The sequence below is a fragment of the Benincasa hispida genome, chromosome 1, assembly GCF_027475165.1.
Source record: "Benincasa hispida cultivar pf3 chromosome 1, pf3_genome.v1.1, whole genome shotgun sequence".
Lineage (NCBI taxonomy): Eukaryota > Viridiplantae > Streptophyta > Magnoliopsida > Cucurbitales > Cucurbitaceae > Benincasa > Benincasa hispida.
Genome location: NC_143478.1, coordinates 19,473,680 through 19,617,858, shown reverse-complemented (window position 1 = coordinate 19,617,858; position 144,179 = coordinate 19,473,680). Strand labels below are relative to the sequence as shown.

The following is a 144,179-nucleotide window of genomic DNA, read 5'->3' as shown; positions in this document are numbered from 1 at the left end:
ATGCTGAATGTTACTCTCCTCAATTTCAACCTGTACCGCATGAAGATTACTGGATCACACACCCTATAGCCACACATGTAGTCAACCAGTATAGATACATGTTTGATTTACTTCAACCTGAACAGGTACATTACACTAAACCTAATTGATTATTTTATTCATATATTTATTGTATTTGTCTTTAATATTCTCTAATATAATATTTTATGTTTCAGGTTATTTGGGAGCCGTACAAAATTATTGTGCATACTTTGCCTAATTTTTGTACGAATGGTCAAAACATATGGCGGACGACGAGTCCTCTCATATGTTTTCACATTGGTGAGTGGCATCTTCCTGACAGGGTGATGAGACAATTCGATTTTCAGCAGGATGTTCCATCGCCTTGTAATACTAAACCCGTACTGCATGATATTGACCTAAGGACTGGAGATTGGTCAGAAAAAGTTGCACATTTGGTAGTGCGATGGCACTATCGTGCAAGGTTTATTGCAGTGGGGTTTCTCTTGAACAGTTTGACATAGATGCCACTCCAGAATATATTCATTGGTATAATAATATCACAAGGCGCTACGTCACTCGTCCGGGAGTAGCTGTGGGTCATCTGGTACATGAATGAATATTATCTAATTTTTTTTAATTTAAATTTATTTTAAATATTGTCTAATTGTTTTATAATTCACAGACATCGAACAACAGTAGACTCCGTGAGGTTGCGAATGATCCGAACCAGGTTCTTGCTATATGTAGTGACAACTAAAGCTATATGGAGGAAATTCATTATATGTACGATATACCTATTGTTCCTCCACCAGCTCTTAGACGTAGAGGACCTATTCGAGAAGAGGATGAGTTTGATGAGGTTGCACATAATGTGGAAGAGTTACCCCTATGATGCAGACGCAGAGTCAAACTAATTATGTTAGTCTGATGATGATGATGCCAGCATTTGGTTCAGGACATTATGACTTAGAGGCTGGTCCTTCGTCTTCATACGTGCATGGACATGGTCGGGGTCGTGGAGAGCATAATGAATATTTATATTATGAAGCGCATGCAGAGGTACCAGAGCAACGTCAAGAAGAACTCGGGCAACCTCAAGTTCGAAGTCGACGACGACAACCAGCTCGAAATCGACAACGTCCGCCTTGTGAGACACATTGATTTTTGTAATTATTTTAATATAAATGAGATATTTAATTTACATTTTTTTATTTTTATGAGTTATTGTTTTTTTTAATTTATTCTTTTTAGAGTTTAAATAAAATAAGAAAATATTTTTAGAAATTGTTTTTATAAAATGAATTTTTTTTTTAAAAAAAAAAAAGAAATGATTAGAAAGAAGAAGGTGGAATGTGTAATAATTAAAAAGAAAAAAAAAAGGAAATTTGTACGGTATTTTGCTCTCTATCAAAATTTCGCTATTTCGCTCTCGCTCTCGCTCAAAATCTCGCTCTCTCTCATAATCTCACTCTCGAATTTGATTGGGAAGTTCAGTGGCAAAAAAAGGAGATTCGTTAGCTCGTTATTTAGTTAGACTTGCTGACAGAATCCGTAAAAATTATTCAACAAGCTTTGGAAGGAATTCCAGGGGGACCTTATGAAAATTTAGAAATACGATTTTTTGATAGAGGAAGGTCTCCGAAATGATAATTAAACAGACTCAATAATAATGTTAGGAAGGGTAAGGTCGAGGGTTCAAAGTTCGATGTACAAATGAAAAGAAGGTCGAGGGTTCAAAGTTCGATGTACACCTCTCGGGCTATAAGAAGGTGTGTGGCGCCACATCGTTCAAGTCTTGGGATCAACCCTTAAAGGAGCAATCTATCTACTTACCCCTACTTCGGGGAAAGAATGAACTCCATCTTGTGAAGTTGAGTTCTCAGCTCCCAAATCAGACGAATCTCCAAAGTGGTAGGTTTGAGTCGGTGTGTTGGCCACTCGCACCCATGCAAATCAAAGGACCACCCTCAATGGCATGTGTTCCCAACTCACTCAGGATTGAGATCATGTTACCTATGGTCATCCTAGTGAAGTGATCTATGTCATGAACGAGGTTATATGACGAGACGTTAACACTTCGTGGTCAAGTCTTATACAAATTCTTTGTATAGGACGCCCCCGCTCGCATGTCCCCTACACGAATGATCAAGATCAGACCATCTGTGATAAGTCACAACACTTGTAACTATTCTACAAAGCGAGTCGCGTCCGTAGCGTTACCAGGATAAGGTTTCCCTCATATATCCATATACTACAGACCATTTTGGTTGTCACTTAAGACAATCCACTTGTATGTAACAACATATATGCTTAAATTACATAAAGACAACCAGGGATTTTAAGTTTATTGGTTTGTGGTAAAACAAATAAAACATCTAAATGTGCAAAGTCAATAAGTGAAGTAAATATCATATATTATACATCACAAGCGTTCGTACAAAAAAATGTTACAAACTACAGGACATGAGACTTTAAGGCATCTACCCCAACAATTTAGGATTACCCATTTGTTTGAGTTTTAAATTCGAGTTTTGGAAGAAGTTTTGAACTTAAAAGTATATTGTCCAGTGGGTTTGGAAGTAGTTTTGGCAAGATTTTGATGAGTTTTAGCACTTTGAACCCTTTTGGATTAAGGGCAATTGTTGAAAGAAGTTATTAAATTTTGGTTTTGATTTATGTTCAGATTGGGCAACTGAATGTTTTGGAAGTGATTTTGGACCAAGCACATATATCGACCTTGGATTAAGGTTGTGTTTGACAAAAGGAAGATAAGCTTACTTGAGTTTACTTTGGGCCTAAATTCTGAGGTAAGTAATCTTGCTACTAGAACCACCTTTGTGTCAAGTAACACAATTAGGATGTTATTATTGACTCTCTAAAATTATATTTATGTTTAGCTTGACTAGAGGATGTATAAGCATGACAATAATTTTATAAAGTATGTTAAGAGGATGTATGAGCATGACGATAATTTTATAAAGTAAGTTAAGACGATGTATGAAGATGGTGTTAATTTTATGTAGTATGTTATGAGAATGTATGAGCATGATTTTAAATTTTATGAGATATGTCATGAGGATGTATGAGCAAGATATTATGTTACCAGCTTGTGGGACTCTGATTTATGTTGCATGATAAATATGATAGTGATAATTGCCTCCTACCAATAGTCGTATACTCACTAGAGGTTGTGTTTCCTTCAGAATTCATCAGAGATTGTGTTTCCTTCAGGATTCACCAGAGGTGGTGTTTTCTTCAGGATTCACCAAAGGTTGTGTTTCCTGCGAGATTTAAAAGAGGTTTGTATTTCCTTCGAGATTCATCAGAGGTTTATGTTTCCTTCGAGATTCACCAGAGGTTTGCGATTTCCTTCGAGATTTACCAAAAGCCATGGGTACATCTCACTTACGGTAGGGCATGTTAAGTATTCACTAGGTGACCATCCATGATTAGTTGAGATTTTTCATGTCCCACAAGAACGTTGCATTTATTGGACATAAATGCCTAGCATGACCTCGATAGTGAGGTTACTTACCGTAAAAGTATACAACGCACATGCAAAAAAATTTGGATCTTAAACACTCCAATTCTATTAATTTAAGGAAACAAGCATGCAAATTCAAGTGAAGAAAATAGGGTTTCAGAATACAACCTTTGGAGAATCTCCAAATTGGTGCAATCAATTGATGAATTCTAATCGCAAACATTTCGTGGACCACTGCAAGAGTTTTTTCCACCATTCTCCGGCCTTAAAACAGATTGTGGGGTCCAATTGTATGAACAATTTGAGGGCTAAAGGGAATTTGTGAAAGTTTTGGTGTTTTTGAAAAGAAAGAACATTTTTTTTACTTAAAATTGATAGGCCAAAGGAGCTCTTACTTAGCTATTTTTTCTTCTATTTAAAGAAGAAACACATGAAACATGCATTAATCTCGAGAAGACATCAAATTAAGCATGCATCAAGTGAGATTAATGAGGTGTAATGGTTGGTGAAAATTGTGGGATAAACTAACCAAAATTTCTTTTAAAATTGATTTTCCAAAAATCAAAACTAAAAAGAATTTTAATTTTAAATAAAATTAATTCAAATAACTAATTTAAAATCAAATTTCTTTAAAATAAAATTTAAATAAAAATAATTATAATAATTAATTTAATACCAAATATTAAATTAACTAAAACACCAATCCCAATCATGAATCCCTATTCATGTATATAATATTCAAATTATATTTAAATATTTCTAATACTCCAATCTGTTTAATTCGATAATTAAACTATATATAATAACATTAATTATATTGTATATAGTGAACTAAAATTCCCGAAATTGAATTTAAATGTTTCAAATTTTCTCATCATATTGTTATAAGGTTTAGTCCAATATGATCTAGCAGAAGAACATAATGGACCTACAGATAATGAGCTCCAACAATCCGAGATTAACCGATTAAACTTTTTGACCTAATTAACCAACATTCGTTAACTACGGAGACACTCCACTAAAGTCCAGTAACTCCACTCTCCTCACTATAGATATATTTCTGTCCACTTGATTTAACCATGATTAGTAAGTCGATCTTTCACAGGTTGTTCATAGTTACAACTTGATCAGTATTACCATTTTACTCCTATAATTAATCTCACTCCTTTATTCCCACTGATTCTCTAATGAACAATTAGTTTGTTGTCCAACCACCTAACCGATACCCTCTCAGACCAATGAGAAGGTGGGGCCCCTTGTTGAAGATTTGGAGTCAACACTTAAGAGAACAACCTATCTATTATCCCTTGCATCGGATAGAAGTGAGTTTTATCTTGCAGGACTATGTCCCTAGCTATCTATCTGATCTTACCCCAAAAATGGGAGGCTTATTGAGTCAATGATGTTGAGCCACTCTTACCCATGCAGGTTAAAGAATAATCCCGAATAAAAAGGAGCTCATAGTTAGCTCAGGATTAAGGTCGACTTACCTAGACCATCAAATTGAAATAGCCAGCCTTAACATTAAACGACGTTATAAAGTAAAAGTAATTATTTCATGGTTTGGTCTTATGCATCATTGTATAGGATAACCCCATTCGCATGTCTTCATATCAACAATTCAGGATCACATCGTTTGTATCAAATGAAAAGTTGGTCACATCCATAGTGTCCTTAGGTTAGGGTACCCAGCCTTATCCTTATACTATAGACCATTTTGGCTATATACTCGAACTTGATTTGCTTTCATGTCTCCACATATAGTTCAAGTATACATACTATAGTTAGGGGTTCTTTAGTTTATTGGATTTAGGGTTAAAAATGGTGCAATTCACATTTTCAATAACATATTTACTGAATAATCTCAATAACAACTTTATTATAAAATAGAATATGTTTAATATTTTCAAACCATGAGTTTTAGGATATAAAACCAAACAAACTCCCACTTGGACTAAAACTCCAGTGGGGTACATACATACAATGTTGACCGTGAGAGAAAAGATATAATTACAATAAACTAGGGCATCATATACCCATGACTTCTTCTACTTACCCTAGATTTATATAATTCGAAGTCCTAGACTCACTAGGTAACCCTCAAACACTTTAGCCGTGAAGGCCTTTGTAAGCAGATCAGCAATGTTGTCTTCTGAGGCTATCTACGTGATGATCACATCTCCTCGATGCAGTATTTCTCTGATGAGATGGCAAAATTACAACTAAATTGAAGACCAAACAAGATGCCAAAATCGTAATATATTCACTTTAGCAACCACAACATTCATCACATGAATTAACACCCACCAAACCAAAATTAATGCAAATTGAGTGCCTAAATCATGCTCTGATACCAATTGTAAGAGTGTACAACACACATGCGAAAGAAATTTGAATCTTAAGCACTATAATTTCATTAATTTAAGGAAATAAGCATGCAAGTTCAAATGAAGAAGATAGGGTTTCAGCACACAACCTTTGAAATATCTCCAAATTGATGCAATTCTTTGATGAATTCTGATAACGAACACTTCGTGGACCACCGCTAGAGTCTTCCCCGCTATTTTTCGGCCTTAGGACGGATTATGGGATCCAATTGTATGATCAATTTGAGGGCTAAAAAGAATTTGTGAGAGTTTTGGTGTCTTTGAAAAGAATAAACAATTTGTACTCAAAATTGACAACTCAAAAGAATTCTTCCTTAGCTATTTTTTCTTCTATTTAAAGAAGAAACACATGCAACATGCATTAACCTCAAGAAGACACCAAATTAAGCATGCATCATGTGGGATTAAGGAGGTATAATGGTTAGTGGAAATTGTGGGATAACCCACTAACCAAAATTTCTTTTAAATATTGATTTTCCAAAAATCAAAACTAAAAAGAATTTTAATTTTAAATAAAAATTAATTCAAATAATTAATTTTAAATAATTAATTAGGTAGTTTAATTAATTAAATTAATTTAGTATCAAATATTAAATTAATTAAAACACCAATCCCGATCATGAATCCCTATTCATGTATATAATATTTAAATTATATTTAAATATTTCTAACTCCCCACTCTGTTTAATTTGATAATTAAACTATATATAATAACATTAATTATATCGTATATAATTAATTAAAATTTTCTAAATTAAATTTGAATGTTTCAAATTCTCTCATCATATTGTTCTAAAGTTTAGTCCGATATGAGCTAGTAGAATAGCCTAGTGGACCTATAGATCATAAGCTCCAACAATCCAAGATTAACCGGTTAAACTCTTTAACCTAATTAACCAACATTCGTTAACTACCGAGACACTCCACTAATGCTCAGTAGTTTCACTCTCCTCACTGTAGATGTATTTCTATCCACTTGATTTAACCAAGATTAGTAAGTCGATCCTTCACGTATTTTTTCTAATTACAGCTAAATTGATATTACCATTTTATCCCTGTAATTACATCTTATTCTTTAAGTCCCACTGATCCTCTAATGGATAATTGTTTTTGATCCAACCACCTAAACAAGTCCATCTCAGGCCAATGAGAGGGTGGGGGCCCTCGTTCAAGACCCGAAGTCAGCACTTAAGAGAATAACCTATCTACTATCCCTTGAATCGGATAAGAGAGAACTCCATCTTACAGGATTATGTCCCCTGCTATCTACCCTGGCTTACCCCTAAAATGGGAGGTTTATTGAGTCGCCGATGTTGAGCATCTCTCACCCATGGAGATTAAAGGATAATCTTGTTGGGTTTTATGCCCTAAAACTCATAGATAATAAATGTTATTAATTGATCATCATCAATAAAGAGTTATCAATGTTAATTCAATAAATGTTATTGATTGTGTTGTATTATATTTTTTCTTAATAACCCTAAATCTAAGAAACTAACATCCAAGGCTGTCTTATGAAGATAGAATTCACTCCTACCCAATTTATGGGTTAGTAGATAGGTTGTTCCCTTAAGTACTGACTCCTAGTCTTGAACAATGTGGCTTGCCCTCTCTATGACTTAGAGGGACTTGGTTTATTGGTATGACCATAAACCACTTGTTCATTAGTGGATTAGCGGAGACTTAAGGAGCAAAATGTATTACAGGGGTAAAACGGTAATTTTGATCCAATTGTAAATACAAACAACCTGTGAAGGATCGACTTACTGATCATGGTTAAATCAAGTGGACAAAAATATATCTACAATGAGGAGAGTACAACTGTTAAGCTTTAGTAAAGTGACGCGGTAGTTAATGAATGTTGGTTAATTTGGTTAAAAAAGTTTAGCCAATTAATCTCGAATTGTTGGAGCTCATGATTTGTAGATCCATGAGGTCTCCCTACTAGCTCTTAAACGAACTAAACCTTAGAATAGTGTGATGAGAGAATTTGAAACATTCAAATTCAATTTACGAGAATTGTTAATTATATGCTATATAATTATACGAAATTGGAGAGTTGAAAAATATTTAAATATGATTTAAATCTTAATTACATGAATAGAGATTCATGTTTGGAATAGGTGTTATATTAATTTAATATTTGATATAAAATTAATTTCATTAATTAAATTGTTTAATTAATTATTTAAATTTTATTTTATTTAAAATTAATCGTTACAATTAATTTTGAAAAGAATTTGATTTTAAAATTATATTTTTGTTTAAAATTAATTATTTTTTAAAATCAAAATTCATTTTAAATTAATATTCTATAAATCAATTTAATAAAGAAATTAGATTAGTAGAAAATCCCACAAAATCCATTTACTTGAACACTTAGTTCTCCACTAACTGGGTTGGTTTTTGGTGTCAGCACTCCATGAAATTTGATTACATGTGAATTATCTACAAAATCAAAGAATTTAGTTAAAGGAAGAGGTTCATGAAATTTGGAAATGATAGAGAAAAAATTTTCTCATACACTACACTAAAAACCAGAAAAATCTCCAAAATTCCCTCAAATTCAACCTCGTTTTGGATTTCACGATCCAATCTAACGCCAAAGAATTGTAGGGGAGACACTTCTAGTGGTCTACAAGCCATTGGAGAGGAGAGTCAAGCTGAAGATTTAAGCTAATCTAAAGTTCTTCAAAGGTATTCACTGAAACCCTAAATTCTGAAATATTATGGACTTGGCTTGTAATCTAAAATTAATGTAGTTAGAGTGCTTAAGATCCTAATTACTTCCACATGTTGATTGTTTCAACAGCAAAAATTGGTATCAGAGCCAAGTTTAAGCACTCAATTTATGTTATTTTTAGCTTGGTGGGTGATTTTCAAGTTGTGTGAAATAGGTGCTGATATGGATATTTTTCAGTTTGGGCATTAGATTCTCTTCAATTATATAGTGTTGCAACTGGCTCCTTTTTTATGGGCCTTAATGTGTGATTAAGAGTCTGTAGATTTGTTAAAGTCAATAGAGTTGCAATTAGGTTGTAATCAAAGAAGTTTCAAAGAAAGCTCACAAAGAAAAGTATCAGTTTTTTCTAATGCCTTCGCAGCATTATAACACGACATGAACAACATTGCAACCCTGTTCTTCAGCCAGCCTAGAAAACGCGTGCACGAGGTTCGTCCAGTTTGGGTGGCTTTCGTTCGTCCGGTTTGGTTAAAGGAGGTCTGGGTCAGCTCAATTTTGGACCACACCTAATTTCTTGCCTTGGAGGTCCTGTTCGAGTTGGTTCGTGCGGTCCAGAGGCAGTTCAAGGCTTATTTTTGTTTATTATTGTAATAATTTAGCTTGTTTGCTTGCTTAGGATGCCAAAATGGCCCATATCAGTGTGTTTAATTATTTATACATTGTGGAATATATGTTATAATTAAGTAAATCTTGTATATGCATATAGTATACTATGTAGATTTAAAATCCCACCATAGGAAGCATGTATCATGTATTGAAAGTATGTTATAATTTGTTATAATATATAGTATGCATGATGTAGGGTTTCATATGTTTAATATAATTTGTTATATTAAATTATGAAATGCTTTGTGTATGTTATGGATGGAAAAGCATATCTATAGTTTTTATAAAGTGTTATAAAATGAAATAGACATTTAAAATATATAACAAAGATAAGATGCATGCTTACTTAGGGTTAACAAATAATAACTTGTTTTAATTAGTTAAAATAGGTCGTTATCTTATAAAACTATTGTTACAAACTCACCCGGGCTAAAATTCTGTCTCAAGCTGGAGGTACTTAAGTTGACGGTTTACAGAACACCTGCTACCTGGGGATTTTATCCAGTTTTTTAGTGTTGTTAACCCGGTTTTATGAGTATGCATGAGCGATGTGAGGTAATAAATTGGTTTATCACTTAGACATCATAGGTTAAATCCAAATATAAACGTTATAATTGGACAAACACCTAGACTTAGGTTGTATTTGTTAGTCAGAATATACCTAAGTAAAAATTTACCCAAAAAAAAAATAGAACACTTTAGTGGGAGACTAATAATATATAAGATATATTTTTTTTAGCTCTCATGTCCCCAAGAGTTTACACCATGAGATCCATTCGGAAAGTGTTTGCATGAGTCAATAGTAAGGTGAATAGGGGAAGTTGTTCGTAATAAGTGGGAGAAAGAAGTGTGTCTACACATCCTACAATCTCCTCCATTAGGTTGGACTGTGAGATTCCTATGTTGTATCTGCTTGTCGTTTTTAGGCGGCATAAGCTAGTCGTTTTTTCAGCGACTATCCCCTCGGAGGGTTGTAATATGGGATTCAGAACAACTCAAATTTCAGAAATGGATAGGGTCTCTTAGCTTAATTCACAAGTTTGACTCTCCAATTCGGTATCATTGTTGGGACCGACCTTTGAGGTCTGAAAGTGGAGGGTTACACTTACAAGTGTTACTAAGTGTTAGTAAGTTCTTGACTGAAAACGGTAACTAAATGACTATAGGAACAAAGAGTTATTCTAGAGTTAGTATTTAGTCAAGAATGTCTTGTTTTAGTGAATGAGTATTTGGCTGCCCGGCGGTAGCATCTATTCTGACTCATTAAAGTATCATTGCAAACAAATAATGAAATTTGGGTACATTATTACTTTTGCTAAAATTTGATTGGGTCGAAAAAGCAATTTACTAATTAGAATCAGCATGTCGAATTCTTCTAAAACACTCGCTTTCGATAAGTTTAACGATTTTAAATATTCACCATGGAAATCAAATATAAACACAATACTAGCAGATGATGGTTTAAGGTTTGTTTTAATTGAGGAATGTCCTCTACCTTCCAGCTCATCTGCAAATCAAATTGTTTGGAATTCTTGGACAGATGGATTAGGGCAAATGATAAAGCTCGAATCTATATATTAGCAAGTATATCTGATATACTAGCTAAGAAATACGAGAGCATGGCTTTCGCCAAAGAAATCATGGATTCGATACAGACATTGTTTGGACAATCTGTCAAGTATAATACTCTCGATAATGTTTATAACTTTGACATATAGGATAGAACCTCTGTTAACAAACATGTTCTAGATATGTTGAAAGTAATAAAGAGGAATATTATAGATGAGGGAGTTAAGAAAGCACAATGAAGTAAATATGATATACTGGTCGTTGAAACATGTTTAGTGAAAATAATGATAACTTAACCTAGATATTGGATTCAGGTGTCACTAATCATATTTGCGCTTTCGCTCAGGAAACTAGTTCCTGGAGGTAACTTACAAAAGGTAGGGACCAGAGAGGTTGTCTCAACTAAAGCATCGAGAGATATGAAGTTACTTATTGAAGATAGATTTATTTTATTTGAAAATGTTTATTATATTCCTACTATGAGGAGGAATTTAATATCTATCTCATGTTTGCTAGAACAAAAGTATAAAGTTTCTTTTGAAGTTAATGAAATGTTCAAGGTATTAAAATATGTTCTGCAAAACTAGAAAGCAGCTTGTATATGTTAAAACCAACTGAGGCAAAGGTTGTTTTGAATATAGAGATGTTTAAAACAGTTGAAACTCAAAATAAGAAACAAAAAAATTCTCCTAATGGCAATCTTTGGCCTTTAAGACTTGGCCACATAAATCTCAATAGGATTGGGAGATTGGTTAAGAGTGGACACCTAAATTAGTTAGAAGACAACTCTTTAAATCCGTGTGAATCTTGTCTTGAGGGTAAGATGACCAAAAGATTTTTTACAGAAAAAGTCTTAGTGCTAGAGAACCTTTAGAGGGTGCATTCAGACCTTTGTGGTCCGATGAATGTCAAAGCATGAGGAGGGTATGAGTATTTCATCGGTTTTATTGATGATTATTCTAGATATGACTATATTTATCTAATGCATCATAAGTCCGAAACTTTTGAAAAGCTCAAGGAGTATAAGGCAGAGGTTGAGAACCAATTAGGTAAAAGAATTAAAACACTTCAATCAAATCAATGTAAGAAGTATATGAACTTGAAATTCCAGAACTATTTGATAGAACACAGAATTCAGTTTCAACTCATAGCATGGGCACAGGCATCTTTGGCACTGATCGTAGCTAACAGCATGGGCATGGGCATCTTTGAACAAAGTGGGCCAAAAGTAGCTGCACTGGAGAACCTTAGCAGTAGTCCTCTACCCCTAAAATGTCCACTATAAGGGGACTCATGACATTGCTCAAGGATGTGCTAAAATTTCATCTCAGGAATGCATTTTCTCAAAATATGATCGGGTACAAGTCTGTATAAGAACGGGTCATCCCAATAATAAAATTTAGCCTCATGCATAACTTTCTTCTTCTATTAATATGTATAGTCTTCCAGTGTTTGAGCGTAAACCAAATAATTGACAATGTCGCATACCACGGCTCTTTGTCACTTAAACCCATCAGTTTCTCATCTGGGAAGCAGTCTTCAATCTCTTTCTCTTTTCTCTGAATCTCTTCATTCTCTAGTCGTGATAGGTGGTCAGCCACCTGATTCTCTTCCCTTTTTTCTGTCCTTAATCTAAGGTCAAATTCTTGCAGCAACAACACCCATCTGATCAATCTGGGTTTTGCATCCTTCTTTGCCATTAGATATCTAATCACAGAATAATCGGTATATATCACGACCTTTGATCCCACCACATATTGTCTAAATTTATTGATCACAAACACTATAGCAAGTATCTCTTTCTCCGTAGTTGGATAATTCTCTTGGGAATCATTCAAGGTTTTACTAGCATAAAATATTGGATACAGGATTCTTTCCTTACGCTGACTCAGCACAACTCCTGCCGCATAATTTCTTGCATCAAACATTAACTTAAAAGACTGCGTCCAATCTGGGACCACCAAGGTGGGCACAGAGATAAGTGCATTCCTAATCATGTTAAATGCCTGGGTGCAAGCATCATCAAAGATGTAAGGTCTACCGACTTCCAAGAGCGCACTCAAATGGGTAATTTAGGAGAAACTTTTAATGAATCTCCGATAGAATCTGACATGTTCTAGAAAACTTCTTAATGTTTTGATATTCACAAGTGCTGATAGCTTGGTGATTGTGTCAATCTTCACCTGATCCACTTCTAATTCTGCCTTGAAAATTTTGTGTCCTAACACAATGCCCTCAGTGACCATAAAATGGCATTTTTCTCAGTTAAAGACAATGTTGGTTTCCTCACATCTCTATAGTATGTTTTCCAAGTTGAAAAGGTAGTCATTGTAAGAACTACTGAAGACGGAGAAGTCAACCATAAAAACCTCCACAGACTATTCCAAAATATCCAAAAATATAGCCATCATACATCACTGGAAGGTCCCAAGCGCATTGTAGAGCCTAAAGGGCATGCGTTGGAAGGCAAAGGTGCCAAAGGGGTATGTGAATATTGTCTTTTCCTGGTCCTTCGGCACTATTGCAATCTAGTTATACCCAGAGTACCCATCCAAAAGGCAGAAAAATTCATTCCATACAAGTTTATCTAACAGTTGATTAATAAAGGGCAAAGGGAAATGATCCTTCTTAGTCGCCTGATTCAACTTGCGATAATCCATACAGATCTGCCACCCGGTAACAGTTCTAATTTCGTTTCAAAGCATGCTCATGCATGATATAATATAAGAGTTATAATATATGTATGCATGCATTATAGCATATCCATGCAACATTGATATTATAAATGTTATAATATAAGGTTGAATGTTTGTATGGAATGTATGCTATAGTTTAGTACATTACTTGTTTATATAAAAGTTATATATTAGTAATGAATGAACATTGCATGAAGCATGGCACTACCTTAGGTTTATTTATAATTGTTATAAATAACTTATGTATGTCTAGCTAGCAATGTTACTTGGTTTTAGTTGTTTCAATTTTTATAAGAGTTATAATAAATGAAATTAGAATTAAAATCAATAATAAAGAGTTGCATGCAAACCTTAGGTTTTAATCATCTTTTAAAAGTGTTTTAAAATTTGATTGAAATAGACCTAAGATCACATTTCTAATAAGATTAGAAATCTAAGTTTAATCTTTTAAATCGATTTAATAGGATTAAATTGATTCCTAATAAAAGATTAAATATGTAACAAATGTATCTATAAAGAACCTTTTGGCTAAGGTTGGTTCTGGCTAGGGTAGGATACTTAAGTCGATGGAAACGTGCACCCCTACCTGGAAACCTACCTGGAAAGGTGAATTAGATAGAATTGTTACATGTATGCAAATTTGATGAAAGTCTGTTAAAGAGTTTAATAAGACTTGAATCAAAGTTGTTTAATCATCAAAAGCAAATTTTGTTTTTAAGCAAATTAAACAAATCACTTAGATAAAATCAGTAGTCGGATTTTCTAAGTTAATGAACCCTAGGTAGAATACTCAGTGGGAGGTAAATGGGTATATGATACTTCACTTTAACCTCTACACGTTTCTCCCTAAAAGTTCACACCATGAGATCTATCCTCGGCTTCGAGGCACCATGGGTATCCCCCTACGAGTGGCATTTGGGTAAGTCAATACCAAGGTGAATGAAGAAACTGTTCATAGTAAGTAAGAGTGGGACGTGTGACAATATATCCTTTGGTCTCTCTCATTAGATTGGATAATGTTTTGTACATCGCCTCGTGGCATCATGGGTGTCCCCCTAAAGGATGGCAGTTTTGCACAACTCTTTATTTGATCTCCAAAAATGGATAGGCTTACTTTAGTCTCTTGTCCTAATCGGCTTTTTACTAAGGTTGGCTCATTAGGGAGGGACTCTAAGACCTAAAATGAGGGTTTACACTTACACAGAATTGTTAAGGATGTTAACAAATTATGGACCAAACAATGGTGACTATTAGATTCAGTTACAAGGAGTTGTTTTTATCTAATAGTTGAGATTGTCTCATTTCAGTGAAAGGGCACTTGATCATCCTACGGTGACTTTTGTCTTGCCTCACTGAAGCATTATTGCAAAATAGATGTAACTTAGGGTACACTAGACTATTTTCCTAAAACATGATTGGTTTTCTAAAACTGGTTTAATGTAAGTAGACTTAATTAAGTTTGTTCATTTTTCAGCAATTTTAATATGGCTACCGCGACTTTAAGCTTACTTGCCACCGATAAACTAACTGACAAAAATTACGCTAGTTAGAAAAATACCATAAGCACGATATTGATCATCGATGATCTCTGTTTCGTCCTTATGGAGAAGTGTCCTCCTATTCCACCTCCTACTACTGCTTGAAACGTTCGAGAAGCGTATGAGAGTTGGACACGAGTAAACGAGAAGGCCCGAGCATACATCTTGACCAGCCTTAACGAAGTTTTGGCCAAAAAGCATGAGCTCATGGTCACTGCACGCGAGATCATGGAGTCCTTGAGGGGAATGTTCGGACAACCGTCCGCACAACTCAGACACGACGCTCTTAAGTACATCTTCAACTCATGGATGTAAGAGGGTCATCTGTTCGAAAACATGTTCTTAACATGATGATCCACTTCATCGTGGCTGAGATGAACGGGTTGAGCATCGATGAGGCCAGCCAGATTAGCATTATTCTAGAATCGTTGCCAGATAGCTTCCTTCATTTTCGTAGCAATGTTGTTCTGAACAAAATTGACTACAACCTTGCAACTCTACTCAACGAGTTGCAGACTTTCCAATCCTTGTTAAAAATCAAGGAGAAGAAAGGTGAAGCAAATGTTGCTTCATCATCCAAAAAGTTCTACAAAGGTTCGACCTCTGGAACTGAGTCTACACCTTCTTCTTCCAACGCCAAAAAATGGAAGAAGAAGAAAAGTGGTAAGGAGAAGGCGCCTGCTAACCCACAACCTGCTGCTCCAAAGGGTAGGCAACCAGTGAGGGTTGACAAGGGAAAGTGTTTCCATTGTAACCAGGATGGGCACTAGAAGAGGAACTGCCCTAGATATTTGGCAGAGAAGAAGAAGGCCAAACAAGATCAATATGATTTGCTTGTTTTCGAAACTTATTTAATGGAGAATGATGATCCTGCCTTGATTATTGACTCTGAGGCCATTAACCATATTTGTTCTTCATTTCAGGGAATTAGTTCCTGGTGGCAGCTTCGTGCTATGAATGTAAATATGGCAGTGGGAGGTCTCCGGTTAACTTTGCAGAACAAATTTCTCATTTTGAATGATTATTTGTAGTTCCCGATTTAAAGAGGAACTTAGTGTCTGTAAAGTGTTTGCTAGAATGTAAATATCAACTACATTTTTCTTTTAATAAAGTGTTTCTTACTAAAAATGGTGTTGATATATGTTCTGCTCAACTAGAAAGTAATTTATATGTACTAAGGTCGTTAGCAACAAATTCCCTCCATAACATAAAGATGTTTAAAACTGTCGTAACTCAAAATAAACGACTTAAAATTTCTCCTAAACAAAATTCCCAACTTTGGCACCTAAGGTTAGGACACATTAATCTCAATAGGATTAAGAGGTTGATGAAGAATGGACTTCTAAGTGAGTTAGAAGAAAATTCTTTACTTGTGTGTGAGTCATGCCTTGAAGGCAAAATGACTAAAAGGTCTTTTACTGGAAAAGGTCATAGGGCCAAAGAACCTTTAAAGCTAATGCATTCAAACCTTTGTGGTCCGATGAATGTAAGAGACAGGGGAGGTTATGAATATTTCATCACTTTCACTGATGATTATTCAAGGTATGGGTACGTTTATTTAATGCAACATAAGCTTGAATCTTTTGAAAAGTTCAAGGATTTCAAGGCTGAACTTGAAAACGCATTAAATAGAACGATTAAAACATTTCGATCTAATCGAGGTGGAGAGTTTTTGGATTCATCTTTCCATAACTATTTGATAGAACATGGAATAGTTTCCCAACTCTCAGCTCTTGGTATACCTCACCAGAATGGTGTATCAAAGAGGAGAAATTGAACCCTGTTGGATATGGTTTGGTCTATGATGAGTTACGCTTCCTTACCTAACTCATTTTAGGGTTATGCAGTGGAAACTGCAACTTATATCCTGAACTGCGTTCCCTCTAAGAGTGTTTCCATAACACCTTTGGAGTTATGGAATGGTCGTAAAGCTAGTTTACGTTATTTCAAAATCCGAAGTTGTCCAGCATATGTGCTTGAGGCTAATCCTATAAAATTGGAACTATGCTCCAAGTTATGCCTATTTGTAGGCTACCCTAAGGGAACGAGAGGTGGTTACTTCTATGATCCTAAAGAAAACAAAGTATTTGTATCGATAAATGTTACTTTTCTTCAGAAAACCATATAAGGGAGCACAGACCTAGAAGTAAAATCGTGTTGAATGAGCTTTCCAAAGAAACTACTGAATCTTTAACAAGAGTTGTTGAAGAGTCTATTACCTCAATAAGAGTTGTTGAAGTAGGTTCATCTAGTAGGTCAAATTCACCTCAAGTGTTGAGAGAACCTCAACGTAGTGGGAGGGTTGCAAACCCACCTATTCGCTATATGGGCTTAACTAAAATCTTAACTATGGTAGTTGATGGCGAAGTTGAGGATCTATTGTCTTACAAGAAGGAAATGGTGGATGTTGACAGAGATGAATGGATCAAAGCCATGGATCTCGAAATGGAGTATATGTACTTCAATTCAGTTTGGGATCTTGTAGATAAACCTGATGGGGTTAAACCTATAGGTTATAAATGGATCTATAAGAGGAAACAAGGTGCTGATGGGAAGGTGCAAACCTTCGAGGCTAGACTGGTGGCAAAGGGTTATACCCAGGTAGAGGGAGTCGACTACGAGGAGACTTTCTATCCTGTTGCCATGTTAAAGTCTATCTGCATCTTTCTATCCATTGCCTCATATTATGACTATGAGATATGGCAAACAGATGTCAAGACTGCTTTTTTGAATGGCAATCTTGAGGAGACCATTTATATGGTGCAACCGAAGGGATTCATAATCTAAGGTCAAGAGCAAAAGGTTTGCAATCTGAATCGATTCATTTATGGACAGAAACAAGCATCTCGATCTTGGAATATAAGGTTTGATACTGTGATCAAATCTTATGGCTTTGATCAGAACATTGATGAGCCTTGTGTTTACATGAAGATCATCAACAGTTCAATAGTTTTCCTAGTATTGTGTATAGATGATATCCTACTCATTGGGAATGATGTAGGTTTACTGACTATAATTAAGAACTGGCTAGCGACCCAATTCCAAATGAAAGATTTGAAAGAGGCTCGATTTGTTCTTGGTATTCATATCTTTCGAGATCGAAAGAACAAAATGCTAACACTGTCTCAGGCATCGTATATTGACAAGATGTTGATCAAATAATCGATACAGAACTCCAAAAAGGGCCTATTGCCTTTCAGGCACGGAGTAACATTGTCTAAGGAACAGTTTCCTACGACACCTCAAGAGGTTGAGGATATGAGTCGGATCCCCTATACATCTGTCGTGGGTAGTTTAATGTATGTGATGTTATGTACTAGACCTGGCATCTACTATGAAGTGAGGATAGTCAATAGATATCAATCTAATCCAATATATGATCACTAGACAGCCGTTAAGAACATCCTCAAGTATATACGGAGAACGAGGGACTACATGTTTGTGTATGGTTCTAAAGATTTGATCCTTACAGGATATACGGACTCTGATTTTCAGACTGATAAGGATTCTCGAAATCCACTTCAGGATCAGTGTTCACTCTTAATAGAGGGGCTGTAGTATGGCGAAGCACAAAGTAGGGGTGCATCGCGGACTCCACCATGAAGGTTGAATATGTAATGGATTGTGAAGCTGCTAAGGAGGCCATTTGGCTTAGGAAATTCCTGATTGATCTAGAAGTTGTTTCAGGTATGTCAAAGCCCATCACACTTTATTGTGATAATAGTGATGTGGCTAATTCCGGTTAGCCTAGGATTCATAAACGCGACAAGCACATAGAGTGAAAGTATCATCTCATCTGAGAGATTATGCATCGAAGGAACATGATTGTCATGAAAATAACTTCGGAGCACAACATTGTTGATCCGTTTACGAAGGCCCTCACGGCTACAATGTTTGAAGGTCACCTGCAAAGTATGGGTCTATGAGACAGACCATGACTAGACTAGGGCAACTGGAAGATCTTGTACTGGGCGTGTTATGCCCTAGCTTATTTGTGTACTTGTATTTTATTATCTTGTACACCCCACTAGTTTTAGGACAAGTGAGAGATTGCTGGGGTTGATGCCCTAAATCTCGTAGGGTTCTATAGTTTGTAAACTTTGTATGAACAAACTTGTATGTGATTAATAATATTTGATATTTTATTCACCTTGTCTATGAAATATGTGATGTTTTAGTTGCATTAACCACAAACCAATAAACTAACATCCAAGGTTATCATTGTAACTTAAACATGTATGTGGAGACATACAGGTGGATCATGTTTAAGTGATAACCTAAATGGTCTGTAGTATATGGATAAGACTAGGTACCTTATCCTGTTAACACTATGAGTATCGCCCGCTTTGTAGATGTTACAAATGTTGTAAAGTGCTACAAATGATCTGATCCTAATCATTCATGTATTAGACATACGAGCGGAGATATTCTATACAAAAGAGTTTGTATAAGATCGGACCACGAAATGCTTAGTCTCATTATATAACACCGTTCATAATATAGACTTTCATTTCACTAGGATTACTATAGGTAACATGACCTTAATCCTGAATGAGTTGTGAACTCATGCCTATGAGGGCAGTCCTTTGATTTGTATGGTTGAGAGTGGCCAGATCTCTGACTCAACAAGCCTACCATTTTGGGGATTCATCTGATCGGGGAGCTGGGAACTCAACTACACAAGATGGAATTCACTTCTTCCCCAAAGCAAAGGTAAGTAAATAAATTACTCCCTTGCTGATTCCGAGTCTTAAACAATGTGGCGCCACACACTCTCTTGGTTCGAGAAGGGTTTAGTCATAGTGGGACTATGATCTATTGTTCATTAGAGGGATCAGTGGTACTTAAGGAGTTAGAGGTAAATATAGGGGCAAAACGGTAATTTGGCCCAGCTGTACTTACGAGCAATTTGTGAAGGGTCATCGTACTATTGATTGGTTATATCCAATGGACACAGAAATATATCTGTAGTGCGAAGAGTGCAGCTGTCGATTTTTAGTGGAGTGTTCGACAGTTAACGGATGGTGGATAATATAATTAAAGAGTTTAATTAATTATTCACATACCGTTGGAGGTTCTAGCTACAGGTTCATAAGGTCCCCTTTGTAGCACAAAAGGATTTAGTTTAGAATCAGTTTTTGGGTTAATTTGAATTGTTCAAATAAATAAGAGGAATTATATGATTCAATTATATATGATATAATTGATATAATGTATTTGATACATTATAGTTTAATTGGAGAAAAAAATATTTGAATGTGATTCAAATATATTTTCTATGAATAAGATTCATAGTAGTTAAATATGATTTATATTAAATGTCATAAAATAGAGAAAAAGAACTATAGTTTATATTGTATATGATGCAATATTAAAACTATAGGTTATAAATATAATATGATAAGTTGGTTATCATATTTATTTCTATTATTAATTATTTGGATAATTAATCCATTTTTCTCTCATACCACCTTAGTGGGAGGTTAGTTGGTTTTTATGGAAAAATAGAATAAATAAAATATGATTTTATTTTTTTTCATATCCAAGCTACACAAATCGTGAGTGATCTATACGATAGATTGAGAGCCTATATGATAGAAGTCTTTACTTTATACGATTGAAGATCTAGCTATACGATAGAGAGTTACCTCAATCGTCTTCCTCCTCTAAACTCACAAACTCCCTCCTAACCAAAATAGTCAAAGCCCACCACTCATGGGTTCTCACCATGAGAATACCAAGGATACCAAATGGTAGTATCTTCACCTTTTGGTTCGAGTCTTGTTGCTGTTCGAGGAGTTCATGACTGCTTGAGGAGTTCGTGATAGTTCGAGGGATTTATGTGAAGAAGTGTTCTTCAAAGATATAATCTTTAAATTCTATTTCTTCTTTAAAAGCATGTTGTAATTTTTATTAAGATGCATATTCCATTTTTTTTTATTGTAAATGTATGTTTTCAATCGAAATGGGATTTGAACGATTCATTTCCGCTCATGGAGCTCTTGTAATCGAGTTCCTTCAACATGTTCTTTAGAGCATTAACAATCTGCCCTACTTGAACTTCTAGGTTCCGAATTGAGGGAGCTTGAGACTGGATCAATGCATCGTTCTTCTAAACGTATTCCTTTAGAAGCATCTTCAATGATGACGATGCATTAGAACTTAATGCATGATTGTGATTATAATGAGAACGGTTCTGATTATACTAGTGGCCCTGGTTGTGCTGATTCAATCCAAGAGGATGTCCTTTGTGTGATTATTATTGATGTACATTTTTCTGTGAATACTATTCTTGATTTCCTCCCCAAGAGAAGTTTAGGTGATTCCTCCAATTAGGATTATACATATTACTATACGGGTTGTTATGAATGGAGAAAACAGCCTGAGGGTCATGCGAGTAGGCTTTATTAGCTGAGTCATGATGTTAAGCTGAGCAATGTTCTTGTTCAAAGCACCTTGATTTACGGCCATGGTCTGTAGAAGGGAAATGACAGGAGCCATCTGGGAGACTAACGAGTTCATTGTATCTAACTGCACGATCGCTTCTTCCATCTTGCGTCTATCAACATTTTGGTTTCCATATCCATCACCCACTCATTCATCAGTATTTCTAGGGATCCTAGCCAAGATCACCTTAGCCTTAGTGTAAGTCTTGTCCATAAGGCCTCCTGCAGCATAGGCATTAACCACCAATTGCAAAGCTCTATTCAGCCAGTTATAAGAAGTCTCCATCAATACACAGTTAGGGATGCCGATGTGTGGGTAGTTACGAATAAGATGCCTAAATCTGGCCCACACGTCACTCAAAGTTTCTGAGTCTCCTTGTTCAAAAGTCACGATGTCCCGTCATCTCATTACTTTAATGGCTGGAGGGAAGAACTTCTTCATAAATCATTCAACTAGCTAGTCCCAAGATATAATCTGGTTTGGCTCCAAGGAATAGGCTCATCTCTTTGTCTCATCACTAAGAGAGTAAGGGAAAAGAGAGAGCCTGATTCCCTCCGACGTTACACTAAGAAGGGAAGAACTTCTACGAAGTTTGTTAGCTGGGCGTGAGGATCTTCACTCAGCATCCATTCGAATTTCCCCATAATTTGAATCATCTGAAGCATAATTGGCTTAATCTCGAACCTCGCATTCTCGTCGATGGTTGGCAGCATAATACTAAGTGAAAAATCGTATAGATTCGAGGCCAGGTAGTTTCTCATGAGAATGTTGTGGTCTGCGGCCAAAAAAATAGGATCCTGTTAACCTTGCCCAAATAATCCATTTCCTCCGACCTGGTTATTCTGGTTGTTGTTGTTGGCCATATTCCTTCTTCTTCTATTTCTTCCTTGTTGGCGACGAAAAGTTCTCTCGATCTCAAGGTCAATATTGAGTTAGGTTCAATATTTACATTCATATATTGTTTGCTGCTTGGTCGCACATACTACAATACTCCTAAAAATCAAGAGGTGCCTACAAAACATATAAATAAACAAATAATCAGTTGTCAATTCCCTGGGAACGGCGCCAAAAACTTGTTGCTTTTAAAATCTTATTGTGTTGAACTTGTTGTGATTATGTGATTTGGTATACACTTAAGCACAATGGACAATGCGCTAAACTAAATATGCGATAATGTATGCAAGTATATGCTCTTATCACAAGTTTTCTTGTGAGTTTCCAAGTATAACAAGGTCACAAGTTTCTCAGAATGATCCAAGGTCAAACACGGGAAATTTGTAACTAAAAGATTTGCACGTTAATATGTTCTGTGATGAAAACTAACAATGTACGATAAAGGGAGAAATCATGTGATAAAGACTACGTTATGGCTATCTAAATAAACTAAGAGCATATAGAAACTAGATCTGAGAATGTTGCGATAATCAGTAGCTTTTGACGTGTGTGGAAATGAATGGAGAAGACGATGTTTGGGAAAATCCAATATCGTCTCTAAGTTGACATCAAAAGTAATCTAGGATCGTATCATCCATTCATCGCATACCTCTCGATGGCCAGCCACATTTTTCATATCTCTATGACACATAAATGATGTTGCACTAGTCATAAGGTTATTTCTATCTCTAAAACCACTTCTTACTTTGCTTAGTGAGCTCCATAACTACTTACCCTTTTAGGCAGTTGATTATAGCTACTTGACTAAATGAGTGATTATAGGCAAGCATTTTCTTTGCCTCTCAACTTAGCTCATGATATTGAACTTCCCCTTTACCCCATAAAGAATTAGTTACTCATGGCAATAAGGAAGAATATGGTAAAAAGCGAGAAGATAATGGATGTAGTCATGATGTGTAAAAAATATATATATAAAGCTAAAAGTGTCGATTACAATTGAAATAATTTCTTAGTTCGAAATGTAATACAACTGATAAAGATGAGAAAAAAATGAATGGAAAGTTGTTTTCAGCAAGCTCTAGTGCCAAACAGGTGATTGTTAAGGCTACTGGTGTTTGATGGCAGAATGAAGTGGAGAGGATCTCTCAAGCTCTACTCCAACAAGAATTCGGTCGTCAATCGGAAGGAATGATGGAGATGAAGGATTCTCAGAAAATAATATCTCTTTTTTCTTCGTTTGTGATCACAGAAATTTGTCTTAAGTGGAGAACTCAGGCAAAATCTAGATTCTTTGTCTCTTGCGTCAAGGCTTTATATATAGAGTCATTCGTTGATTGCTTTGGTAATCCCGCTCTTAGATAGTCACCATCACTGATACAGTAGGTGAGAATATCAACGTTGCCATCATGGTTAACCTTCTGAAGCTAAGGCAGAATATCTACTGGGTCAGTGTTAAAGATCCCAAGGCATGTGATCAACTTTTTTCATCAGGATCAACACATGCAATCAACTCCTACGATAACTTCAAAATATAGATTTTGGCGCATGTTTACTCATGATAACTGGTCAACAGGGATTTCGAATGTATTTAACCCAAGTATCATTTTAAGCATGAATTCCTAGTAAAATTAACGTATATTCTGCTTTTCTAACCTCATTATTCTAAGTAAATGACTACAATAACTTGTATTTCTACAAGTTATCACCTCAGTTGTGGGCAGCTTAATATATGTTATGCTCTGCACTAGGCTAGAAATTTATTATGCAGTGGGAATAGTTAGTAGGTACCAATATAATCCAGGGTTAGAGCACTGGATTGCGCTTAAAAGCACCCTTAAGTATCTTAGGAGAACGAGGGACTACAAGCTAGTGTATGGAGCTAAGGATTTAATCCTTACATGATACACCGACTCTAATTTCCAAACTGACAAGGATTCTAGGAAATCCATGTCAAGATCAGTGTTTACTCTAAACAGGGGAGCTATAGTATGGCATAGTGTCAACCAAGGATGCATTGCACATTTCACTATAGAGGCTGAATATGTAGCTGCTTGTGAAGTAGCACAGGAAGCAGTTTGGCTCAAGAAGTTCCTAAGTGATTTGGAAGTGGTTCCAAATATGGACTTTTCCATCACCTTATACTATGACAACAGTGGGGCAGTAGATAACTCTAAAGAACCTTGCAGTCACAAACGAGGAAAGCATATTGAGAGAAAGTATCACCTGATACGGGAGATTACGCAACGAGGAGATGTGATCCTTTACAAAGATCGCCTCGAAGCACAACATTACTGATCCATTTATGAAGACTCTCTCGGCTAAAGTGTTTGAGGGTCATCTAGAAAATCTAGGTCTGCGAGACTTGTACATTTTATAATCTAGGGCAAGTGGGAGATGTGTAATAGGTATATGGATGCCCTAGCTTATTGTATTTATTTACCATATTCCCGTTGTTTTGGATTTTGATATTATGTACAACCCACTAACTAGAGTTTTAGTTCAAGTGGGGGTTTGTTGGGTTTTATGCCCTAAAACTCGTAGATAGTAGATTTTATTAATTGATCGTCATCAATAAAGAGTTATTGATGTTAATTCAATAAATGTTATTGATTGTGTTATATTCTACTTTGTCTTAATAACCCTAAATACAATAAACTAACATCCAAAGTTGTCTTATAAGTCTTGAACTGTATATTGAGATATATAGGGATTAATGTTCAAGATATAGCCTAAAGGGTTTATAGTATAGGGATAAGGTTGGGTACCTTATCCAGGTGATACTGTGGATATGGTCCACTTTGTATTTGATACAAACGCAATGATCCAACATGTTCGTGTAGATGAACGCGAGTAGGAGTATCCTATGCAATGAGTTTGCATAAGATTGGACCACAAAATAGTAACCAGTAGATATAACGACGTTAACTAGTTAGGTTCCTATTTCAATTGCATGACCTAGTCAACTTAGTCTTAATCTTGAGTGTATTATGATCTCTTGTTCACGAGGGATTGTCCTTTGATTTGTATGGGTGAGAATAGTTAGTTTTCCGAAATCAATAAGCCTATCATTTTGGGGACAAGACCGAGTGAGGAGCTAGGAGCATAATAATACAAGATGAAATTCACTCTTTTCTGATTTCAGGGTAAATAGATGAGTGTTCCCTTAAGTGGTGTCTCCGGGACTTGAATAAATGGCCCTACTTTCTCATTGACCCGAGAGGGGTTTTTGTTTATTGGTTGGATCATAAACAGGATGTTCATTAAAGAAGCACTGGTACTTAATGAGTAAAAGGTAACCCAAGGGTAAAACGATAATTTGACCCAATTGGCGTTACGAACACTCGTGAATGACTAACTTGCAATTATTGGTCTATATCCGTGGATACAAAAATATATCTGTAGTTGTGGCTCTTTAGTGGAGTGTACCCACAGTTAACGAATATTGATTAATTTGGTTAATGAGTTTAGCCAATTAATCTCATATCGTTGGAGCGTAGGTCCACCAGGACTCCTTGTTAGCTCACTAAAAGATATTAAAGATGAATGATTTAAATTTTTCAAATCAAATTGAGGAAATTATATATTAATGTGATTAATATGTAATTGATTATGGATGTGATCTATAATTTAAATTAAGTTGGAGAGAAATATTTGAATGAGATTCAAATATTTAATTCAAGCAAATCAAATTTATAAAGAATTTATCAATTAAATTCATAGAGATGCGGTGCACATAAACACACGATGTTTATTTATGTTAATTAAATATATATACGTTAAATTGGATTTAATACATAGATGGTTATTTAATTAATATGCTAATTAATTAAATAAACGTTATTTAATTAATTGAGCACAAGGGTAAATTGGAAAAAATTTGGAGAATTAGTTAACCCTTCCCCATATAAATTCTTTCTTATGGCCCTGTTAGGGCAAGAATGCATTTGTTTTAACGATGATTTTGTTAATTTTTATTTGGATTATGAGATCGTTTTGTCTTATCTGAGAAAAAAGTTCAAATTTTTATTAAGTTTTATGCATGCATGTAGTAACATTCTATTCTAAATGCTGAAAAGTTGAGTTGTTACACTAAATTTAAGATTTATTGAAAATATGAGGATAAAAATTGGACAATTGAAAATATAGGGATTAAAGGAACAAATTTCAAAATATGAAGACCAAAATAATATTTTAACCTAAACAGCTTTTTTCCTAAATAGTTTCAGATGTATTTGTTTTTTCCTAAAAAGAATCTAGGACAAATTTCAAAAACCACCCCTAAAGTATGATGGTAATTGTAATTATACCATTAAATTTTAATTTTAAAAATTGTACTCTCAAACTTACATAAGTATTAAAATTTTGTTAAATTGGACATTGAAATTTACATAATTGTATTAATTGTAACAATTGTACAAATTTGAAGATTCAATTTGTATAATTTGTGGGTATATTTTCAACAAATATTATAAGTTGGGGATCCAATTTTAATATTAATTGAAGTTTAAGAGTCTAATTTTTACCATTAAAAATTTGAGGGTATAATTTTTTTTTACCATTTACCTTCTAATTAACCCTCGTTGTGTCGAAACTGAATTAGTACATTAAAGAAACCCAAATTTAATAAATCCATCGGTTCATATATCAAAAAAGAGAAGAAAAAAAATCCATTGGTTCAGTTAATAAAGCCAGTTTTAAGTTTTTTTAGGAACATTATTTAGCTTTATCTTTTTAAAAAAAAAGAAACCAGAAAACTAACTAAATCTATCAAAATCTAACTCAACTAATTGTTGTTAATACTATTTATTTTTAGTTTAAAAAAATCCTTTGATATAAATTGCCCACCGGAAATTTTTCGATAAATACACCTTATTCCACTTTTGCCCCTCGCCTGACAGATATTTTCCAGGAAACTCTCGGTAAGTTTCAAACCTCGCATTCCAATGGATCTCTTTCCCGTCTTCTCCGGCGACGGAGCGTCGGAACAGTCCGATTCCGAGGAGGAACACGAGGACGTCAGTTCGGTTTCTAATCTCTCCAATCCGAGTTCCGGTTGGAGCTTCGGCGGCCTGTTTAAGACTATCGCCTCCAAGTCGGAATCTGTAATTTCGAACTACCGCCATGATCTTGAGGAGTTAGGATCCGGATTGAGGATGGAGACGTCGGTGATCCGTGAAGTCGCATCGCGTGCCGTGAAGGATCTTCCGACGACGCTCGATGTCGGTGCGTCCGTTGCGCAGGAATCTCTGGAGTCGGTCGGCCAAGTAATAGACGATATCGGAAGCGCCGTCTGGAAATCGACGTCAAAGATCATCTCACATGGTAGGGAAACGTTTTTAGCTTCTGATCTTGTTTCTGAAAATCATGAAAATAGCAGCGATGTTGTTCTTTCGTCAAATCAATTAGGCAAAACTAGAAATCTCGAATTCAAACAGTATAATAGGTTCAATACACAATTGATTGCGATTCAGCGAGACCTAAATACATATTTGGAGGAACCTAAGGATATAGAAAATTACAAAAATTGGAAATTAGGGTTCGTATTGGAAGACAAAGAAGAAGAAATTGAGGATTTGGTTAAAGAGAGTGAAGATGTTCGGGAGACATACAGGACGGTCGTTCCAAGTACAATCAGCCATGATGTCTTCTGGAGTAGGTATTTTTATAGGCTTCACAAGCTAAAACAAGCAGAAGAAGCCAGAGTTAAGCTTGTGAAGAGGGCCATTTCTGCAGAAGATGAGGAAGATTTGAGTTGGGATGTTGAAGAAGATGATGACAAAGAAGGGAATATTGAATTGGAATCAAGTGGAGCTCTCAGTAGTGAGAAGAGAGATACTGATGACAGTTCAGAGAGTGCCAAAACAAGAGAGAGAAATGTGAAGATTGATGATAGCTTGGAGAAAATGGCTGTAGATGGAAGAGGAGACAGTGGGGATTCTTGCAAAGACAGTGACATTTCAATAATTTCCAGTCAGGCTGGGGAAGAAGAACTTGGATGGGATGAAATTGAAGACATTGGAACCATTGAAGAGGCCAAAGCTAACATTTCTGCTTCTGGCAGTGTACAAAAAATTGGATTGAACAAGCGGTTGAGTGTGGCAGAGGAAGAGGAAGATCTGAGTTGGGAAACTGAGGATGAGGATGAACCTACTAAATCATGAAGAAGAGAACATCTTTTCTTCTTTTCCTCAAGTTATTAAGTTCATAGAATCTATTGATTTTGAAACTACAGTCATTTTGTTGATAAAGTATATTCATTTGGGTTTGTGATTATTGTTCATATCTCATTATCTTTTGACTTGTATAAATTGGCTTCTTTATCTGCCTCATTTTGGGTGTTGATTCTAGATTGCAATCACTTGGAAGTTGACAAATTTCTCTTGCATCAGTCAGAGGTATTGGGTTTCTTGAAAAATATGTAGGTTTCTTTTGATTGAACAAAAAAAAACATAAAAATAAGGTAGTTTTGTTGAGGTAGGTTGTAAATAAAAAGACGAATGGATGGAAGGAAAGAGAAGAGTTGAAAAATTGGCTCACAATCCACTACTGTGTCTTTGAATTCGAAATTGGGAGAAAGGAAGAATAACTATATTAGATTTTAGACGTGTAAAATGACTCCTAATTTATCCATTGAATTATATTCAAATTTATGTTCCGTGCATTTAGTTTAAAGAAAGTAATACATGAAAAACTTTCTATACTACCTCAAATTTTTGTAGTCCAACACAATGGTCCAACAACACTTTATCATGTGATTGGGGTAGCGACAAAAATGAGTGAAGTGTTGATATTGAATTAAATGTTGACATCGATCTAAAATGTAAAACTTCTAAGATTAAGAAAAGCTATAAAATATCATGCATATTAACAGAATATCTTTGATGGTAAAATATATATCAACAAGAATTATCATTGAAAATATTGAACTATAATGTATGTTATTTATTTAGGTTAAATTTTCAAGTAACATGCATATATATATATATATATATGGTATTAAAGATTGAATATAGTAACAATTTCTTAAGAAATAAAATATTTAAATTTCTCCACTCCATATACTCTTGAACTTAAAATTAATACAATAGCGATTTAAAATTTAGTAATTGAACTTTTATTTTCTACCTGTTTTTATTTCAAACATTCATTATTTAAAATCTCAATTTTAATCTTAATTTTTCTATATTGAGTTTCAAATCAATTCTTATCATAAATGGTTCCAAAAAGGGATAAAGTGAAGTTCATTGATTGGGTCTTCTTCACAAGCACCCCAACTCGACAGCCATCTGCAAGCCATAGAGGACACCCAAAATGTAATGACCCTTATTTTTAACGTATATTTAATTAACTTAATAGAGATCATTACTCATAAAACGTCATTTCTAAATAAAATTTAAACTAAATTTTAACAACAGAAATCATAAAATAACAATATGTTTTTAAATATCAAGTAAACATATAACAAATGTGTGAGTTTAAATTAACTAAGCTAAAATTTTGGCAAATTGCCTCATGACTCCTTTTTAATGCCAAGATCATCCTCGACGATCTCATCATCATCTACATGACTACCTAAAAAAAATAAAACCACGAGAGATAGTATAAAACTAGCCTGTAAATGGTTCCCATCATAAGGAACCTTCATGCTCAATCACACACATCATGCTTCCATTCTTGCATAACATATCCTAACATATAGATCATGAGACAATCTAACTGAACTCATTTACACTTGCTTGCATATCCTTACATACATATTCATATCCTTGATTTGACGCCATGCTATGCAAAAATATCTCATACCATAATCGTCAATTCATGGAATATTTACAAGGTAATTGCCGCTTATAAATATTATTAACATGAACTAGTTTGGTTTCGTTTCCTAGGCCCAGCTGTTTAGTAGAAACCATACTTATCATATCATGCATCTTACTACATAATATAAACATGAACTAATTTTGTTTCCTAGGCCCAATATGATAAGTATTGTACAATATTTATCATATCATGCACCTTGCTACGTAACATAAATTGCTTAGCTTGGGTATTTCATGCCTAACATATTCTTACTTAATTCCATGATACATAAGACTGCTTAATAGATTTCAATATAATGTAAAACACAATTATGACATGCTTAACCTAAACATGTATTACCAATCAACATGCTATCATAAATCATGGGAAGCAGAAAATCGTGAAAATTTTATGCACGGTAACATATTTTCTCAAACATTAATTAAATGTCAAAAGTCAACAACATTCAATCAAACATATATAAAAGAAACATAATAGAAATCGATCATAATCAATAATCGAATTCAAAGATTCAACACATCACAATTCAAGAAACTAATTCAATGGATAATTATTTATAAAAGTCAACCACAACAAAAATCATAAATCACATCTTTATTATAAAATATTTAATTAGCAGCATATGGTGGAAACTACTTACAAGTAATCATACAATTATACAATTAAACAACACAATAATAAAACACTCAATTCAGTAACTTATGATAGAATCCACTTACCTTAAGCTTGAAATCTAAATGCCTTATAAGATTCCTATATTACATTTATCATGATTTCAATTAGCTTTTGACAAATTAAATTTAGTTGTCTAAAGGAAGTTGAGCTAGCTAAGTACACTAATCTAGATAACCTAAACTACATATTAATTATCATAGTTATCATAACTAATAAAATTATTACTTATATAAATCTCACATCTTAATCTTTATATTATTAGCATCTGATCTATACCTAAAAAAAACATGAAAATTATGTGTAAAATTTAAGAAAATGAAAGAAATTGAAAACTCGAGTAATAATAGTGTTTTTACCAACTTATGCAAATACATCCTAAAAGTACATTTTAATGCCTTAAACATACTTTTTGGTTAACTCTAAGTTACTAGTCATGATTACAAAGTTTTATAACCAACACATTTTAATTTTGATATCAAACAAGCTAAAACTAGAAATATGGCATAAACCGATAAACACAATGTTAGATTACTTTTTAGGGACTGTTTTGGACCATTTTTTATTATGGTTTTCAGACCTAAAATCAAAATTTTGAGATCTGAATAGCTCTAAAAGAAATACCTAGATTTGCTAAGAATAAGAAAATTTGAAAGTTAGAGAGAATTGTCCTTACCGTTTAATGTATTATCATCTCTACCGTGAGGATGGATGGAGAAAATGTTAAATATCTAGGCTTGAAATAATACTGGAATACATTAGAAAAGAGGGTATGAGCATGTTTCGGATCTATAAAAATTAATAGGAAAAGGTTCACTCCGAAACTATATTGAAAATGGATCATTTCTTGCCAGTTTGAAGCTACCATTGAACAATCTCTTGATATCCAAAAATACCAATTGAAACAACTTTGAAAACTCACTATTCTCTCTAAAAAGTGTGATTTATAGTATTAGGATAGAAGCTAGGAAGAAATTTTCAAATTTTTTTAGGCTATCTTGAAGGTTAAATGGAAAGCCACTCAAGCTCTTTTTTTCTCCCCTCCATGCATGCGTGACCATGAAATCTTCCAATGAAAATTTTGGCTCCTCAATTCACTCACCTAATTTCTTATTTTCCTAAGAAAAATCCAGATTCAACCTTTGTAGCATGATTAGACAAGCTCAACTCGTCCGATTTTCCTAAGGTTGGACACATGGTTCGGACATATTGGGCTCATATCTTGTGGATAAAGGGAATATTTACCAAGGGAACTTGTGCATATACAACATATTACCTCAAGTTACTTTTTGGAGCAATTGGGTGTATGCTTGGGCCAAGGAAGGACACATTGGACACATGTTGGGATAAGAGACCATCTTGGACACATAATGAGGGCAAAAGAATGAGACATTGGATGCATGACCTAAGAGGATGTCTTTTGGGCACATGACCACAAGAGATTGGTCTCGGATACATCATCTGAAGGAAGGATGCACTGAACACATGATTGGATGCATAGTAGGAGTATTTTGAATGCATGGTTGTCTATGATGAAATTTTGGCTAACTGTTGGACAACACATAAGTAAGTTCAACTCATCGAATTTGAGAATTACTTAAAGGATTGTCACCTCTTAGTAATAGAGGTATCTTTGGGTGCATAGAAGATTACATTGGATGCATGGAGGAGCCATGTTTTGGGTGCATACTTGAAAATAGGAAAGGTGAGTGTGCTTAAACACTTAGGAAAAATAAACTGGGAAGAAACCATGTGTTGGAAGGGAGACAAAAACCAAAGAAGGGAGGAAGAAGGGAGGTTAAATGCATGGTATGGGAACCATGCATCCAAAGTAAGAAAGGATATGGTAAGAGGGGCCATGCATCCAAAGTAAAGTAGGAAAAGTGAGTCAGGAATGGTAGCCACATAAGTAGAAGTAGGAAGTAGGAGGAGGCGAAAGGGGAAGAAAAATTGACTAAGTATAGAAGGTGGTGGCATACTCTGAGGTGAAGAAACTTTGTAGATGGACATTTAGAAGCATGAGCTAGTGCGTGCAATTAAGGTGACTAACTCTAAGGTGAAAAATCACCTTGTGAGGTCACTTAGACATAACTTTAAGTAGAAGTTGTCAAGCAAAGGGGTGAGAGAAGATGACAAGGATAGGTTAGAAAAATCTATAAATATCAAGAGGGGAAGTAAATGAACTCTTATCAAGAGTACCTCTGAACAGAAGCAAGATCGTTCCAAATTCATTGTGACCAAATTAACACATTCACAATCAAATAGACTAGATATGCATTTAACAACAAATTCCAGGCATGCTTTGAACTTTAACAACAACAAGGGACAAGAAAACTCACTAAGATCATCCAAGCAATCGCCCACCAAATCACGTCGTCGTCTACCCACGAACAGACTCCTCACAAACAGAGCAGCAAGGGAAGACACAACCACTTAGAACCCTCGGTTTTCTCAGAGTGAGAATTAGGAGGTGTGGACACTATTGGATTTGGTAAAGGGAAGGAGAAAAGCACAATCGTTTACCACGACCAAGCAAGTGGGAGAAGTCGGGTGTCTATCATATAAATGATGCTTGATCGTTTAGGTAGAGATACATGATCGTTTAGTAAAAAAAGGTGCGATCGTATAGACGATCATTTAGTAAACCCTCAGGAGCACGATCGTTTAGAAAGAGCTAGATGATCGTTTAGCAAATCCTATGCGATCGTTTAGTAAACCGCGTGCGTGTATATGATCGTTTAGAAACTTTGAGTTATGGTGTATGCTCTCGGTTTTCTATGCAATAGGTAGTATACACAACTCGTGATCGAATGTCTGATCTTTTGCAAAATGAAAATAATTTTCATTTTATCCTTCAGTTACGAAAACTGAATGCAACCTCCCACTATCTCATACAATTACAGAGAAAAAGTCGGCACAATTATCCTATAATTACTAAATTAAAAAATAAATAAATATAATCTTATTATATTTATAACCTATGGTTTAATACCACATCATATGCAATACATTAACCATAGTCCTTTTTCTCCTCCACTAGATATAAATCATATTTATATCATTTTCCTCCAATTAATGTATCTCATACATAATGTCAATCTTATCATATATAATTGACCAGTTCAATCATATCATATAGAATCAAACTCCCTCTTGTCAATCTGAACATTTCAAACTGACCCAAAAACTGATTCTCAACTTGAATCCATTGAGCTACCAAGGGGACCTTATGAACCTATGGCTCGAAGCTCCAACGGTACGTGAATAGCTGACTAAACACTTTAGCCATGAGATCCACCATTCGTTAACTGTCAGGCATTCCACTAAAGACTGACAGCTGCACTCTTCTCACCACAGATATATTTCTGTGTCCATCGAATATAACCAATCAACAGTACGATAACCCTTCACAAATGCTTATAAGTATAGCTGGGCCAATTTACCGTTTTACCCCTATAGTTACATCTAACTCCTTAAGTACCACTGATCCCTCTAACGAAAAATACAATATAGTCCTACTATGTGTGGACACCTCTCGAGCCATGAGAAGGTATATGGCACCACATCGTTCAAGCCCCGGGATCAGCCCTTAAGGGAGCAATCTATCTACTTACTTCTACTTCAAGGAAGAAGTGAATTCCATCTTGTGTAGCTGAGTTCCCAAATCCCAAATCAAACGAATCCCCAAAGTGGTAGGTTTGAGTCGGCGATTTGGCCACTCCCACCCGTGCAAATCAAAGAACTGCCCTCAAAGGTAGAAGTTCCCAACTCACTCAAGATTGAGGTCATGTTACCTATGGTTATCCTAGTGAAGTGAAGTCTCTGTCATGAATGGCGTTATATAACGATACTATAACACTTGGTGGTCCGGTCTTATACAAACTCCTTTGTATAGAACGCCCCCGCTCGCATGTCTCCACATGAATGATCAGGATCAGACCATCTGTAGCAAATCACAACACTTGTAACTATTCTGTGGCCGCATCCGTAGCATTATCATGATAAGGTTTCTCTCCTATATCCATATACTACAGACCATTTTGGTTATCACTTAAGACATGATCTACCTATATGTCTCCATATTTAAGTTACAAACAACAATTAAGAATCTTAGTTTATTGGTTTGTGGTAAAGCAAATAAAACATCCAATGTTCCATAGACAAAAGTGAAGAAAATATCATATAGTATTACATCACAAGCGTTTGTTCAAAACTATGTTTACAAACTACAAGATCCAACAAGAGTTTAGGGCATCATCCTCAACAGGAAGTCCATATTACTCATCCATCTTGTAATTTCTCAAAGAAAATTAAAGAGGGAGGAGTGAGAGGAAGAACTTAGTTGGTTAAGGTAAGAAAGAGGAAGTTGACCATCACCGACACCATTCGTTAACAAACCATGCGCCTAACTGGTGAGAGGGATGCATCCAACAAGTTGTGTATTGTTAAGTAGACTGCCTATGTGCCCATTTGGGAGGAGGGATGCATCCAACATAGCTGAGGGAGACTAATTATGCAACTGTCTACACCACATGTTAAAGAAGCCTGTCCCTGCATCCACTATTGCCTTTAGTTGATAAAATCCAACTTTTGCACCCGTTGGAGTTGGTAAGTTAAATTTAGGGCTAAGAATGTATTCTAAGGTTATTTTAGTCCAAAATGGAATTCTAAGCCAATTTTGTAATAATTTGGGGAAAGTTAGAATTAGGGGGAATTGAAGATCAAACTAGAGTCTGGGAAGGCTTGGAGACAGAGGAATCCTTGCTAGTGACTGTGAGTGGTTTATTTTCAAATGTTTCGACTAATATATTATATATGTATGGTTTGGAAATGTGGCATGATCTGTTTTATAAGCTTTCCTACTAATTTAAACTCTGAATTTAGATAACAATGTTTTATCTATGGAAGAATGTTTTACATCGAATTTTACTTACTATTTCAACATGGTTTTTGTGGAAATGATTTGTTAATGTAAAATCTCTGAATATGTTGGATTTGAATTTACTTATATTTTATTGTGTTTAATGGAAAAGGATTTCAACCACTGGGTTATGTACCCTAGTTATGCCAGCATGTCTCTAGTACGTTTGACGGGATATTGTCGATATGTGCACATAAGACAAGACGAGTTGTATTAGATACAGGGTTGATGTTGGGACTTGGGAGGAATTTAAGTGGATTTTATTTCTTGGATGTATTCCGAGCAAAGGTTAGGATTATGCCAATACTATTGCTTGTTACGTTTATCTGTTGATGCTCGTATTTTGGAACTTATTTGGATATTTTCAGTATTCTTCAGTTGGTTTACATTAAAAATAGTTTTATAAAAGGTTTTCAAAAAAAACCCTATCTGCATATTAAAATTTCACTCACTGGGTTTACCAGCTCATTCTTTCCGTTTTTGTTTCCCTCCTCCCCTCCCCCCTCTCCCAAGGTAGTAGTAAAGTTATGGGTGCCACGCGAAGTCAAGATCTGTCGTACTACAGGGTTAATTCTTGTCTTAGTTTATTGAGGGATCTAGGGATTCAGTTGTACATACTGAGTTAGGAGTTTGTAAAATAAGTTATATAAACTTTGAGTTGTGATTAATAAAATAATCTTGTTTTGAATTCAGTTGTTTACTTAGTTTAAAAGTGGTTGGATAAATAGGGTCAAGGAAGACAGTGAGTACACAAAAGGGTGGCATTTGTTGTATTCATGTCTCTTTCTATATTAAAGAGGTAAACCCATGAAGGGGTCTGATATTTGGGATTGCAAATATATGTTTACGTTTTTTGGCACCTTAGATTTACTTCTTTAATGTGACTAAAGTTGTAAGAGTCCATTGTTTTGGACATTTAAATTCCACTTTTGAGACTATAAGTTTGTGTCCTTGTCTTTGGTAAGTGTTGCTGAAGAAAGAGAGCAAGAATGGAGTAAAGCGGATGAAGATCAAAGCAGAGAGTTGCATTCTGCATTGGAACGTAAGGTATATTGTTGCGACACTGTGCTTTACGTTGCGGCACGGAAAGTCCAACGTAGCTACGGTGGCCAACAGCGTTGCAACGCTGAGGCCAAACATAGCAACGTTGTGTGGAGCGTAGCATTACGCTACGACAGCTTTGCAACCCAGCGTAGCAATGCTCCTCTAAGTGATTGACGTGCGCGTGTAGCTAGCTGGTAGTTCATGAGTTCGAACCTCCCAAGTGCGTTTGGCAGCAGTTTTTTTATTTAATTTGAATTTTATGTATTTTATTTTTTAATTAATTAAATTGATAGTTTGATTATATTGATTTTATTGATTTAATTGATTTTTTAGGGGTACCAAAATTCAGTCTATTTTGTTGTCTATTTAATTTATGAATTTGATGTATGGTTAAATATTATGTGTTGCATAATGTATGACGTATAATTTTAAAATCTCACCTTAGGATAAACATTAATCATGCATCATATTCAATATAAGTATTATATTATATAGTTGCATGATCTTATAAGCATGCACATGCATCATATTTAATATAAGGGTTATATTATATGGTTGCATGTTTCATTAGTCATATCTATGCATTAGGGGTGATAGTCGATTTGGTTTTGTCAGTTTTGGGGCGAACCAAGAACCAAACTAAACCAATCGGTTTTATAAAGAACGGATCCAAACCAATGTCCAATAAAGAACAAAACCTAGATTGGTTTTATTTGGATCGGTTTATTATCGATTTGGTTCTCGGTTTTTGACATTTTCTTTTTTTTTCTTTCAAAATTTTATTTTTAATTTCACTTTTGTATTGATTGTCATTTTTTATGATTTTAAATTAAAATTGGGTCTATTTCTTTTTTTTTTATATATATAAATTGAAATTTGACATTTTTGTTTTTTCTTGCCACTTTTCTCAATGAAAATCATACACTCTCCATAATAATTGGGTTTTTTTCTAAACAAAAAATATGCATAGACCATAATAATTAAAATACTTAAAGATATCTAATGAAGAGTTTATTTTTAAAGGTATATATATACCATTGATTCGATTTTGATTTGGTTTTCCTAATAAAAAGAATTGTTCCAAACCAATACTTTTTTTGTTTTCTTCAAAAACAAACCAAGATGTCCAATTTTATTCTAGAAAACCAAACCAAACCAAACCATTGGATCTGTTTGGATTAGTTTGGTCTTTTGGTTTTTCGGTTTTTTGTTGCACCCCTACCATGCATCATACTGTAATATAATTGTTACATTGTATGATGGGTATGTATTATTTTCATTAGTGATTAATATAATGGCTATATTATATGATGAAAATGATAATGCATTGATCATGACATTACTTAGTAAAAATAAATGTTATATTTAATTAATGTCATTAGATGCATGTTATAGGTTTTAATGTTTCATTAATTTATAAAAGTTATAAGTTTAATGAACTAGATTAAAATATAGAATCAAGAGTTGCATGCAAACATAGACCTTAATTCATTTTAAATGGTTTAAAAGTAATTCACCTAAACTTATGTTAAAAATATTTCTAATTTGATTATAAATGGATTATTCTTTTATATTTATTTCGACTGGGTGACGAAAATGACTTGGAAGATGAATTAGACAAGTATTTTATAACCATGCAATACATGATTACAAATTTAGTAAAGTGTTTAATAAATTGTAATCATCTTTTGTTAAACTATCCAATATAATATAAAAGTTAATATTGGGTCAATTTGACAATGGACTCAGATAAATTATTAGTTGGAATTACCTAATCGAAATTAGTTAATTAAAAATAAACCCTAGGTTTAAAACACTTAATAAGAGGAAAGAGATACATATGATATGTCCATCTAATAATAATCCCCTCATTTTTCATATTTAAAATTGCATCTTTCATCCTTTTTGTCATTGAATTTTGATTCTCATTCCCCCTCTGAAGACACTTTGTCACGTCCATCCACACCTTCAACTACATAACATCACTCTATACGAAATTTTATTTAAAATCTGAACCATCATTTTAAAAGTAAAAGAAAGTTAAATACCCACCAAAATTTTCATGCGAAGAAGAAGAAGAAGAAGAAGAATGGCTATGGCGGCAATGAACTCAATGTTGTACGTCCTCGCTTCTTCTGCGCTAATCTTCCCTGCAAGAACCAAATGGACAACATTCTCTTTGATCTCAATTATGCCAATCTACTGATTAGCGACAACTTTTCTTCCCATTTGCAGGAGAAGAGAAGTAGCGTGGATTCAAGTCGCAGATCGATAAGATTCCAAATGGAAAACCCCTAATGGGACCAGTTCGCGCCGTAGCTCAAACATCTCAGAGTGGGTCGGTGGATGGGTAGTGGCAGTCTGGCAGAGACGACGACAAAGACGACGAAGATGCTATAATCAACCACCGTTCTTCATCACAGACACACTTTTAGCCCTTCGATCAAGATCCCAACCAGATCGCTTCGGTGACTGCGTCTGTGACGTTAGATTCCCTCTCTCTCTATATATATATATATATTATTGTATAGATAGACACTTATATAAATGTTATATATATATATATATATATATACCACACGGTATCGCGATTGATTGTGCCCTAGCGAATGGTCAAGCCCTAAGGGGCGAAGGTTGAAGAAGATGATGGGCGTGGCCGGACGGAGTGGGAGAAGAATTTTCCGTTTGGGTTTTGTGAGAATTGTGACGGCGCTATCTCGAGTTAAAATGTACGGATAAGAAATCTCCGGGAGTTTAGTTTGTTGTAATAGAGAGAATTGGGTTAGGGGTACGGAGTCTTTGCAATCTCGTAACTCTTTAATTTTCTCGCTTCATTGATGATGGACAAGCTTTTGGGTGCTAACTTGACGAATGTCACCAGGTAAATTTGAGAGCCAGGGAATTATTTAGTTCTATTGTTCTTCTTGAATTTGCTTGTTGTCTTCTTGTTCGTTGTTCTATTTTGTAATGGGGACTGGTTATTTGTTGTCTTAAGATCTGTGATTCTTCTGATTTCAGTACATTTTTCTTTTTATTCTTTTTACACTTTGAGGATTTTATCTGTGATGCATCTTCTTATCGGGAAAATGGTGGAATTCTGTTTCTGTTATTTTAGGTTGCGTAATGGGAATATTCTAAATTGAAGATTGGTTCTCCTGAGCTCACATGCTGCTAGTTTTTAAGCTTTTTTTTTTTTTTTTTTTTTCTCTCTTACCAACTAATTCATCTATCCGAACTATCTGTTCTTATATTGTTTTCATAAGATGTCTTTTCTTTCTGCTTTTGTCTATTATTGTTCTATGTAGAGCCTTAAATGCAGTACAAACATTGTTCTAAGAATCCTGTCTGAAATCTGAAGCCCGAAGTCTGCGGCTTCAGGAGACCATTGCTGTGTTTTTTTTTCTCTCTCTTTGCCTTTTGTTATTTTTGGATTTTCGTTCATTTTTCTGTTATTTGATGTATGTTCTCTAATTTGCAGTTCAGACACTGATCTTAACAATGAACAGTGTGAGAATGCTATGATTGTGAAGGCATATCCAATTGATATGGTGCGTGCAACGGATGCTGTGGATGGAGAGAATGTTGGGGATTGTATGCTCGAACCATTTGTGGGGCAAGAATTTGATTCAGCCGATACAGCGCTTAATTTTTATACTTCATATGCACAACGTGTTGGGTTTAAAGTTCGAATAGGTCAGTTGTACAGATCACGAACTGATGGGACGGTATCTTCTCGCAGATTTGTGTGTTCAAAGGAGGGATTTCAGCTTAGTTCACGCACAGGATGCCCAGCAGTCATTCGAGTACAGAGGCGTGATTCTGGGAAGTGGGTCATCAACCTCTTTCACAAAGACCACAATCATCACCTTGATCATGAAGGTGGGGAAACCCCTCCTCCTGCTATTCAAGTTAAGGCTCCTAGATCTGCAAAATTGACTGTTAATGTTTCTCATAGACGAAAGGTTCATTTGTTCAAAGATGTTGAAGACGCCTTCTCCTGTCCTTCAGGAATTATTAATTCAAAGCATTTAAACGAAATAGGAAATGTAATACTGCGGAAAGGTGAGCCTTGTGTCGGTCTGGAGTTCAATTCAGCAAATGAGGCATATCAGTTTTATAATGCCTATGCAGCAAATGCAGGATTTAGAATACGCATTGGTCAATTGTTTCGATCAAAAAATGATGGTTCAATTACATCAAGGCGATTTGTGTGCTCCAAGGAGGGATTTCAACATCCATCAAGATTAGGCTGTGGGGCATTTATGAGGATTAAGAGGCATGAATCTGGAAGATGGGTTGTAGATCGCCATAAGAAAGATCATAATCATGATCTTGAGCCTCAACCAGAAGCTCAAAAAAGAAATCTACTAGCTTCCAAGAGATTCGCTGGGGAACTGAATGGTGGATTTGAAGGCAAGGAACCAGTTAACTTGAACAACGGGCTCATCATCAAGAGAACTCGGGAGAACAAAATTGGTAGTGATTGGTACCCAGGTCTTTTTGAATATTTCCAATCCAAGCAAGCAGAAGATACAGGATTCTTTTATGCTGTAGAAGTTGAGAATTCTAACTGCATGAATGTTTTCTGGGCAGATGGCAGGTCTAGATTTTCATGTAGTCAGTTCGGTGATACTATCGTTCTCGACACTTCATATAGGAAAAGTGCTCATGCAGTGCCATTTGCAACCTTTATTGGGGTTAATCACCATAAGCAACCTGTTCTTCTTGCCTGTGCTTTAATTGCTGATGAATCTGTGGAATCTTTCTCATGGCTGTTTCAAACATGGCTTCGAGCAATGTCTGGTTGCCACCCACTTTCAATAATTGCTGATCAGGATAAGGCTATCCAACAAGCTGTTGCTCAAGTTTTTCCCAGAACTTTACATCGTTTTTCATCGTGGCAAATTAGGGAAAAGGAGCAGGATAATCTTGGCATGCTGGATGAAACTTTTAGATTTGAATATGAAAAATGCATTTATCAGAGTCAGACTGCTGAAGAATTTGATGTCGGTTGGAATACGCTTATTGGCAAGTATGGGTTGAAGGAGAATGCTTGGCTTAAAGAAATGTACATAAAGCGTAATAACTGGGTTCCATTGTTCTTGCGGGGAACCTTCTTTGCAGGCATCCCCACGACTGACAACTTTGAATCATTTTTTGGTACAGCATTCAATGCTCAAACACCAGTTGCAGAGTTCATTTCTCGTTACGAAATTGGATTGGAGAGACGTCGTGGTGAAGAAAGAAAAGAGAGTTTGAACTCTCTGAACTTGCAAGGTTTTTTGCAAACGAAAGAACCAGTAGAAGAACAATGTTTAAGGCTCTATACTCACGCAGTGTTCAAGGTGTTCCAGAAAGAACTCCTACACTGTTACAGATATCTTGGATTCAAGATTTACGAGGAAGTAGCTCTCAGCAGATACCTGGTGCGTCGATGTGAAAACGACAATGAAAAATGTATAGTAACAGTGATATCAACGAACCTGACAGTGAATTGTAGTTGTAAAATGTTCGAGTACGAAGGTATACTATGTAGACATATCCTGAGGGTGTTCCAAATATTAGGAATGAGTGAAATTCCACCCCGCTACATCCTACACCGCTGGACCCGAAACGCCGAGTATGGAACATTGCAAGATATGGACTCAGATGGTGGCCCTCAAGAACTCAAGGCCGTGATGCTATGGAGTTTGAGAGAAGCTGCTTGTAAATACATTGAGGCTGGGGCAACATCTCTTGAAAAGTTCAAACTTGCATATGAGATTATGCGAGAGGGTGGAAGGAAACTCCGTTGGCAAAGATAAATATGGAGGTTAGACAGATTTCTCTCTCTGTTCTTAGTTCTGCATGCACTTTTTTTGTTTTCCTTTTTTTTGGTTGGATGAGTTTAGATATGTGACCAAAAACCATGATATTGAGTTGTGGGGATGATACTTTCCTGGATATGTTATACCTGAATGTATATAATATGTAAATGAAGGAAATTTGGGTTATTTAGAATGAGTTAAACAGCAATGGTCGGAGGTTTTAATCTATGCCTTAATTTATTGTTGGACACACGTCTATGTATTGGTTGTTTCGAGGGACTCGAATTTTGTAGCATGAACCAATACATAAAACTTAAAAGAGCTTATGAACCAATAAATAATTTTCCAAGCATGTATTTATTTATTTGTTCTATTTTCAAGTTCACATGTTATAAAATCTAAAATGAAAAAGGAAAAGAAATTCAAATGTGATAGATGACATTTTTGCCAAATCATCCCAACATCAAATCCACACGAAATGAATACATGAAAACTTGAAAAAAGAAATCAAAAGAGTGCTTAAATTACAAGATGACTTTTTTTTTTCTTTTTAAAGAAAGAAATTTTGTTATTTCATTCAAACCCTTCCTGCAAGGCGGTTGTTGGAAACAATCATCTCTTCGACTCCAATTTGAACAGCGCCTGTGCATAACAACTGAGTTGCACTTGTGATTATTGTCATTACCTCCAATGTCCTCTGCGTACAAATATTTCACATTTCAGTTATTTTATCTCATTTTATTTATTACTTTCTTTAGAAAAAAAATAGAACAAGAAAACGATTTCGAGAATTGTTCTTTATTTCTGGCCATATTATTAGGATTCAAGAATGACGTGGAATTATAAAATGAAATAGGATATCAACTGTTTGTGCAACTATATGTTGATGGGCTTCTTGAGGAAAAAAAAAACTAAGATCCCATTTGATAATTAATTTGTTTTTTGTTTTTGTTTTTTAAAATTAAGTCTATATCATCTACATTTCTTATAACGATTTGCATATTTCTTAAGTACAATGTTTGAATTGTTAACTAAATTCCAAAAACAAAAACTACTTTTTTTAATTCTCAAAATTTGATTTGGTTTTCTAAATTATTGGTGAAAAGTGGATAATAAAGGAAAAAATTAAGAGGTGGAAGTAGTGTTCACAGGCTTAATTTTAAAAAACAAATATGAAAAATAAAATGATTAACAAACAAGACCTACAATACATATAATTTAGAGTTTGATCAATAAAATTCATGACTTTACCCTGTATTAGGTTAATGATGATTAAATTAAGAATCACTAAACTTGAAGGCATGCTAATTTACTAGCTGTCTTTTTCACCACCAGGTCTATTCATAATGCTTGTCCAACTTATTTATTCTTTTTTTTCCTTATAACAAAGCTAATCTCTTGTAAGGTATATAATGAAGGTGACATGAGGGGACTTCTAAATTAACTTTTAAATCTTTTGGTAAGAAGAATTTGTCAAGTGACAAATTATGATTGAACAATTTGATGGAATGCATAAAGATGGATAAAGTTCAAATGAATCTAAGTATATATTTTTTCTTAATAAAAGTTTTAGAAACGTAATTTAATGGAAAAATAAAATCACTCAAATCCATTCCTTGTTTAGTGTCTAAAAGTTGTGTCCTTGAAAGTGTTCTAGCTTGAGACTTGGAAATGGAATATAACAAACATCACCCCTCACACGTTTCCATTAATGAAAATAAGAAAAGCTAAAGTGGGAATTTTGCCAAATAATATTCCTTACCAAGTTTGAATTTGTCCAACCAAGTTCAATTTCTTTCCATGCAAACCTGAAAAACAGAATAAATAAAACATTAAGTTAAATACAAAGTTCATAATCAAATTACTATTGGAAAGTGATCAGAAGGGGAAAAATAGAAGTGTATAAGAATATTACCCCATAGCAAGTATAGTAACAGCAAAAGTTGCAAGAGAGGAAACAGATGCTGTGTGAACATTTGAGGCATTCCATTTTGTGACATTGGTGATTCCTGTGGCTGATGATGCCATTCCCACAACCCCAGCAATCAAGGAGAAGATAACAAAGAATCCCGTCGCCATGTTTCCGATCGGAAAGTATATAGGAAACAACCGAGCTGGCAATGTCAATGTCGATGCTACCAATTCATACAAGTATAGAACACTTAGAGATCTGAAGAACTTATATAATACGCAACATTCTAAATAGGTTAATAAAGTTTGATATGAGTTGAAAAGTCACCTGATTCGAAAGACTGCTCCAGCGCGTGATTTACCGCCCACGAAGCGATGACGGTGATGATGAAGTAAAGTACAAGATTAAGGACTAAAAGGACAGAAACTGCAGATTGCACCTGAGTAGCCATGGATTTTTGGAGCTCAGAGAAGCCAGGAAATGAGAGAGAATGAAGTTACCTCCTTGCCTTGAGCTTAGAAGAGAGATGGATATATTTAAGCAAGAAGTTGTGCTTTTCCCACAAAAATCAAAGGACAGTTCATCTACAGGTAAAAGTATTCCTTTATTTTATCAGAATGAAGTTTCTTCAGTACAAAGGAACAGCCAAAGTTCCTTTCCAATTGTTAGGCTTGCCTCATAAGGGAGGAAAGAACAAGATTCCATTCAAACTAAACCAAGATTGAATCATTGGAATAAGAGATAACAAGGCTGTTCTAGATTCATGTTATAACATTTTCTATCTTTAAAGATAGAAGAACTTTTAATTCAGAGAACTCATTTGGCAAGAAAAAAACTGAATCAATATTTAGTTGTTTCTCATAGTTGTATTCCTTACTTTCAAACAGTGTATAAGATGCAGAAAACTTTTGAAAAAAACAGTCGGCAAAACAACAATACACCGAACATGTCAGCATAGTTAGATCAACGACTGAATCCATCTGTACAGAAGAAAAATGTATGCATAAATTCATAACCAGATGGTAACTGGATGAAGGGGGCACTGTATGAATCCAATTGAATAAACATTCAAATAAAATGAACATCTGACATCACATAAATTTCAATCAGAAACAAGTCAAACACTATCTGCAAAGTACACAGATGAAGGTTTTTTTTGTTGCTTCAAAAGATTATTTTTTTGGATGTATGATTGTTCTGAAAAGCTGACTGGAAGACTTCAAGACCTTTATTTACAAAAGGTCTTCTCTGCATTATCTAACAGAATGAGGGAAATTCTTTGCCAGGTTTTGGTAAATTATGCTAATCAACTTAGAACTTTGCCCTCAAAACCAAATGACTCATTGGCTTTAGACCTTCAATGACAGTTTCTGAGCAGCCAGTGCTTCGGCTTCAAGTGTTGGCTCCCACAGTATGGTTGTTTCTGCTAGTAGTGAGGTCACAACATATGGGTCCATGTTTGAAGCAGGACGTCGGTCTTCCAAATAACCTATTACATGACAACATCACAAGAACAAAGTACAATCAATGAAGTGTCACTGCCAAGAATTGTAAATGTCAAATAGTTTCATATAACAGAATCAGACTCCAACGTTAAAAAATGAAGCTTCTTTGGTAATGTAAATGAGTTTTACTCCTAATTTCAGCTTCTTCGTGTTCAGAGAAAATGAAACTAAATATCACAAAAGTGGAAAAAACCATGCATAAGCACGGTTTTTGTTCGATGCTAAAGAATTTTGACCTCTCTGTTATTATTGAGCAACAATGGCGTCATTTTTCAAATTAGCCTCCATATTCCTTGCTAGTATGCAATTACTATTTTGAAAAATGACGGATGAGCATATTTTCTTGGGATACCCTTTCACAGACCAAAAGAGGATCTGGATCTATCTTACATAAAACCTTTCATTGGAACACTGTGGATGGAGAGGAGTAACTGCACACTCGATGACAAAGTAGGGCCTAAGATCTCTTCATTGAATCGGTTCTTTTCAATGCTTTTTCGTTGGTGCAAATGTACAAAATCCTTCAAGGACTATACACATTCTCACTAATCTCAAAGCTGTATGGAAGAATTTTTTGTGATCCACTCTCGAACGTTAGAAGTTATCACTTCCTCTTTTAGAAATTTCATTTATCAATGAAAGTTTTGTTTCTTCTGAAAAAAAAAAATAAGAACAAACATTGCATAGCGTTTTTTTCCTGTAATGATGTAACACACATACCTTTGCCTTGCTTCTCGGTGTCACGTCCCACACGGATTGAACAGCCACGGTTAGCCACTCCCTGAAGTTGGAATTTTCAACAGAATTTTCAAACATGCTCTAAATAGTATTGTTCAATACAAACAAGTGCAGCAGATCATCATACATACCCAGGAAAAGGTGTTGATACTTGCTGTTTCGTGCTTTCCTGTCAACCTTCTCTCATTTCCTTCTCCATAAGCACTGATATGCTCCTTATGGCGAAGAGACAGATTCAGAATTGCCTTCTTTATAACTTCAAAGCCTCCTTCCTCTCTCATGCTCTTTGTACTGTAAAAGAACGGATCTGTCATTAATTATGACTGCAATCGGTCTTCAATGATCATATTCAATGAAAGAGAATGCATCCAAGTACCTGTAATTGGTGTGGCATCCAGCTCCATTCCAGTCACCCTGCCGATGAAGATGGATCAGAGAAGTTCATTTAACCCATCAATTTCAAGAATAAATTGTACATAACAGTTTAAGGTAGCTACCTCAATTGGTTTTGGATCAAGTGAGAGAACTACCCCAGCTTGCTCAGTGATCCTCTGTCAAGACAAGAAGAAAACATGAGTCCACAAACATCCAACTAATAACATGAACGAACACAAATTAACATCAGGAAACTACCTACTATACCATTCCTATTTCTCTCAAGACCTAATTTTACCAAGCTATGCAAACTAGCATTTATTTATTGGTTTAAGTCTTGAAATCCAAGAAGTTTGAGCCCTTAAAAGTTTCATATTTTACCATTTATTGTGGATTATACCTACTCAAGGGTAAACATGGATGATTTACCTCAAGAATGTATCTAGAACACCAAATATGATCTCCAGCTTCGATCCCAACACTAGGACCAACTTGATACTCCCACTGCATCGCAAATATGGTAATTTGATGGATTAAAAGAATTGCAGTATAGCAGCTTGATTTGCTAGATGAAGACATAAGTGAGAATGAGAGAGAACCTGGCCAGGCATAACTTCTCCGTTGGTGCCACTAATATTGATTCCAGCATATAAACAAGCCTTGTAGTGGGCATCTGATATGTCTCGACCGAACGACTTATCAGCTCCAACACCACAGTAATAAGGGCCCTACCATAAATAAAAATTCATTGCAGATAAGTTTTGATATTGTATAATGTAACACAGTAATGAAACTGTATAGATTAATATCAAAAGAATTTCAACCTGAGGACCTGGATAAGCTCCAACTGGCCAACCTAAAGGCCACTTCACATTTGTCTGAAGTAGGGTGTACTCTTGCTCTATACCATACCTAAATTACAATGGTTTCAGTATTCTGCACTGAACATGTACACCAAAAGAAGAAGAAAAGAAAATAATGTTTACATCTCTAACAAACGGCCATGTTAGAAGAATGGCAAATTGAAATGGGGCTGGCTCTGTTTTCCCATCCTCACCATCTCTCGACCATATAGCACATTTACAACCGACATTTCAATGAGTGGACCCACATTTTTATGATAGAGACATGCCTATAAATTGAAAATAGATGGGGCTCGAAATTGTATAGGATGTGCAAACTTGAATGGAGAGATGGGATAAGTTAAAGACTAGGAATAAGTAACCAACCCTGAAGGATTGCAATAGTGAATCATGTAAAGTCAAATATACTGTTTTTCATTGAGTACTACAAAAGATACTTGACTTAATTGAAGTGCTAACCAAGGAATTTCATCCACAACTTTCTTATTGCTGAAAATCTCGGCAGCTCTGTGTCGTTTGTTTGTAGGGATGGGCACGCCTGCTGGTGTGTATGCATCACAAATCACCTATATTGGATGACAAAATCGTACATATTCAGATATATGATGTTGAAACAATAGTTTGAACTTTGATCAATGAGCCACTAAGATTAGAATACATAAAGCCTTGTGCACTTACCAAAATGTTGTTGCCACCACGGAAGGGATCCTTGAAAATTGCTTGAGGACTGGATAAAAATAATAAATTCATGATAGTCAAATGAAGGTACTAAATATTATAATAATAAAGAAGTAAGCATTTGATGTCTTAGATCATACTATAGAATAACTTCACTGTCTTCTCCAGGTGCTTGCCCAGTACTAGATCCATCATAGTTCCACTTGGGTAGCTCAGATGGATGTTCAACAGGCTTTGATATAGTCTGATAATATCAAGTCATGAACGACGCGAAATAAGAACGATGAGCGTCAACTAAAGTGTTGAATTTGTATTATTCAAGCAGAACCAGGAGATAGCATACCCTTGACTTACTACGCAAATCAATGCCAGATCCTCCAATCCTATATCAAAAGCCAAATGGCAAAGGTTCAAATTTTACAGCATCACTAAAAAGAAAAACTTATCTTCTAAAATATCAATATGCATTGTCAAAGGCTTTGCAGTTGGTTTAACCACCACAAATGATGAACTACAATCCGATGAACCTTCATTGCGGTTTCCATTTTTTGAATGAACAGGGATTACTTCCACTTAGCATACCATCAAAAACTCCATTTTAACCATAAATGAAAGAGCAGTTATGGCAGTCGAACAGTGTTTTTACACATGATGATATGTGATAAACCATTCTAATCTGCAGCGTGATAAGTGAAATACATGTTAAACAAAGAAGATGAGATATACCAGATATATTCAGCAATAATCTTGTCGGAATACGGTGTGACATCCAGATTTAGCAGATCTTCCATCCTGTTGATAGTGCCACCTTCAGATTTGACAGACAAGACTCTGAATTTTGCAGAGCTTTTTACTGCTCCTTTCTTGTTCTGCTTCAGAAGTATGGAACTCCACATCTTAGAGGTAATGGGGTTAGAACTCATTGAAGTATGTTTAGTTCTCAGTTGCCATTGAGTGGATGGAGCTAAAATCTGAGCCATTATTTGCCCCTAATGCTGAAATGAAAGCACTCAAAGATCAAAATCTCCAAACTAAAGAATCTCAGGCGCACTAAAATGTTCTATAATAAAAAGAAGACATAGGAAAAGTTAAAAATCAGCTATTCCAAAGTTATAGATTAAAATATTATGACTGATGATCTCACTTTTTTCCCCTTCATAAACTTTTAGAGGGATGACATAAACTACATTGTTTAAGGAGAATGCTTATCAACAAGACCACCAGTTCCTCTCAACTAAAGTTAATGTACTAAAAAAGGTAAATATCCATCTCAAAAAACAAACTTTCTTCTCAGTTCATCCTCCAAGTTCTCATGGTTCATAACTCCAAAGCCAAGATATATCATCAGGGTCAATGAGATGAAAGAGTTAAACACTCTCAAGCTAGCTGTTCAATTCATTCATGTTTCAACTTCCAAGCATCGAATATGATGATCACAAGAACAAAGCAGAAAAAACACAAACTAACAGTCGACAAATAAGAATCAGGAACAATCCCATGTCAACAAAAATGGCCACATTACCCTGAATCCACAAGTAGCCACAAACCCAGAAAGTGAAAACCCAAAAAACTTACAAAAGAACAACAGGAGAGTGGCCGGAAAACAAACCCTGAACTGGGTTTCGCCGGAAATGGAGGAAGAACAATGTGGGGATGAAGGTTGCAGGATATAGATAGAGATTCTCCTGTGGCTTGTGTTAAAATGGAGGAGAAGCAAAGATCCTACTACAACCAAACAAAAGGGTACTGTTTAAAAGGGTATTTGTTGGCTTTTGGAAAGTAGATAGGGCTGCAAGATGAATGGAGGAAATTGAATTTTGGCTTTCGAGAGATAAAGGCTTTATGAACGTTTTCATGGAAACTTGAGAATTTGGAATTGAATATTGAAGAATCTTGCTTGATTTGATTGGTTTCAGCATTAAATTACTCATAATTTACTGATATTTTAAGCTTTTCACAGTTGAATACAGAATGAGTTTGGAGAGAATCTTGCAGATTTATTTAAATTTAAAGGTTCAACCTTTCAACTTCTTTGTTTATTGTTTGCTTCAATTTGCACTTATTGATTTAAAAAATCAATGTGATTGTTGAAAAAAATTATTTTGTGGTCAGTTTTAGTTAGTTAATCAATCCAAATCCACTGATTCAGGAGTGGGGCATCACAGATTATTATTATTTTTTTAAAAAAAATGAAAAATTATTTTAAAAAACATGACTATTAAAAATATTTACAAATAATAGTAAAATATACCGTCTATATGCGATAGATACAGATAGTAGTCTATGATAGATAGTAAAATTTTGTTATATTTATAAATATTGTGATTCTTTTTTTATATTTAAAAATAATCCTAAAAAAAGGTCCTCACGGATTATTTAATCGATTATTTCTCCTCTTACTAATTGAATTTGTACCATTTCTAAATTACTAGATATTTTACCATGTGCTTCATTAAATTAGTAATTAAAGCAAACTAACAAATTTGGAATAAGATTGACCAAAAAAGAGATAAAACTAAATTTGAATAAGATGTTTAAAAAGTAAAATAAAAATTTGAATATGAATAAATATTTAAAATGTTAAAAATAATAATAATAAGGCTGTAGAAGAACAAAAATCAATGATAGCTAGTGAAGAAGATGAAAGCATTGTACAAAATACTTTAAAATATAATTCTCCTCATATAATTATCAAATAAATAATAATAATCTTCCTCATATCTTGATGAAACTTTGGTAAAATCAAAACTATTATATTCTAATTTGAAGAACTTTAAAATTTTAAAAATAGAAAACAGGTTCCATAATACAAAAGTAAACAAAATAGATAAAGTTGAGGTTTTACCCCCAAAAAAAAAATGAAAATTGTCAAATTTAGAACAATATTTTGGTTGAGAAAAGTAGATAACAGTGTAGAACTAATAGTTCATCAATTATAAAACTAACTACACATTTGAAATATTACATAAAAAAATAGCAATTATAAAACAATTAAAAACTAATAGGAATAATACCTTTTAGGTCCCTACATTTTGGTTTTGGTTTCTATTTGGTTCTTTTAGTCATTAAGTTTTAAGTTTTGTTTCAATTTACTCCTTAAGTTTCACAATGTTACAATTTTATTCTTGAGATTTGAGTTTTGTTTTGATTTGGACTTTGAGTTTCAAAATTTCACATTTAACCCAAATCTTTTCATTAAATACTCACTTTCAATCATTTATGTCACTTTCTATTAATTAATTAAAAATGATTATGAAGTAAAAAATTTATTTGATTTTAAAAGTGATAAAAATAGTGAAGCTTAATTAATTATAATTCTTCCAACGATTTTTAATTTATTAACATAAACTAATTCTAAAAAATGAAAGTGAATATTTAGTGAAAATTGATGTTAAAAATATAAATCTTGAAATATAGGGATCACATTGAAGCAAAACTCAAATGTCAAGGATAAAATTCTAGCATTTTAAAACTTAAGGACTAAATTGAAATCAAACTCAAAACTTAAAGACTAAATATGTAATCTTTTGAAACTTATGAACTAAATAGAAATTATAAATAAAATCTAGGGGAAAAATATTTTTTTTTTTTTCAAATTAATAATAGCAATGGAGAGAGATAAGACATACATCATACAATTTTTTAAAAGTGGAATTCCTTATCTTTTTACATTGACAAATACTTCAAGATCAACAAAGTGTTGAACCTAACTATGTGTGTTTTGTGATCAAATGGATGCTAAATTGGTAATTTTTATAATGGTAAGAAATTGAGGGGTTACAAAACTTTTAGTATTTGAAGTATATTTAAATTCCAAGAAATATCATTAAATTTTTATAAAGACGTTAAAGTTTAAATAATGGTTTGTATTCTATTTTTTATCTCTCATAATTTGTATGGTGCATTAAAGCACCATAAGATAAGTGTAACTTTCAAAAAGTAAATGGTCTTTTTCTTGTATTAATTAACTTGGGTGTGAAGTTTATTTTAATTGTTTATTTTAATTAAGTTAATCAATATTATTTTAATAAAAAGAAAGTATATAATACTTCTTTTAAATATAATTCTTAAATTTTTTTTAATAGTTTAAAAATTGCTATCATTATAAAATGCTAATAATGTTTAGCTCTATTGAATAGATGGGTGGGAGAAGTGAATATTAGAAAAGTATAGATGAAATAGGGAAAATTAAAAGGATATTGTAGTTTTAAAAACTATTTAGGAAAATATTGTTGTTTTAAATAAGTCGAGGGTCGAAAATTCGACCTAGATAGGTCGAATTTTGAACCTCGACCTTCCTTTTTTTTTTTTAAGGAAAATATTGTTGTTTTCAAACGGATTCTGTATCTCAGCAAGTCTGACTAAATAACGAGCTAATGAATCTCCTTCTTTTAACCACTGAACTTCCCAATCAAATTCGAGAGCGAGATTATGAGAGACATCGAGAGTTTGAGAGAGCGAGAGCGTGAGCATGAGCGTAAGCGTGAGCGTAGCGAGAGAGCGAGAGCGAGAGCGAGAGCGAGATTTTGATAGAGAGCGAGAATACCGTACAAATTTCCCATTTTTTTCCTTTTTAATTATTACACATTCCACCTTCTTCTTTTTTTTTTAATTTTCCATTTTATAAAAAAAAATTCTAAAAATATTTATTATTTTATTTAAACTCTAAAAAGAATAAATTAAAAAAAATAATAACTCATAAAAATAAAAAAAAAAATGTAAATTAAATATCTCATTTATATAAAAATAATTACAAAAATCAATGTGTCCCACAAGGTGGACGTCGTCGATTTCGAGCTGGTTATTGTCGTCGACTTCGAACTTAAGGTTGCTCGAGTTCTTCTTGATGTTGCTCTGGTACCTCTGCAGGCGCTTCATAATATAAATATTCATTATGCTCTCCACGACCCCGACCATGTCCATGCACATATGAAGACGAAGGACCAGCCTCTGAGTCATAATGTCCTGAACCAAATGCTGGCATCATCATCATCGGACTAACATAATCAGTTTGACTCTGCATCTGCGTCATAGGGGGCAACTCTTCCACATTATGTGCAACCTCATCAAACTCATCCTCTTCCCGAACAGGTCCTCTACGTCTAGGAGCTGGTGGAGGAACAATAGGTATATCGTACATATAATGAATTTCCTCCATATAGCTTTGGTTGTCACTACATATAGCAAGAACCTGGTTCGGATCATTCGCAACCTCACGGAGTCTACTGTTGTTCGATCTCTGTGAATTATAAAACAATTAGACAATATTTAAAATAAATTTAAATTAAAAAAATTAGATAATATTCATTCATTTACCAGATGACCCACAACTGCTCCCGGACGAGTGACGTAGCGCCTTGTGATATTATTATACCAATGAATATATTCTGGAGTGACATCTGTGTCAAACTGTTCAAGAGAAACCCCCACTGCAATAAACCTTGCACGATAGTGCCATCGCACTACCAAATGTGCAACTTTTTCGGACCAATCTCCAGTCCTTAGGTCAATATCATGCAGTACGGGTTCAGTATTACAAGGCGATGGGATATCCTACTGAAAACCGAATTGTCTCATCACCCTGTCAGGAAGATGCCACTCACCAATGTGAAAACATATGAGAGGACTCATCGTCCGCCATATGTTTTGACCATTCGTACAAAAATTAGGCAAAGTATGCACAATAATTTTGTACAACTCCCAAATAACCTGAAACACAAAATATTATATTAGAGAATATTAAAGACAAATACAATAAAAATGTGAATAAAATAATCAATTAGGTTTAGTGTAATGTACCTGTTCAGGTTGAAGCAGATCAAACATGTATCTATACTGGTTGACTACATGTGTGGTTGTCCTAGTCACACAAATTTTGTCTCTCCACCTAAATTTTTAAATTGATAATTTAGAATTTAAATTAACTAGATTAGTGATATAAAAATTAAATTGAATTAAAACAACATACCGAGAACCGTAGGCTCGTCCAACTAACTGAGCGTCATTAACATGATGTAGCTGTGGAGCCATTGTTGGAAATCGCTCCCAAGCCCATAGTTGCAAAAGTATGAGAGGCCCAACTATCTCTCGAACCTCAGGTCTTGTTGCTTTGCATAGTTGTCTATACAACCATGCCAAGCATGCTCCACCCCACGAATACCGCCCCGCATCATGGAGGTTAGCTAACAGTGGCAGGAACATCAAGTGAACAAAATGACTTGATTTATCTGAAAACAGACTTCCACCCATCATTTGTAGTATATATGCTCGCGCATATCTTATGACGGTTTCCTCGTCTGCATCATCTGTGAGCTCACGAAATTGTGTTCCTAACCATATTAAACTTAACCTCGATCCTTTAATCTTGTCGGCAGGTGGGGTCGCACCGAGGTACAGTTGACAAACTTCTAACTAGTCATCGTACATCACTCCGGTGACCGGCTCACCGTCAACAGGTAACCCCAACAACACTTCTATGTCTTGTAGAGTGATAGTGCACTCTCCAACAGACATATGGAATGTATGCGTCTCGGGCCTCCATCTCTCGACCAAGGCTATGATCAGATGCCAGTCCAACTGAATAAATCCTGCCTCTCGACGTCTGCAAGATATTTCTCCAGTAGTACGATCTCGCCATACAACATATGATCGATGAATGGACTGGTCGTACAAAACATCGGGATCAACAGGTCCTGGGTTTATCTTGACGCTCCAATGCATCCCTTATTTCTGCTCTTCTTTTCTCGAAATAGTTCACGCATTTGAAGAATGTTATCTGAGCAAGAGCATTTATAGGCAACATTCGAGCTCCTTTGAGGACTCCATTTATGCACTCTGATAGATTTGTCGTCATCCACCCATATCTGAATCCTCCATCATGTGCAAGTCCATTGCTCTAAACTAATGTTGTCAAAAAAACTTAGACAGCTCCGATTTATTCCTTTGATATCTTCAATTGCTTTGTTGAACTTTTGAATTTGAAACTGACACCCGACACGATAAACATAAACTGACACCCGAAAAGTTCACGTTATCACAACGAGATGGATTGGACAGAACCAGCTACTCGACAACGATGTGGATTTTGTAACCAGTTAGGACATAATCGAAGGAAGTGTCCTTCGTTACTAAGACGGGCTCCAGATAGTTAGGGATTGAATAATAAATAATTTTTTTATTATATATTCATTTTATTGTATATTCAATTTTTTTATTATAATTTATTGTATATTCAATTTTTTTATAATAATCTACTGTATATTCAATTTTTTTTTTGTAATCAATAAAGTTTTACATTATAATAATCTAATATATTCAATTTATAGTATAATAATCTAATATATTCAATTTATTCAATTTATTGTCTAATGATTATTCAATTATAGTATAATATTCCAATATATTCAATTTGTTGTCTAATGATTATTCAATTATAGTATAATAATCTAACATATTCAATTTGTTGTCTAATGATTATTCAATTATAGTATAATAATCTAATATATTCAATTTATTGTCTAATGATTATTCAATCATAGTATAATAATCTAATATATTCAATTATAGTCTAATGATTATTCAATTATAGTATGATTATTAGCTCTTTTTTCTCTCTCTTTTTTTTTTATATATATTTCTATGGAAAGTTCAAATAAAGTGAAAACTCTCGCTCTCTCTTAAGATCTCGCTCTCTCCTAAGATCTTGCTCTCTCAGTATCGCTCTCTCCTAAGATCTCGCTCTCTCGTTCTCGCTCTCTCACTCTCACTCTCGCTCTCTCCTAAGATCTTGCTCTCTCACTCTCGCTCTCTCTCAATATCTTGCTCTCTCTGTTATTGTTGTTATTTTTTCATTAATGATTACTAGCTTTCATTTCTTCTGGAACAATCACAAACACTTTTTTTTTTATTATGGATCTACTTTTTTGTTCGTAGACAAAACTAATTTAGAATTGTCTTTCATTCCAAGGCATAACTTGTATCCATGCGCTTCATATTCGCCTGGAGTTCACTCCCAGAAATATAGCCATCCCCACCCTCTCACTTCAATCCCACAAGCCTCCGTCTAATTCGAAACGATAACAAAATGCATAGGTTGTTAGAAGCAGCTCGAGTACATATATACATATAGTATATATGTAGATCCTAAAGATATGTTGGTTTTTTATACTATATGTACATATATACATATAGTATAAAAAAGTAGATCCTAAAGCAGCTCGAGTACATATATACAGCTCGAGTACATATATACCTTTAGGATCTACTTTTTTATATATATGTTTCCGTTGTGCTTCTCAATTTCACAACACATTATTAAATAAGTTTCTATCATTTTCTCCGTTAAAGGTAGATCCTAAAGGTATGTTGGTTTTTCTCTTTTCGTTATAATTAATAAATTAAATGTTATTTTGTATATTTAGTACGTATTAAAATTCTAATTTAAATATAATATTTTGTGATAATGTTGTCATGACAAACCTTACAAAATTAGAATTCGCAGCCCTCGACATTAATGGCAATAATTATTTGTCATGGGTGCTCGATGCCAAAATTCACCTTGATGCTATGAACTTGGGAGAAACAATTAAAGAAGAAAATATGACATTCAGTCATTCGTCATCATCTCTATGAGGGATTGAAGATGGAGTATCTTTCAACAAAAGGTCCCCGTATCTTGTGAAAAAATTTGAAAAAGACGTAAGATCATTAAAAAAAAAACAGTTATTCTTCCTAAAGCTCGTTATGAGTGGATGCACTTGAAGCTATAAGATTTCAAATCAGTTAGTGATTACAACTCCACATTATTTAAAATCAGTTCAAAATTCTTGTTATGCGGAGAGAAAATTGTTGATGCTGATATGTTAGAGAAGACATTTTCAACATTTCATGTCTCGAATATGCTCCTGCAGCAGCAATATCGGGAAAAAGATTTTAAACAGTATTCTGAATTAATTTCATGTCTTCTCGTGGTCGAACAAAATAACGAGTTATTGATTAAAAAAAAAAAATCATGAATCTTGACCAGTCGGAACAACGCCATTCCCTGAAGTGATTGCTGTGAATTTTAATAATAATCGTCGTCAAGATCGTGACCGTGGTAAAGGAAAAAATAATTATTATTTTCGTGGTGCTCGTTCTAATCATTTAAATTTCAAAAGAACCACACAAAATGATGATCACAAAGGAAAAAACTCCACAAGATAAAAGCTCAAAGAGTGTTGAAAATAAATGCTTCCAATGCGAAATGACTAGGCATTGGTCACGTACCTGTCGTACATCAAAACACTTAGTTGACCTCTATCAAGCCTCTCTGAAGAAAAAAGAGAAAAATGTGGAAGTAAATTTTGCATACTAGGATAATGACAAATTTAACCCATCCCACATGACAAATTTGGATGTGGCGGACTTCTTTGAATTTCCTGAAGAGCAGATTGGCACAGTTGGTGGCATATCAAATGTTTCTTTTGACTTTGAGAATATCTAGATTTAATGTTGTTGTTTCCTTTTATCTATCTTCATTTTTTTTAGTAACTTTTGTATATTTTCATGTTGTTTTTCTTATTGTAATTATCTTCTTTTAATGAAGAAACATTATTTTCACATGCTAGGTGTTTCGAAAATGAGCAAAGAAGATCTATGTATGACAGATAGTTCAACTACACATACAATACTTACAAATAAAAAATAATTTTCCAAATTAACAATGCTGAAAGTAAAAGTAAATATAATATCAGGTTCTGCAAAATTGGTCGAAGGTTTTAGAAAAACAAATATTATTTTGCCTAGAGAAATAAGATTTACAATTGACAATGCATTGTTCTCTAGTCAATCAAAGAGAAATCTTCTAAGTTTTAAAGATATACGTTGCAATCGTTATCATATTGAGACCGATAGTAAGAATAGTGTGAAATATATATATATCATATCTACTGTCTCAAATGAAAAACGTATATTTGTAAAATTTCCTGCTTTATCTCATGGATTATATTATACTCATATACTAGTAATTGAAATATATGCAATAATGAACATGAAGTTCATGAATCCAGACATATTTACAATTGGCCATGACCGAATGGGTCAACTAGGATCTATAATAATGAGAAGAATTATTGATAATTCAAATGGACACCCATTGAAGAAACAAAAGATTCTTCAATCCAATGAATTATCATGAGATGCTTGCTCTCAAGGTAAATTAATAATTAGACCATTCCTAGCTAAAGTGGGGACTAAATCACCTGCTTTTTTAGAACGAATTCATGTTGATATATATGGACTTATTAACCTACCAAGTGGACAATTTAGATATTTTATGGTATTAACAGATGCATCCAGTAGATGGTCACACGTGTGTTTATTATCAAGTCGAAATCTTGCATTTGCAAGATTACTTGCTCAAATAATTAAGCTAAGAGCACAATTTTCTGATTATACAATTAAGATTATTCGTCTTGATAATGCTGGTGAATTCACATCCTGAGCTTTTGATAATTATTGTATGTCAATTAGGATAAGTGTTGGATATCCTAAGCTCATGTTCATACACAAAATGGTTTAGCATAATCATTTATAAAATGTTTGCAATTAATTGCAAGACCATTACTTATGAAAGCTAAGCTTCCTTCATTTGTATGGGGACATGCTATTTTGCATGCAACGTCACTTGTACGCATTAGGCCAATAGCTTATCATAAGTACTTGCTATTACAATTAGCTTATGGTCATGAACCAAATATTTCCCATATGAGAATTTTTTGGTATGCAGCATATGTTTAAATTGCTCCACCACAACACACTAAGATGGGTCCTCAATGGAAGTTAAGAATATATGTTGGATGTGATTCCATCAATTATTAAATATCTTGAACCCCCTGACGGGTGATGTATTTACTGCACGATTTGTTGATTATCATTTTAATGAGACAAAATTTTCAACATTAGGGGGAGGAATTAAGAAGTTAAAAAAAGAAATTATATAGAAAGCATCATTATTGTCTCATTTAGATCCTCATACAGATCAATGTGAACTTGAAGCGTAAAGAAAGTAACTAAATCACATATACCAGCTGCAAATGTTCCATCGAAAATTGATATCCCAACACATCAAGTTGTCACTAATGAGTCTAGAACATGCCAGAAATGTGGTAGATCAGTGGATTTCAAAGATAAAAATATCGGAAAAGAAAAATAATTAATAATCAAGAAGATTTGGCTGATGATGTAAATACCCATAAAGAAATCATAATAAACTAAGGTATGTCAGGAAAAAGATGGAATCGAACTAATGTAATTATTGAGAATATTTTTGCATATAATGTTGCTCTTTATCAGAAAATGAGGATCCTCAACCAAAATTTTTTGAAGAATGTCGACACAGAAAAGATTGGTTTCGGTGGAAAGAACAATCGAGGCATAATTAAACTCACTTTCAAAACATCAGGTTTTTTTTACTAGTAGTCTAAACACCAGAAGGTGTTAAACTTTTTGAATATTAATGGGTATTTGTAAGGACAATAAATGAAAATAATAAAGTCACAAGATATAAGCCAATACTAGTTGCACAAGGTTTTTCACAAAGACCTGGTATTGATTTTGAGGGAACGTATTCTCCGGTGGTGGATGCAATTGCATTCAATTACATTAAGATATTTAATTGGCTTAACTATGTATAAAAGTCTGGATATGCATCTTATGAATGTAGCTATAACACATTTATATGGATATCCTGATAATGATATTTATATGAGAATCCTAGAAGGATTTAAGATACCTGAAACATATACATCAAATTCCCGGGAATGGTATTCAATAAAGTTACAAAGATCACTATATTGATTGAAACAATTGGAACGAATATGGTACGATCGTCTGAGTGGATATTTATTGAAAAAAGGATATCAACATAATCCAATATATCCATGTTTTTTATAAAGAAAACACAATCAGAATTTATTATTATAACTGTATACGTTGATGACTTGAATATAATTAGAACTAGCTTTCAAAGGCAATAGAATATCTTAAGAAATAATTTGAGATGAAAGATCTTGGAAAAACAAAATTTTGCCTTTGTTTGCAAATTGAGCATTTAGCAGATGGAATATTTATTCATCAGTCAACTTATACAGGAAAAAAATTGAAAATATTTTATATGGACAAAGCACATCCATTAAATATTCCAATGAAAGTCCATTTATTAGATATAAAGACAGATATATTTCGACCTCAAGAAGATAATGAAGAACTTATTGGTCCTGAAGTACTATATCTCAGTGTATTTGGTGCACTTATGTATCTTGCTAACAATACAAGACCAGATATTGCATTTTCAGTAAATTTATTAGCAATATATAGTTCTTTTCCAACAAAAAGACATTGGAATGGAATTAAGCATATACTCCATTATCTCCAAAGAACAATTGATACGAGTTTGTTTTATTCAAATAAATCAAATTTTGATCTAATTGGTTATGCAGATTCTGGATATTTACCTTATCCATACAAAGCTAGATAAAAAAAGTTATATGTTCACACGTGGAGAAACTGTTATATCATGGTAATCGGTAAAACAGACCATAATAGCCACTTCCTCAAATCATGCTGAAATTCTTGTAATTCACGAGGCTAGTTGATAATGTGTATGGTTAAGAACAATGACTCAACACATTCGTGAAACATGTGGCTTGTCTTCTAATAAAAACCCTCCAACAAGATTATACAAAGACAACACAACTTGCATAACCCAATCAAATGAGGATATATTAAAGGAGATAGAACAAAACATATTTCACCAAAGTTTTTCTACACTCACGATCTTGAAGAAAATGGTGACATCACTGTACAATAAATTTGTTCGAAAGATAACTTGACAGACTTATTTACAAAGGCATTACCAACCACAACTTTTAAAAAATTGGTGCACAACATCGGAATGCGGCGACTCAGAGATCTTAAATGATATTTTTATGAGGGGGAGTAAATATAATTGTATTCTTTTATGAGTATATATTATATGAAATATGGACACTTTTTCCTTCACTAGGTTTTTTTCCCATTGAGTTTTTCCTAGTAAGGTTTTAACGAGGCATATTTCATATATATATATGGGCATCTAAGGAGGAGTATTATAATATTATAATAATAAATAGATGTCTATAGCTTAGTGTCCCAAAAGTCATGTATCACCTTTCATATTGTTCATGTGCCTTGTAGTTATTCATGTTTGGTGCCCATGTAAGTCCATATCCTATTTGCCACTTTACCTATAAATAGTGGCACTTCGTGGATCTTAAAACTACACACTCATTGGTAAGAAATCCACTTCAAATTCTACTAAAATTTCTAAATTCAATTTTATAATTTTAGTTATTTCATGATTTTAGATTTTTTATTTTAAATTATATATTATTATTATTATTATTATTATATTTTCTCTATATCCGTGTTTCCGTTGTGTTCCTCAATTTCATAACACAATTGTTTTAGTTGTTCTTGTTAAAACATTAAGAACCTTTTTGACACTTTCTTATTGAGAAGTATTTTTGAATTTTTCTTAATAGAGAGAAAATGTTGGTACTTAATTTTATGTATATAGTTTTTTTAAAATTTTAGATATAATGAAGATCATAGAGAAGCAAAACTTTAATATTGTAGTTAACAAGAAAATAAATAAAATCAAATGGATGCATAAGCCAGATAGACTGATTTGACCAATCATGCTATTTAGTTCAAATTGAGGGGAAAAAATAATGGATCAATAAGTTTTTCAACATATCAAACCTGTATAAATTATTAATTTAACTTTACATAATATAAATATGGGTGTTAAGTAATTTTGAAATGTCCTAAAAAAAAGTGATTTTGAATCTATCTAATCAAATTTCTTGTTTCCTATACAATTTTGAAAAAAAAAAAAAGAATTAATGGCATATAAAACCTAGCTAATATTTTATTGAAAGAAACTTAATCACCCATTCTTCTTAAATCTCATCCAACCATGCTCCATCCTCAAATGTTGTTATTGTTGACAAATCTCCTGTCCGAAAGCTCATCCCGTTATACTTTTTTCGTAAACAGAATAGTTTCGCTCATCTTATTCATTTGTGATTGTGATTAATTTTGACTGTGGTCGTCAACATCTTGATTGGAGTATTTGATTATTATTATTTACTCTCATCTTCTAGTAATGATATACTTTATTTCATCTGCAATGTTGTTCATGAGAAATATGTCAGATTATTCCAATGAAATTACTAATATGCTTGTTTGTGAAGATAGAAATCTCTCCAAATAAATCATCTATAACTTTAAGAACGGAATTTGAATAAGAAAAATTATACTCTGGTTATGGGAGAGTTTGTATATGAATATGCCTATACTTATATATATGTGTGTGGGGTTTAGAATTTTAATGATAAAATTTAATGATAACAACCATTATTACTTGTATCTATGATTTAATAAATTCAAAACATTTAATAGCAATTTATAATTGTAAATAGTGTAACGTGTAAATCAACATTACACAAATTACAATCTCATAATAGCATTTAAATAACAAGAGTTACGAAATATTTTAAAATAATTCACAATAAATTTTATTCCTTTTAAATTCTATAGTTGTTACATATTCCAATTTAACAACGAATAATTCATTTTAAGTCAACTAATAAATAACAACAATAAATAATAAAATGACAGAAGGAATGACATGATTATAATTAATGAATTTTTAAATGCGTATTTTTGTTAAAAAAATGTTTTTCAAGAAACCTTCCTTTTTAATACAGTATAGATGAAAATGCAAATTAAACTGTCCTTTTATTATTAGATTTTTTGGGTTAAAATACTACTTTGTTCTATTTATTATTATTACTTGTTCAATTCTTTCTAATGGTTGTATTTTCAAATATCTAATTTTAGTCTCAAATCTTATATTTAGCCCGAGCTACAAGTTTATTAAGTTTTTCAAAAACTCTTTTTTTTTTTCTTTTTTTTTATTAACAATTAGCATTTTCCTTCAAATTTTTGGTAACATATCCACATATTGTATTTTATTATATGATAATGAATGTTATTATTTAACCAACTCTGATAGCAATCAACTTCTAAGGGACTAAATTTAAGATTTATTAAAAATAGAAATACTAAAATTGCACATTTAAAAGTATATAGATTAAAATTGAACAAACTATAAAATACAGGGATTAAAATAATATTTTAACATTTTTTAGGTTAAATTATAAACTTAACTCAACTAGTTGTATCTATGTGATTTATGGACTTAAAAAATGTTTAATAGAGCAAAATTAGTCCTTAGGTATCTAAATTTTAAAAACATATAATAAACTCTTTAATTTTCAAATTGATATATAATGAGTCCCTAAGTGGTAGGTGCAAATTAAAGAGTTTACTATATTTTAATATTGTGACCAATTTATAAAGTTTATAGACATACTAGACACAAAATTAAAAATTTAGGAACCCATAATTTATATATAGTAGATCAATTATTATTCTTTTTTGTTTTAATTTGAATGTGTGAAGAATCGAGCTATTGAACACGACAATTGAAAATAGATATTTTGAAATTTCAACAATACATTAAATCTAAAATTAAAAATTTAAAAACCTATTACACATTTTTTAAAGGTAATAAACTAAATAGAACAAAATATTAAAAGATTACAAGTTTAACCAAAATTATTTTAACACTCATTATTAATTTTTTATTGACTATACTCTGGATACTTGAATTCTTTGTATTCGAAAAGAAGAAAACAGATACTTAGAATTCTTTTATAATTTTACATTTTTAGTACAATAAATGTGAAACATCAAACTCCAATCTAAAAATAATTATATGTTAATTACTATCAAATTATGTTTAAATCATCCCTAATGCATTTTATTTAATAGTGTAGGTTCTGTCACTTGTCTACTTAAATATCTAATTATAAATAAATAAATAAATAAAAGAGTGTATATAGGCCTTTGTAAAATTATTTATAAACGGTAAGAACTCAAAAGAATCTAAAATACGACCAAATGCTTATTTTTATTTGTTATTATGATTATTGTTATTTTCAAGCTAACGAAAAAATATATATATAATATAACTCAATCCTCGAGGGGGTTAAGTTGGATTCTCATGTCACGTGTGTACTAAGTATATTGTGAGACTTTTTTCTTTTAGTATATATGAACATGATGAGATTAATCAGATTAATAATATAGTTTTAAATAATTATTAACTCAATTTTCATGATATACAGAATGTTTATAGACTTTGAAAAATTTTATTCTTACACTCTTCAACTTTAAAAATTGTTCAAACAAAATATTCATTAAGACTTCTTATTTGTTAAAATAATATAAAATTTGATGTGAAAACTAATAGGTAAAAATTGAAAAGCATATGCTACAATATTATTCACATAAAATAACAATTTGTAAAAACAGATCAGGCAAGTGATTCAATATCTTTTAAGATTAAAATAAGGCCACGTTTACCCATTAGAATGAAAAATTGTATGAATACGTAATTTAGTTGATAGATCAATCGTAATTGTCAAAATCCAAATATAATTGAATTATTTTGATCACGTTTATTTAAAATTATGAATCAATCACATTTACCGTTATCGTTATCATTTGACCTTAAATGATAACGGTAATAATAACATTTATAATAAATTTACCAGATTAATACTTTTCATATTGCAACAGTACACTAACGGTAATGATAACGATAACGTAATTTTGAAATACAAATCGATTGATCATCCTCCGCTTGTCAATTAGTTTACATTTTTTCAGTATAGATCGAGCAATGAGCCTCATGTATCAATATAAATATGGAATATAGGGCAAACAATAACAAAAGCAATTCAATGGGTTCACTTTTCAAATTACCTTCATTTATTACTTTTTTCTAAATGTAAACGTGACTTAAATAGTAACAACTATTTTAATCTTCAATGTAGTTATAAATAATAGCATTTATGTTTTTTTGATAAATCATTAGGTATCATGTTAATGTTTATCTTTTATTTAAAGGAAAATGATAATTTTTAAAATAATTACCATGTTCAAGTTTAAAAATGAAACTTTTCAAGGATATATTAACATCGTTATGAGTGAATTTCGACCAAAAAAAACGACTATAATATAAATTAAATAGTGTAATAATTTTATCATGGTTTACTTTTTTATCCATACTTTGAAGTTTGTTAAATTTTAATCCGTGTATTTTCAATAAATCTTAAATCTACTCTTTATTACTAGTTTATTATTAATTTTTAAAAAGTTTTTTTTTATCTATTAAAATTTTTTAAAATATATTCATGTATTATATTTTATTGCAGAAAATTATTATTATTATTTAATCAATTTTAATAAAAAAAATTAATTTTAAGAGATTAAATTAAAAAAATTATTGAAAATATCGAGACTAAAATTGAAAAATTAAAAACAACTATAATTGAGTCATTTTAGTTACGAACATTAAAATTGAACCAATTTAAAAAAATATATGGACAAAATAGTAGTTTGGAACTTTTGTCACGTGTGAAGTGAAACATGAGATTTAAATCAAGTGGCAAAGGATAATTAGGAAAAAAAACTCAAAAAAGAATTATGGAGCTTATTTATGCGATAATGGCGTCCATTAGCGCCATTTTCCAGAAGAACGTCACGAGTCATCATCTTTCCAAGAGACCCAATGCGATTTCAGCGAGCGAATGCATCGTGATGCGGTGGCGGCTCAGCCCGACAGTGCCGGAGAAGATATTGAAGCTTTCAAGCTCCGAAGTGGTCTCCAAGACAGCCTCCAGCTCCTTCGCCATCCCTAATTCCTCGAAGAAATGTATGTTCTCTGTGTTTTCCCTCATCATCCAAATCGCCATTTCTATTACAAACCGCCGAATCTGCGGTGTTTTAGTTGGTGGATTTTCGTGCTTCTTTAGAATCTGGACCAATGTCGCGGCCAATTCGGCCTGCGTCGTGCCGGCCCTCTCGAATGTGATGGCGGCTTCGTGGGATGTTGTGAATTTTAGAATTTGGGCTGCTAGTCCGATCATTACTTCCTGTAGTTTTTGATCTTCTGATTTGATTGCCTGAATTACCTGAAATCGAAGTGAAGGACTGAGGTTAGGATGAAAGAGAAGCAGGCATTCAGATTAACCTGCTACGATAAATGGTGAATTATGTAAATTTTTTCTTAAGAAATTCCCTTATGTGTGACTAAGTTCAGGCTTCCGAAACTAGTTTTGGAAATCATAAATCTATAACCCAGATATAGTTTACACAAATTAAGATACAAACTCAAGCTTTCACATAAATAAAGACTTAACATCCCCCTGGAGCTAATCTAAAACCTTGATATGAATAGTATGAAAAGATATAGGTAATAGCCACTTGAATGGTGTAATAATTCCTTTTCTTTATAAATCAATTCTGAAGAAGTAGAAGTATATATAAAAAAAAGGAAAAGGTATAAGTCAACTGTGTTTGTGTTTATATACGAGGAAAAATATTAGAATATTTCTTCTTACTCAACTCAAGTGTCCAAGTTTGGTTGATTTAAAGTTCCTGTTATGTTTCAAATTTCATGCCCCATATTTGAAACAAAAGATTGTATTGGGTTAGTATTAATAGAAAAAGAAAGGCGTTTGATTTTGATTACTTACCGTTGAAGCTGCAGCTGCAACTCCCCTGAGCTTGTTAAAACCTTCTGCACCACTGTAAACGCACAGATTTCTCAATATTCTTGCAGCATTCACTCGAAGCAATGGAATCTCCAAAGTTGTTACCAGCTTTTCCTGCACCTCCAGCTTCAGAATGCGATTACAGTTGCTTTTGCTATCCAATGCAAGCATTGCCAGTGCTTCTCCAGCAGCTATCCTTGCACGATTATGAATCTCCCCCATCTCTTTGTTGAAGAAAATTCTGAACAGTTCCTTTAAAACGCCACCGGTACCACCAATGCTCTCTGTTGCATCCTCATCCAGCGCCAAACTGGTTAAGATTTCAATGCCCAGTTTCTGAAGCGATGGATGCTTATCGCCATATCGCAGTACATCCCTGATGTTGCCAATTGTAAAAACTATCTCAGCAATCTCATTCCGGAGAAATTTTCCTGTTGTGCCTGTCGTGCTTGCCAGCATCTTCACCACTTGCAGTGATCTTTTGACTGTTTGAATCTGTGATGGTGCAACACGCTCGTCTTTCAGTAATCTTTCTTCTGCGTGAGTGAAATCTATGATTTTTGGCAGGAGGCCTCTTGTGTTTCCAATCTTACCACAGTTGTCATGATCTCGTGCAAGTTTTTTCAGAATGACGAGTCCCAAGTGATTGAATGTCCAGAATGCATAGTTTGCACGGTCGTGGATGATCTTCTTTTCACTTATTTCATCTGCAGAAACATGGGAGCTTCGACTGTTGTGGAGTAAAGATGATATTGACTCCATGGCGCCAGGTATTCCAGCAACTCTTAGCGAGTTCTGTTTTTTTCCTGCTAGTTTTGACAGTATTTCAGCAGCTGAAAGTCTGATCTCTTCTTCTTGTGGGTCTTTCCAGTTCAACATCTCCACTAATCTTTCTATAACAGAAAAATTCATCCCTATTTTTTCAAGTGTGTCATCAGAAAATCTCTGATTCATTGAAAACTGCCGAAGAATTCTCACTCCAATGAGCTGCTCATCAGGAAAACTTGAATCTAAGAGCTCCATTGCAAAAGAGACCATATCCATTTTCAGACCATCGAAAATGCTTCCATTGACACATCTTGAATATGCATCGTAAAAGAATCTTTTTGTTGAGACCATACCCATAGGCCCCAATTCACATTCTTTATTCACCTTTTCCAATAACTTCCGGAAGATAACCTTCCATTCCCAGTATGCTTTTTCTATTAAAAACAACAAAGCTTCTGCCAACGCCAAGCCATAGAAGATGCTGAGAGCCGCACGCCTGTTCCTCTTGTCCGTGTCTCCCTTTGCTATGTTGCCATAGTTGTGCTTGATCAATTTCAATAGCGAGAGCACCACACAAGCTGTTGCAGATATAAGTTGAAGCCAATAGAGAAGTTTACTGATGTTCTTTGACAGGAAGACCCATTGAGCATATGGCAAAAGAGGAACATCTGATGTGCTCCATTGTCGAGTTGGCATCCTCGACTGCTCCGACATTCCTCGGTTGTTAGTGTTTGAAATCCCTCGTATTTCTGGGCCTCGACTTTGCTTTCCCAACACAAGAACTGACTTGAAAGTTGCTTTGATCTTCCCAACCAGAACATGGGAGCTGGTCCTCAATGCCCGAAAGCTGTTTAAACCAGCATCAGCAATTGACCATGTTGCTTGGTGCTGCCATTCTAGCTCGTGACTCCGGCTGAATATTCGAGTTCCTTCAATCAACAGAATAATAGTGATGAACCAAAAGTCGGTTTTATCTAATGTTATAGCAAAACCACCAAGAAGAACCACAGTTGCCCAGATGAACCCAAGAGTTCCCAGCCCTGTTGCCGCTTTCTCAAGTACAGCCAACCGGAGAGCAAAGAGCGTCAACTTCTTCTCTGGTGCACGGTCTGTAGGTTTTGTTGGTGATGCAAAATCCACATTACTACTTTCTCTCATTGTGATACTGGCCCTCGGCTCAAACATGGTGGTGTTCCCACTGCAAGTTTCTGATATCTGCAAATGAATGTCGTTCGTATCACATGCCGGAGATCTCCCACCATCCATGTTCTTCGAACCAATCAATCAGAAAGCTGAAAAGATTTTCGTGAGATGAAACTTGAGATGCTGTTTCTGTTTGAGCTATGGATGAAGTCTGGTTGGTTTTATATGCAATGAAAGCTTTGTGGGCACGGCTTGTTTTTGAAAATGGAAGGAGTAGCGTGAAGTGGCTTCTCTTTCTGTGGATTTACTCGGAAGTTCTTCGAGTTCTGTTTTGTTGAGAAAAACAAACACCCTTTAACTTAGAGCAAGTAGAGACGAATTCCTTTATCCAGAAGGCCAAAAAATTATTGTCCCTTATTCTTTCTCTCTCTCTTTTCTTTGTATATATTTTGAAAGCTTACTAATGAAGGAGTCTGATCAAAGCAGTTTCCTCATTTCTAGTCAAATGGGTCATTGGACCTATTGACTTTTTGAGTTCATTCACAAAGCAAGTGCTTTTTTTGCCAACAATACTTTCTTTTTTAAAAAAAAAGAAAAAAAACAAACAAAAAATACCTTTTTTTGGGGACTTCTAGTTGTTTGAGGACATGTTTAAAAGTGGTTTTGAAATGGTTAAAATCATTTTTATCATGTTGGAAATACTTTAATTTTGATTGTATGGAAATTATGTTTAAGAATATAAAATTAAACATTATATCGATTTTGAACGATTAAAAGTATGTTTGAGAATGATTTTAACAACGTTAAAGTCACTCTCAAACATGTCTTAAATCTTACATATTATCATTTGACAAATTTTACATTCACTAAAGTAAAGTAAATGGTATAAAATTTAATTCTATTTCTGTAATATCAATTAATCAATTAATTGTAAGTTTAATATGGATTATGAAATGACTCATCAATTATCACATAATAAACTTCCGTCTATAAAATTATATAAAAATTATATAGTTTAAATTTACATAATGAATAAATAAAGGTTTAAATCTAAACTTAACTTTAAAGTAAAACAATTTTCTTGAACCTTCATAATAATATTCCTTTTCAAATATTTGCATTGACAATGTCACAAAATGATAGCAATATCCAAAATTATTATTTTCAAATTCAAAAATTAATCGTGTGTTTGGAATAAATTTTCAAGTGTTTAATTTAAAAAACAAGTCATTTTCAAGTGTATTTAAAAGCATGATTACTTTAAAGGATTATTGGATTGAAATAAACGTTTTAAAAGTTTATAGATCAAATTAGAATTTAGACCATAAATAAAAACTTCTCATCTCAATATACCAAATGCCGCTTCATTAAACCTCGACGTGTCTCGATTTTGAGTTTATAAATAAATGAATAAATCAGTTAGACCTAAAATGTTGAAGAAGAAATGGTGGGGAAATAGAGTTACTTTGTGTGAAGTTAAAGGGAGTACTAAGAGCCAAGCAAAAAAGGAGTTTTGAAACTCGGCCATTTTCCCAAAGCCTTGGAGTACAAGAATGAAATTGTAAGCTGTGTTATATGTTTTATTGCCAATCCTTTGATTCTTTGGACAAATTAAGGACACGTGTCAGATTTTCCTATAATAAACCCATATTTTAATTATAATTTTGTCTCTTCAATCTTACTTTATAAGATCCTTTTCTCAGGATATTGCTTGACAACTCCCTCTACCCAAAATTTTGGCTTAAAAGCATTTTCAACATCCTGCAAATGGAATTGCTCTTAGAAATTATATGCTTTTTGTCTTTGTCTATATTTAAAATTTCTCTTTTAGGTAATATATGTTGTTTCTAATTTAGGTTTGTATAACCCTTTTTCAGGAAAAAAAAATGCCAATTTTTATTATTTTTAGAAAGTAATTGCCTACATTGAAGGTTCCATTGAGAATGATATTTATGCCTGCACTTAAAATGTTTATAAAATTAACTTCATCTATCAACCTAAACTTTTGAGTTCATCAGTGATTTAACATGGCATCCGAACATGAGCCGAACATGAGGAGTTATGTCAAACTTCTGTAATGTCACTTCCTCCCGAATTAACATTGATTTCCATTTGTTGGATTATCTACAAATTTTCAAGTCCACGAATGAGTAAAAGTTTTAAAGTGTTTATATAATTAAATTTACCGCAATTAATCAACTTAAGTTTCTGGATCAATTGGTAATTCAACACAATCTCATCTCTCATCCCATTTCAAAAGAAATTCTTGGGAATAGAAAAAGGAATAAGATTGTTTGGAAGCCAAATTCCATGATGAGGGAGTTGAAATGAGCAAATTATTGAAAATTTATATATGTTAAAAACAAGATTTCCTTATCTGAATGAAGAACTGTCTAATCAACAACTCCAAAAGAACAACAGCTTTTTAGAATATTTTTCTCCTTCCATATTACCAGAAGTTCATAAATTAGTAATGCAAACTTACTTTGAATATCAGAATAAAGGAGGAGAAAACATTCTCCAAGATACAGCCTTTAGCCTCTCTTTTAAAATCTGTGTGAGTATCCAACCCGATTTCCGCGCACCTCGACTAATACACTCAAATATGCAGCTTTCTTTCACCCAAAATTAAACAGGTACTGTTACAGTGTAGAATCCCCAGAAAGTAGAACTTTATTGTCAGTTCAGTTAGAATAATAACAGTAACAACCATGGTAGACTGATAAATACACACCTTCTTGGAGCAGTGAGTCCTCAACTTTATAAGGTTCATTTATTTCGTGGTAATCTTAGATTACCCTTTTATAGGTATTTAGATTCCTTTGTTTATATTGTGATTATTTTAAAATAGTTCGACATCCTTAAATCTCTTTATTCTAGGTATCTCCATTCCCGTTGGAATGATGGTTTTCAAGATTCCCTACTATCATGCTTCTATAAAATTACAATCATTACCCTAATTAGTGGGGTTCTCACAAAATATGAAAAATATACACTTGTTTTGACCGAAAGTCCAATGATGGATTGAAGATAAAAGATTTGATTTTCTTTTTCTCGTTAAAATATTATATTTTTTATTCAAGTTTGTTTCAATAAATATATAAATATATATATAAACTAGATTAGGTAATTTTTTTTTATTTCTTCAAATTAGATTGTGTATTTTAATTTTCTTCCAATTATATTTTTAATTTTAATTTTTGAAAATTAATTTTTTATTTTTTTTATTTTCTACTAATTAGATTATCTATTCTTGTTATTATTTTGTTTTATAAATTAGATTCTACATAAATCTATTGTGAAATAATTTATGTACTTTAAATATTCATATTTATTATTGAAAAAGTATTGATAGATAGTTTTTAACTAACTTTTTTTTTTTGAGATATTTACAAGGTAAATTTAGTAGTCATATTATAAATTATTCGAAGCTTATTTATGAATTTATGAAACATATATTTATATTATGTGAAGCTTATTCATGAAAAATATATTTATATTACATGAATAGTCATATGGACATTATTGGAAGACTACGTAAATTTAAAATATTCCCATACAAATCCTGCAAAATAAATACAATTATTAATAATTAAGAAACATTCATAAGACATATTCCTACGAAACAAATACAGCTTTCTAAGATCCCGAACATAATAACAGACATCTAAAGATTCCAGTAATCTACATTTTCAAAAAAACAAATGACAAGGTTTGAATTGAACCTATGTTTGGTTATTAGAATGATAAATAAAACTGTGCGTGTCAGTAACGAGCACGATGCAGTTGTAACTACATGAAGTCAGCCTTCACCCTCTTCAAGTGATGATAATCTAATCATAGCTGCGGGAGATGATAATGACTGTAAATCATGGCATATGCAAAATGGTACCCATGAGAGTCCAGTCCAGTTACAAGAGATTTGGATGCCAGTGCTCGTCCATTTCATGAAAGCTGGACGTTATCCATACCCCATTTTAGGGAACCTGTCTCTTCTGTGCACTGTTTCTTGTTCTGTAAAGCTATATAAAGCACTACGCTGCTCAGTTTTAAAAGGCGGTAAAATCAAGAGATGAGATTACAATAGACCAGCTCGAGTTTTCTGGTCTAATGATGAACATAACATAGCATTAGAGTCAAAAGTAGGGGTGCTAGCTGAGACCGTAAAAACTGAATGAATCTATATAGTTCAGTTGGTTTAGTTTCATGAACTCAAAGCAGTGGCTGGTATAGTCTATTCAGTTAGCATTGGTTATCTAGAATGCTGGTTTCAATGTTGATTTTCACATTTTCTTATGTCAGTAGGTTAGTATAAAGCCAGTTTTGGCCAAAAAACAAGATTAACCGACCCACTTACACTCCATTAGAGATTCTAGGTTCAAACATACTCGATGAGTTTCCTTCCATTTGTATGCCAATAGACCCATGTTAATATGATGTAGTAGTAGGATTAGTGGTTAACCTTGGGTAATTGGGTAATTCCCTCCTTAATCCTTTTTAGTTTTCTATTTGGATTTTAATTCTTAATTTGCTTTTGATTCACTGTCTCTCTAATCCACAATAAAAACTATGCAAGCTTCAGGTGAAACAAGGCAATACTATACTACTATCATGAAGATGTCCATCTTAACAGAGTAGGTATAATTCTGTTCTTCCTTCTCAATCTGTAATAGTTACTTTCCTAAGAAAGAAACCCATCTCACAGCAGAACAGAATTTCAAAATAAATGTTACCTTGCAAAATGATGTCTCAAAAGCTCAATCTAAACAACAGCATTTCTCTGCCAGACCCTTGCCTTCTCGGCATCAATAATGGATTCCACAAGCTTAACTGTATTCTCCAACTTCCCATCTGCATTCACAACCACATAATCAAAATCCTTAACATGTTTGATTTCCTCTTTAGCCGTTGCAACTCTCACCAACAATGATTCTTTAGTCTCAGTCTTCCTATCGATCAATCTTTCCACTAGTTTAACCTCACTCTCCGCCATCAAAAACACAAAAACAGCAGAATTCCCAAGAATTTTCCTCAATGTTTCAGCCCCTTGAATGTCAACTCTCAACACAATATCATACCCTTTTGCCATAAACTCCCGAATTTGCCTTTTGGGAATCCCCTTGTAATCTCCATACACTAACGCATATTCCAGAAGCTCGTTGCTCTCGATCATGGTGAGAAACTCTTCCTTGGAGACGAAATAATAGTCTTTTCCATCGACTTCACCAGGTCGCATTGGTCGGCTCGTCGCCGTAACAACGAAATGAAGCCCTTCTCGGACTTCTCTCAATCGATTAATCACAGCGTCCTTTCCCACCCCACTTGGGCCACTGATCACAATAACCAAAGGGCTTGAATTCGGCACCAATGGGTCAGAGCTAAACAAAGAACTGAGCGAAAATTCAAGGGACCGAAGCGATTCCGATCGGTCGGCTTTGTCGGGCGGCGGAATGGTGGTGAAGAGTGGTCTTCGAGCATCACCCACGTGAGAAATGGAGGAGAAAAATGGTGGGGTTAGAGGGAATGATTGAATGGGTTTGGATTTAGGGCAAATGGGGTTGAGAAACTTAGGAAATGGAATGGGGTTGTGGAACTTTGTGTGGAGCATTGAAGAGCAGGAAAGAGAAGTGCCGAAGAATCTGCGAGACATGGGGGGGAAGAATGGGAAGCGCTGGAGAATGGAATTTGGTTTCGAGAATGGAACAAAAATTTGAAGCACAGGATGAAATGCTTGGGCTCTCATGCGGCCGAGAGAACTGGGGATGTTAGACACTTCTTTGTTCTTCGTTCGACCTAGGCCTCTTAGAATATGAATGTTTTGACATACCACACAAATTTGCTTCAAATTTTATTTGAATGGTTTTAATAAAATAATTAAAAAAAAAGTTTAAATATTATTTTAATCACTCAACTTTGAATCTTAAATTTTCAAAAAGGTTTGTTTAGTTCTAAATTTTTTTTAAAATGTTTATTTTAGACAACTAGCCTTTAGATGTACCGAGCAAGATGAAGATGAAGTAAAATACCAACATGCCAAAATACTAAACAACCAACATTTTGAACTAAAAATGCCTTTTAAATTCTTCCTATTTACTTCCTTATTCAGAATTAAACTCTACATTTTTAACATAACTAACTTATTTGTGTTGGGATTAGTGTCCTAATTCTCCCGGAGTCTTGTTGTTTGTAATTATACACATTATTTTATGAATAAAATAACTGTTATTTCATTCTGCATTTACTCATATCTAATAAACAAAGCTTCATGATTATCTTATGAAAACTTAAGCATGTATATGTGATATACAAGTGGATCATGCCTCAAGTGATAATCTAGATAGGTTTATAGTATAAGGATTAAAGTGGGATACCTGATCTTGGTGACACTACGGATATGGCCCACTTTGTAAAGGTTTGCAAGTGTTGTAAACTACTACAGATGGTAGATCTTGACCAATCATGTGGAGACATGCGAGTGGGGGTGTCCTATACAAAGGGTTTGTATAAGACCGGACCACGAGATGACTAGACTCTGTATATAACGCCGTTGATACTGGAGATTTACATCTCACCTAAACGACCATAGGTGACACGATCTCAATCCTGAGTATTTTGGGAACTCATGCCTTTGAGGGCGGTCTTTTGATTAGTATGGATGAGAGTGGCCAGATTGCCAACTCAACATGTCTACCTTTTTGGGGACTTGTCTGATTTGGGAGCTGGGAACTCACTTACACAAGATGGAATTCACTCATTCCCTGAAGTAGGGGTAAGTAGATAGATTGCTCCCTTAAGAGTTGATTTCGGGGCTTGAACATAGTGGCCACAACTTCTCTTTGGAAGAGAGAACTCAGTTATGGTAGGACTATGATTTATGTTCATTAAAGGATTCAGTGGTACTTAAGAAGTTAGATGTAACTACAGGGGCATAACGCTTATTGGCCGAGATGTACTTACGAGTGATATGTGAAGGGTTGTCGCACTGTTGATTGGTTAAGATGGACATATAATATATCTGTGGTAAGGAGAGTTCAGCTGTCGATCTTTAGTGGAGTGCCTGGCAGTTAACGGATGGTGGATCTCGTGATGAAAGAGTTTAGTCAGTTATTCACGTACCGTTGGAGCTTCGAGCTACAGGTTCATAAGGTTCCCTTGGTAGCTCAATGGATTCAAGTTGAGGATCAGTCCTTGGTGTTGATTTGAAATATTCAAATTAACAAGAGGTAATTCGATTATATATGATATGATCGGTATGGTGTATGAGATACATTAAGTGGAGGACTAATGTAAATGAGATTTACATTAAGTGCCATAGAATAGAAAAATAGTTATGGTTTATATGTTTTATGGGATGAAATATAAAACTATAAGTTATAAATATATTATGGTAAGTTAGTTATCATTTATATTTATAATAATATTAATTATTGGATAATTATCTCCTTTTCTCTAATAACTAATTGAGTGGGAGGTTATTGGTAGTTTCATGGTAACTGTGAGATAAAAGGAAAAATGTTTTCCTAATTTTAGAAAGAAAAAGAAGAAAGATTTGCAAAAAGGTTGTTTTGAGATTTTCAATCTCGGAAAATACTCACGGATAGTTGTTAAGTAAATAAGATTTACTAAGCGACAGCTTAGAGTTAGCTAAACGATCGTAGAGTGTTCTTAGGCTATAGACACTTAGCTAAGAGATGAGTTAAACGATTGCATAGCTTTTGCTAGACGATCGCATAGCTTTTCCCAAACGATTGGGCATCGACCTATACGATAGGTTGTTCATTTTCCCACTTGCTCAATCGTTTACACGATTGTGGTTCCTCCAGTTTTCTGCCTCAAACAAAGTCCACATAGAGTCCACCCTCTGGATTCTCACACTAAGAATACCAAGATAACCTTCTTGGTGGTGTCATACTCAACTTGACAATGTCGAGGTTCTGTGGAGGCCATTCGTGGTGTTCGGGGTGTTCGTGACCTTAATGATTGCTTAGTTCAAGGTGCCATATTCGTGCAGTATAGTGGTCATGTTGGACGAACGTTCGTGTGTTGTTGTGTGGCTGTGATCGAGCATTCATGATCAAGGAACTCGAAGATGAGTCTACAAAAGTGTGTTGATTCTTGTCCTTGATCTTTTATATAGCATGCTGTAATTTTTGTATTTCACATAACTGTATGTTTCCGTTTGTGATTGTAATTGTAATGTTCATATACGATTGAAATTTGGAAAGATCATTCCGCTACTTATGGAAATCCTCATGTTCGATTTCCTTCAATTTGGTAGCTTAGTCATTAAAAAATAAAAGTAACATCGCAATTTTGTTAAAGAGTTAACAAAATCTTAATACAAATGAGATCAAAATAAGCACTTTTTAAAAATTTAGGGACTAAAACGAACATTTTAAAAAGTTTAGGAACCAAAATAAAACATTATTCAAAGTTCAAGGACTAAAACAAAAATTTTTAAAAGCTTGAAGACCAAAATAAAATATTATTCAAAGTTTAGGGACGAACCCCTAGTAACAATGACAATTCTTTTAAAAAATTGATATTTTTCTAATATGTATTAAAAAGAAGATGAATGAATTAAGTGCAGTTATCAAAATAAGTTTTTCAAATCATTTACTATCGTGAAGAAATTATTCTTTTCATATTTTTTATTCTCAAGTACTCCATTATTTTTCCTCTACTCTCTCAAATAAAGGGCTCAAAAGAACTTGAAATTGTGATGATTTGATAGTTGTTTTTATCCATGGCACTCTCCCTAGCTTTTTAATAGTAAATTGTAGATCCAAATTGGGTAGTTTTATTTGGAGGAACATACTAATATCAAATTTGTTGATACCATTTTAGTAAAATGCATCAATTTCATATTAAAATCAAGCCACATCATGGTGCCAACTCAAGGACTCAAAGATTCTCTAACATTATTCAACCACTTTATCTCTTTTATGAATTTTTTAATGTGATCACTATCTTGACTATGGGTAAAAGCTAAAATCAAAAGAGAAATATAAAATAGATGAAAGTTATCTAATTGGGTTGGTAGAATTTCTTTCAACAATCTTGGTTGATTAGTTTAATTTTCTAAGCATAAAGTGATTGATTTGTCCTATTTGAATTGATTCATTTCTGTTGAGAATTTGGTTCAGTTGATTTTTTTCTTTTAAGTTTCAACATCATGAAATTATTTATTCATAAATCAACATGTTTGATAAAGATCGATTTTTGTCAAATATCAACTTACTTCCACTCATACTTGCAAATCGAGAGTGTATACTCCATAAAAATTATATGGTTTCTATAGTATTTGGATCCATTAGGCAAACTAAAAGTTCGAGTACTCTTTTATTCATTTTCTTTGTTCATTTTCTTGAATATATGAAGTGAGATGAAATAAAGTTGTGCATGATCGGAAAGTTATATAGGTAAATGTAACACATAATTTAAAAAAAATAAAAAAAAAACTAATTTGATGATTTGTTTGACCTGTAAAGAGAGCACAATTAAAGATTACAACCAAAATAATGGAGTTATTTGTAATTTCAAATTAAGACAATTTTTTACTTAACTTTATATCAAAATGTGATTTTATAGACATAAGCGAGAGGAGATCAAATTACGTAAAGAATGAGCCACTATGTTATTTTATATTATCTTCTCTCTTTACGCTTATTTCTTTACACTCATTTCGACTTTTGAACTTAATTACTATGATAATGATTAACACTTCCAAATTTAAAAATTCAGCATTTTAAATATTTTTAGGGAAATTTTCAAAAGTTATAAAAATAAAGGAAATTATTTACACCAAATTGCAAAATTTATTATTTTTTTTAAAGAGGTTTGATAGAAATCTATCATTGATACTATGTGATAGATATTGATAAAAGTTTATCAATATTTTTTTTACTATTTCTATAATTAATTTAACATTTTTTCTATTCGTGAAAAATTATCTTTTACAACTTTTCTATATGAAATACATTTATCAAAGAGAACTGTTCAAGATGAAAATGTTATATATATATATAATTTAATTAATTGATCATGGGCAGTGATTTCACTGAAAAATTGATAATATTGAAAAACCATATTACAAAAACTATACAGTGAATTTCCTATTTTGGGAAAATCCCCCCAATTGACCAAGTCACCGATAAGAGTTATTTGGCACGTAGAGTTGAGTTGGTAATTATTATCTAGAAAATTAGATTATCTGTTGATTGTGTGAGAGGCTGAGTTGAGTCGAGTCAGAAAGTCTGTATTTGGAGTGTAGGGCTGAGTTGAGTTAAGTATCTAATACAGTTTTTCTAAACAAAATTGATTTTGTTTTGAATTTTTTTAGATTTTTTTAATTTCCAACTACATATATATTCCTAAAATTTTAAAATTAAAAAATGTTTTTTTTTCCATTCTTAAAATATAACAAATTCCTATTAACATATACTAAACATAAATTATGAATTCAATTTTTGAACACTCAATTCCATAACATATATTTTTTTTCATTCTTAAATACCAAACATATTCCAAACAAATGAAAAACTTTTTACAACTACTTAGCTCTTAATCATGAACACTTAAGAAGCTTAAAAATTGATCAATGTTTTGTCTTTCCTTCTTGAAAAAATGTAACATATTTTTACCACACAACTTGAGTACTCAATTGCATATCAATTTTATCTACATCCACAAAGACATGTCATGTTCCAATAAAATTAATATTTTCTCTAATAACCCTCAATTTGTAACCCTCAGTTAATTTTAACTCAAAACCATAAATGTTAATATTTTTTTTTTAAAAAAAAAAAACTAATTCTTATCTTTTCTATTGCCTATTTGTGAAATATGAATTTCAATTTTTATGGTTAATGATTTTTTTTTTGCAAATATTTGAATCTTTACATTTTACACTAATACAACGAAATAATGTTTTTTTTTTTTGTGCAAACTTGTTCTTTGCAAACATTTTTTTTGTTCAAACATTTTTTTACTATTTGTTTTATGGTTGAATCTAATTTGCAACTTACAAATGGAATAATAGTTTTCATAAAATGTTTATGTACATGTAAGAAAATGCATATGAATAACACTCGGTACATCACAAATTATTTCTCAACAATCAAACAAAATTTGGACTATAGACAGTAGACTCCGAGTTTAAAATTTATGAACCTCAAACTAATTATTGGAGGAATTGTGCAAATAAGATAACAAACTATAATTAGATTAGAATGAAGCTAGATACAAATAAAATTAAGATCAAACATACTACATTTATATACTATCATTTATATAACCAACAACCTTACAATATACTTTAACGATTGTAAAACGTATGAGTTAAATATGTACAAAAACTGAGGTTGTCATTAACGGTTTATTTACATATTATAAATAAAAAACTAGGGTTGTCATTAAGGGTCCCGTTAGAGGTGGTCTTTGTTGGAGTTGGTCACCTGAGGTGAATGTTAGTGTTGGTTGACTGAGATGGTTATTATTAGAGTTGATCATTGAAGGTGGTCTTTGTCGAAGTTGTGTCGAAGGTGGTTGTCGAGCCCAGGGTTGGTCATCGTAGTGGGTTGCCAGAGCTCGGAGTTGGTCACGCGAAGGTGGTTGTCAGAGTTGCTTGTGCAAAGGTGGTCGTTAGAGTTGGTCGCTGAAATTATCATCAGAGGTGGTTGCTAGAGCCCGGAGTTAGTTGTCAGAGTTGGCTGGCGAAGGTGGTCATCATAGTGTGTCACCAAAGTGTGGTGATAGTAGTCGCTTGAAGGGATTTTGAATACCCCGACGCGAAAGCAAATTAATGCGATCGTGTCCCAATTATCATTTTATGAATAATGAACACAAAGGATGGAAACACATGATAAACTAATAATAATTAAACATGCAACCTATTATGATTTTATGAGGAAATAAGGAATTTGAAAGACTTATCGTTGAAAAAACTGTCTTATCGAATCCTTTTCAAATCACAACAAGAACACGGGCAGTCACCTTCTCCCGATCTCACGTTCACAACAACCCAATACGAACACTGCCACAAGCTCTTCTTCATTATTCTCAATGATGAGAACCACAGAAAGTTGTGGGCTTCTGAGTTAATTTTGGTAAGGGAGGAATTGATTTTTGCTTGAGAAAGTTTTCACAGTGAGATTCCAGGAAATAGATGAAGAAGATCAAGTGGTTGTCCTCTCTCTCTCTAAGTTTACGTATATGAGGGAGTTGAGGGGTAGTGGGAGTGATCCAATAACTCCTCCCATTTTTCCATTTAAATTAAAATTAAAATTAATGATTTTTAATACAAATAATATATATATATAAACTATATGTTATACCACATATAACATATGACCAATTGTTTATATTATATCATATATAATATAACCTACAACTTACTACTCTCTCTTATAACCTATGGAATTAATGCGAATATATTCATATTAATTCTAACCTATAGTTATTATATGAATCAAATTCATATAATTAATATTTGAATCATATTCAAATATTTTTCTCTCTCAATAAAACTTTATATTATAATGTATCGTATACATTATATTAATTATATCTCATATAATTAGTTCTCTTTAATTAATTTTGAATCAAACTAAAAATAATTTATTCTCATAAATCCTTATTAAGCTAACAAGATGACCTTATAGACCTATAGATTGAAGCTCCAATGATACTTGATTAATTAATTAAATTATTTAGTTAAATTAATCAACCTTCATTAATTGTCGGTTGCTCCACTAAAGACCGACAAATGCATTCTTTATAATATATATATATATATATATATATATATTTCTATGTCAATTAGATATAACCAATCAACGATGAGTTGACCATTCATAAATTGCTCGTAAGTACAGCTGAGTCAAAATTACTGGTTTATCCTTGTAGTTACATCTAACTTTTTAAAACTACCGATCCCTCTAATGACCAATTAGTTATAGTACAACCATAACTAAACTTCTCTTAGGCTAGGAGAGGGCGTGACGCATTACTCAAGCCCTGATTCAACCCTTAAGGGAGCAATTTATCTACTTACCCTAACAGTAGGGAATGAATGAATTCCTTCTTGTGTAACTGCATTCCCATCTCCCCAATCAGACGAATCCCCGAAATAGTAGGCTTATTGAGTTGGCGAATCTGACCACTCTCACCCATATAGATCAAAGGACCACTTTCATAGGCAATAATTCACAACTCACTCAGGATTCAGGTTAAGTCACCTATGGTCATCCTGGTAAAATGTAAGTCTCTTCTAACAATGGTATTATAAAGAGAGAATATCCATCTCATGGCCTGGTCTTATACAAACTCTTTGTATAAGATACCCAGCTCACATGTCTCAACATGAATGATCATGATCAGATCATTTGTAGCACTTTACAACAATTGTAATAACTACAAAGTAGGTTGTATCCGTAGTGTCACCATAATAAGTATCTAACTTTATCCATCTACTACAAACCGTCTAGATTATCACTTAAACATTATCCACATATATGTCTCCACATACATGTTTAAGTCACATCAAATAACCTTGGATCATAGTTTATTTGTTTTTGGGTTAATGCAACTAAATGTCGAATAAAATACCTCTTATTTTATTAAATAAATGAAATATTTATACAAATACAATTATAAACTACAAGATCACGAGATTTAGGGTATCAACCCTAAAAATCTCCTACTTTTCCTAAAGCTAGTGAGGTGTACATCATAAAAGTACAAACTAGTACAATAGTACACAAAAACAAGAAACTAGGGCATACAATACACGCTTGGTAAATCTCCCACTTCCTCTAGATTAGATGAGGCATATGTCGTCGACGTAGACTCTCCAAGTGACCCTTAAACACCGTAGCTATGAGGGCCTTTGTAAACAGATGAACAACCTTGCGCTTCGAAGTGATCTTTGTGACAATCACGTCCCCTTGATGTACAATCTCTTGAATAAGGTGATACTTGTACTTTATATGCTTTCCACGTTCTTGGCTCCTAGGCTCCTTGGAATTAACCACAACACCATTATTATCAAAATAAAGGGTGATGTACTTTGACATGTCTAAAACAACTTCTAGATCAGTCAAGAACTTCATGAGCCATACAACCTCCTTGGCAGCTTCACGAGTTTATCCAAGAGTTTTTAAGAAGATTATTTGCATGGACTTTTGTAATCAATTTGAGGTAAATGGTACTATTTTCAATGCCTTCGTGCTAGGCGACCCATATTAGATTTATCAAATTAATTAATGGAATTTAGGAGCATGATCTTTGTCTTTGTGTACACTTGTTGCATGATAGTTATGAGTATTAAGAGCATGTTTGATCTTCCATGTTATTTTATGATCTGTGCGGCGGGATCAATATTGAAATTTTGTATATGATGCATGATTAGATCAATAGGGGCAATTTACTGTCTCGCCTTGATGCGTGTTTTATTTCAGGGGACCGACGGGTCTAGTCTTATGTCTTGATGGTGTGTGTGCCTTCAGGCCACTAGACATGCGTGAGCCGACAGGTTCATTTACATGTTACAATTTTGTGAATTGATAGGTTCACTTTCATGTTTATTTCTATGATTTGACGGTGTGTCATTAGGCCACTAGTCATTCATGTCGAGGCAAGATAAGTTGTTCCCTTGGTTTGTCTTTCAGAAGCAGTTATAGTTATTTGACCCACTGGCCCAAACATTCTCTACTTGTGGATGCATAGCCTGATCCCGATTACTGAGTATTTTATACTTACCCTTTATCTTTATATGTTTTTCAAGTAAGGGTAAGGATGCTCGGGCGACTGATAAGAGGAATTTGTGACAGTGCCAAAGGAACTAGGAACACTTCCGCATTTGAATGTATATGTCTTCTCATGTTATTTTTTTATAGTTTTCTTTTCACAAACCTTCCTTGACGGATCTAGGGGTTAGAGATTTCTTTTTCAGTTAATATTTTTTTCGCTTTTTTATTTAAATTTTTATTTTCATGTTTAAGGGTACCCTAGTTCAAACGATTTGAAATCTTAAGTTAAAATCCAACTAGATTCTTTATACACTTAAGCAGTCTAAAATCCTATTATTTTTTTTCCTTCAATGTAAACATTTATGCATGCATGCAGTAACGATCCCCTTTTTAGTTGTCCTAAGAAGTCGGGTTGTTACAAATAAATAATTAAACAGTTTAATTAATTCTAATTAATCTAATATCAAATATCAAATTAATTAATCATCAATTCCACTATCATGAATCCCTATTCATGAATTTAATATTTAAATCATATTTAAATATTAGTCAATTCTCCAATTTTGTTTAATTCCAAAATTAAATTTGTAATTATATCACATATAATTACTAATTCACTTAATTCTAATTTGAACGTTTCAAATTAACTTATCAGCTACTGTAAGACTAATCCATTTGTGAGCTAGTAGGGGACCTAATGGACCTACAAATCATGGGCTCCAACGATTTGAGATTAATCGGCTAAATTCTTTACACCAAATTAACCCCCATTCTTAACTACTGGGTCACTCCACTAAAGTCCAGAGTTCTACTCCCCTCACTGTAGATATATTGTGTGTTGGGGTTGATACCCTAAAGTCTCGTGTCCTATAGTTTGTAAACCGTTTGTACGAACGCTTGTAATGTATAATATATGATATTTACTTCACTTCTTGATTTTGCTCATCTGGATGTTTTATTTGCTTTACCACAAACCAATAAACTAAAATCTCTGGTTATCTTTATGTAACTTAAGCATGTACGTGGTGACATACAAGTGGATCATGTCTTAAGTGATCATCAAAATGGTCTGTAGTATATGGATATAGGAGGGAAACCTTATCCTGGTAACGCTACGGATGCGGCCTACTTTATGGAATAGTTACAAATGTTGTGACTTGTCACAGATGGTCTGATCCTGATTATTAGTGTAGGGGACATGCGAGCGGGGGCGTCCTATACAAAGAGTTTGTATAAGACTTGACCATGAAGTGTAATGTCTTGTTATATAACATCGTTCGTGACAAAGACTTCACTTCACTAGGATGACCATAGGTAATATGACCTCAATCATGAGTGAGTTGTGAACTCCTGCTATTGAGGGCGGTTCTTTGATTTGCATGGGTGCGAATGGCTAGGCCGCCGACTCAAACCTACCACTTTGAGGATTCGTCTGATTTGGGAGCTGAGAGCTAAAAACTCAGTTACACAAGATGTAATTCACTTCTTTCCCGAAGCAAGGGTAAGTAGATAGATAGCTCCCTTAAGGGCTGATTCTAGGGCTTGAACGATGTGGCGCCACACACATCTTCTCATAGTCTAAGAGGTGTTCACACATAGTTTGACTATGTTATATTGTTCATTAGAGGGATCAGTGGTACTTAATGAGTGAGATGTAACTACAGGGACAAAACGGTAAATTGGCCCAACTATACTTACGAGCATCTGTGAAGGGTTATCGTACTCATGATTGGTTATATCCGATGGACACAGAAATATATCTGTGATAAGAAGAGTTCAGCTGTCGGTCTTTAGTGGAGTGCCTGACAGTTAACGGATGGTGGATTTCGTGGCTAAAGAGTTTAGTTAGCTATTCACATACCGTTGGAGCTTCGAGCCATAGGTCCATAAGGTCCCTTTGGTAGCTTGGATAAAAGTTGAGAATAAGTTTTTAAGTCAGTTTAAAATGTTTAAATTGACAAGAGGGAGTTCGATTATATATGATATAATTGTACTGGTTAATTATATATGATATGATTGACTAAATGTATAAGATACATTATTTTGGAGGAAATTGGATATAAATATGATTTATATCAAGTAGAGGAGAAAATACTATAGTTGATATATGATATCAAATTATAGGTTAATAATATAATATGATTATATTCATTATTTTTATAACTAAGCGGTTATGAGATAATTGGCCGAAGTTTTCTCCGGATTCGTGCGAAAGTGGGAAGTTGAATTCAGTTCTAGTAACTGAAGAATAAAATGAAAATAGTTTTCATTTTGCAAAAAAATGTGCTTATTCCCTTATGGTGTGAAAGCCTTGTATCGCTTAGTGTTGAGAGCCCATACGATAGAGCCCACCTACTAAACGATCGCTTACCTTTACTAGACGATCGCTTAGCGTGCCAAGCGTAACTAAACGATCGTTTACCTTTTGATAGACGATCACTTAGCAATTACTACACGATCGTGTACCCTAACATAAACGACCAAGCACCCTACTATACGATAGTCTCCCCTTTCTCCCACTTGTTTGTTCGTAGTACACAATTAGTTTTTCCTCCTTTCCTCTACCAATTCCATCAGTCCACCCTTTGGATTCTCACTCCGAGAATACTGAGGGCTTCGAGTGGTGGTGTCGTCCTCGTTGCCTTTTGTTCGTGCGCTGCTGTTCGTGTAGACAACCATGGTGGTGATAGGCGATTGCTTGCTGGACGAGAAAGAGTGAGAGAAGTTCGCTCACAGTGAGACCGAGTTCTTGTGAAGACAGTCTTCAACTGGTACGTTTTCTTGGTCTTTTTGGTTTTATCTTTTATAGCATGCCAGTAGTTAGTATTTTCAATGCATATCTGTATGTTAGAATATATGTGTGAAAATTCTATCACAGTGAAATTGGAAAGATCCGCTTTCGCTCATGGGTACTCTTGTATAAGAGTTCCTTCATTGTGTCCACTCGATATAACCATAATTAATAAGTTAACCCTTCACAGGTTGTTCGTAATAACGACTTGATCAAATGACTATTTTACCCCTAAGATTACCTCTTGTTTCTTAAGCCCCACTGATCCTCTAATGAACAATTGGTAAGTGATTCGATCATCAAACCGAGTCTCTCTCAGGGTAATGAGAGGGTGGAGCCCCTTGTTCAAGACCCCGAGTCAGCACTTAAGGGAACAACCTCTCTACTATCCCTGAAAACAGGTAGGAGTGAATTCCATCTTATACCCTATATCCTCAACTATCTACTTGGTCTTACCCCTTAAATGGGAGGCTTATTGAACCCGTGCTATTGAGCCAACCCTCACCTATGCAAATCTAAGGATCATCCCTAATAAACAGGAGTTCATAGTTAGCTCAGGATTCATGTTAAGTTACCTTGGTCATCGTTGTGAAATAGTCAGTATTAAAGAATAAACAACGTTATAAAGTAAGAGTGACTTATTTCTTGGTCCGATCTTGCACAAAATCATTGCACAGGATGCTCTCACTCCTCATGTCACTACATGTACGAATCAGGATCACTTTTTCTGTAGCACTTTACAACTCCTTGTAACAACTATAGAGTGGGCCGCATCCGAAAGTGTAGCAGAATAAGGCATCCAATCTTATTCATATACTATAGATCATTTAGACTATTTACTCAAATTTTATCCACGCTTATGTCTCCACATAAAGTTCAAGTACTCATGTAATAATTATGGATCTTTCAGTTTATTGGATTTATTTTTAAAACGAAATAAGCAATTCATATATTCAATACAACTTTATTGAATCAAACTTCAATAACAACTTTATTGATTTACAAAATGAGTTTATTGTCTACAAACCACGAGTTTTTGGATATAAAAAAATCCAACATCGCAAACATAGAAACATGTTTACAATGATAAAAGTGCAGTTATAGGTCTTTAGTAGAGTGTACTCACAATTAACGAATATTAATAATTTGGTTAATGAGTTTAACCAATTAATCTTATATTGTTGGAGCTTCTGATCTAATTAGGTCCATGAGGTCTCCTTCCTAGCTCGTAAAGAGAATTGAGGTAATTATGTCTTGAATAAAGTTTGAAATCACTACAAGAAATAGTATATACTACAATAGATCTTTTAAAGCCTTTTTCAAAAGTTCTGACAACCCATGTTATTAAAAGTCCATGACTTTTGATAGCATTTTTTGTTAGCTATGCTAAATGCTATTGAAAACCTAAAAATTATAGCATATTTACCTTGCTATAGAAATATATTATACCGTTGTTAATTAAAGCTATAATAAGTTTCTATAGCTTATAAAGTGAGCTATTATAACTTTGTAATAGCATTTTATTTATGTTATTATAAGTTTTTAGAAGCCTTTTATATGCACTATTATGAAGATTTTATAGCATTTTCTTATTGTTATCAAACAAATTTATAGCCTTTTCTCGTCCATGATAAATTACCAATTGTCATAATGGCTATTTTTAGCCAATTTTCATTATTTATAACAATATGGCAAACCATTTCAATAATATTCATCAAATTTCATGTAAATGATAGCTAGAAAATACATGGATTATATATAATAAAGTATCATGACACGTAAAATATCACAAGTCTCATCTCATAATTGAAATTTTATAATCCCTTACATGACACATTTAATTAATGTAATACAATGAAAGAAAGTTACAAAGTAATTAATACAAAGTGATTAGCAAAATACAAGATTCACCAATTTTTGAATATTTCCATAATGAGTACATAATTTAAGGGTTAAGTGAATTGTCATCTTCATTCTTCATCAATATGCAAAGCCTCATTCCATCCACCTACAAAAAGAAATTCAAAAAAAAAAAATCATAGCCACTAGTTTACTAGGGGAAGAAGACCATCAACTATCAATTCTAAGTCGTTAACCTCTTACTTTGAGCCTTAAACCACTTAAAGAGCGAATGATGTTTCAACTTTTTGTAGTTGCCAAAATTTACCATTAAGAACTAAAAAACCTTCTCATTATTTAATTCAATTCCTCAATTAATATACGAATATAAAGTATGATTGAGCAACTTTTTGCTGAATCTAAAGTCTAAAGTCTTGAGGTTTATTATATTCCAATGGTTGCAACAAACACAAAGTTGTCTACAATCAAACAACTCACACGAACATTTCCTAATGGCTTTCAAAGTGGTAGAAAACAGACAGTCTACTCAATATGCTTCTGGTATTACTTCAATTAGCAAAATAAATTGAAACCACCCCACACACACACTAATTTGAGTATCTTCCAAGTGATATCTACCCCCCTCCAAATCTACTTTAATTTGAAGTCTCTTAATTTGGCATTTCCTACTTAAAGAACCTCAAAATCCAAAGAAAATCTCCCACTTCTATGTAAGACATGGTTGAGGAAAAAAAAAACAAAAAACAAAAAGTTCATATTTAGAAATTCTATAATTAATTATACCAATAGAATTTTCCATCTAAAGAAACAATGAATGATTTCTAAGTTTAAGGAACCATAGTGACAGTCTTCTTCAAATTTTATAATATTTAAAAGCAAAAATAAAGACGAAGTGGAAGTTAAACTCCAAGACTTACAAATTAAGTGTAGTGTACAATAGAGGACCTCTATATCACACTTAACTCTGATGCACCTCCACATCACACTTAACTCAGATACAAGATAGCCAATGGAGACAAATTTTGATAAATAAAATATATTATGAGTTATGTTTATCTCCTAAACTTAAAGAAAAGATTACACAAGATGCAAAAGAAAAAAAAAGAAAAAAATCAAAACAAGGTGAAGTTAGGTTGTAATGGAGCCCATATGGAATCCAAAAATTTGTAGATGGCCAAAATGACAACAATTTTTCTCAAGAAATAAATATAAGCATCGAGTGTGGGAGCATCGAGTAGGTAAGCGTCAAGTGGGGGATCGAGGATCGAGTTCTGGACTGGATGAAGACTTGGATCAAGTTCGATTGAGGATCGAGCTCTGGACCAGATCGAGTTTTGGATCGGGGATTGAGTTTTGGACCGGATCAAGACTTGGATCAAGTTTGATCGAGGATCGAGTTCTGGACCGAGTCGAGTTCTTCACAGTGGAGATCGAGGATCGAATTCTGTACTGGATCGAGGATCGAGTTCTAGCATAAAATTTTTAGACTAAAGTTACAAAATCATCAACCATCAGAGGAAACAAAACCCAATACATAATTGCATTCCATTTAGCCAGCTCAATCTCCTTCAAGTGCAGAAACTATAATCAAACAACAACCAAACACAAACAGTAATCAATTGCCGATGAAAAAACGCAAAAAGGAAAATTTAAAATCAAATAAAAAAGAAAATTAAAATGGATCTAAGGATGAGTAACAGTAGTGATGGAGGTGATGGAGAGTCACTGGTGACAGTGGGGAGTGACGAAGGTGATGGAGAGTCACTGGCGACGATGGAGAGTGATGGAGGTGATCGAAAGTCAGTCGACGGAGAGTCAACCAACGGACTGTGCACATTTTAGGGTATAAAGATAAGGGAGGTGAGAACAATAGAAATTAAAGAGAGGAATGTGAGCAGACGAGAAAAATAAAAAATAAAACCACAGTCACCAAAGTTGCTGCAATTGATGGAAACGATGGAAAATCAGCCATCGATAGTGGAATGCGGGCGCACATTTTAGGGCAACGTGCAAAGTTGATAATGATAAAGAGAGGAATGAGAACGATATGAGTTTTAAGTGCTGAAAGTTGTGATTTGAGAAAATAAGAATTAAGATTTGAGAGAAAGAAGATTGGGATTTTGTGTGGAGAGACGAAGAAAGGAAAGAAGAGAAATAAAGGAAAAGAAAGGAAAGAAGAAAAATAGAGAAAAAGAAAATATGGGTTTTGTGTATTTGAAGAAGAGGTGAAGCGCGCGACCCCCAAAATTTTGCGTGTTTGTGTGGATAACTACGAAATTTTGAGCGCACCCCCAAAATTTGATTTTTTTATTTTTTTTATTTTTTAGAGTTTCTATAGCTTATTTTTAAAAAGGCTACGTCTAAGAGCAACAATAAGTCATATTTGTTGTAGTGTATTCACATTAATTTTCACATTCATATAATTAATATTTGAATCATATTCAAATATTTATTTATCTCAATAAAACTTTATTTTATAATGTATCATATACATTATATTAATTATATCTCATATAATTAATTCTCTTTAATTAATTTGAACGGTTCAAATTAAACAAAAAATAATTTGATTCTCATAAATTCTTTTTGAGTCAAGAAAGGGACCTTGTGGACCTATAGATTGAAATTCCAATAATACTTGATTAATCAATTAAATTTTTTAATTAAATTAATCAATATTCATTAACTGTCGGTTATTCTACTAAAGATTGACAACTGCACTCTTCGCATTATAGATCTATTTTTGTGTCCATTAGATATAACCAATCAACGGTGCGTTAACCTTTCACAAATTGCTCGTAAGTACAACTAGGTCAAAATTATCATTTTACCCCTGTAGATATATTTGACTTCTTAAGTACCACTGGTCCTTCTAATGAACAATAAGTTATAGTCCAACTATAACCGAACCCCTCTCAGTCCAGGAGAGGGTGTGACGCCACATTATTCAAGTCCTTGAATCAACCCTTAAGGGAGCAATTTATCTATTTACCCTAATAGTAGGGAAGAAGTGAATTTCTTCTTGTGTAGTTGCGTTCCTAGCCCCCCAATCATATGAATCCCCAAATTGGTAGGCTTATTAAGTCGGCGAATCTGGTCACTCTCACCCATATAGATTAAAAGACTGTTTTTATAGGCAGGAGTTCACAACTCACTCAAGATTTAGGTCAAGTCACCTATGGTCATCATGGTGAAATGTAAGTCTCTTCTAGCAACGGTGTTATAAAGATAGACTATCCATTTCGTAGTTCGATCTTATACACTCTATGTATAGAATACCCCTACTTACACGTCTCCACATGAATGATTAGAATCATATCATTTGTAGCACTTTACAACAATTATAAAGTGGGTCGTATCCATAGTATCACCAAGATAAGGTACTCAACCTTATTCATCTACTACAGACTATTCAGGTTATCCCTTAAACATGATCTACCTATATGTCTTCACATACATGTTTAAGTTGTATTAGATAACCTTGGATCCTAGTTTATTGGCTTTTGGGTTAATGCAACTAAATGCCGAATAAAATACTTCTTATTTTATTAAATAAATAAAATATTTGTACAAATATAATTACAAACTACAAGACCACGAGATTTAGGGCATCAACCCCAACAATGCTGATGGTGGCCGATGGGTGGAGCTATTGAAAATATTGGAGAAAGGGAGGGTTTGAGTAAGTTGGTAAAAAAAACAACTCAATTCCACCAAAATTTAAAGTTGATGGGACAAATATTAAGTTGATAAGTTTTACCAATTCAACTCAATTCTGATTGATAGTAAATACCTCTTTTTATTTTTATTTTTTCATGGTAGCAAAACCAAGAAAAAAAATTAAAGATATGTTGTAAAGGGAGTGGGAAGTCATCAACAAATAATTGCATAAAATATATTATCAAATTTAATTAAAAATTGAAGTAAAATCAAACTCATTAACCAAAAAACAACCTCCCAAGTGTCTCTATTTTTTTTTTGGTTAAAAAACAAACAATAACGTATCTTAGAAGAAAAACAAGAAAATATCTACTAATATCATATGAATGCAATATTTCATTGGTTATAAAGTCTCTTTTATTTCAATACTTCATTTTTTTGGTTCTCCAAAATCAATCAAATATATTTATAAATTAAATAAACAAACTCAATGGTGTTTGGTTACCATCTATGAGCGAATGTATAGAGGTCAGAAATGGTTGTTGTTCCTTTCTAAATCGATATATTAGAGACTAGCAATGGATTCGTGTTTAAACTTATACTATGATAATTAAAGTCAATATAACTTCAAAATTTTAATTATAAGAAATAGTAGCATAACACATGGAGAAACGCCAAGTAATAAAATGGAGTTTGAGAATTTCTTTAAGAATCAAAACTTGTAAAAAAAAAAAAATTCGATCATATTTATACTAAGGGAAAAGCAATAAATGAATGGTAATTTGAAAAGTGGACCCTAATAAATTACTTTGTTGTTGTTTGCCTTGTGTTCCATACCTTTACTTACATGTGGGACCCACTGCCCAATCTATAATAAAGACACGCAAACTAATTTACGAACGAGGGCGATCAACTGGTATACATTTTGAAATTATATAATCGTTGTTATTATCGTTACAATTATTGTACCATTATAATATGAGAAGTATGAATCTGTCACATTTACTGTTATTGTTACTATTATTTTATCATTTAAGATCTAATAGTAACTGTAACAGTAAATGTTGTAGATTTATAATTATAAATAAATTTGATTAAAAGCAATCAAATTACATTTGCGATTCTAGTCCATTGTGACTGATCTATCAATGGAATTTCATTATAATTACACCATATTTTGTTCCAAGGAGGTAAACACGACCTTAGTTCATAATTTATGTTTCATTTATCTTTTAAAACTTTGTGAAAGTTAGTGTAGGGTATGGATTGTATCTTGAAATCTGATTCCTTGAGAATCCATTTATCCTAGTAAATATCTACACACTGACCATTGTCAGTCAACATTTTATCTCCTTTAATTGCTAACTATTTTCCTCGTATAATACTCTTCTAGAAATACCATGGTCGTGTCTCAAGTTGAGCAAAAGGAATTTCCTTTTGGAAAAATAAAGAGTCTAAAAATCTTGAGAAACAAATGATAAAAAGGCAAGTAATCGACTTATCCGAATTCATAAATAAGAGCTCAAGTACTCCATATAAACGTAATCGATAAATCAATGATAAATTAAACTACATATCAAGCATGATCTAAGTATCTAACTTTAAACACAAGTCTAACAAGTAAGTCAAATAAGTGAAGCTAGTCATGTTACACAAAATCGATAGTCAACTTGAATATAACCAATAGTTTCATGTTACATTGTATTTTGATTGAATGGTACATGTTACATCACATTTGTAAATTATTGTACTTCAAAAATTTAAATATATATCGTATATATTAATTAGATTAATTGTGTTGATACGATATAAAATATCTATTATAACTAAAAAGTCTAAGATTCGAATCCCCCACTGGCATATTACTGAACTAATAATAATTAAATTAAGTTTAAGCTCATCACTCATGTTCAATTATTTTGGTAAGAAAGGATGGAGGAAAAGAAAAACTCATGTTTAACAATTAATTAATGAAAAACCAAAACAATGATTTAATTAATTTAAATTAATTAATTAATTAATCATGTGATAATTAAGAAAGTTCATGGTGGATTGGATTCTGATGTTTATTAAAGCCAAAGCTCTCATCTTGCACTTTCGTGTTTGGACTTTTTTTTTTCTCTTTTACCAAATTGAACTCTTCCATCTTCATCCTCCTCCTTCTGATTCTTGATTCTTCGATTCCTGCCTTCCTCTTCTTCAGCGTAGGCGTTTCTCCAACTCTCCCGCCTCCCAAATTCATAATCTTTGCCGCTGATTTTCGCTTCAAATTTCCAAAAACCCTCTTCGATTCAAACTTTTAACCTAACCCACTTTTCAATTCTGCCTTTTTAGGGAAGATTGTCGTCCAAAATTACAATAGATCGATTGTTCTCAAACTTTTAGTTGATGGGCACAATCAAATCGTTTAGGGAAGCCTCTAAAGCCTCTTCGAATCAATCTCATCCTCCGCCGGTGACCTCCTCTACCGCTCGATTCGAGACCGTTAATGTTACGCATGATTTCAAGATCAATGGGTACTCCCTCAACAAAGGTATGGGAATTGGGAAATACATTACATCGGATACATTTCTTGTTGGTGGGTACGAGTGGGCTATCTATTTCTATCCCGATGGTAAGAGTATGGAGGACAACGCGGCGTATGTCTCTATTTTCATAGCGCTGGTCAGCGACGGCGCCGACGTTAGGGCTCTTTTTGAATTGACGCTTTTCGATCAGAGTGGAAAGGGGAATCATAAGGTTCATAGCCATTTTGAAAGGAGGCTCGAGAGCGGTCCATACACCCTTAAGTATCGTGGAAGCATGTGGTAATTATTTTGCTTATTGATTTGGATTGTTATTTAATGATTGATTTTTGCTCAAATTGTTCACAATACTGATCATCCGCTTGTAAGTTGTGGAAGTTTGGAAACAGCGTCGATTGAGTTCTCATATAAAAGAGTAATATTGACTGAGTTCGTTCTAAACTCTACCCTTAATAAAGGTTTTTTGATCCAATGGTTTGTTAGTACGTACTTATTTGTTCAACTGGATAGTTTGTTGTTATTTAAATTCCATTAACCTATAGTTGCGAGAAGTTTTTCTTTATTGCCACTGAAACAAAAGGAAAATTGGACTATCACCAACAAGGATGAAAGTTGGACTGTCTTCCAATTCCTGATTGGCAACAGGTGAGCCTACCAAAGGTTTCTTACTGTCTCATAAAAGAGGGAGCTGGCATGCAACTTCTATTGGAAACCGTGCCCAGATTGCACTAGATGCCTGGAGAAAAAGAAAGACAATGAAGTAATCAATGATTCCATTCTTTGCAAAGAATTCACCATTGTGGTTGTAAGCTAGAGGAGCATGCCCCCTGGATGGTATCACTAGAATTGGTTTTCCCATTGGCCATCATCCAGGCAAAGGATTCAAGCATCCTATTATTTTTACTTACAAATTCTACTAAAAGAGATTGAATAAGTTATTAGGTTTGATGACGCCAATTTATCGAATAATGGACTTCGAAGAAAAGGCCCAAGGGATCAATTCTCTACCCTTAATTGCTGTGAGTTGGCTTAGTAGTAAAAGAGGCAAGTTGGGGGGTACCCAGATGCCTTTTTAGTTGTGGTACCTACTCAGAATGTTAAAATCTAACTGCCATAGGGTTTTATTGAGGGATTAGCCAAGGACCAAGGATGTATGTTGACCTGCACACTCATGCTTATCATAGAAGAAATGAGATAGTGACAACCATTCTTTGAACTAATTTAATTGATGATGTAGTTTTTTTAATAAGAAAATTGATGATGTAGTTAAACTCACTGATCTCCTTAAATTAATACCACCTCCTCCTCCTCCTCCTCCTTCTTCTTCCTATTTCGCTTTTTATTTTGAAAATAACAAAGCTGCTCTAAGTCAATAGTTATGAACCTAAGAAGCACAAACACTTGTCCATGTCAGACACTTGGACACTTCGATACTTGTTAGACACCTATCATACACTTTATAGATTTGAAAGCATACCTTCTTCTTTGGCCCTTTTTTATTTTGTGGTTTTAAGTGATGTGGAGTCATATAATAGCAATATTGCTTTGCTTCATTTGTTAATGCTTTTCATGGATAAACTTTCCAACCATAATGAAATATCATCCTTCAATACATGGTGGTGGTAGATATAGAATGACGTCCTATTTCTTGAGATTATAAACATTTTGAGTCTGGCATAATTCTTTTTCCTAATGCCTACTCCCTTGTCAATTTTTGGATGTATTACTTAGATCAAACAAATAAAGCATGCTATGTCCGTTAGAAGTAGTTGAACTTCAACCCATATTATGGATGACACTCACTTCAGGTGAGTCAGTGTAGTATGTTGTAGACTGGCTGATTTTAAGGGGCTTCTAGGTTTAATGTTCTGCATGGGTGTTTGTTGGTTTTTATTTCAGGTATTTAAGGTTCAAATACGCTAGCTGGTTTGTATCTAAGAATTTGATTTAGAGTTTGATGGATGTGTTTGTGGATTTGAGAATTCTCTCTCATTTTTCCCTTATGTTACATTCACTTTGTACTGTATTCTTTAAGCCCGCTTCAATTGCATGCTTTATGTTTATATGGATGTTCTCATTGTCTGTTTTTCCATCATAAAATTTGGTACATATAGTGTGTGTCTTATTTTAAGTTGTGTCGATTATTTTCTTAATGATTGTATGAAGGCTAAAAAAGGAATATTACTCATGGATTTGCAGGGGTTATAAACGTTATTTCAAAAGAACTCTTTTGGAGTCATCAGATTACCTTAAAGATGATTGCCTCTCAATTAAATGTGTTGTTGGTGTTGTTAAATCGCAAACGGAGGGGCCTAAAATCTATTCTATAACGGCACCTCCCTCAAACATTGGTCAGCAATTTGGGAAGCTTTTGGAAAGTGGTAAGTGTGCTGATGTCAATTTTGAAGTAGATGGTGAAATATTTGCAGCCCACAAGTTGGTCATTGCAGCACGTTCACCTGTATTCAGGGCACAACTTTTTGGCCCATTGAAGGATAAAGATACTCGATGCATAAAGGTTGAAGACATTGAGGCTCCTGTATTCAAGGTTCTCCCTTCTCTCTATCTCTCACTGTCTTACATACACAAGCAGATATGTGCATATGGTCACATGCAGAGACTCAAGCATGTTATTGTGCTGCAGCCAGCTTAAATTGCATATAACACACTTATTGAAATGCAGGATGATAGGAACCTTATGGACTTCATTTATAATTTTTTAATTTTTCTGAACAATTTTTCTAACTTTCAAGAGAAAAGGTTTAATTTATTTCTTTATTTTTCTAACAACTTATCGGTGTTTCCAAGAGAAAAGGTATTGGTTTTGTGTGTGCATGCGTGTAAATAGTGTAATTATTAGAAAAGGGTAAGAATTTTGAACTTTCTTAGTTCCTAGCGTGTCTGATTGTCCTGAAAATAAGTAGTGTAATTTTTAGAAAAGAGTTAAGGGATTTGAACTTTCTTAGTTCCTATTAGTATTAATGATGTTGATGAGTTTAGCTGTAATCAGAGATTCAAAAGAACCTTTACCAGCATAGCACAATAATTCCTGTTAGGGGCTTTACACTCCAAGTCTCCAAGAGTTGCAAAACTTTTCACCAAAGAGTATCTTCGTATATTGGTGTTCCAAATCCTTGGAAGTCTGTTAGTGTAAAACATACCACTACCCATGTGGGAAAGGAAGAACTTTGGATGAAGTATACTGCATAATTCTGAACTTCTTTTTATTTATTTCTTTTTATTATTGGAATCTGCAGGCGTTACTTCATTTCATGTACTGGGACAATCTACCGGACATGCTTGAGCTGGTTGGTGCAAACTCTAAGTGGGCATCAACTCTGATGGCTCAACATCTTCTTGCAGCTGCAGATCGTTATGCATTAGACAGGCTTAAATGGCTTTGTGAGGCTAACCTCTGTGAAGATATTGCCATAAATACTGTGGCAACTACATTAGCTTTAGCAGAGCAGCACCATTGTTTCCAATTGAAAGCTGCATGCCTCAGATTTATAGCCATGCCTGAAAATTTAAAAGGTATGCCTTTATTATGAAATTGGACTCACTAATATGGCTCACTAACTTTTTCTTATATAAATTACTGGACCCTGTTAAGGTGGAGAAAGGGACTCACTCCTTAGTAAACATTAAGCAGCTTTGGTTGTATAATTTTCTAGAATTAAATTGCTTTATATTTCCTGTTACACTCTTGTTGACCCAGGAAATTAAAATACTATCACGTCACGTTTTTACAGATTCTTACTCTTCATGCTCTTTAATTTTTCCTTCCTTTGTTTCTTATTAGCCTCCATAGCTGTTCAGACAATCACATGGGTAAAACGAGGTTGTCGATTTAGCATAAAGAGAAAAATTTTTAGGTTTGGGTCAAATGAAATAGGTTTGTTGGGTTAGTCCTTATTTTCTATTTACTCTTGAGCTAGGCTTGGCATTGCCTTGTGATAAATTCAGGGAGACTTAGTGTTCCTAGTGCCAGAATATTTTTCTGCAATACAGACGCGCCAACTAGTCCTGTGGGTTGGACTGTTTGAAGTGATGGAGTTGGATTAAGGTCAGGTGGATGGATGGATATTCGGGGAAAGATTGAAGATTTGATGAGTGACCATGTTTAGTTATAGAAATGTTCAGCTGGTTGCTTTGTTTCCTGATCCTTTATTCCAACAGTTAAGGATATAATTGTATGTGTTCCACCATGTCTCGAGCTGGTTCAAAGCATGGTGAGATATAAAGGTTGTGGTGACTGGATTAGTATACATATATATTGATTTTCTGGACTTTTCCCATTCCCTAAAGGGAGAACTTATAAGTACCTCCTCCAACAACGAACAACTAATCCCCATCTTAAGCTCTACTCACACCAAACAAGGTTTTCCAATGATTTGGAATTGGTAATCCCACAACAAATGCCCCAGGTCTTCCCAATGCCTCTTGCAAATAATGAACCATTTTGGAAACAAAACGGAGGAAGAATGCCTTTGGATACAATATGATCCAAGGTATTCACTCTCCCAGCCAATGCCTCTTGCAAATAATGAACCATTTTGGAAACAAAACGGAGGAAGAATGCCTTTGGATACAATATGATCCAAGGTATTCACTCTCCCAGCCCCCCGGTAAAACCTGCCACACGTTCCTTGGAATTATAACTTTCAGAGGGATAAGCACTTAAAGGCAACCGAGGTGTAAGAAGGAACACAAAATAAGGAAGAATGACTGGCATGAGAACCCTCTAGAAGGAATAGGGACCAGATATGAGCATCCTTTCTCATATGGCACACCTAAGGAAAGGTCTCTCTAGTCACTTAGGTCACATCACTCAAGCTCTCGTGCCTTTATCCTTCTAGAGGGTATTCTTCCTTATTTTTCCTGTCCCTCCTCCCACCCCAGTTGCTTCTGTGTTCTCACTCCGGCATGTTGAGATTCTAAAGAAGGTTAGGTATTTGCGTGGTAGGTTTTAATTTTTATATGGGGAAGTGAATACCTTGGATCATACCCTATGGAGATTCTTTTGTCTTGCTTTTGCAATGGTGCATTTTCATTTTCTGCCGGAGGCATGGGGAGGACATTGAGGATTTGTTGTGGGATTGCTAGTTTGTTCGGTTTCTTTGGGATCACAGGAGAACCTCGTTTGATGTGAGTGGTGCTCAAGATATGGTAGCTTGTTGTTGGAGGTGGTGCTTCAGAGTTCTCCTGGTGTACCAAGAATTGATAATTATTTTGTTTGTTATTTTGATTTGTTAGCATTTGTTACAAATTTGTATTCTCATTTTCCCTATATATAAAGGCTATCTCCCCTCATTTAGAGGAAGAGAATATTATTCATTCAAGTTAGATTTTGGTATTACATCATCTCCCTTTGGTGGGAAGGGCAAAGTCTTGAGGCAGACCTTTATTTATTTATTGTTGTTATTATTATTTTATGTGCAGTTCTGTGGGGTATTTGGTTAGATAGAAATAATATAATTTTTAAAGAGATCAGGAGAGGTGACTAAGTTTAATGTCTCTGGCCTTTGGTCACCGATCTAAAGGAGCAATAAATTAGCTCTTTTTTTTTCTTTTATTTTTTCCTTCCTTTTTTTTTTCTTTTGGTTGGGTGGGGGGGAGAGATTATAAGTTGTTCTTGTTTGATCCTTCTTTTTTCCATCTATAGGAAACGAAGTTTCATTAAGAAGAGAGGATACAGAGAAAAGGGTAGATAATCATCCACCCAAGTAGCCTTCAGCAATTGACCAAAATCATCCACTCAGTTTCCCAAAGTAGAGTTCTAATAGCATTGGACTATAGAACATAAACTTGTCTTTAGAACTATGATCACAAGGACGTTGGAAGATGAACTCTTTGCTATTTTGGAAAACAACATTGTATGCTGTAGTTCATGATTCAGTCAACGTCCTTTATATTTTGCAAGATGGTGATAGTCTGTTATGTTTATAAACCCTTTTCAACTTTTCGATAAAAAGTTGTTCCAGTGTGTTAAGATGGGGTTTCTGTGTAGTTGCCATAATTCATGGAAGTTTATCAAGAGAAGTCGTGATTGTTCATGACGAATACAATGAATGTATTGATCAGTGCTAGGAAGTAGTGCACCATGCCAGTTCCTTCCCTTGGAACTGTTTAACATGAATTATTGACACCTTCTCTCCATGGCTCAAGCAATTGAACAGTCCCTTTTAGGTCATCATCATCCCTTCAAAAACTTTATAAGCCTATGTAGGAATCCATTGTCATTTGTTAAAAGTGTGTTGTGAGTTTAGGGTATTGACCTTCCTTTCTACAGTTGATTCTTAATTACATATTTTTTGTAACTATCCATTTTCTAGTGCTAAACATTACTTCATAAAGAATTTGGCTAGACACATCAATATAGAAAAAAAATTTCAGGAAAATTTTGAACTTTCGGAATATAAAATAGGTTTTGACATCCACTTGGCAGTCTTTTTTTATTTTATTTATTTATTTATTTATTATTATTATTATTATTATTATTATTATTATTCCCTCTCCTAGTAATTAGAAGGTGTGATATGCATAAATTGAATCACATTGTATTCAATATGTAAAGTCTAAAGTATTTTAGTAAATTTTCAGCCGTAATGCAATCTGACGGGTTCGATTATCTCAAGGAAAGCTGCCCTGCTGTTCTTACTGAGCTACTGCAATATGTGGCAAGAGTTACTGAACACAACGTACTTGCTTCTGGGTTTGGGAATTTGACATTTTTAGATGGCAGCGATCTGAATGGAAGGCGAGTGAAGCAAAGGTTATATTGATGAACTACTTTGGAAGCAAAAAGCACAGGGAAACCATTGACCTATTAGGAATTAGACAATTTTTTTCCTGTATTCAATTGATGCTCTAAAAATTCTTGTATGAATTATAAAATATTTTTGTTGGTTGTCTATTTTAAATCAAATGAAGTAACATTGGCAAGGTATGTGGTTTTAGTTTGTACAGTAGTGTTTGTAAGGGCCACCCCTGAACAAGAAAAAGGGTCAGCTGTTGAGTATTAGCTCGAGAAAAATTAGGAATATTTGGTCCTTCAGCAATGTTATGGACAGTGAATGCCTGTTGATGTTGAACTTCTGCTGTACTAAGGAAACATTGATTTGTTCATATCAAAGTGCATATAATTTTTATTTTCTTATTTTCTTCCAATTGTTCTTGAAGTTTGTTTCAATTTCCTTCCATCCTTCAATGTCACTGGAATCGAATAATTAAATGATAATTAGCTTGTAAACTATGTTATTATTATTATTTAGAAGAAACATTGCCATTTCTTATGAGTGAATGTCTCCTGACTATTTTGCTTGCAAGAAAGGAATTAAATTCATTTTTTTCAGCATTCTTTTTTTTAGTAAATAATCTGGGTTGGATTTTTAAAATGAGACTGAAATGAATATTTAATTTAATATTTAAAAGTTGTCTTGTGAGCCTTATTCAATTTTAATATTGTTTATTTAATAGGAACTCTATTGATTTTATTATTTTTTATTTCCTTTGAGAAAAGATGGTGTATATATTTCTTAACTAAAGTTTGTATGAACTACGTACGGTTGGTAAGTTTGCAATCTATAAAAATTTTAGTAGCGTAAAAGTAAATTTTATGTAGTTCAAACAATTGGTGTTTGAGTGATTAATAAAAATTTTTTAAAAAATAAAAATAGAAAAATAAAGAAAATTATTTACACAAAAGTCGATAGAAACTAATAGAAGCCTATCAAAGATAGAAACTTAAGTCTATTATTGATAAATGCTGATAGAAGTCCATCAATGTTTTTTTTTTTTTTTGTTGCTATTTCTATAAATATTTTGACATATGTGAAATTTTTCCATTAAAAATCCATAATTTAGAATATACGAATTCACTTCTGAGCCAAACATCCTATATACAATAAAATAAATATAAGGTCCACAATTTCATAATTTTAATTTTTAAAAAGTTAGAACCAAATTATGGTTAAGGTAAAAGAAAAAAAAACACATTATTTTTCCAGCAAAATCAGATACATTTCAATTTCACACCAAGAAAATGCAAAGTCGTTGTACAATCATCACCATCAAATTTGCTAACAGTATTACTGTCCCTCTGCTTTTCACTGAGATATTAGAAAACAGCTACAGTTTAAATATTCTTCCAAATTTCTTATTCTGAGCTTAAAGAGTAAAATGGTCTACAACACAAAGATACTAACAAGAGGGATTGACAATGGCCAATTCAATTACTTGAGATATTTAGTAAACCAAGCCAACAAGTCCCCATGAGCTTCATCTGCACATTTGACAGCCTCTTCATCTTCCATATTGTACCTCACAGTCCACCCATGAGAAACCTTTGGAAAGATCTTTACGAACCCGTCGACCTATACATCGAACAAGCCAAAATTTACATCTATTTTTTTTTAAGTTGAATGAATGCATATGTGGGTAATGTGAGAAGTGTAAGGTCAAAGTATGAGTCAAGTGCACAATTTGGACCGACATTCGACTTCGACATGAAGGTAGGAAGCATCACGTTGAGCTTAAATATGATTGTGGCAAAAGATTCAAATCCTAAAATGAGCTAGGGAAATGGTTTATGTAACTTAACTCGAGTAATTAGATTGATGCTATTTAACCTGTACTTGTTGTCAATGTAAATCACCTTTTTTTTTTTTTTTTTTTGTTAAGAGAGGCAAGATCAAATTCACAAAAAATATTATGATAGAAGTTCAACTAGATGAAGTAAAAGGAAGGAAAATAAGACAACTCTCACTCTACCTCAGGCTTTGCAGACAAAACTTCTTCAAACTCTTTCAAGAGTTCTGGAGGAGACATGTGATCAATCTCCGCTCCTAGTACCGAAATGTGAGCTTTGACCCCTACAATTATCAGTATGCATCCGACTCAGTTAGCTTTTGTTAAGTTATTTTCATCGATTTCTTACTGGTTAGTTTCCATAAATACAGAGAAATAATCCCTGATACTAATTAGAATAAGTCAGTGAATCTGAGATTTTCATTTGCTAGGAACATCTAGCCTCATACTTTAGAAAGAGTCTGGCTTCAAGTGCGGAAACGTTTCAAAACAAAGGATTAAGTAGTAATCCTAACGGCAGGGAAATAGAGTTATCCTCTTAGTTAAGCTTGTGCTCCGTACTTTGGAGAATGAATTTCTTATCATTTAATTAGATAAAAGGTACATATATATATATAGGAGAATGAGAAACCCTAATCTAGGATATACAAAATTATAATAAAGGACGACTGTACAAATTAATTTAAATATATCTTATAAAACTACCCCTCAAGCTGGAGCAAATATGTCAATCACTTAAAGGACGACTGTACAAATTAATTTGCTCCAGCTTGTTGCATAAATAGTTTATTCTTGCTCCATTTACAGCTTTGGTAAATATATCTCCCAACTGTTCTCCAGTTTTCACATATACTGTAGATATTAACTCTTCTTGTATTTTCTCGCGAACAAAGTGACAATCCACTTCAATATGTTTAGTTCGTTCATGAAACACTGGATTGGATGCAATGTGAAGTGCAACTTGATTATCACACCATAATTTAGCTGGCACAGTAACGCTAAAACCCATCCCAAATAAAATTTGGTGTATCCATACTATTTCACACACGGATTGTGCCATAGCTTTATATTCTGATTCAGCACTCGAACGAGAAACTACATTTTGTTTCTTACTTTTCCATGACGCTAGGTTTTCTCCTACAAAAACACAATATCCAGAGGTTGATCTCCTATCATTTCGAGATCCAGCCCAATCAACATCTCAAAAGCATTCAACCCTTGTAAGACCATGATCTTTATATAAGATCCCACGTCCATGTGCAACTTTTAGATAACATAGAATTTGTTCTATTGCAGCCCAATGATCCACCATAGGAGAAGACATAAACTGACTCATAATACTCACAGAATAAACAATATCTAATTGTGTCACTGTTAAATAGTTCAACTTTCCAACTAATCTTCTATATCTCTCAGGGTCTTTAAATGATTCTCCTTCTCTAGCAAATTGCAAATTCGGTATCATCAGAGTACTACATGGTTTGACTCCTAATTTTCTAGCCTCAGATAACAAATCAAGTACATATTTTCGTTGTGACAGATAAATACCTTTCTTGCTTCTCATTACTTCAATACTTAAGAAATACTTATTGTCTGAAATCTTTAGCATGAAATTGACCCTGAAGAAAAGTCTCAAGCGAAGATCATTTCCAGTGATAACGATATCGTCAACATACACAACAAACAAAGCAATACCATTATCAGATCGTCGATAGAACACATAATGATCAGAAGCACTATTCTACCAAAACATTCGAGTGCTTGACTAAACTTACCAAACCATGCACGAGGACTTTGTTTCAATCCATACAAAGATTTTCGAAGACAACACACCTTATCACTCTCCTGGTTCCCCATACCCGGAATAGTATGTTATAAAGTTGTTGTTGCATTCTTTCTAGCCTACTACAATCTTTCTCTTCTCTATTCTTACAATCAAACTGTTTGCGAAAACCTTTTCTCCAAACCCGTTTTCTAAAACCGTTTTCTCTAAAACGGGGGTGGAGGTTGCGAGAGGCACCCAATGTGCCATTGGCTGTTCATATTCGAATTGGCTGACTTGTTCGTGAGCGGGAACAAGTGTCGCACAATCGCTAAGTGAAACTTCGAAAAGTGCGATTGTGACAGTTGGCTGAGCAATAAACCCAGGTGGTTGCTCCAGGTAAACTTCCTCCTGAAGATCACCATGTAGAAAAGCATTCTTAATGTCAAGTTGATGCAAAGGCCCATTATGAGTAGCAACCGTGGACATAAATAGTCGAATGGAAGTTAATTTAGCAACAAGAGAAAATATATAAGAATAATCAATCCCATAGATTTGGGCATAACCTTTGGCAACAAGACGAGATTTCAAGCGAACCACTGTTCCGTTAGGATTGGCTTTTATAACAAACACCCATTTACATCCAATAGTCTTCTTTCCTGCCGGACGCGAGACTAAATCCCAAGTACCATTCTAATCCAATGCAGACATCTCCTCAATCATTACACTACACCGCCCAAAATGAGATAAAAGCTTCATGAACAGAGTGAAGAATAGAAACGGAATCAAGAGATGTAATAAAGGAATAAGTGGAGGAAGACAACCAGTTATACGAAACAAACGAAGAAATAGGGTAAGTACAAGTGCATTTACCTTTTCGAAGGGCAATAGGTAGATCATCAATCGATTTCGGATCCGATGTCGAAAAAGCTATTGGGTAGGACGTGTTTGAAGGTGGCTGTGGAGGACGCCTGGAGTAAACTCGAGTGACCAGTAGGCGAGAAGGAAGAGACACAGAAGAAGGTTGGGTAGGAGATGATGTGGAAGAGGTAATCTCATAGATTAAAAAAAAAAAATAATCCTCCTTTCCTTTACAATGATTAGACAGTGAAGGACTAAAAATTATATCTTCAAAAAGCGTAACATCGGGAGAGATAAGATACCTGTAAAGAGTAGGACAATAACCCTTGTGAACACGTGAATAGCCTAAGAAAATACATTTCAAAGATTTTGGATTTAATTTAGTACGATGTGGACGAATATCCTGAACAAAACAAACACAATCAAAGATCTTAGGGGCAATAGAAAACAAAGATTTCGTAGGAAAAAGAGTATGATAAGGAATCTCTCCATTGAGGAAGAGGAAGACATTCTATTGATCAGGAAGGAACATGCATTTGAAAGGATAAAGCGCGGACAGTTTCAAGGAAGTGTCTGTTCTTTCTTTCAACAACTCCATTTTAAGATGGAGTGTCTGCGCAAGAGGGTTGATAAATGATGCCATAATCACATAAGTAAGATCCAAGTAATGAGAGAATTATTCACCAGCATTATCAGTGCGCAAGGTTTTGAGAGAGACATTAAATTGATTTCGAATTTTAGCATGAAAAGCAACAAAATGAGACAATAACTCAGAACGATTTTTCATTAAATATAACCAAGTCACACGAGAATAATCGTCAACAAAAGTAACAAAGTAACGAAAACTTGTTTGAGACACAATTGGTCAAGGACCCCATATATCAAAATGAACTAACTCAAATAAAGTGTTGGCTCGTTTATGGACTCTAGGACTAGAACTAAAACGATGAAATTTAGCAAACTGACACGAATCACAATTCAAAGACGATAAAGAACGAAATTCAGGATAAATTTTCTTCAACATAGACAAAGAAGGATGACCCAGACGACAGTGAACTGCAAACGGGGATGTAACGCCAGGACATGCTACAACTTATGGTATCTGATGGTAAAAAATGTAAAGGCCCTAGGACTCATGTCCTCTACCAATAATCTTCTTTGTCATACGATCCTTAAACAAGCAATAACCAAGAAAAACGAGACATGGCAATTAAGGTCGCATGTAAGCTGGCTAATAGAAATTAAATTAAATGACAATTGAGGCAAATGTAATACAGAGGACAAAGAAAGAGATTGGGTGAGAGGAATGGTGTCGGATCCAAGAACAGAGGAAGTGGATCTATCTGCCAAAATGACAAATGGGGATGGGGCAGGGGACAAAGGTGTAGAAAACAAGTTAGAATTACCTGTCATATGAGTGGTGACACTTGAGTTTATGACCCACTTGATAGATGATGTAAGAAAGCATTTCAAATTACCTGTCTCAGCAATGGTGGTAGTACAGTTTGATGAAGAAGATACCTGCAAGGATTCTTGAAATACTTGAAATTTAGCAAAATCGACAGCAAAGATGGTAACAAACTTTTCGGCCATATCACTGGTAGAAGCTATCTGTGTTGAGATCATTGAGCCTTGTACAACTTTCGAAAATCACGTTTCAAATGTCCTGGCTTACGACAATAGTGACAAACAATCTCCTAAGAATCTAATTTTCGATTATCATAACTAGGCTTTTGAAAAATTGTTGGTCATCCCTGGAGTAACCCGAGAGTTATTATTCTTGCTTATAAAAGCACTACTAGGATGAGAAATAGACGAACCATATTGAGAGCTCTCAATACGAAGAACGTGAATAAAGGACTCCTCTAACGACGGAATCTAAGAATCAGAAAGAATCTGTGTTTTAGTCATTCCAAATTCAGGTGAAAGTCCATCAGAAATATCATAACTGCCATCGTTTCTCGCTGGGCTTGTTGAACTTTGACATCTAGGCTAAAAGGTAACAATAAGGCAAGTTCAGCCGCTGTTTTTTTAAGCCTCATAAAGTAGCTTGAAACAGATTCAGCTTTCTATTCGACTTGAAAGAATTGCATACAAGCTTCAAACATTCGATGGACGTGTTCTTTTCCCGAGTACAAAAATTCTAAGAACTCTAAGAGTTCCTTAACAGAATTACAATGATCTACCAAACCAACAACCTCACTCTCAATGGAATTCTTAATCTGAAGATAAAGTCAAGCGTCATCATGAAGCCAAGCCTTTTTCTTATCATCTTGTGGTGGATTCTCAGTCACATGATCATCCATATCAGTACTAAGTAAATAAAACTTAGTGCAACGCCAATCATAGTAATTATCTTCATTTAACTTATGTTCCGTTATCTTTGATGCTAAGGGAATTACATTGGATACAATCATATGCTTCATCTCATCCATTAAGAACCAACACATGATCCCATAGGCAGAATTAAACAAATCAGAATCGAAAGCAAGGTAAATCAAAGAGCGAAACAATCCCAAATTAGAACAAAACCGTCACAAACCCTAGGAACAAAAGGGTGTTTTCCAAACAGCCTCACACTTAAGTAGATGTTGGTAAAACTAAAGTCACAAATGGACCGGAAAAGCTAACCCGAGACGAACCCAACCGACGGAAGTGAAGAAGACAGCCTCACGCGCTCTCATGCGCCGACGTGTGACGACGGAGCAATTCTGAATTGGCGACACGTGTGACTCATGCACGGCTGTTTCTAGTGAATGACGACGGCAAACTAAGTCGGACGGCGGCGACACTACTCCTAAGGTGGGCGGTGTCGTCAAACGGCCACTCAAAGTGATGACCCAAATTCAAACCCTAACTCACAAAGCCGTCAAAGAATATTCTAAACCCTAAACAAAGAATGGCTCTGATACCATGTACTCTGTACTTTTGGATAATGAATTTCTTATCATTTAATTAGATAAAAGGTACATATATATAAGAGAATGAGAAACCCTAATCTAGGATATACAAAGTTATAATAAAGGACGACTTTACAAATTAGTTTAATATGGATTTGGTGAATGTGAAAGAAAAGGATTTGAAGTGATCGGGCCTATCCGTCTTGCTCGTCAAGTCGATGGCTATATCCCTTTTTCAAATGCTGGAAAAAAGAATACTCTTCTGCATGAAAACTCTTCTGGAAAAAAGAATACTCTTCTCCATTAGGGAGAAACTTACTTCTATGAAAACTCTTCTGCATGTTTCTTCAGCCTCACTCGTGCATTAAAACAAAGCACCTGAGAATGAGTTGAAACTAAGCACCTAGGCATGCTTGGCTGTGGTATGGCTATCTATAACGTAATTGGGGAGCTTAAAAAATGTGGTTTTTGTATGGTTTGGTTCATGTTCAGAGGTTCTTTTGGTGTTTTCTTGTTTGTTGGAAATTCCATTTCTTTCTTGTCTGACTTGGGGTACATTTGAAGCAGCCTTTCTTTACATTCATCTTCAGCAATGGAAGTGTTTCTTATTAAAAAGGACGGCAAAGAAGGAAAAAAAAGGCCAAGGTAGACAAAGATAATGGAAACAAAATACAAACCTTTGATGTCATCGACAGTAACAAACGAGGGATGTAGCAACACAGCAGCTTGAATTAATTCCACCTTTGTAAGGTCAACCACAACCTTGGCTGGGGTACAAAAGTTCATCACAATTCAAACACAAGTAAGAAATTTTCATCCAGGTAATAGTAATAAATCATAGGAAGTACTCCCAGAAAAGGATTATAGCAGAAAAGGATTATAGCAGAAAAGGATTATAGAACATGAAATAGGTGATGGAAGTTATTCAAGAATGAAACAGTAATATGAATGAACTTATAGATTCCTGTACACTGAAAGCAGTGGATAATTGTGTGATCATAACATTACCAATAAAATATGATAATAAGAAACAAGAAACACAAAATGAATATACTCACCACCCCAGCAAATGCCTACGGCTCCAATCGCTGAGATACCTTTGTTTTTCAGAGCTTCCACAACTGGCTTCGCATCATCAAAACCCTTCTCCTGTTAAAACCATTACATCAACATAAATTTGAACTCTTGCACTTCAATCAGTATAATGATTGGTTTTCTTTGAAGATCTTTAGAATTAAACAACATAATGGCCAAAGGCCACCCCATTTTTAAACTGACAAAATGTTTACTTAGATAAGACAAGGAGTGAGCAAGTGAGCAAGCACATAGGTCAGTCAATCCTTACCAACCCTATTGTTATAATTCTATAGTTAGGGTTTTCCATTCTTGTAAATATTTTGTGATATTTTCCTTTTTTATACTTTGTACACTTGTATATATTCATATCTTTGGTGAATGAATAGAGTATTCTGATTCTTTCTCAAACCTAAGAATTTTACATGGTATCAGAGCTCTCTAAACAAACTTAGGGTTTTGTGAACCTTAGGGTTTGAGAATTTAGAACCTGTTTGTGATACGTTTAGGGTTTTGTGGAGAAGTGAGTTTACACTTTTACTCACAGTTGCCGTCTTCGGTTCGTTAGCTGTCGTTAGCCGCCACCGCAGGGGGAAAAAAAAAGCTGTTTTTTTCGACACCGCCCAGTCCAACGAGGAGCCCTGCCGCCGATCTACAAAACCCCAAAGTCCAGTTGCCATCTGACTAGCGTGTGAGGCTCACGCGCCAGCGTGCGTTTTTCGTCTATCTTCTGTGGGTTTCCTCAGTGTTGTTGGCTCTTCTTGGTGGTGTGTTTGTTTGGGATATATAGATATACTCACTGCTTGTAAAGACATCTCTTCGGTAAATTAGGGTTTGATTCTCTGCAGTTCAGTGTCTATTTTTTGAGGTAATGGCTGATAAGAAACCAATAATGTCTGAGATTGTTCCTATGGTGTCAAAAGTAACTGAACACAAGTTGAATGGATCCAACTACTATTCATGGAGATCAAATCCAGGAGGTGTTGTTTGCTATTATTATCATAAACCTGGCCATACGAAACGTGAATGCAGAAGATTGATGAATGAAGGTCAAAGGATGCCATCACCCTCTGCACATGTCGCCTCTACTCTTGATAATCTTGACAAGTCAATTACGATTTCTGCAGAGGAGTTTGCTAAATTTCAGCAGTATCAAGAGTCATTGAGGGCATCATCTTCTACTCCCATTACGACCATCGCAGAGACAGGTAACATTTTTAAATGCCTTCTTTCCTCCACGTCAAAATGGGTCATTGACTCTGGCGCTACAGACCATATGACAAGTAACCCCAGTTTATTCTCTAACCTTTGTACATCTACCTCTTCACCTAATGTCACTATAGCTGATGGAACCTCCACTCCTGTTTTAGGATCAGAAACCGTCCATCTCATTGAATCAATTTCTTTGTCATCAGTTTTAAATTTACCAAATTTCTCGTTTAATTTGATTTCGGTCAGTAAACTCACTCGTGATCTTCATTGTTGTGTCTCATTTTTTCCTGATTATTGCTTATTTCAGGATCTTACGACGAAACAGACTATTGGTAAAGGGCGGGAATTTGGAGGTCTTTACATCTTTGAACCACAAACACCTACGACCATCACATGCTCTAGTGTGTCGTCTCCCTTTGAAGAGCATTATTGTTTGGGTCATCCATCTATCTCTGTGTTGAAGAGTCTTCGTCCACAACTTCAACATTTGTCTTCTTTAGATTGTGAGTCATGTCAGTTTGCTAAATCTCATCGTTTGAGTTCGTATCCTCGAGTCAATAAACGAGCTAGTGCTCCTTTTGAATTAGTCCATTCTGATGTTTGGGGTTCATGTCCTGTTGAGTCCAAAGGAGGGTTTAGGTATTTTGTTACATTTGTCGATGACTATTCTCATGTTACGTGGTTATATTTAATGAAAAGTCATTTTGAGTTACTTTCTCATTTTCGTAACTTCCACGCTGAAATTCAAACTCAGTTTAGTGGTGCTCTTAAAATCCTACGGAGTGATAATGCTAAGGAATATTTTTCTCATACACTCAAATTTTATTTAGATGCCCATGGCATCCTTTATCAATCTTCTTGTGTCGATACTCCATCTCAAAATGGGGTTGCAGAACGAAAGAATCTTCATCTCCTTGAGACAGCCATAGCTTTGATGTTTCAGATGCATGTTCCAAAATCCTTTTAGGCTGATGCTGTTTCCACAGCTTGTTTCTTAATAAATCGCATGCCCTCTTCCATTCTTAAGAGTGAGATACCTTTTCGTACTTTATGCCCCAAGCAACATTTGTTTCTCATTCCACCCAAAATATTTGGTTGTACCTGCTTTGTTCGGGATGTTCGGCCTTAGCATACCAAGCTGGATCCAAAGTCCTTAAAATGTATTTTCCTTGGTTATTCCCGTGTCCAAAAGGGGTATCGGTGTTATTTTCCTAGTCTAAATAAATATTTAGTCTCTCCTGATATCACGTTTTTTTAACATACTCCATTTTTTTCATCACTGTCTTTCTCTTCGAATAAGAGTCAGGGAGAGCATAAGGAATTAGAGGATGATTTCCTTGTCTACATAGTTATTTCTCCTTCTGATCCTCTTCCTGATTCATCTCTACCTGTGGCTACCTCTACTCTTCCTCCCATCGTTAAGGTCTATACTCGACGACAACCTCCTCCAGTTCCATGCCCTGTACCAGAGTCTTCTTCGTCATTGGATCCAGAAACGGGTGATGATCTTCCTATTACTCTTCGTAAAGGTAAACGTACATGTGCTCACCCTATTTCCTCTTTTGTTTCATATAACCATTTGTCGCCTTCCACATGTTCATTCATTGCATCCTTAGAGTCTGTATCCATCTCGAAAACTGTTCATGAGGCTTTGTCTCATCCTGGTTGGTGTGCCGCAATGGTGGAGGAGATGACTGCTTTAGATGATAATTATACTTGGGATTTAGTTTCTCTCTCTGCAAGAAAGAAGGCTATCGGTTGCAAATGGGTGTTTGCAGTTAAAGTCAATCCTGATGGTTCTGTTGCTCGATTAAAAGCGCGCCTCGTAACGAAAGGCTATGCACAAACTTATGGCATTGACTATGCTGATACTTTTTCTCCTGTAGCAAAAATGGCATATGTGAGGTTGTTTATTTCATTAGCTTCAATCAATCATTGGCCTTTACATCAGCTTGATATTAAAAATGCATTTCTTCATGGTGATCTTCAAGAAGAGGTGTATATGGAGCAACCACCAAGGGTTTGTTGCTCAGGGGGAGAATGGAACGGTGTGTCGCCTTCGTAAATCCTTGTATGGATTAAAGCAGAGCCCATGAGCTTGGTTTGGTAAATTTAGTCAAGTGATTGAAAGCTTTGGAATGTGGAAGAGTAGGTCAGATCGTTTAGTCTTTTTTAAGAGATCTGAGGGTGGTGTCATCTTGTTAGTTGTATATGTGGATGATATTGTGATTACTGGTGATAATGCTTTAGGTATCCAGTCTCTAAAGACCTTTCTTCATAGTCAATTCCATACAAAAGATTTGGGCATGTTGAAATACTTCTTAGGAATTGAGGTAATAAGAAGCAAGAAAGGAATTCGATTATCATAAGAAAATATGTACTTGACTTGTTGACTGAAACAGGAAAGCTAGGGACTAAGCCATGTAGTACCCCAATGATGCCCAACTTACAGCTCACAAAATATGGAGAATTGCTAAAAGATCCTAAAAGATATAAGAGGTTAGTGGGAAAACTTAATTACCTTACAGTGACTCAACCCGACATAGCCTATTCAGTAAGTATTGTGAGTCAGTACATGTCATGCCCTACAGTTGATCATTGGGCTGCATTGGAACAGATTCTTTGTTATTTGAAGGTTGCTCCCAGGCGTGGTTTATTATATAAGGATTATGGTCATACTGATATTGAATGTTTCTCAAACGCCGATCGGGCAGAATCTAAAGAAGACAGAAGATCAACCTCAGGGTATTGTGTTTTTGTTGGTGGTAATTTGATTTCTTGGAAGAGTAAGAAGCAAAATGTGGTTTCACGTTCAAGTGCAGAATCAGAATATAGAGCAATGACACAATCTGTGTGTGAATTGATTTGGATATATGAAATTCTTGTTGAGTTGGGATTTGAAATCACCACACCGACAAAGTTGTGGTGTGATAATCAAGCAACACTTCATATTGCGTCTAATCTAGTATTTCATGAAAGGACTAAACATATTGAAGTTGATTGCCATTTTATACGTGAGAAAATTCAACAAGGGTTGGTATCTACAGGATATGTGAAGACTGGAGAACAATTAGGAGATATCTTCACAAAAGCATTGGATGGAAGACTTATAGATTATCTATGTAACAAGTTGGCATGATTAACATATATGCTCCAACTTGAGGGGGAGTGTTATAATTCTATAGTTAGGGTTTTCCATTCTTGTAAATATTTTGTGATATTTTCCTTTTCTATGCTTTGTACACTTGTATATATTCATATCTTTGGTGAATGAATAGAGTATTCTGATTCTTTCTCAAACCTAAGAGTTTTACAAATATAATTCCTGAAACTAAAACAGGACTTCAGCAGTGGCAGATAAATAATAATTAATTAGGAAAATGTTGCAGTAATGAAGTGAAAGGCAAGAACTAACAGGTCCATGATCTTGTAACCAAACCCGAATTGGCCTATTAGCATCATCTGGGACAAATGGATCTCCCTTGAAGAAATCAGGAGCAACCACAAAGAACCCAGCAGCTGCAACCTTATCCGCTAGCTTCCTACAAATTGAAAGTAGCTGAAATTAGTGCCAAGTACAACCCAAAGACATGTGCAGCAAAAGATACCAATCTTCAACTTCTTTCTAATTTGTTGAAGAAATGATTTCATGAACAGTGTGAAACTACCATCCAAAGAAAAAAGGGTCAAGGCCAAGGCCAAAGCCAAGGAAGTTAAAAAGGAATGTATGAGTAGAGGTATACAAGTTAAATGGATATAAAATTTACACCAAGAAGAACTAAATAAAACAAGTGTCCTGCTGCTTTCTTTCCTTTAAAGCCAAAAAGCCAAGAAGATGCAACTTCTTTCTGTACACTCTCTAGAAATGCAGCTTATTCTTCTACCAAAATGCTCTTCATATACCATGTTCTTTACTAAACAAAACCAACCCAATCACGGAAAGAACAAAAGCAATCTCTTCTTTAGTAACAACTAACAAAATCACGTGAAGCCATGCGGTAATTGCATAATCTCTCCAATTTTAGAAATACCTTAAAAGTGGAGCTTCAAATCCTGCACAGCGCAAGACAGCATAAAAAACTTAGAGCACTAAACTTTCACATGCACCTAATATCATTGAAAGCGAAAAAGAACTTCATAGATACTTATATACAAAGCTTCACAATGGATTAGGCAAACTAAAAATGAATAGCAAACATGAATTACAAGATTAATGTATGGAGGTATCGGCGTCTCAATTTTATTGATCGATATTTAGATCAATAAAATATCGATAGATATTCCTATAAATCAAGAAACTAGAGAAAATGATCTAAATTAATAAATGAGTTTAATTCATTCAATCTTCTTCTTTTCTCTTTCTATAATTTTTCTTTCCTCTAGATCCAAACTCCTAGTCCCCGTTGAAGAACAAAGGAAAAATAATTTCAAGTTCTTCCTTACTAATCGTTATTAGTATTTATATTCATGTTGATCACTAATTTATTACATCTTTTATGCTTCATTATGTTTAAATTAAATTACAAAAAATACGACTAAATTTGGCTCTTTGTTTAAAAAATACGTCTAATATTTCAAAAGTTACAATATTTCTTAAATGTTTATGAAAGGTCCGTAAAGTTCAAGGGCACTTTTTGTAATGAAGCCTTATATTTATATGGCATATCCAAAATATCTCTTAATCCTTTTTCTTAGTTCAAAGAATGTAGCATAGGAATTTGAATCTTCGATCTCAAAAGAAGAAGTATATGTCAATAGCATTTATATGTGATCATGCTGGCTATCCCTTAAAGCTTAATATCTGTTAGAGTAAATTAGAGTTTATTTCTAATCAGTATTTTCCTTTATAGTATTTTTTCTTTTATGTATGTTTCCTTTCTTGGTTTCTTTCCTTTGTTGGGTCTGTTGGTGTCTATTTATTCACCTTTGTAGTGTAATTTTGATTAAGCAAATTATTCAATGATGGTATAAAAAATTAACATGGTATCAGAGCCTTAGGGTTTTTGTCTGATTGAACTCTAGCCGCTGCAGCCATGTCCGACCTCTGTCTTTGTCGATCGGTCGTCGATGGAGGTAGACCCCCGTTACCAAGAAAGCCTAATGCATTTATGTTTAAAACTACCTCTACCTCTATCATTGATTCTATTTCGTTTTCAGATTTACATTTGTGGGTCTCTATATCTATTTTTTAGATCTTCCAAAGTCACTGTTCCATTTTCAAATCAGCAGTTTGTGGGTTATGTTTTAGATCTCTATATGAGAATCTCTGTTTCTAGTCCATAAGTTCTCCGTGTTTCAGTTCTTTGTGGGTTCTGTTTTCAGCCCAGAATTTCTCTGTGTTTTAGTTCTTCGTGGGTTCTATCTCCAGCCCAAAAGTTCTCGGTGTTTTAGTTCTTCATAGGTTCTGTCTCCAACACAAAAATTTTATGTGTTTTAGTTCTTCGTGGATTTTGTCTCTAGCCCAGAAATTCTCTGTGTTTTAGTTTTTTGTGGGTTCTGTCTCGAACCTAGAAGTTTTCTTTGTTTTAGTTTTTCGTGGGTTTGCCTCCAACTTAAAAATTCTTTATGTTTTAGTTATTCGAGGATTCTGTCTCCATCTCAAAAGTTCCCTATGTTTTAGTTCTTCTTGGTTTTGTCTCCAGCCCATAAGTTCTCTATGTTATAATTCTTCGTGGGTTCTGTCTCTGATCTAAATTGAGAGTTTTCTTCAATATCCATCATCAGTTTCACTTGGTCGCTTCACATACTAAGTTGGTTGTTACTCTACCACCTTGAGTTTGAGGGAAGATGTTAAAGTAAATTAGGGTTTATTCCTAATTAGTATTTTCCTTTATAGTATTTTTTTTTCTTTTATCTATTTTTCCTTTCTTGATTTCTTTCCTTTGTTGGGTCGGTAGGTGTCTATTTATTCACCTTTATAATATAATTCTGATTAAACAAATTATTCCATAATAGTATAGAAAATTTATAATATCAATATAAAATTCTCCAATTTAGTATTGAAGAACGCATCAAGACCATCGAAGTATAACATAATTTCTATTAGCAAAGAGAACATTTACAGTGCTCAAGAAAATGGGAAGGGCAGGGCAATTCGTACGAGCATATGAAGTACAGTATTAGATAAAAATCAATAAACCTAGGGCTAGGAGAAATTTTCATCAATTCCTAAACTCCCAAAAGAGCATCTATTAAAATTCTACCGTGAAAAGAGACAAACCCAAGTGGAAATTCCCTTTTCCCAGAAGTCAAATGTATATACACACACACAATATACAAATGAAAAGGGGTAGGTACTGTACCGTAGACATCGGTAATAAAAAGGACGGCGAGTTTGTCAGGTGAGCCGGTGACATAGGTGGTGAGGCCGCCGAGTTCTTCAAGATGGCCGGCGCCGCTGCTGGGGTTTAGAGTTGGTGGGTTTGAACAGCATTGGGGACCTGCCATTTTTGTTCCTCTTTTAACTCCGAATTCAGTGACGATCCTTTTACTCCGATTTCAACTAGAGAAATGCTTAAAAAGAAGGAAACGTGGATTTGAACTTCCTCAAACACCCAAATCAATTTGCCTCAGCCCTGACGTCAAATGAATGGATAACCCCATTAAAAAAATTTCTTTAAATTGTTCTTCCTTATATTCGTCTTCTCTTCTTGTTTTTTTTCTCTCTTTAGCACAGGGAAATGATGACGGGCATTTCAACCTCGCCCTCAACTAATTTTCATAGGTTATAATTTATAATTATAATTATAAGTTTATAACCAACGACAAAAGAAAAGTCGGTAGTTTTATAATTGCAAATGGGTGACATTCACTTTTGAATGATAATATAATAAATACCTTTGCATGTCACCAATGACTAAACTATGCTCCAATTGATGGAAGCTTTTTTTTTTTTTTATCAACAATTCATAGTTTATATATTAGGTTTGAAAATTATGATTAAATTATAAATCAACTCCAAATATTTTGTAAGTTTGTGTATTATTAAGATCCTGTTAAATAATTGTTTGGTTTCTTGTTTTGAAAAGTAGAATTGTTTTTTCATAGCTTTTTTATCATCGTTTTCCTCTTTTTTAAGTAAATAATGAAATTTTTAACCAAATTTTTAGAACTATATATCTTTTTTAATTTTCAAAAATTGGTTTAAGTTTGATAACATTATTGTGTATGATAAGTTATGAATTTTTCAGTTTGGTTTTAGTAAGGAACTTCGAATGGTAAATAAGTCTACGGATTTTATTTTATTTTTTTATATTTAATAGATAATAGATGTTTATATTTACAACATTGTCGTTGTAATAAAAAATGAAGATAATAAAGATTGGAAGACAAGTAATCAAATTATGAAGAAGCGTGACCTTGTTGTCCTAGGTTTTATTTAATTACCATTTATTTTTTGTTTTTTTTTTTTTTTAATTTTTGAAACTAAAGATTTTAAATACCACAGTCTTCTATAAAATTCAAAATTCAAGATTGTGAAGTTTGACTAAAATTTAAATATATTTTTTTAAGAAAGATGAAAACTATGGTAAATAGAAAAAAAATCGTGAGGACAATCTTAATTTTTAAAAAACGAAAAGTCAAAAGCCAAGACCTTGTTTGATTGTTTTTATTTTCTGTTTTAAAAAATTAAGCTTGTAAATATCACTCCCACCTATAAATTTCTTTGTTTTGTTCACTTTCTACCAATATTTTAAAAAAACAAAGTCAAATTTTGAAGACTATATATATATATATATATATATTTCAGTGACTTAGAATTCAATTATTTCTTTTAAGAAAGGAAAAAATCCCTATATAAAAATGAAAGAAAATCAACATAAATTTAAAAAAACATAAGATTAAAAAACGAAATCCTTACAAAATGAATCTAGAAGATTGTTTGGACCTCAAGTTCAAGTGGGTAGAGTGAGCTTCGGGATTATAACTTAGATTATAATAGTTAGTATTTCCAACAATAATCTCTCCTTGTTATAGTGTTTGTTATTTGTTAACATGTTTATTATTTTCTATTCGCACTCTCCCTTTCTCCCTTTTTGTTTCGGTGTTTACTATTTTCTATCCAGATTAAAATAATCCACATACTAAACATAAATTATTACTACATACTATAGTAATAACTTATTATGACAACCAACTCAAGGCTCAAAATATCCTCAGAATGAATAACAAACGGGACCGACCACACAGTAATCTAAATTTTGACAGAATAAACCTGATTTCATTGACCATTCTACTGAACCATTGTGGATTTGTGGCCAACTTGGATTCACAACAATGTGATCACTTGGATCCATTAATTCAGCGCAGACAGTGATTTCTACTAGCATTCATATCTATTCAGTGACGTTTGGATTGATTTGAAGGGATGGTTTTTGGATAAGATAAGAAACAATGACTTGTACTTTCCTCCATGTGAGAGAGGGAGAGAGAGTAAGATAGGCGCAAAAAAATATTTAAACATTTTATGCTTTGCCTGTTTTTCAGTGGCATTAGTAAGCAGTAGCCACCAACAAGAGGCCTTGAAATTCCAATTCAACTACTTAAGGTACTTTGTAAACCAATCCAACAAGTCCCTATGAGCCTCATCTGCACGTTTCACAGCTTCTTCATCTTCAACATTGTACCTCACTGTCCATGAGAAACTTTTGGAAAGATCTTTACGAACCAATCGACCTACATACATCAATCAATCCGAAATTTACATCTATTTTCAAGTTGGTTAAATGCAATCAAGAGTGTGGTTTGGACTGCCATTCCACATGCATCCCCTTACAAAGGGAAACCCATAATATGATAATATATATCAATCTCAAATATGATTATGGTAGAAGATTCATTATCCCAAGATGTGCAACATTACTCAAGCAATTAGACTCAGAGATGTTAAACATGTTTTTGTTTTTGAAGTAAGGCAAGGTCATATTCACATCAAACATTATAAGAACAATATATTTGGTGAAATGAAGGAAGGAATGTAAGACAATTTTCACTACCTCACGCTTTGTGGATAAGACTACTTCAAACTGTTTCAAGAGTTCTGGTGGAGATATTTGGTCGATCTCGGCTCCTAGTATCGAAATGGGAGCTTTAACCCCTATACTTATCCAAAGACATCGAACTCAGTTAGTAACTACTAAATTAGTTTCATCTATTACTAACTGGTTGCTTCCTCTAAAAGCAGAAAAATAATCTTCACAATGATCCGACTACTAATAAGAACAAGCAGGTTAATGTGAGATTCCTGTTTTAAGTGCAATATCTAATCATGAAAAATTTACAAACAAAATTATCAAGAAAGCATATCATCCTACAAACTAACCTCATTTATTTTTATTTTATAGAAATGGAAAACAAAAGAGTTAAAAAACTATGTGATTTTCTGGCTCAGCCCATTGCATTAGGGGGTGTAATGACTCTTTGAACTTCCTTTCGGGAACACTATTCTGCATGTTCCTTCAGCCTAACTCGTGCATTTCCCATGAGAAGGAACTAAGATCACTATCCACTATTGATCCAATGATTGTCTCTGATAGTGTATCAAATGAGCGTCTTCTAATCTTTTGGTTTGTGCTTGGCTATAGAAAGGAAGACTGACCTCGGGCAACTATTTCTTGACCATCTAGTTGAAGAAGATGATGAATTTTGAAAATAGAAGGAGACGACATATTCAGATTTAGAACGAAGCATGAGTTAGTGCTTGGCTGTGGCTATCTATAACATAATTGGGAAGCTAACAAAAAATGAGGATTTTGTATGGCTTGGTAAGCATTTAGTGGTTCTTCGGATGTTTCTTGTCTGATTCGGTGCATTTGACGCAGCCTTCCTTTACTTTCATATTCCAAAATGGAAATATCTCTTATTAAAAAGACAAATAAAGAAAAAGGTCAAACCGAGCAAGATAATGCAACTTATAAACAAACCTTTGATGTCATCGACAGTAACCAGCGATGGATGTAGCAACACAGCAGCTTGAATCAAATCCGCCTTTGAAAGCTCAACCACAACCTTGGCTAAGATGCAAAAAGTACATCACAATTCAAGCTCAGGAAAGAGATCTAATAAAAGTAATAGTAAGAAGTCAGAGAAGTATCTGAAAAAAAAAATCATAGAACATGAAAATATGTAAGGAAATTGGGAAGTTATTCAAGAACGAAATCGCAGTGTGACTGAAACTTATACCTTCTCACAGTGCACATGGAAAGCAATGGATAATTATAATACCAAAAAAAATAAAAATAAAAACAGTGGATAAATGTGTGTTCATAACATCAATAACAATATGACAATGAAAAACACAGATGAATATACTCACCACCCAGCAAAAGCCTGCAGCTCCAACTGCTGAAATACCACTGCTTTTCAGAGCTTCAACTACTGCCTTCCCATCATCAAAAGACTTGTCCTGTTAAACCATTTAAATATTATACGATCATTGGTTTTCTTTGGTGATCTTTTGAATACAACAACATGATGGCCACAGACCCCTCCCCCTAAAATGACAAAACGTTTATTAAAATTAATTAAGGCCTATTTGGATTGACTAAAGAAAAAAAGTTTTTCATAAAAGTCATTTTTATTTAAACTCTCTCGATAAAATTGTTTAAAATATACTTTGAAAGTGTTTCAAAAGCTATTTTAAGTGGTTGTCAAACATGTCAATTTTTTTCCAAAATGACTTATTTTCAATATAAAATACTTGAAAAGTTAAACCAAATACATCCTAAGATAAAGAGAGAGTGAGTGAGCAAGCACATGAGTCACTCAATCCTTACCAACTATATCAATTCAACTCCCAGTTTTGTCTGAAGACTAAAAACATTTTAGCATCAGCAGCAGATGATCAATAATTAACAAAGAAAATGTTACAGTAATGAAATGAAAAGCAAGAACTAACAGGTCCGTGATCTTGGAGCCAAACTCGAATTGGCCTATTAGCATCATCTGGAACATATGAATCTCCCTTGAAGAAATCAGAAGCAACCACAAAGAACCCAGCAGCTGCGACCTTATCTGCCAACTTCCTACAAATTGAAAGCAGCTGAATTTAGTGCCATAAGGAATCAAGAGATATGTGCAGCAAAACAGTATCTTCAAACTTTTTTTTATATATATATAATCTTTTTAGAAAGGGAAGAATTCCATAGACAGTGTAAACCCAAACCTACGAAGTTCAAAAGTAACCTTCCAATTGGCGCATAGAGAGTTTAGATATACGAATTAAGAAAGAATCAAATTTACACCAAAAACAGCTAAAGAAACATGGACTTCAAAAAGGTTCCCGTTGTTTTACTCAAACCAAAAGGCCCAAAAGTATATGCACTTTCTACGAATGGAACGACGAAGGGTTGAATCTCAGTGGATCATGTTGTATACACTTTCTATAAATTGCAGCTTATTCTTCAACCAAAATGTTCTTCGTTTCCCATCTTCTTTACTAAATAAAATTCAATTTTGGATTGACTTTCCAAATGTTTAAAAAAGCAATCTCTCAACTTCATAACCTCTCCCTTCGATTTCATAAATACCTTAGAAGTGGGGCTTCAGATCCTGCAAAGCAAGGCAGAACGAAAAGCTCAGTGCACTAAATTTACCCATGCATTCTATATCATTGAAAACGAAAAAGGAACTTCAAATGTACTATACCCAACCCCATTTTCAAAGCTTGAAGTGTTAATATATTTTTTCATCCTACTCACTGCTTTCTTCAAAAACATTCTGTTAACCTCAGATTGACTGCTCTGGTTTCCTCCATTTTATGAATTGAAATGATTAGCAAAGAGAACTGAACTTAACAAAATGGGAAGGGGCCGAAGGGCAGGGGATTTTGAACGAGCAAACGAAGTATAGTATATATAGATGAAAATCGACAACCCATGAAAAATTTTCATCAAATCCAGAACTTCCAAAAGAACATCAGTTCAAATTCTAGAGTGATTTTGAAGCAACCAAATGAACAGAGTCAGACCCAAGTGGCAATTGCCTTTACACGTCAACTACCTCAGTTGTACTAAAGACAAAAGCCAACAAAACCAGACAGAGAAGAATCGTCAAAAAGGATGGAAGAGAAGGAAGAGACATGTGGATGAAAAGGGTAAGTACCCATACCGTAGACATCAGTAATAAAAATGACGGTGAGTTTGGAGTCAGGTGAGCCGGTGACATAGGAGTTGAGGCCGCCGAGTTGTTGGAGATGGCCGGCGCCGCTGCTGGGGTTTGTTGTTGGTGGGTTTGAACAGCATTGGGAGCCTGACATTTTCTTGCTCTCGCTATGATTTCAGTGGCGAATTGGCCTCCATTTCAGTGCGAGTGAAGCCTTAAAAACAATGAAACCGTGTTCGAATTTCAACCTCTAGGCTCTTGCGCCATAATCCACTTGCCTCCAAGTACGTGGGGTACATGGTCCAATTTGAGACCTTCAAGTTAACCACAGTTATTTGGAGATGCAATATGAGATAGTATATTCATACATCTTACATGTGTTTGGAGGTCCATTATTCTATCTCATCGGACCCATTTTTAGAACGTATTTCGTATCTCATCGTTATGTGTATTGTATATCATTTCAGTGTTTGAACATATTCGATCATTCATATTCAATCAGAACTTCCCAGACATCAAAGCATTTGAGTGTTGTTATGAAAACATAGGTTTGAAAATAATGAATTCAATGAAAAATATCGGTTATATTTGATTGTGTTTAGTGGTACTTAATCTCAGTTTAATCAATCGTTCAATTTTTTTAATAATAAGCGAGTTACTTAGACTCTTAATTATAACTACTTTTGAAAATTATCTTCATGAATTCCCGCGTTTCTTTAGACCTCTTCAACTATCGATTTTATAAAATCGAGGATTAGAGAATTGTTGCATGGATTATTCTCAAAAAGAAATTTTAATTTTAGAAGTTAACTATAATTGAGTTAGAGGAGTTTAATTGATCTCAATTATAAGTTTCATTATGTTTTTTTTTCCAAATGGAATGTAATAAAACATGTAAATTGATATATTTATAAAAGTTTAAGATTTAAATTAATACAACTATTAGCTAACGGTTTTCATTGATGTACCTCTAAAATTTATGGTTATAAATTGATATTTTTCTAAAAAAAAAGAAAATACATGGCTTAGAATGATAGTATATATGAGCCAATCACCCAATTTTCCAAAATTAAATTGAAACTTTAAAATGAATGGGCTTGAAAGGAGGGATCCAGCCCAAGCATGTGATCTTGAAGTGAAATAGATTTTGGGCCTAATCCATATTTGTTTAATTGGGCCAGGCTTAAACCAATCAATGGACCTTGCTATCAATTGAAACCCTTTTGTCAAGAGAATTTGGACTAGACGGCTTCAATAGTAGACTCAAAGGAATAGCAAATTCTAAAGTTTCATGTGTAAAAATAACAAAAAAAAAAAAAAGTTTCTAAATCTGAAAATAAGCATAATCGTTTATTAATTATCAATTCATTATTATTAAAAGACAAAATCACACTCAATTTTAAAAAAAATGTGATCCCAAGACTGAGAACATTCAAGAATAATAACAAATAATTACATTGTTCTTAGAAATGGGGCACAGTCACGATTTACTAAAAAATGTAAAGTTGAAAACAAAAATACAATATATTTAGAACTTCTAGAAGATAAAGTACAATAGTCATTACTCTTCCCACCATAAAATTCCACAACTTATTGAAAATTTTGAAAACAATATTAGAAAATAATGAAATAATAAATACTAAAAAAAATGCATTTTTTAAAAGACGAGAAAAATGTAAACTAAAAAACGTAATATTTTTAAATATATATATATATATATATAAAAAGATAATCTAAATAATTAAAGTATCTATCAAATTATGACAAATAATTTTTTAAATCGAAAATTACCTCAAACTGCCATGAGAAATAAACAAAAATTTTCTTTTTTGAAAATTTAAATCTGACCCTCAAATTATAGTAATTGATTATGTAGAATATAATTATACCGTATTAATAAAATAGTATAAAATATAACTATTTAAACATCTAGAAAATAATTACATTGTATTCCAAATATCAGCTGCAAATATACTGAGATAAATTGACTTTTTAAATCGAAAATTCAACTAAAAAAAGAAGATAAACGCTCAAATCCAAATTGTCATGAGAAGGAAAAAAAGAAGAAGCAAGGATCCTATTTTTAAAAATTTAAATCTAACACACGAAATATGGTAAACTGCCCACTAACATCAACTAAATATCTATCAAGGCCAATTGAGGAATTACGAAAATTGAATCTCATGTGCAAGTCACGTGTTTGTCATTCTGCTGATTAAATTGGTATTTTTTTTCATTCTTCCAGTCGATTGTATCTATTTTGCTAATATATCACAATTTCCCTTTGAAAAATCCTTTTTTTTTCTCCTTCCTTTTGCTGAATTGTGACCACTAACAAAAGAAGGAAATTTTTGTTTGCTTTTTCTCCCCTAATATAAGCCTCATAGATAACTAGACTTCAACACTCTTTTTATGGTTGGGAATGATTTTGAATCAAAATCACTTTTTTTTTTTTTTCAATTCGCTCAAAATATGTTATCATTCAAAGGGGCAATTGATGATGATCTTCCTAGCCATTTATTTCACCAACTTTTTGTTTTTAACTTCTTTGGTGTGTAAAATTCACGGCTGTTAATCCAACATCTTTTTCGCTAGCTTTCATAGGTTAACATTGATATGCAGTTGAATGATAATGATAGACCATCTTTTGAACATTGATCAGAGAGTTCATATTGAAGAAGGTCGAGGAGAAGAATTTTTTTTAAGTGTTGATATTGTTGAGATTGATATCCTAAATCTAGTGTATCTCGTGGTTTGTAGTTTTGTTAACATAAATATTATTTATCTAATAAAATCAGAAGTATTTTATTTGACATTTAGACAATATTAATTCAATCTGATAAACTAAGATATAAGATTATATGATGTTACTTGAATAGTATGCGGTTGACATACAAGTGATTCATGTTCAAGTAATAACCTAAAAGGTCTACAGTAAATGGATGAAAATTGGTTGTCTTATCCTAGTAACACTACGAATACGGCCCACTTTGTAACTTGTACATGAGACGTAAGTGTTATAAATAATATGAACCATATTGTACATGTAAAGACATGTGAGTGGGAGTATCCTGTATAAAGGAGTTTATACATAGATCGGACCACAAAATAATTAGCTTCCCTTTATTACACCATTACTTGAAGAAACTAATATTTCACTGGGATGACCATAGAAGACTTGACCTTAATCCTAAGTAAGTTGTGAACTCCTGTTTATGACGATAGTCGTTTAATCTGTATGAGTGAAAGTGGTCATGATAGCCGACTTAATAAGCCTACCATTTTAAGGATTTGTCTGATTAAGGGGCTGAGAACACAGACACAAGATGGAATTCACTCCTTCCTATTCCTTGGGAAAGTAGATAAATTGCTCCCTTAATAGTTGGTTCCGGATTTTGAACAATGAGGCCTCAACCCCTCACTAGCCTGAGAGGTGTTAGTTTATAGTTGGACTATAAGTTGTTTGTTCATTAGAGGAATAAGTGGTACTTAATGAGTTAAATGTAACTGCAATGGTAAGATGGTAGTTTGACTTAGCTATAGTTATGAGTATTTGCGAAAAGTCATTGCTCCGTTGATTGGTTATATCCATAGACAAAGAAATATATCTACGTTGCGAAGAGTGTAGCTACCGGTCTTTAGTGGAGTGATCGGTAGTTAATGAATATTGATTAATTGGATTAGAGGAGTTTAATCAATTAATCTCATATCATTGGAGCTTCTCATCTGTAGGTCCATAAAGTCCCATTGTTAGCTCATTAAACGATAGCAATGAGGAATGATTTAAATTGTTTAAATCAAATAAGAAAATTTTATATTAATGAGATTAATATATAATGGTTAATTATAAATATGATCTATAATCCAAATTATGTAAGAAAGATATATTTGAATAAGATTCAAATATTAGATTTACATGAATTGGATTCATAAAGAGATGTACACATATAAATATGTGATATTTATATGTCAATTAACTTTATATTAAATCTGATTTAATTGATTAATTAATGATTAATTAATTGATTAAGAAATAATGGAGATTGGAGGTTAGTATTAATATATGATATTTATGATAATTAATTAAATGTATATTTAATATGATTTAATATATGGTTATTTAATTAATGTGCTAATTAATTAAATAAGGGTTATTTAATTAATTAACACTAAGGGTATAAAGGGAGATACTTGGAGAATGGGTTAACCATTCTCCGTATAAATATATCCTTATAGCCCATTTAGGGCAAAGGTATTTTTATTACATAAAACCTAGCCTCCAAGTCTCCACCTTCTCTCTAACTTTTCCATAAAAATTCTCTACCATTTTTCCTCCTCAAAAGTTCTTGGAGACCACTATTCCAAGTTCTTTGGATGGATTCCTAGAGAATAGCAAGGCAATTTTGTGTTCAATTGTATTGTATGTCATAAAACTCGCACTTTGTAATATTAAACATATTCTATTTATAATAAAGATATTATTGAGGTTTATTCAATAAATATGTTATTGAATATGTAAATTGCACTTACAAAGACCGAATCTAATAAACTTTTGATCCATGGCTATTAGATGAATACTTGGACTTTATGTAGAGACATAAGAATGGATCAAGTTCTAGTAAATAGCCAAAACGGTCTATAGTATACGAATAAGGTTAAGTACCTTATTCTGGTAATACTATTGGATGCGACCCGCTTTGTATTTAGTACAAACAATGTGATCATAAATCGTTCATGTGGAGACATGCGAGTAGGGGCATCCTATGCAATGAGCTTGTGTAAGACTGAACCAAGAAACAAGTCACTTTTACTTTATAACGCGGTTTACTGTTTACGACTGACTATTTCAAAACGATGACCTAGGTAACTTGACCTTAATCCTGAACTAACTATGAACTTCTATTTATTCGAGATTATCCTTAGATTTGCATGGGTGAAGGTTGGCTCAATAAGCCTCCTATTTCAGGGGTAAGACTGGTAGATAGTTGGAGACATAGAGTGCAATATGGAATTCACTCCTACCCGCTTTTAGGGATATTAGAGAGGTTGTTATCTTAAGTATTGATTTCAAGTCTTGAACAAGGAATACCACCCTCTCATTGGCTCAAGAGGGACTCGGTTTAGTGATTGGATCACAAACCAAAGAGAAGCAGTGGGACTTAAGGAACAAGATGTAATCTCGGGGGTAAAATTGCTATTGACCTAGTCGTTATTACGAACAACCTGTGAAGGGTTAACTTACTATTTGTGGTTATATCGAGTGGACATAATTATATCTACAATGAGTGGAGTGAAACTACTAGACGTGAGTGGAGCGACCTGGTAGTTAACAAATGTTAAAGAGTTTAGCCGATTAGACTTGGATCGTTGGAGCCCATGATCTGTAGGTCCATCAGGTCCCCCTACTAACTCAAAAATAGAATAAACCTTAGAATAAAGTGATGATTTTAATTTGAAACGTTCAAATTCAAATTAAGGGAGTTAGTAATTATATGCAATATAATTAAACGTTTAATTATTGAATTAAACGAGATTGGAGAATAGAATTATATTTAAATATGATTTAAATATTAATTACATGAATGAGGATTCATGGTTGTGAAATTGGTATTTAATTAGTTTAATATTTGATATTAAATTAATATAATTAAGTAAACTGTTCAATTAATTATTAATTTTGGTTTGAAAAATCAACTTTTGGATTAATTAATAAAATTTTAGTTTAATTAAAGAATTAAAAACTGAAATTTGATATTAATTTTAAAAACTAATTTAATAATAATAGTAAAATTGATTTTGGAGAAATCCACTAAAAGTGGGATTTTCCCATTTGCATCAACACCAAAAATCTCAATCACGATTCAAGGATGAGTTATCTATTTGAGATACAATCTGATTGCATGAAGTGATATAACGAAATCTGAGGTTTTTGGGCTGAAATGAAAGTTACCGAAGAAGTGTTCTTAACCCTCCAGCTGAAAACCATACTTTTTCCACTCAAATTCCCATCAATTCAGCTCATTTTGATTCCAACAAATCAATTTAAGGTCCAAGAGAATAGTGGAGAATATCAAGTGATGGTATACTACGAATTGCTGAGGAGAATCAAGCTGAAATTTAAAGAATTTTGAAGTCTTCAAAGGTAATTTCTGAAACCCTCTTTTTATTCAATAAGCATGTTGTCTTAATTGCTAAAATTGATTAATTAGAGTGTTATCCTAATTTCTTTTGCTAATTGCATGTTAACTCCATCACTTTGTTGGTGGTGTCCTTATTCATTGGAGAAGTTTAAGATCGTTGATAACGGTGGAAGAAGAAAGCTAGAAGAATCAACAAAGGTGAGTTTTGATTTCTTCTCTTCTTCCTCTTTTCTAGCATGCTTATAGTTTTGTTTAAATGTTTATCTTACAAATGCATGTTTTATTTTACTGTTTTTATTTCCATAAAAATCGAATGTCTAAATGCAAGGTGTTCACACGCTTCCGCGAGAATTCGATTCCTTCAGATATAACATTAAATTTACATTCACACATTAGTTTAAGCTTTTAGGTAGGGATGGCAATGGGACCAGGCCGAGGTGGGGATGCACTCCCCATCCATGTCTCTATGGGGATTTTTAATCCATTTCCCCACACCATTCCCTATTTTAGGGAGTCAGGGTCGGGGTCGGGGAATCCACTTTCGAGGATTCGAGTTCTCGCAAGGAAAAATCTCTGTTTTTTATTTTTTATTATTTAAAATAAATTAAATTTAATATTTATATTGAAATTGTAAATTTTATATAGGAAATAAGCATTATTGTTATATATAGTTGTTTAAATTAAACATTACATATTTTTCATTATAAATTAATAAAAATTAAATTTATTCTATTAGATTTTTAAAATTAAAAAAGAAAAAAAACCGAAACATATTGTTATTATTATTATTAGATATATATATTAACAATTAAAAAAATCGGAGTAGGGACAGGGATTCGATTTAGGATTGGCGACGGGGCGGGGAACCCCTCCCCTCCTCGTCCCCGATCGGGGACCCAGCTTAAATCCCCGATTTGACCCCCGTCTCTGATCAAATCAGGAATTCCCCATCCTGCTAGGACTCGACCCCGCAAGAAATTTTCCCATCCCTACTGAAGGAAATTGGATTTGAAATTTCCATGAGCAATGGAACAAGATTATTCCAAATCACAATCATGAATGAACAATACATTTAAAGTTGACTTCAAACAAACGGTTATACAAACAATTCCAGAAATTACAGCATGAAAAACTCAAATGCATAAAGGGAAAACTCTACACACAATGGCAGAAGCGTCTCCACGCTCTGTTGCGCACGAACGCTCAAACAACACGACCGCCAGACCGCACGAACACTTCGCGCTTGTCCTCAACGATTTCCTCAGTCACGATCTCCTCCGCAATAGCACGAACTCCTTCGCAGCACCACGAATGGCCTCCAGAAAACTCGACGGTGTCGAGTTGAGTCTAACACCACCAACAAGACTACCTTGGTATTCTTGGTATGAGAATCCAAAGGGTAGGCTCCGTTCAGACTTGGTATGAAGCAGACGAAGGAGAAAACACTGATCGCGTACACGACTAGGAAAGTGGGAGATGGCAGAGACCTATCGTATAGGTCGATGCTCAATCGTTTAGATAAAGCTAAGCGATTTTCTAGCAAAAGCAATGCAATCGTTTAGCTCATCGTTTAGCTTGGTCTATCGCCTACAGAATCTATACGATTGTTTACCTTGGGCAAGCGATCGTCTAGCAAAACTATGCGATCGTTTAGTAAATACTACACGATCGTTTAGCTCTACTCTACACGATTGTTTAGCTCGCTCAACCGTCGTTTAATAAATCTGTATTTATTTGACGACCTCGTGAGTTTCTTTTACGCGAGAGAGAAAACTCAAAGAAAACTTTCTAGCCTTTTTTTTTTAAACTTCCTTTTTGAAAATAGGAAAACCATTTTCCTTTTAAACTCATGATTATCATGATTCCAATAACCACCCATTCACTTGGTTATTTTAAAGAAAAAGAATTAATTATCTAATAATTAATATTATTATAAATATAAATGATAACCAACTTACCATACTATATTTATAACCTATAGTTTTAATATTTCATCTCATGAAACATATAAACCACAATTCTTTTTCTATTTCATGGTACTTAATGTAAATCTCATTTACATCAATCATCCACTAGATGTATTTCATACATCATACCGATTATATCATATATAATCAAAATACCTCTTGTCAATTTGAACATTTCAAATCAACACTAAGAACTAATCCTCAACTGAATCCATTAAGCTACCAAGGGGATCTCATGGACCTATAATTTGAAGCTCCAACGGAACGTGAATAACTGACTAAACTCTTTAGTCACGGGATTCACCATTCGTTAACTGTCCGGCACTCTACTAAAGATTGACAGTTGAACTCTTCTTACCACAGATATATTATGTGTCCATCTTAACCAATCAGTAGTGTGACAACCCTTCACAGATCGCTCGTAAGTACAGCTAGGCTAATAACCGTTATGCCCCTGTACTTACATCTGTCTCTTTAAGTACCACTGATCCCTCTAATGAACATAAGTCATAGTTTTACGATGACTGAGTCTTCTCTTCCAAAGAGAAGCTGTTACCACTATGTTTAAGCCCCAGAATCAGCCCTTAAGGGACCAATATCTCTACGTATCCCGGCTTCGGGAAAGAAGTGAATTCCATCTTGTGGATTGAGTTCCCATCTCCCATATCAGAAAAGTCCCCAAAAAGGTAGGCATGTTGAGTTGGCAATCTGGCCACTCTCACCCATACTAATCAAAGAACCACCCTCAAATGCAGGACTTCCCAAAACACTCAGGATTAAGGTCGTATCACCTATGGTTGTTTAGGTAAGATGTAAGTCTCTAGTATCAACGGTGTTATATATAGAGTCTAATCATCTCATCGTTCAAGTCTTATACAAACTCTTTGTATAGGACAACCTCACTCGCACGTCTCCACATGAATGGTCAGGATCTACCATCTGTAGTAGTTTACAATACTTGCAAACTTTTACAAAGCGGGTCGTATCCGTAGTGTCACAGGATCAGGTATCCCACCTTAATCTTTATACTACAGACCTATTTAGGTTATCACTTAAGGCATGATCTACTTGTATATCACATATACATGCTTAAGTTCACATAAGATAACCAAGGAGCTTTGTTTATTGGATATGAGTAAATGCTAGAATTAAATAACACTTATTTTATTCATTGAACAATGTATATCTTTACAAAACAATGAGACTCTGGGACAACTAGGATATTAATCCTAACACCTACTTTTAGATATGATGATGCCAAATTTTGGCCAAGGGAAAGCGTACCTGGCCTTCACACGACATCAACAGTAAATTTGTAATTTAGGGAAGTGGGGACCTAGAAAACAAAAAAAAAGGGCTCTGATGCCTAAGTCAGTAAGAGAATTGTAGAATGAGAGAATAAGTCAAAAGTTTAAGTTACCTCATATGGAGTTATAATGATGTATTTATAGGTTTCGATCCTTCTCCTATTCCTTATTTGATTAGGATTTTTCATTGGACTGTTGATTATGCTCAGGCTAAGGTTGGCCGATACGGTCTTCTTACTTGCGTCGGTTCGAGCTTCTTCCTTGCATACTTAGCCCTTTGGGCCTCCGATTGATGGACCTTTCTTTGGGCTCAGCCTTGGCCTCGACCTCGATCGGAATGAGGCCAACCTATTTATTCGATTCCCATACCACTTTCTTTTTATCTTCCTGATTGATGCTTTTGTCTTTAGTTCTAGAATCCACACGTAGCATTAGCCTCCACTCCTAAGTTAGGATTCATGGTTTTTCTGGCTATATTGCCTTGGGTTTTAATCCTAAGAACCTATCTTGAGAGTATATTCTCCCTCTTCAATTTCCTTGTCACTTTGTCGCGAAACTCAACTCGGATTTGCTAAGGGCTGTTGGGCCTATCGAGCGAAACTCTTTTGCGGTCCAACCGATTTTCCAACGCCCTTCTCCATCTCATGACGAAGGTATGCACCCAACTGTGTCAGGTCCATCTCAAGACTAGGCTCACCACATATTTTTTTTCCCTTTATACCTAAGGTGTACCCTAGGTCGTAAGCTGACTTTGATCATTATCTGGCTAATCTTATTAGGACTCAACTAGCTTTCTGGCCTAATCCTCCGTCCCTTAGGCAAATTTGTAGTCGCTTTATCTATATCTTCCTTGGATAATTTGTTGCTTCTCTTTGTCGTTCTTTTTTGTCGCATTACCCTTCCAACTCCAACTATTTTCTTACTAATGGCCAGTTGCTTCCATGCCATTTGCCATTGTTCTTTAACTCATTAAGTGCCACGTGTCGCCCCCTCTTTGGTCGGTTATGGACCGAGGTCGATCAGCTTAGTTGCCTTTCAACTAGCATCCTTAGATTTGAACTCTCCCCATTTTGGCCTATTACATTACCTTTCACAATGCTCAAGGGAATCTCATTGATTCTTGCATGTCTTTTTTTTTTCTAGTAAAAATAAACCTTGATTCTTTTTTTTCTTTTTTCTTTTTTTTTGAATTTTCATGTTATGCCTTTCTTGCTTCCCATACTTTTTCATTGTTGCATCACATCGCTTTGAGAAATAGACCATTAACTTGTCTTACTTGTTTTTAGGGAGAATCTCTTAGGCCTTTTGTTTCCTCATCACAAAGTGACTTCTCTTCTCATCCTCTGCCTCGGACCCGAGGCCGACCTCCCTCTTTTTTCATCCTTTATATTATCACTCTTAGACCCATTCATTTGTTTCTCAACTCTTCTTGTGTCCGATCTTCTTGAGGGCAGGTCTTCTTTTCCTTACATTTTTATATTCGTTTATATCTTGCTAGTTGAAATTTTCTTTCTAATGGCTAATGATAATGAATATAGCTTGAGTACACTTGATGATTTTGATGATGACTCCCATGAAGATCATTCATACTTTTCTTATCATGAGGCCACTTTCGAGGTCGAGGTCGAGGGGTTTGATATGATGGGCAAAGTTTGTTATTTTATCTTGCCATCTTATGTCACCGAATTTCACTTGGATAGATTAAGGTTTGACTACCGTATGAGGGTTCCCTCCCCAGATGCGTGTATAGTTTATCCTCCTCTGGTGAAGTTGCTTTTCACCTGACCATGTTTTCATTTAGTGTTCGTCTCCCATTGTGCTTCTTTCTTCCAAGTTTTTTTTTACATCGGTTCAATTACCCTCCACTAAGATTGTTTCCAATGGATAGAGTCACTTGTTGGGTTGTTATGCTCTTTGGGCTTAGCACAACAATGGACCCCCTTTATCGGAGACGTCTTTTATATCTTTTCGTAAATTAAGTCACAATCCAAGGTTTGGCGAGTATTTCTACTATATGAGTGCCAAATAATGAGTTATAGTACACGAACCTTCTTCTGTCAAAAAATGGAAAAATTATTGGTTTTGAGTTAATGAGAACTGGCTCTTTCTTGGCCCGGAAGGCTCCCTTTACGCAGTTTCAATAGGGTTTAGGGAATATAGTAAGTTGCCATCGCCTCCATTTCCTTGTTAGAGCAGCCTTTCATGATCTCCGCTTTTCTAACCTTGTTTTTCATGTGCAGTACCCAAAACCTACAAATATCTTCTAGGGTAACTTCTTGACGTTTTGTGTCGCCATGACGACTCTAGTCGCTTTGGTCCTACTTTGGTTCAGCAGCATATATTGGTTTCTCTTGGTCTTGCTTCTCCTCACGGTCTATTATCTCTTTCTGGCTCTCCCTCTCAACCTCGACCATGACCCTGACTCCTTTTTTTTTTTTTTTTTTTTTTAACTTCCTTCTTTGGATTCTTAGAGATTCCACATTCAAAACCTAATGCTAGAAAAATCGACAAGGGGTTAAAACAGACGAAACAACTAGGAGGCTGTAGGATGGCGTAATCGACCTTACTGATGACAAACCTAACGAGAAACACTCCGCTCATCTTTCTTCTTTTCCTATTCCTTCCATGATTTGTCAATCACCTTTGTTTTGTAATGAGACTCCTTCTCTTCTAGGTGATTCTTGTTTGGAAAATCTTTTGTTCCACTTTCCTTGTGGATACTCCGGGGTGGGTAGCAAAGCTGAATTGCTTGCTCAAAGCTTTGCTCTCCGGCAAGGTGTGGGGTCGAGGCGTCTGTCTCTCCCAACTGGATCTGATGATCCCACTGCTGTTATTTCTCGAACTCTGAATGACTTTCGTGATGCGTATCGTTGTATTTCACTATATCTTTTTCTCTCTCTTTAATTTTTCTCTAGTCGACCTCGGCCTTTGCTTGGGTCTGGTCGACCATTTTAGTTTGTTATCTTTGAATGGCCTTATAGGCGGAATTCACAACTCATTCAAGATTTAGGTCAAGTCACTTATAGTTATCTTGGTGAAAAGTAAGTCTCTTCTAGTAATGGTGTTTAAAGAGAGACTATGCATTTTGTGGTCTGGTTTTATACAAACTATTTGTATAGGATACCCTCGCTCTCCACATGAATGATCAATATCAGATTATTTGTAGCACTCTACAATAATTGTAACTACAAAGCGGATTCTATCAGTAGTGTTACCAGGATAAGACATCCAATCTTATCCATATACTACAGACCATTTAGATTATCACTTAAACACGATCCACCTTTATGTCTCTATATCATGCTTAAGTCTTATAAGATAACCTTAGATCTTTATAGTATGTATTATTGCATATAAAACTAATCAATCATTGATTTAAATAGCATATAACTACAAGGCTTTAAGGCATACATCCCAACAATCTCCCACTTGCACTAAAATCGGGGAAATGTAAGCCAGTGAGATATGTATCCTAGGGCATACTCTATGCACTATATGCTCCCGCACTTTTCCTAGCACACTAGAGACATGTCTCATCGTCCAAGACAGTCTAGGAGATTCTCTCACACATTAACCTGGAGAATCCTTTTATATAATTCAAACTGTTTTGTCAACATAAACCATCTATTCACCAACAAGATGTTTCTATTATTCTACAACTTGGTGGTTACATATGTCCTCAAACTCAATTCTCGCACCTCATTATCTAATAAAGTGGACAGATTAAATTATATTTGAAACAACTTTCAAATATCTTAGGACATACTTAACTTATGCAAAGTACTGCTTCACAAGTAAAAGATTGCTTTATCATCTAATATACACCAATTAAGATAAAACACATATTTCTCTAAATCCAATATGAAACAATGTATCCTGTAAAAGATCAAATCGTAAACTATATACACCAACATCTCATTATTCGTAAGTTTTAATGTTCAAAACTCAATGGTCATACCATCGACTTTACCGATTTAACTAACCAATTGTATATTAGATGTTAATTCACTCTCATGTAAGATTTACATCCCCTTAACATTTGTGATGCCTTAGGAAACTTTTTCCTTAAATACATAAACTCCATTGTAGAATGATATATTTCCATTTTATCTTAATGAGCAAAATTTCATATTGATTTCCACTTCATTCATAATGAGCAAAAATCAATATAAAATAGATAAATACCAATTTTCTTTTTCTTGTCTATACAAGACCATCGTCATTGCTCATAGTCATTGGTTATGATACTATATCAGAACCTTATTCTCAAATATCCCAATTGTGAAATTTATTTGTCAAATGAACATCACAATTTTGCAAATCTTTTCGTAATTTAATCTTTGAAATTTTTCTTAAATTGTGTAGATGCATTGAACACTTTTTCATAAAATAAGTTATTCATTTTTACATATCTGATATGCAACAATGAATTAAACAATGCATAAAGACTCTGCTATTGAAACTAATTGAAAAATTGACTCACAGTCCATTTTCATCAAAAAGTTCTAGCGCTAGTTTTCACTTGACGTCAAGAGTTTTACTTTGAAGATTTCTATCTCCAAGTACTACATTTTCAAGTCTCCCCTTTTTTAGATCTATTCATATCTTTTGAGATTGCCCCCATCAATGAAAATCTACAAAAAGCTTGAGATTGAGTACACTACTCTATCTCAAATTTATGACCTTAATAAAATTTCTCTTTGTCAACTTCTTTCAATTCTTGTCATCCAGTATGGCAGCTTTGACTTCCAATAAGTCATAGCGACGGTTGAGTCATCGCATAATTCTCCCACTACTGAAAGGTTTATAAGTTTTCATATTGTCATCTTATATGGCTATGGAGACTTCAAGTAAGCCTTTGCAAAGGTTCAGTTATCTCATAACTCTCCCACTACTGAAAGGTTTATAAGTTTTCATATTGTCATTTTATATGCTATGGAGACTTCAAGTAAGCCTTTGGAAAGGTTCAGTTATCTCATAACTCTCTTACTACGATGAAGACTTCTTGGTTTGACAATTAGAAATTGACATTCGAATGAAAATAAATGGTTAACAACGCTTGTTAACTACTACGTGGTTTTACTTGAAATTAGTTCAACACAGCTTAACCCTATTGCAGGTCTACAACCTTTGTCACACAAATACATCATTTTACTTTGGAATGTCCAAAAGACCATTTTAAAATCCTCAAGGACTACTTACAACTAGGCATACTTTTGAACATTTGTTTCACTAAGCGTTTTTTTTTTTTTTTTTTTTTTTTTTTTGTCATAAGTGTCTCAACTTACCCAAAATCTGAAATGTCATAAACAAATTTTATAACACTTTCATAATCCAACATTGTTTCGCAAACATTTTGGAGGAAATAACGTTCAAAACTAAAATCTCCATTGCATATCCTTAGTTGAGTCAAGTATTAGTGTAATTTTAAACGAATGAGACTATGTTTAACAAAGTACCTAAAATGTACTAAGTTCAACTAGGTCACATTTCTCCTGCTGCAACATAATTTTCATCCAAATTGTACCTAATGCTCGAAGTTGAGATCTCATCTCATCTCTATCAATTAGGTAGTACAACAATATCTTGTACTAATGATTATCATATGATCACAATGTCACAATACGCTTGCCTAAATTACTTAAACTTTAGTCTAATTTCTTTTGAACATTGCAAAGAAAGTAATACTAAGTTGCGTTAGAATAAGATACATTTATTAATAAATACTCATCAATCATATTAATGACTTATTTAAGAAGTCGGACTTATGCTTTTAGTCATAATGCCACTTGGGTCAAAGAAAGTCCAACATCGGCCAGGTAACCTTATCTAATAAGGCGTTAATGACACACCTGCATGAGAAACAAGATTTCTAATTGGTAATAATAATTTAACTCTAACTCTTAGAGGATTACCTATAAGTTTCATTTAAAAGTCAAAGACATATATCCCTTTAGGAGAATAAAATCTTTCTTTCTTTCTGGATTCATTAATTCTTACACTCTCTTAGTCTAGTGTGCAGATGTGTTAACCTTTAACACAGAAAAATGTGTTTATTCAAAGCTAAACATATTTTCAAAACAACTTTTGAAAACATGTCTTATTACTAAAATTATCCATATTTTGACTTGGTAGGGACAATTCCCTTTGAGGTAGAGTGAGAGGATGAAACTTCAGAACACCTAGATCCAGTCCTATATATATATATTATTCACGTTTGGCATATGCCATGCTCTAACCGAGATTTTTGGAGATGATTCTGTATTACAATTCGGCGGAGGAACTTTGCTAAGCTCTGAAAGGTACCTCCGCATTGATTGACTAAAGTTTAATTAAGATGAGCTTCCCGTTGCCAAATAGAAAATATGCCTTACTACTAAAATTATTCAGTCTATGAAAAATTTAGTATTGGAGTTTGGAGAAATTAAATTTCTCTTATGGTGATAAAAGCACCATGTTCAACATAAATAAACAACATTTCAATGCCTCCCACTACTTTAATTAAGATGAGCTTCCCGTTGCCAACTAACAAATCTGACCACTCTCACCCATACAAATCAAAATACCACCCTCATAGAAAGGAGTTCACAACTCACTCAAGATTCAGGTTAAGTCACCTATGGTCATCTTGGTGAATGTAATTCTCTTATAGCAACGATGTTATAAAGAGAGACTATGCATTTTGTTGTCTGGTCTTATACAAACTCTTTGTATAAGATTCCCACACTTACATGTCTCCATATGAATTATCAAGATCTAATCATTTGTAGTATTTTACAACATTTTTAAGAAGTACAAAGCCAAGCGTATCAGTAGTGTTGCCAAGATAAGGCACCCCTTATCCATATACTACATAGCATTTAGATTATCATTTAAACATGATCCACCTGTATGTCTCCACATACATGTTTAAGTCACATTAGATAATCTTGGATCTTTGTATAATGGATTATTACATATAAAACAAATCAACCATTGATTTAAATACATATAAGTACGAAGCTTTAGGGTATACATCCCAACAACCATTATTTGGAGTCACTTCATGTTAGCTACATAACCTAACGAGTTAAGAGGAGCGTCCGATTTAACGCTTGGCAATGGTCAGCCTCAGCCTTGGTCGAGACCAAACGTCTTCTTTTGGCAGTACTCTAGGCCTAAGTTGATCTCTTGAATCGAGGAATGCGTAAAACTTGCACCGTTAGGCACTTGGCAAGGGTCTGAAGGAAATCGAATTCGAGATTTCCATGAGCAGCGGAAAATAGATCATTCCAAATTACAATCATGAATGAACATTACAAATTACAGTCATACACAAAACATACAATTATGCAATTGTCATAGAAATTATAGCATGATAACTACAAATGAACAAGGCGAAAGCTACAAATATTTGTAGACTCATCTCCACGCTCCTTGCTTACGAACGCTCGAACACAGCAATCTCGAACGCTCGAACAACACAATCACTCCACAGCACGAACATCGCGTACTCGTCCTCTACGATAGCCTTGGTCACAAACACTCCAACAAGAACACGAACGGCCTCCACGAAACCTCGATGGTGTCGAGTTGAATATGACACCACCAAGAAGGTTACCCTTGTATTCTCGGTATGAGAATCTAGAGGGTGGGCTCTGTGTGGACTTGGAATGAGGCAGACGAAGGAGGAATGAATAATCGTGTACACGATTAAGCAAGTGGGAAAAGATAGAAACTTATCGCATAGGTCAATGCCCAATCGTTTAGCTAAAGCTAAGCGATCGTCTAGCAAAAGCTAAGAGATCGTTTAACTCATCGTCTCAGTGCCTGTTGCCTATAAAACACTACACGATCGTTTACTTCACTCAAGCTGTCGCTTAGTAAATCTATATTTACTTGATAAGCTCCGTGAGTTTCTTTTCTTTTCGAGAGAAAAATCTCAAAACAATTTTTCAATATTATTAAAATTAGGAAAACAATTTTCCTTTTATCTCACGGTTACCATGAACCACCAATAACCTCCCACTCAATTAGTTATTAGAGAAAAAGATTTAATTATCCAATAATTACTATTATTATAAATATAAATGATAACCAACTTATCATACTATATTTATAACCTATAGTTTTAATATTTCATCTCATGAAACATATAAACCATAGTTCTTTTGCTATTCCATGGTACTTAATGTAAATCTCATTTATATTAATCCTCAACTAGATGTATCTCATGCATCATACCGATTATATCATATATAATCAAAATACCTCTTATCAATTTCAACATTTCAAATCAACACCAAGAACTAATCCTCAACTGAATCCATTGAGCTACCAAGGGGACCTTATGGACCTGTAGCTCGAAGCTCCAACAGTACATGAATAACTGACAAAAATCTTTAGTCACGGATCTACCATTCGTTAACTGCCAGATACTCCACTAAAGACCGACAACTGAACTCTCCTTACCACAGATATATTATGTGTCCATCTTAACCAATCAGCAATGTGACAACCCTTCACAGATCGCTCATAAGTACAACTCAGCCAATAACCATTATGCCCCTATAGTTACATCTAAGTCCTTAAGTACCACTAATCCCTCTAATGAACATAAGTCTTAGTTCTACTATGACTGAGTCTTCTCTTCCAAAGAGAAGATGTGGCCACTATGTTCAAGCCCCAGAATCAATCTTTAAGGGACCAATCTCTCTACTTATCCTTGCATCGGGAAAGCAGTGAATTCCATCTTGTGGATTGAGTTCCCAGCTCCCAAATCAGACAAGTCCCCAAAAAGGTAGGCATGTTGAGTTGGCAATCTTGCTATTTTCACCCATACTAATCAAAGGACCACCCTCAATGGTAGAAGTTCCCAAAACACTCAGGATTGAAGTCGTATCACTTATGGTCGTTTAGGTGAGATGTAAGTCTCTAGTATCAACGGCGTTATATATAGAGTCTAATCATCTCATGGTCCAGGTTTTATACAAACTCTTTGTATACACCCCCACTCGCACGTCTCCACATGAATGGTCAGGATCTATCATCTGTAGTTTTTTACAACACTTGCAAACCTCTACAAAGCGGGTCGTATCCTTAGTGTCACCAGGGTCAAGTATCACACCTTAATCCTTATACTACAGACCTTATTAGGTTATCACTTAAGGCATGATCCATTTGTATATCACATATACATGCTTAAGTTCACATAAGATAACCAAGGAAATTTGTTTATTGGATATGAGTAAATGCTAGAATTAAACAACATTTATTTTATTCATTAAACAATGTGTATCTTTACAAAACAATGAGACTCCGGGAGAATTAAGACATCAATCCCAACAGGGTCGACCTCGACCTCAACCTCTATTGAGCATATTCCTTTTACTGTATCCTGATCCTAAAATGATCTCTTGGGTTGGGGTATGCATAAAACTTGCCCAGGCATTTGGCAAAGGTCGGTCTCAGCCTTGGCCGAGGTTGAGCATGTTGGCTTGGGCGAGGCTTAAGCCAGTCCCGTTGCCCACTTTTGTTTTTAGTTGCCACTTTTAGCACGAGGTTTGACTATTTTGTAGTTATTAGTTAACAATTTAAACCCCACTTGGTATATTCTTTATTGTGACATTTCTTGATCCTGTCGATTGGTTCAGCTTCGACCTCAGTAATTCAATCTCAGCATTGACTTCAACCTCAACCTTGGACACTTAAGGTTCACGCAACCTCCTAGACGTTAGGATGGGGTGATCTCCATCCCTTATGTGCTTGAAGTCAGCCTCAACCTTAGTCTCGACCATCCTTTATAGTGGACATGGTGTACTTACATGTATTTGAACGATGAAAATATTGTTCCTTGATGCGCTTAGGGTCGGCCTCGGTCAACTCTCTATGAAAGTTTGATCATAACTTCATGCTCCATTAATAATTTTAAGCCTCAACATCAGACTTAGTTCTTCACCTCAATTTGGTCTCTCTGGCCTTAGTTTGATATCCTTTGCCTCGACAATGATAGTCTTGACCTCGTCCTCAATCTCGACCTTAGCTCTTTGGCCTCTGCATTGGCTGCTTTGGTCTCGGCATTGGTTGCCTCGGTCTTTACCTTCATAGTCCAAGCCTCAGCCTCAGCCTCGGCATTGGTAGCCTCGGCCTAGGTCATTTTGAACTCAACTTTGATTCTCCAACACATTGGTTTCCTTTGATTTTGGTCATGGAAATCTTACTTACCCATGGCTTCTGTCTTCAAATTTTCTTTTTTATCATGATTTATAGGCCATCGTAGCCTTTATTTCTTTAATTTTACAAAGATTCTTAATTTTTCATTAGTAAATGACTCCCGTCCTCATAGATAGCATCAACTCTTTATGCTAGATTTTGGCCAAGGGAAAGGGCACGTGACCTTCACATGTTTAGTTTTATGTCCTAAAAGTTGTAGATAGTAAATGTAAATAATTGTCTGTCATCAATAAAGTGTTATCAATGTTATTTCAATAAGTTTTCTTAATTTTATTATATTTTTTTTATCTTAATAACCTCATATCTAATAAACTAACACCTTACGTTGTCTTATAAGTCTTAAAATGTATGTGGAGATATACGGGGATTAATGTTCAAGATATAACCTAAAGGGTCTATAGTACAGGTATAAGGGGGTACCTTATCCTAGTGATACTATGGATACAACTCACTTTGTATTGGATACAAACACAATGATCTAATGCGTTCGTGTAGGTGACATGCGAGTTAGGGTATCCTATGCAATGAGTTTGCATAAGACTAGACTGCGAAATAGTAACCACTAGATGTAATTCCATTGATTAGTTATGTTTCTATTTCAATAGGATGACATCGACAACTTAGTCTTAATTATGAGTATATTATAAACTTCTGTTTATTAGATTGGTATTAACACACAGCAAAACCGGATAGGATCCATAAGCATTCTAATTCATTAATTTTGGCAGAAATGAAAACATGCTAAAATAGAGTTTAATAGGTTTCAAGCACATACCTTTGAAGAACCTTTGAAATCTTGATTTGAAGCTGCAAAATCTTCCAAATCTTTGTGCATACCACCACAAGATCTTCCCTACTATTCTCTTGGTGCTCTAGAGTGAGTTGTGGGATTCAAAATAAGCTGAAATCAAAGGGAATTTGGAGAATGCTCACTTGAACCAACCCAATGAAGAATACCTTCTTCAAACGAATTTTCAGCTAAAATTCTATCGGTTCATTCCTCACAACCTCACTCCAATCTCTTCAATATATTGATGTAGCTTATGCTTGGAGTTATAAAAAGCTTGAAGGTGGTGGGTTTCTAGTGAGCTAGTTGAAGATGAAGATGGAAAAACTCATTTTTCCTTTTTGTGTTTTTCTATT

General features: G+C 34.1%; 9 protein-coding genes across 15 annotated transcripts; 3 read left to right on the top strand and 6 right to left on the bottom strand.

Annotated features, from left to right (window-relative positions):
• The first annotated feature begins 27,161 nt into the window (after positions 1–27,161).
• On the top strand, positions 27,162–28,696 carry LOC120070312 (BSD domain-containing protein). The gene has a single exon (XM_039022234.2). It carries the CDS (start codon positions 27,311–27,313, stop codon positions 28,526–28,528), a length of 1,218 nt encoding a protein of 405 aa, XP_038878162.1. The 5' UTR covers positions 27,162–27,310; the 3' UTR covers positions 28,529–28,696.
• A 10,018-nt stretch (positions 28,697–38,714) lies between these two features.
• Positions 38,715–42,818, top strand: LOC120091241 (protein FAR1-RELATED SEQUENCE 7-like). 4 transcript variants are annotated; one of them, XM_039049201.2, is made up of 4 exons: positions 38,802–38,943; positions 39,061–39,706; positions 40,304–40,887; positions 40,966–42,818. In XM_039049201.2, exons 2-4 carry the CDS (start codon positions 39,663–39,665, stop codon positions 42,627–42,629), a joined length of 2,292 nt encoding a protein of 763 aa, XP_038905129.1. In that variant the 5' UTR covers positions 38,802–38,943; positions 39,061–39,662; the 3' UTR covers positions 42,630–42,818. The 4 variants fall into 4 exon arrangements, with proteins under 4 accessions (XP_038905112.1, XP_038905137.1, XP_038905121.1 ...); XM_039049184.2 differs by having other exon boundaries at positions 38,715–38,943; positions 40,304–42,818; XM_039049209.2 differs by having other exon boundaries at positions 38,739–38,943; positions 39,061–39,310; positions 40,304–42,818.
• A 152-nt stretch (positions 42,819–42,970) lies between these two features.
• On the bottom strand, positions 42,971–45,124 carry LOC120091276 (AWPM-19-like family protein). Its single transcript, XM_039049239.2, has 4 exons — positions 44,872–45,124; positions 44,548–44,767; positions 44,395–44,440; positions 42,971–43,329 (listed from the first exon to the last, which is right to left on the bottom strand). The coding sequence occupies exons 1-4, from the start codon at positions 44,993–44,995 to the stop codon at positions 43,210–43,212; spliced, it is 510 nt and encodes a 169-aa protein (XP_038905167.1). The 5' UTR covers positions 44,996–45,124; the 3' UTR covers positions 42,971–43,209.
• A 467-nt stretch (positions 45,125–45,591) lies between these two features.
• Positions 45,592–50,628, bottom strand: GS2 (glutamine synthetase 2). 2 transcript variants are annotated; one of them, XM_039049222.2, is made up of 14 exons: positions 50,279–50,628; positions 49,430–49,698; positions 49,047–49,086; positions 48,844–48,947; positions 48,704–48,752; positions 48,485–48,591; positions 47,987–48,074; positions 47,762–47,890; positions 47,592–47,666; positions 47,285–47,338; positions 47,164–47,201; positions 46,919–47,078; positions 46,770–46,830; positions 45,592–46,033 (listed from the first exon to the last, which is right to left on the bottom strand). In XM_039049222.2, exons 2-14 carry the CDS (start codon positions 49,681–49,683, stop codon positions 45,894–45,896), a joined length of 1,299 nt encoding a protein of 432 aa, XP_038905150.1. In that variant the 5' UTR covers positions 49,684–49,698; positions 50,279–50,628; the 3' UTR covers positions 45,592–45,893. The 2 variants fall into 2 exon arrangements, with proteins under 2 accessions (XP_038905150.1, XP_038905157.1); XM_039049229.2 differs by having other exon boundaries at positions 50,313–50,620.
• Positions 50,629–66,382: 15,754 nt separating this feature from the next.
• Positions 66,383–69,447, bottom strand: LOC120083028 (uncharacterized). The gene is made up of 2 exons (XM_039038519.2): positions 67,396–69,447; positions 66,383–66,831 (listed from the first exon to the last, which is right to left on the bottom strand). The coding sequence occupies exons 1-2, from the start codon at positions 69,445–69,447 to the stop codon at positions 66,409–66,411; spliced, it is 2,475 nt and encodes an 824-aa protein (XP_038894447.1). The 3' UTR covers positions 66,383–66,408.
• Positions 69,448–72,846: 3,399 nt separating this feature from the next.
• On the bottom strand, positions 72,847–75,152 carry LOC120091135 (guanylate kinase 3, chloroplastic). Of its 2 annotated transcripts, none has more exons than XM_039049002.2 (2): positions 74,058–75,152; positions 72,847–73,346 (listed from the first exon to the last, which is right to left on the bottom strand). In XM_039049002.2, exon 1 carries the CDS (start codon positions 75,065–75,067, stop codon positions 74,087–74,089), a length of 981 nt encoding a protein of 326 aa, XP_038904930.2. In that variant the 5' UTR covers positions 75,068–75,152; the 3' UTR covers positions 72,847–73,346; positions 74,058–74,086. The 2 variants fall into 2 exon arrangements, with proteins under 2 accessions (XP_038904930.2, XP_090166040.1); XM_090309914.1 differs by having other exon boundaries at positions 72,847–72,889; positions 74,058–75,143.
• Positions 75,153–94,419: 19,267 nt separating this feature from the next.
• On the top strand, positions 94,420–102,069 carry LOC120084687 (BTB/POZ and MATH domain-containing protein 2). Of its 2 annotated transcripts, none has more exons than XM_039040494.2 (4): positions 94,420–95,192; positions 97,110–97,458; positions 98,168–98,444; positions 101,514–102,069. In XM_039040494.2, exons 1-4 carry the CDS (start codon positions 94,774–94,776, stop codon positions 101,693–101,695), a joined length of 1,227 nt encoding a protein of 408 aa, XP_038896422.1. In that variant the 5' UTR covers positions 94,420–94,773; the 3' UTR covers positions 101,696–102,069. The 2 variants fall into 2 exon arrangements, with proteins under 2 accessions (XP_038896422.1, XP_038896431.1); XM_039040503.2 differs by having other exon boundaries at positions 94,447–95,192; positions 100,576–101,859.
• Positions 102,070–102,910: 841 nt separating this feature from the next.
• Positions 102,911–118,064, bottom strand: LOC120071531 (endo-1,3;1,4-beta-D-glucanase-like). The gene is made up of 7 exons (XM_039023861.2): positions 117,611–118,064; positions 115,340–115,361; positions 114,724–114,850; positions 110,081–110,171; positions 109,700–109,789; positions 103,683–103,783; positions 102,911–103,285 (listed from the first exon to the last, which is right to left on the bottom strand). Exons 1-7 carry the CDS (start codon positions 117,753–117,755, stop codon positions 103,145–103,147), a joined length of 717 nt encoding a protein of 238 aa, XP_038879789.1. The 5' UTR covers positions 117,756–118,064; the 3' UTR covers positions 102,911–103,144.
• A 1,599-nt stretch (positions 118,065–119,663) lies between these two features.
• Positions 119,664–123,654, bottom strand: LOC120073525 (endo-1,3;1,4-beta-D-glucanase-like). The gene is given in 8 exon segments (XM_039026366.2): positions 119,664–119,942; positions 119,945–119,984; positions 120,305–120,405; positions 121,232–121,316; positions 121,624–121,713; positions 122,206–122,332; positions 122,837–122,858; positions 123,417–123,654. Coding segments are annotated over 8 exon segments (708 nt in total). The 5' UTR covers positions 123,565–123,654; the 3' UTR covers positions 119,664–119,847.
• Between the last annotated feature and the right edge of the window lie 20,525 nt (positions 123,655–144,179).

What these genes read in the sequence shown, in the direction of transcription:
- LOC120070312 (XM_039022234.2), top strand. Translation starts at nt 27,311, where the DNA reads ATGGATCTCTTTCCCGTCTTCTCCGGCGACGGAGCGTCGGAACAGTCC.
- LOC120091241 (XM_039049184.2), top strand. Translation starts at nt 39,663, where the DNA reads ATGATGGACAAGCTTTTGGGTGCTAACTTGACGAATGTCACCAG. An exon ending in AACTTGACGAATGTCACCAG is followed by an intron (nt 39,707 to 40,303) that starts GTAAATTTGAGA and finishes TCTAATTTGCAG; the next exon opens with TTCAGACACTGATCTTAACA.
- LOC120091276 (XM_039049239.2), bottom strand. Translation starts at nt 44,995, where the DNA reads ATGGCTACTCAGGTGCAATCTGCAGTTTCTGTCCTTTTAGTCCTTAAT. An exon ending in GGAGCAGTCTTTCGAATCAG is followed by an intron (nt 44,768 to 44,871) that starts GTGACTTTTCAA and finishes ATGAATTGGTAG; the next exon opens with CATCGACATTGACATTGCCA. An exon ending in GTTGGACAAATTCAAACTTG is followed by an intron (nt 43,330 to 44,394) that starts GTAAGGAATATT and finishes ATTTGTACGCAG; the next exon opens with AGGACATTGGAGGTAATGAC.
- GS2 (XM_039049222.2), bottom strand. Translation starts at nt 49,683, where the DNA reads ATGGCTCAGATTTTAGCTCCATCCACTCAATGGCAACTGAGAACTAAA. An exon ending in ATTATTGCTGAATATATCTG is followed by an intron (nt 49,087 to 49,429) that starts GTATATCTCATC and finishes CTTTTGATATAG; the next exon opens with GATTGGAGGATCTGGCATTG. An exon ending in GAGAAGTTATGCCTGGCCAG is followed by an intron (nt 47,667 to 47,761) that starts GTTCTCTCTCAT and finishes TTTGCGATGCAG; the next exon opens with TGGGAGTATCAAGTTGGTCC.
- LOC120083028 (XM_039038519.2), bottom strand. Translation starts at nt 69,447, where the DNA reads ATGGATGGTGGGAGATCTCCGGCATGTGATACGAACGACATTCATTTG. An exon ending in TTGCAGCTGCAGCTTCAACG is followed by an intron (nt 66,832 to 67,395) that starts GTAAGTAATCAA and finishes CTTCGATTTCAG; the next exon opens with GTAATTCAGGCAATCAAATC.
- LOC120091135 (XM_039049002.2), bottom strand. Translation starts at nt 75,067, where the DNA reads ATGAGAGCCCAAGCATTTCATCCTGTGCTTCAAATTTTTGTTCCATTC.
- LOC120084687 (XM_039040494.2), top strand. Translation starts at nt 94,774, where the DNA reads ATGGGCACAATCAAATCGTTTAGGGAAGCCTCTAAAGCCTCTTCGAAT. An exon ending in AAGTATCGTGGAAGCATGTG is followed by an intron (nt 95,193 to 97,109) that starts GTAATTATTTTG and finishes ATGGATTTGCAG; the next exon opens with GGGTTATAAACGTTATTTCA. An exon ending in CATGCCTGAAAATTTAAAAG is followed by an intron (nt 98,445 to 101,513) that starts GTATGCCTTTAT and finishes GTAAATTTTCAG; the next exon opens with CCGTAATGCAATCTGACGGG.
- LOC120071531 (XM_039023861.2), bottom strand. Translation starts at nt 117,755, where the DNA reads ATGGCAGGTCCCCAATGCTGTTCAAACCCACCAACTCTAAACCCCAGC. An exon ending in TTTGAAGCTCCACTTTTAAG is followed by an intron (nt 114,851 to 115,339) that starts GTATTTCTAAAA and finishes TTCAATTTGTAG; the next exon opens with GAAGCTAGCGGATAAGGTTG. An exon ending in GGTTACAAGATCATGGACCT is followed by an intron (nt 110,172 to 114,723) that starts GTTAGTTCTTGC and finishes TGGTTTTAACAG; the next exon opens with GAGAAGGGTTTTGATGATGC.